A 144,179-nucleotide genomic window follows, 5' to 3' on the forward strand; every position below is an offset into this window, starting at 1 on the left:
CTTATGTTGACCCCAGGTATTAAAAAATAACAGACTCTTACATGCTATTGTACGTTCACAGAATTTATGGAACGTACCATAAACTTTGCAAATATGTAAACAAAGACACCAACATGCTATTGTAGGATCAGACTCTGTTAGCCTGACATTGCTACACCAAACTGCAAATGAGCGTTATCTGCCAGAGCAAATAAAACTCGAGCTGACAGATTTGTGTGTTTCCCTGGCTCAGACTCTGTGACGTTTACACACAAGAGAAAAGTGTGTGAGATCAGTATGATGTGTATGGATAATCACGTGCAATGTCTGCAAATTTACAAATGTTACTTAAGCGGGACATGCTCTACAAATGTCAAAAATAAAAACAATTTATTCATCTGAATCAGAAATCAAAATATTACAAATGCAAGCTGAGAGTTCCCTTTACGGCATTCTTTCTTTGGTCAATCATTAATCACACGATCACTTTGGTGAGGCAGTTAAACAGAAAGCTACGTTCAGGCTGAGAGAGGACAGAGGTTACTGTACAGCAATGAATGATCCAACACAATTCACTGACAAGAATTACGACTTAATTTATCCTTGAAAACACACAAAAGCCCTTAATATTGGATTGAGTTGTCTAAGTGGCCAGGTAAAAAAAAACCTTGAAACATCTTAATTCAAAAAGCCCTTAAATACAGGGAAAAAAAACTTTAAATTAAAGGGTACATGACTTATTATAGATTCTATCCCCTTTAAACATAGTTTAAATTTTAAAAACTGGGCAAAAAACATGAAAAACACGTCTTGATTTGTAGCTCAAATAAAAAATTAAGGCCTTTTTACATTATAAACTAGGGAATAGTTTTCAAGTTGTTATTTTTACCCCTTAAACTGTGCATATAATCCATTTAAATACAATATATTACAATCCTTTATTTAGCCTTTGATTATTAAAAAATTCCTTACTTTCATCAATATTAATGGGTACATTAATAACATTTTTAATGTAAAAAAAGGGACTCAGTTTCATAATGCTTAAGGTGTGGGAAAGTTAAAGAGTGTAATGTAATACTTCTGTATGACGCAAGCAAAATTACACATACGAATAAGTCACAGGAAGTTTGAGCTTTACTAATAAGTAACCAGCGGGGAGGGGACACACACTCATTCACACATTAGCCCAGATGAGGAGACTCATTTTCTTTCTTCTCATTTCTTCTGAAACAATCATTGTTTTAAGAAAAAGGGAGTAACTAAAATGTGTATACAGTCTGACAGAATTGATCTGGTTGAAGACAAATTACTTTCTGTGTTAAAGTAAAAACTCCCTCTTTAAAATGACATTTACAACTCAGAAGACATTTATCATTTGCCATATGTGGTATTTGATACATTTACAATGACTGTTTTACATCTGTCCACTTAAAGCAGCTATAATCAATATTTCCGTGCCGACAAACTATTTAATAAAAATCGAAAACAATGTGAAAGGGGGCATATGCAGTGTTGTTGCCCCCACAGAGATTTACTGCCTGAGTCTGCAGCTCTCTTTTGATTTTTGTAGAAAGTTTGAGCTCATTGTTCAGCTGTCTGTCCTGGTTCACTCTCACTGCTCACATAGCACTGTCAAAGACTTTGGATTTACTTATTATTATAGGGTGCTAAGAAACAACAATCTGAGGTACCACCCAGGATATAATCTCAGTCATGACTTTAATATCTCCTTATACTACTTCCAAATATTTCTACTTTATTAACCCCAGAGTGAACTTACTCACTACACAGTGTGTTCTGATATATTAACAAATGAAACACCGTGTCAGTGCAAACATAATGCATTTAACACCTGAGAATAATGGTACAGTCCTTAAGATGTAAAGCGTAAGTAACAAACGTCTTCATCAAAGTGTGTTCATTTAATTCAGAAGTCACACTGCAATTTATTACTGCAGCAAAGTAAATTTGCTTCCATTTAACTGCAGTGTTTCACTCTGAAGGACTACCCTGTTGGCCCGAGGCCTGAGATATGCTTGCTGAATGCGCACCATATAATTTTATCACATAGCAACTTTTGTTGATATTAACAATAAACGTGTCCTAAATTACTCTGATGATAACTGCCAGTAGAGGTTGTAAATGTTGACTTAACTGGTCAAAGTTTCCTTAATGGCTGTTGGACGGACTTTAAGACTTGAGGGCATTTATTGTACCTGTAGACATGTCGCAACCACTCGTGGATTCTTTATCTTTGGCTAAAATATTTCTGCAAAAAGTTGTTGTGGAAAGCCACAAATAAGTCTCATGTCTTTGCACTCAAGTCCCAAGTCAAGACTAACAAGTCCAACGTCAAGTCTCAAGTCCTCAATTTTGAGTTTCGAGTCCTATACGAGTTATAAATGCTTCTTCACAAAAATGCCACTTTAATAACAGAGAAATCATATTAAATTCATGAAAAACATGTGTGTCTTTTTATTAAGACAAGTGACTTAACATTATCATAAAAAGTAGCGCTGACATACGGTAAATGTTATATATGACATGTAGCACTTTACTTTGTACCTAAATTAGCTCATAGCACCAAAATTAGCTCACTAACTTTGTTAATATCACCCTTCACTTCTTTCCCTCATTCTGTGTGCAACTTCAAATGTTTAACAAAGTTGTAATATCAAAACTGCGTGTTTTGCACACTAGAATTCGTTTTTGGTGAATACAGCATAATTGCAGTACTAATTGTCTTAAGTATCCTATTTTTCCCCCAAATGGGGCTCAATAACGTAACATACGTTCACGATTTTCTCCTTCAACTTGCCTGGATGCTGCTTGATTGGCTTGAACAAATTATCTGAGAAAATAAGTATCAACTTGCTGGGGATGAGTAATAAATATCTATACATCCGTCATTAAGTACTCTGATATCAGACATCCGTTTTTTTAGGGTTTAATTATTATACTTATACTTGTCAGTTGTAAATGAACAGATTTGTGACAAACTTTTTAAATAACTTAATTCTCAATCTTTGGCTTTGGAGTAATGTATCAAATATTTTCAAGTCAAAAAGCTCAAGTCCAAGTGAAGTCAAGAGTCTTGCCAAGTCTTTTTTAAAAAATTTTTGAGTCGAGTCTTAAGTCAGTAAATTTGTGACTTGAGTCCTCGTCATGAGAGTCAAGTCCGGCTTCTGGTTTCCGCTTTGATTAAAATGGACTGAACAGAAACCTCATGTTACTGCTTATTTTTTCATGCAAGCATTTTGAATTATTGTTTAACTTTATCACTGTGGAAATAAAGCACAAAGATGTGTATCTGTACTGATCTTTCAACTGTTCCTTTGGACCAACAGATAACATAATCTTTCCATTACCGCAAGGGCATTATAGTTCACTGTACAAATGAAAAAGCTCAAGGTTTATCCCTGACAAACACCACTGTAATTTCAATGAACTAAAGTTAAATAACTGATATTTTTTTTCATTTTGTAAGATGTAAAATAAATAAAAAAGTGAACCCATGAGTGAAAAACTAGAATCTCAACTGGAATCATACAGTACACACGAGGAGTCAAACATAACACCACACCGGTGTCAAACATTAAGGACAAGCAAGCAACAAGCGAAAATTTCCATTCATATATTATGTGCGCTTTGCATTGACTGTGCACATACAAACAAAGCTTTGTGCCATCTGACCTCACAATCATGGCAACAACTGTCACAAACTGGTTGATTATTAACTGCTAAAGTGCTTTGACTAAGTAAACTCAGATCCAAAATAGTCCTCTATAAAAGGAAAGTGAGATTGGAGTGCAGACTTCTCTAACCGCATGTGAGCTGCTTCCGGCCTCTAAGTCTAAGTCAGTCTAAATAAATGATCTACCACATCCTGTGCACTCACTTCTTACTAACTTGAGAATAAACTTCTGCACTGGCAGCATCAGGCTGAGGAGCCAGACTCTTTTGTCGCTGCAGGTGGTCATCATAGGTAGGAGGTGAGGACGGTCCCTGACCACTGTTGTTCACACGGACCTCGGCGTATTCTGATGTTTCATTTTGTGATCCCAGCTGGACGATTCCACCGTCTTTGTTCTGGAAAAATTGGATATCTGCATAGTCCAGCTCCTAGAAATGAAAAAGTGAGGGGAAAAATATTAAATTGCATTTACAGTTATATCTCATAATTTCAACAGGTATCCTATTTATATTTTCAAAAACAAGCATGGCCCTAAACAAGAAAAGCTGCATTATCTGCTGAGGTTTAACCCTTTAAGACCTGAGCAAATTGGCCTGATTTTTTTTCAAAATGATGGGAAGATGGCAATAAGCAAATACAAAAGAAATGACCTAAAAATTTTCAAGAAATTATTTCAAAAGTACATGGAAATTACCTACCTACCCGGGGGTAAATTACCTGGGAAAAAGTGTTTAATTTTGAAACTTTTATTTATTTATTTTTTGTCATTTTTTCAAATGTCTCATTATGATAACTTTTCCAAAAATAATTTTCCAAACCTACTAATTCCTTGCAATTTCTTGAACATTTCTCACCAATTTGCTCATTTCCTTTTTCCAGTGTTTTTGAAAGAAATCACACTTTCACATTTGCTTTACTTTCGAAGGCTTTAATACTTGTGAAATGCATAGGAAAGGAGCACAAAAAAGCGATCTTGCTCCAGGTTTCAGAGGGTTAGGGGGAATTACTCCCTTTTTAGAAATCCAGATATGCTATTCCTATGGTCTAAGACAGTCCAAAAAATATTAGAAAACATAACCATGTCTCTTGCAAATCAAAAAATTTAGCGTATGAAGTCTGGAGCTGGAGGTAAAGACATTATAGATGACACTAACAGCAGCCAGGGGAATGTTTCAAGTATTTCGGTACATTTTCTGCTTTACAACTGAAAACACTAGGATGGAATAAAGCCCAATTGTGTATTAAAAAAAGGAAAAAAAACATTATGTAGATTTATACATAATCTATCTAAGTCAGTCTTATAATTATGTCTACTGAGGTGCTCCAGACTTTATACTGGATTAAATTCTGGCCATGAGAGAGAATAGCCCATGTTCACTAATACTGAACTTTCCAAGGCCCTGGAGATAACATATTGTACTTCTTAATTTAAGTGGTGTTCCCCTTTAAGAAACACTTCCACTTCCATATTGTGTCAACTAAATGTCTTCTTCCTGGTTCAAAGTCTGATGTTGAGCTCTGTGTGCAGGTCTTATATGAACCTGATGAATTAGGGAGGAAGCCTATTTGAAACAATCTACATAATCATAAATAACTGTACTTAGCTAATTAAAGGTCCAATGTGTAGGATTCAGGAGCGTCAATTGGCAAAAACAGAATGTAATACTCAACAATTTCATTGGTTTTTGTCATCTGAAATAAGCAAACCTACATGGTTCTCCTCCACAGAGTCTGCCATGTTATTTCTATAGAAACCCAGAACGGATCAGCCAAACACTTGCTCTATAAATAGGGCTATTTGCGTATTTGCATCGGCTACTGTAATTCTCCTTCACGCTTAGCAAACTTCAGAAGTTTCAATTCTGCAATCCCTTCACCAGATACCAGTAAATCCTACACCCTGTATCAGAGGTTGGAACAGCCAGCTCCGGAGCCTCATGCAGCTCTTTAGCCCCTCGCCGGTGGCTTTACAAAAATAATCATATGAAAATGAATAACAGGTTTTAATTTACATTTCACTTTTCATTTGTTATTGTTGCAGATCTTAAGATATTCTTACATTCTCTATTATTAAAAATGTGCGGCCATTTCACTGAGTACAAAATTTTGTTTTAACATTTTATCAATTATGTCTACAGCCTGGAACGCTTTGCTTAAACTTGAAGTAGTTAGTCTTAAGCTATAAGCTATAATAATAAGCTATAATAATAATAATAATAATAATAAATAATAATAATAATAATACCACTATAATACTACCACTACTACTACCACTACTACTACTACTACTACTACTACTACTACTACTACTACTACTACTACTACTACTATATAATAATAATAATAATAATAATAATAACAATGGGTAAGTTATATTGGAATTTGTTTAAGCAATACGGTGGAAATCATTCATGTATTAAACACGGTGTGTAAATGCACTAATGACCTTTACCGGACTTCCTGAGAAGGCTGTGTTCTCCTGGCCTTCACCACCTTTAAAACAAAAGAAATAAACAATGATTTTAGATAAGTGAGTGAAAAATACTGTATAAATGCACAAAAACCATATTCAATACACACACACACACACACACACACACACACACACACACACACACACACACACACACACACACACACACACACACTTGCAACACATACCTGTTCTATCAGCAGTTGTCGTGTTCATCCTGTTTGCAGAATTAATGAGTAATTAGTCATTTTTCTGCCTTTTTGCAGCACTTTGACAATAACAATATTACAGTAATATGTTCACTCTTTAACTATGCACTTCACACACTGTAATCTGCTTCTGATTACATTAAATCTTTGCTGAAGATCCTATTTTTCTTGTGTCTAACAACTGATACAAATAATGCAGCCTGATATTAAAACAACTCCTTTTACTTTTGTTGCGAAAAAAAACACATATATTTATTGGTAATTCTGAAACAACAGAAAATGTAGACCTTCTCAGAGAGTTGCAATCTTCATCTACCTGTATACCAAAAAGTTTTTTTACATTTCTAAAAAATGATTTACAAATTATTATAGTTTTACCAGTGTACATTTCAAAAACTCTCAAACAGGATTATGTAGAGGACTGTAAGGGTTTCATAACAGTGATGAAAGAGTTTTAGCTCAGGATGAGGCCCCAAAACCATCAGTTTAATATTTATACCTGACAAAAACAAAATGTTAAACTTGAAAGCTGTACAATGTCGAAGTGCAGCATGAAACAAACACTTAAGTCTTACATTCATAGCTAAAGTCTGACAGACTATATGGAAAATATATAACAAAAGCAGCAAATAGGCAAGTGAGACTTTGTTGAACATCAACCTCATGAAGGTTGAGTAAACAAAGTTTCACTAACGTCAAACGGATTCATATTCCAAACTTTCTATCTGCTCTCCTGCCACGACTGAACTCTCCTCACACGACTTCCTGCCTGGTCTCTGAGTTTTGCTTTTAGGTCCAAATCCTTTAACATGGAGCCATTATTTATCATAATTGCGAGCGATTTTATTCCACTTACCTCTTCCTCTTACGATAAAAGTAGTACCCTCCACCGCCAGCGGCAGCAAGGACGACTAGAACTGCGATGACTATTCCTGCGATGCAGCCACCTGAACAGCCTGATTTTTTATCTGATAGGGCTGAAATATAACGGGATAAGAACATAATTGTTACACCACTCTGTACACAGGAACTGTCTCGTCATTTTATCATGCTTATGGATACACAGAATACATAAAGTCTCCCTTAATGTGATTTTAAAGATGGGCAGTTATGAACACAGATTTATTTTTGTAAGGTGCAAAGCCTCAATATCTCCTTTGGCTGGAGAACTGTTTCTGAATCTCTGTTTGGCAGGATGGTCATTGCATTATGTTGCTTGAGGAAACATGTTATTACAGAATTATGCTTTGCTTATAGGAACTCTTTATGCATCAAAGTCAGGTCTTGGTATGGTCTGCTTAAGTGGAAAAAAAGTTGTTTGAAGCCTTTTTCAACTGTAAAGAGATATACAAAAACATCTGATAAATTGCCACAAGTGATGTGACTTTATACTGGCTGCCTGTTTGCTTTGGCGTTGATTTTGAAATTTCTTTATTAGTTTATACGAGATGACATGACCTTGAAGCTGACTACTGAACATATGAGCCAAATTGGAAAGAAAAATACAAAGGATTTCTTGAGATATTGTGTTGACATGAATGAGACTGATGAAGTTACAGGGGCCTTGACCTTTGACTTTATGGCCACCAAAATCTAATCAGCTTATCATTCAAACCAAGTGAATGTTTGGGCTAAATTTGAAGATACTGCCTTGAGGTGTTCTTGAGATATCACGTTAACAAAATGTGCCTCCAGAGGCAAAAAAACCTGCTCGATCCACAAATGTGACACAGTGTGTCCATGTCGCATGTATTTTGGCTGTTTAGTTTAATCGCGGAGGATGAATGCTTCAAGTAAAAGCATTGATTGATTCAAATGGATCTGTAAGAAACATCTTTGGGAAGCCTGCGACTCCTCGGATTATTAGAGGTATTACGTTGTGGGTTGGTCGTAATATTCAAGAGTATCAAAAAAATCAGCCATCAACATGATCTTTGTACCTTTTACAGACAATTCATAGTCGGCAGATGATGTCTTCTTGGTTATATCATTCATCGCTTCACAGGTGTAGATGCCTCCGTCTGACAGCTGAATGTTGGGTTTGCTGAACACAGTAGAGTTGTGTATCTTCACTGTCCCGTTCACCTTCCAGGTGTAAATCGCGGACGGCGTGGACTCAGCAGAGCAGGTTAAAGTTAAATTTTCATTTACAAATATTTCACTTGGATGTTTGATTTGAACATTTTCTGGTCCATCTGAAAAACAGATATTTGTAAAGTTCTTATAACAGCACAAATAATAAAGAATACAATAAAAATCCAAACTTAGCACTTATTTATGACACTCATCATTTTAAATAGTAAATGTACGTACAGATCACATCCATGAAGTATTTAGCTTTTTCGTTGCTGAAGGGGTTGCTGAGTGTACAGGAATATTCTCCACTGTCTAATTTATTCAGGCTGTTAAAAGACAGCACTCTGTTATTGTCGTAGAGTATTATTTCGTCAGTCGTGATCAGATCTTTGCCGTCCTTCATCCACTTTCTGGTTAAGACAGAGCCAGCAGCATCACAGGTTAAGTTGACTGAGTTGCTCTCAATCGGCAGTTTTGTTGACGACGTGATTGAAGCTCCTGATATTCTCTCTGTTGGGCAAAAGATCAGGCAAATAATGAAAACAGGAACAAAAGTAACTGTTACTAAAATTTCACCATACATAAAAGGAACCAAATAAAGGAAGAAGAAAACACATCTACTGTTCCTTGAATCAGGTATGTGCCAAATGTCTAACTGTCACCACTGAAGTTTTTCTAACATTTGCAGTTTTGTAACATTGAGTTCTTAGAAAGATTTTTACTCATCTGTCCGAAGGTACTGCTATTCACTACACAACCAGTAAAGCAAGCGCAGCTTTTAGATGCATATATTTCGGGTATATAAATCATTCCTAATAAAATTATTTCCGGTTTAACTGTATTTTGGGTAGTTGGGCTGATTGGGAAGCTGATGTGTAATATTTTTCATGTCTGTCTTTTTAAACTCATTATTATCATTATTATTTAATATTAAGTCGCATTGATTTGTCAATACAGATTACACAAGTGCCATATTTCTGAATACTATGTCCACTAAACCTCATGATTCTGACTTACCCAGTACAGAGACAACTGACGACTGTGATGTTTGATATCTCAGGGTTTTGCTGTTAAAGGCCTGACAGCTGTAGTTACCACTGTGATTCATCTGAATGTTCATCAGTCTGAGTTCTGGTCCAGTATCAGACAGCAGGTCTCCATTCAGAAACCACTGAAACTGGGCAGCAGGTCTGGAGACAGCCGAGCACGTCAGGCTGACGTCTGACCCTTCGCCACAGCATTCTTGTGACGGAGATATTGTCAAATTAATATTTTCAGGGCCGTCTGCAGTGTGCAGCATATGGGAACATAACCAAAACGTAATGTTAGCAGGTTGAAAATAAAACTACATGACATGCAGCTTAACTCAGCGTGAAGTCTGAAAATACCTTCAGCTGTGAAGCATGTATGCATATGTAGGATAAAGAGTATGCATAAGTTAGTAACTCACAGCTGACGGAGAGCTTTACTGGTTCACTGGTGCCATTACTGACAGGATTAAACACATGGCACCTGAATGGTCCCTGGTCGTAGCGGGTCACGTTAACTATAGTGAGATTGGCGCCTCCATCAGCGAGCTGAACTCTGTCACTGTCTGTAACCTCAGAGCTGCCGTTCAGCCAGAGGAAAGAGAGCGAGGATCCAGAGGCGGAGCAGGACAGACTAACACTGCTGTTGAACTCCACCAAATCTGATGGGTTTGAAGTTACCACAACATTGGAAACGCGTGCTGTGGGTGAAAAACACAGTGTTGTTTTTTTTTTTTACTTGCCAGCTTTCTTTCACTAGAAAAGAAACACTTTTTAGTATGGGAAAGCAATGTGGAGAGTGAGAATAAATGCCAATTTATTGCCACTACAATGAGTAATCATGGTTTAATGTTTAAGGTTTGTAAGTTAGATACAGTCACGAGAATGTTTACTAACTCATGATCATGTCATTATTGTTGTTTTTTTTTATTTAACATTATTATTGCTGGACTTTTATTTGGACATTTCACCAAGAATGGTGAGGCATAGAGAATCAATAATGTCTGTCAGCAGATTACTCTACAATAATTAATCTGAATCAGCACAGATCATAGACCAGGCATGATGAGCTCAGCCGTCCAACCTTTTCTGGATGTTTAATATCTTATCCTACCTGCTGCCTGTGGTGCAATATTTAACCAGTGCTGGCTGATCTTATAGATTTATCTTTCCCAATGAGCCACAACCACATTCTCCTCATAAACACAAGAGTTTCTGAAACAATCAGACTGAATGGCAAGTTAGTTATCAATCACTCCAAAACAAATCTGAGATGTTGTATAGTCTGTCTGTGCCCAGACGAGATTACTGTTAAGTTATTTCAGTTATCACAAAAATGTGCGTTGACACGGCGACTGTGTTGAACTATCATTATCCTTAGTTTGTGTATTAGTTATAAGTGCTTGTGTCATCTTTTTCTGTGCTATTGGCCCACTGCAGGAGGATTTTAGTATGAGTTCAGACATTTTTCATTCTCAGCCTCAGTTGTCTCTGTATAAAAATTGCAGATGTATCTTGAGAGCGAATGCAGGGTTCAATATTGTTTTTTTTTCTCTTGCCCAGTCAGGCAACTGGGCCAAATATCCTTACCCAGAGTGAATTTTGTTTCTTGACCTTTAAAATTGTATTTATTATTTATTAGAGGTTATTATATGACAAACAGAATGACGTTATATATTGTGTTTAATTTTTTATCCAAATCCTCCTAACCACCCAAAAAAACACCTGTTTCCAGGATAACTGTGATGCTTGCTTGTGATTCAGCTCACAAACTTTATGTTTTATCACCAGCGTTTTTTTTCTCAAGTTCCCGTTCAGTGCTGTTCATATGCAACTCTAAACAGAGACGAGAAGGAAGTGAGTTGGCTAAATCCTAAACTACTTTCATCAACGTTTTTTTGAAGGTTGCTCGAATGGGGAGGTGAGTTGCTGCAGTTAATAGCCCAATGTGACATTTTACTCATCCCAGGCAACCGGGCAATCGTTATTGTTAAGCCCTGAAATGTATGTAGAGTAAATATTAGCTGTGTTGGAAACTGTCCCCTATACCCGAAATAGTGCATTATATATTGTGTTTTCCGTTCAGTAGTAGTGTTTGATTTCCCTGCTGTTAATTTCATCAACTCCGTAGTGCACTATAAAATACTCACAATGCACAGCAAATTTGAGTATACATACGATGTACCCAACGTTTTACTCCAGTATACCAGAATGCAAAGTGTGTGTGTATTTTCCAAAGGAGGAAAATTCCTGTGTAGTGTCTGAAATCTCGTTTGGTTATTCCCTATATAGTTCACCATTTAATAAACACTACATAAAGAATAGTGAGCAAGCGAGTGAATGAACAATTTCAAACACATCTGTTGTTTCTTTTTGATTTACAAATGCTCAGCGCAACCATTTTATATTTAATTAAGTACCATCTGATACTCTCACAGGTACATCTCATCTTTCACATCCTTGTTTCTTTGCACAAAGCCTGTTCTTCAAACTTACTCAGTACAGAGATGACTGCAGGTGAAGATGATTCATATCTCAGAGTTTTGCTGTTGAAGGCCTGACAGCTGTAGTTTCCACTCTCACTCTCCTGAATGGTCGTCAGATTGAACTGCGGTCCAGTGTCAGACTGCAGGCTTCCGTTCAGAAGCAACGTAAATTGTGCAGGAGGTCTGGAGACAGCCAAGCACGTCAAGGTGATGTTTGACCCCTCCACATAGTAGTCTTGTGATGGAGATTTTTGCAAATTAACATTGTCTGGACCGTCTGAATTTAGGGGAATCACAAAAGCAGAAAGGTTAGTACGAGCGATTGCATTAACATACATTTAGTCAAAAGAAAAAGGCAATATCAGCATAATGTAATCCAAAAAAACAAGAATGCAATAAACACTTTCCAAATGTTAGTCCACACTGAATGTAGTTTGCTGTGATGTAGCACTGGAGTACAGTAGGTCAGAATATGTGTTTCTAATACTTTGTACAACTAATGGAGAATAAAAAAAGAAATATCCTCCAAAGTCTCAGTTTGCATGTCGATGTTGTCGGATAAAGATTGAACATGAAGATTAGTAACTCACAGCTGATGTTGAAGTTTATTGGTTCACTGGTGCCATTACTGACAGGATTGGACACTTGACACTTAAATGGTCCTTTGTCGTAGCGGGTCACGTGAACTATAGTGAGATTGGCGCCTCCATCAGCGAGCTGAACTCTGTCAATTCCTGTAACCTCAGAGCTGCCGTTCAGCCAGAGGAAAGAGAGCGAGGATCCAGAGGCGGAGCAGGACAGACGGACGGAGCTGTTGAACTCCACCAAGTCTGTGTTGCTGGCAGTTGCTATGACATCGGACACTGGAACTGTTGGTGAAAAACAAAATTAGATTTGCAACCACACAAAAGTACGGTAGAAAACTCAATTTAAAAGGTATAATAGCCCCTGCCACAAAAAAAGCATTTTTTCTTACCAATTATATGATGATGATGATGATGATGATAAAAACACCAAAAAATCTATATGGGGCTCCTACAAAATGCTTTGCTTATCAGAGGAACATCCAGGTTTTGTTCATATTGTATTAAACTGGTATTGCTTTAATTTTGTGGTATTTTCAGGCTGAGCCTTCAGTTCTGGTGGCTGTTACTAAAAATTCATTTTCAATGTAATGAACAAATTTAACACCATAATAAAAAGCTCAATCAAATTTTCTCTGATACACTCTCAACAAGAGCTAAATATAGAGAGATGATACAGGTGTAATTTAAACCGATAAGCTTAGTGTATCCATTGTAGGTATTTTATACATAATTACAAATAAACATATTGCTCAATGTCATCGGTGGCCGAGTGAAATTATTCAAATCTCAGTTATGATGCAGTTAATAGGTTGGAGACATTTAATGTTATTATCAGATTATTAGATATCAGATGTTGTTATCTTGCTTTTTGTCCCAAGTTTTCAACAATATCTCAGACATTTCAGTCGTTATTTTGTCTTAATACCAAAGGTGGGACCAAGTCATTCTTTTACAAGTGTCACATCTTTGCACTGACGTCCTAATTCATGTCCTAAATCAAGATGGGCAAGTTCCAAGTCAAGTCACAAGCTTGTTTTGAGTCCTAAACAACTCATAATTTGCTCATAATGGCATAATGTCCATTTTAGAAACACAGCAATAATATCATAAGTTCCCCAAAAGTATAAATGGCTGTAAAAATCAGTTTTTATAACAAGTAGAATTAAAACTGCAGCAGAGTGAATTTTCTGTGTTTCTGTATTTAACTCATCTCATGTTGGAAAAACCTCCATAACTCTATTTTCCCAAATTGGCTTGGGGAGAAAGATACCAAGCATTTTCAAGTCAAATTACTCAACTCCAAGTGAAGTCATGGGTCACTGTTTAAATCCAAGCTGAGTTTCAGGTCTGTTTTTGGATTTTTTCAGGTGGAGTCTAAAGTCATCAAATTTGTGACACTAGTCTGACTCAAGTCGAAGTAATGTGACTGGAGTCCACACCTCTGCTCAGTACTATGTCATTATCATTATATTGTGTTATGTAATACTGAAATAATATAATCTGCATTCTGGTGTCATCGAGGATCTTATTTAAAACCGCTAAACACCTGAACACAAATGTTTATGTCTTTTTCAATTACTCGACATAATCTTCTGTCAGCACTAAAAAAGATAGAACATGTAAAATATTGTCTCACCATCTACGAAGTCTAGTGCTCCCTGTCATACTGAAGTAGATACATGTGAAATATTGTCTCACCATATACATCCAAAATTGTGCTTCCTGTCTTCTGTGGTTCTCCAAATGGAAAAATGCTAACGCTGTATTCTCCGCTGTCATTTAGAGCCACGTTTCTGAGCTCCAGAGATCCAGTAGACATGAAGAGGGTGATCCTGCCTTCATACTCTGGGCCAGTTGCGTTTTTGCCACTAAAAGAGATTATATTTCTACCATCAAATTGCCAGCCCACTGTTAGAAATGGTTGTTCTGGTGGAGTCAGTGTTGTGGTGAACATCACTGTTTCTCCCACAGCTGCAAACTGACTGTCTTGCAACACACCAACTCCTTTGGTTAAACCTGGAGGAGACAGTTCGACAGCTCTAAGAAGCACAATATTAAGTTGAGCACATTGCAAAATGGGACAGTGGAACAACATCACACAATAAAAACTGTTCTTAATCACAATTAATTACATTTGAAAGGAAAACACCTGAATCACCTTTTCCATAATACATTGGTATAGCTATTTTTCTATTAAAATCAATGAAGCAATCCTGAACTTGCGGTGGTTGCTAAACATAAGTGTTTGAAGTAGATGACATTTTCGGTCAGCAGGCTTCTTTTAAGTTAAGTTAGGGAAATCAAGTCTAACACAGTGACACGGTTAGCGACAGACCCTTGAGTCAATTATCTATCAGACCGACACACAGCAAAGTAGCTAAACTGTGAATAACTTTGATTCAAACAATTTAACTAAAACTAAATTTAAAGTCACTTGAATTAAAAATGAACAGACATTTACGTATGGTCTAAACCACGCGCAGTACGGCTCACCATAGATAAATACAACATTTAAGTTGCTTTACTTGTTACGCTATGGTCTTCTATCCTTACTGCTACTGAATCACAAAAGCATAGATCATTAGCTAAACTTCTCTACAACATCTTCGTCACAATTGATCTATTCTTTAAATATAAAAAATGTATTTTAAGATTTTAAAATAAAGGTTCTTACCTGTAAAGGCTGCAGAGACAAGACACAGGAGAGGTAAAATATCCATTGATCTATCGTTATGAGATAAACAGCAGAGGAAAGGTGAACCATCAAACTCTGACTGTGCTGTCCTAACAAATGTGAGCCTGCGGCACTTCAGATTTTATGAGTCAGTGAATGGAGAGCAACATTAGTTACAAAGTGTCTGCATAATGAGATAAACCCACTGAAGCTGCTGCCATGCTCTAAAGCTGCAAGGCGTCGCCCTCCAGTGGTGTAATTGTGTTTGACATACTGCTGCAGTTTTCATAATCCCACAAGCAACAGATGATTTAGTAAACAGGGTATGTTTGGCTTATTTAGTTTGGGTAAAATTTACATATGCATGCAGTAAAATAATGTCCATATAATTTGACAGTCATCTGTGGATATATCAGTTTCAACTCAGATCAAACTAATCAGCTGATAAATTAAACTTCAATTTTATTAGCAAAAGCAACAGGGAGGCCAACAGGACGGTCAAGGCACACTAATGTTTGTCATAAATGTTGTAATAAAGATATAAAACGATACATGGGGCTTCTAAAATAAAGTTATTATTTAATTAATTATAAATGATCTTGATAACTTGGTGATCCAAAGCTGCTTGATGCATTATTGGTAATGACTGATGATGCAAAATGGGGCAGTTAATTGAACCGTTTATGATGAGGAAATCCACACCCTGCTGAACTTTATTGCACTGCCCTCATATATTGAAATCAGGAAACATTCTTCTGAAATCCGCCAAGATAAAGTTTAGTAGCCTGATCCCTCTCTCTGCCATAACACATCTGATGATACTGCAGAGGGAATGGAAAAAGCTGTGATACACTTCATCATCCTGGGAGTCATCTCAGGTGAGCTCTTGATCCACTTGAAACAGCAGATAAAAGTGATTTTTCACTTAAATTTAACTAGTGAAGCTTAGGGATGAAACATTTCCTTTTACCGTCATCATCACATTAATACAACCGGAGCCCGGTTCTTATTCTGTGTTGTGGCTTTCGCAGTAGACAATTTATAGGTCGCGTTAACGGAATATTTTCCGTCACTGACGGATTCATTTTTTTTAACAATGACAGATACATTTGGAGGCCATCCGTCATTTTGAGATAATGGCAATCACACTGAGGCAGAGAGGAAATTCACTCGGTTTTAATTCGCTTTTCAAGACGGCAAGTCCCGCGGAATCACGCTCACACAGCCAGACGCGTTTCTCCATTTTGCGCACAGAGTTCACCGAGGAGGTAAATAAATTAATCAAAAGGGGGAAAAAAAATCCCTTTTGAGCATGTAGACGCCAACGCTGACCTGAACACCGTACTAAACGCATTTCGCTATCCAGGCGCTCACAGCGCGCTGAAAAACTCCGGACTGGAGACCTTGGAGCGCGTCGGTGACCACTATGGATCACAGAGGGGTGCAGCTGTGCTGCTGGCACAGAAGGAGCGCATTCAACGGGATTTCCTCCCAATGAAAAGAGTGCTTGTCTCCTTAACAACATTAAAACGGCGATAAAAGTCGTCTATCCGAGGCAAAATAGACAAAACCTGACGACAATCGCCTCTGCAGCGATTACGCTTGATGCAGTTGATTACGCACAAGTGAACACGCGGTTAAAATCCATACGGAGGAAGATTTGACATCAGGCTGTCGGCTACAGCAGGTCACTTCAGTTAAACCCAGTTAATTTTGTCGGTGGTTTGTTCATTGTGTAATTGTAATCGTCTAATTTTGTAAAATGGCATTGTAAATTTGGTTGTTTATTAATGGCAGAGTTTTTGGTGGCCTCCGCTTTTACTGTGTGGGAAAAATCATTCATCTGCGTCGTGTAGTTCATACAACCGTAAAAAAATCTAAGAAAAATAGGGGTTAATCCATTAAGTGATGTATTAAACAGACCAGAGCGAGTGGTCGGTGTCAGCTGTTCATCTTTTTGCTTCAAGCCATGGAGTAAATGCATAATCTCAACGTTGTTGTGTTTATTTTTTTTTAATTAACAACGCACATATTAAAAATATTACATGTCTTATCATTTGAAAGATTAAAGAGTCACAATGCTTCTCTGTGCATACCCATATACGGACGGTCCTGTATTTTAGCTTTTTCAGAGAGAACAGTTACTTTTTTTTACTGTCTTCTAATCAAGTTCTGTTTTTCGATCAGTTTCAACATCAAGACTTGAACTGATTTCAGCAAATCATCACAGTAGCACATTCTGCAATGTCCTTATTACAAATGTTCTCAGACTTGTTTAACTGTCTCCTCCAGGTTTAACCAGTGGACTTGGTTTGCTGCCTGATGTTCTGCATGCAGCTATAGGAGAGTCAGTGACATTCACCACGTCACTGACTCCAACAGAAAAACCATTTCTAACAGTGGGCTGGACATTTGATGGTAGAAATATAATCTCGTTTAGTGGCACAAACGCAACTGGCCCAGAGTATAAAGACAGGATCACCCTCTTCATGTCTACTGGATCTCTGGAGCTCAGAAACGTGGCTCTAAATGACCACGGAGAATACAGCGTTAACATTTTTCCATTTGGAGAACCACAGAAGACAGGAAGCACAATTTTGGATGTACATGGTGAGATTTCGCATGTATCTACTTCAGTATGTAGCAATCGAACAAGAAATAAATATTGTGTTAGTTCAAATAGTTGTGTTTATGTGTTCGAGTGTAAACTGAATTTTTTTTGCCAAATTTAGTTTTCCAAGGTCAAGAAAAAAAACTTTCACACTCAGACTACTTCAGTATGTCAATTTTGTGATGGTTTCTCACTGATGAGGAAATTTAAAGTCTCTAAGTCTTACAATAACTGCATCATAACTGAGATTTGAATATTTTAACTGGGCCACTGATGACAATGAGCAATGGGATTTATTCTTAGCCGCTGCAGTGTTACCCTCTACTGTAACTCTGTCATGTGGTGGCAAATTTAAAATAATTTTGTTTCTCGCCCACAGTACGAGTGTCCGATGTCATAGCAACTGCCAGCAACACAGACTTGGTGGAGTTCAACAGCTCCGTCCGTCTGTCCTGCTCCGCCTCTGGATCCTCGCTCTCTTTCCTCTGGCTGAACGGCAGCTCTGAGGTTACAGGAAGTGACAAAGTTCAGCTCGCTGATGGAGGCGCCAATCTCACTATAGTTAACGTGACCCGCTACGACAAAGGACCATTCAGCTGTCATGTGTACAATCCTGTCAGTAATGGCACCAGTGAACCAATAAACTTCAACGTCAGCTGTGAGTTATTAATGTTCAGTCTTTATCTGACATCTGCATGCAAACTGAAACTGAGAGTGTAGATAATTGTCAAGTCTTAATAAAATAGCCTTACATATTTTCTTTCTTTCTATTTTCTTTCTGTTGCCTCATCCGTTGTACTACATATTAGAAACACACTTTCCAAACTAATGGGATCCAGTATGTCACTGAAAACGACAGCAGTCAGTTTCATTTAGAAATGTTTGTTGGCTTTTCAGTCAAATTACATTTTACAAAGGTTTCTATTTCCTGGTGACCTGATGTATAACAATGATGTTGTTGCCTCATAATGAGTCGAGCTGCAGGTTATGTGCCTTTTTTGCTTGTTTTTTTCTATTCAGATGGTCCAGAAAACCTACATTTGGAAATATCTCCGTTACTAGAACACTATAAGGAGGGGTCCAATGTCACCTTGACGTGCTTGGCTGTCTCCAGACCTCCTGCACAATTTACGTTGCTTCTGAACGGAGGCCTGCAGTCTGACACTGGACCGCAGTTCAATCTGACGACCATTCAGGAGAGTCAGAGTGGAAACTACAGCTGTCAGGCCTTCAACAGCAAAACTCTGAGATATGAATCATCTTCGCCTGCAGTCATCTCTGTACTGAGTAAGTTAGGATTTCATTTATTTATTTTTTTTAACAAAGAAATTTTGATTAGAAAAGGCTGGATCTAGCTGTGATGGTGTCAAATAAACGATTTCACTGAACAAAAAGTAACAATACCTGCTGTACATACATTTGCACACGAGAACAGCTGCATGATCGCGGATGAATAAAAAATGAATTTGTGTCTTTTTAAAAATTCTTTGGTGGTAGGTAAACTGGGGATGGCTGTCAGTGTGTACATTAGTTGTAACTAAATTTGGGAATTTGATGACACCATATATATGTGTTAAAAAAAGTGAGAAAGGGTTAGGCAAGTTTTACCTTGACTTACTCCTTTTCGCACACTGTACTTTTATTTCTTTTGTTTGTTTATAATATTTTTTATTTGTGTTTGAAATTAAGTCATTCATTCATACATGTATATGTCAAACTCACATTCAAACCTTTAACCTTTAACTTTTAAGCTATTCCCAATGTTACCAAAGGCAAGTTGGTTGGCCAGTATAAAACCACTGTGTTTCTCACCCACAGTACCAGTTTCCAATTTAACGGCAACTGCCAGCAACACAGACTTGGTGGAGTTCAACAGCTCCGTCCGTCTGTCCTGCTCCGCCTCTGGATCCTCGCTCTCTTTCCTCTGGCTGAACGGCAGCTCTGAGGTTACAGGAAGTGACAAAGTTCAGCTCGCTGATGGAGGCGCCAATCTCACTATAGTTCACGTGACCCGCTACGACAAAGGACCATTTAAGTGTCAAGTGTCCAATCCTGTCAGTAATGACATCAGTGAACCGATAAACTTCAACATCAGCTGTGAGTTAAGATTTTTAAGCCAATTATGGACCAAACTATCTTTTTAATATTTGTGCTGCAGTAAGAATTCTACAAACATCTGTTTTTCAGACGGACCACAAAATGTTCGAATCACAGGGCCGAGTACTAAATATTCAAAAGAGAAGTTAACTTTAACCTGCTCTGCTGACTCTAAACCACCTGCCACTTACATCTGGAGGCTGAATGGGACAAAGATACACAACTCTGCTGTGTTCACCAAAAACAACGTTGAACGCTCCGACAGTGGCAGCTACACCTGTGAAGCGATGAATATGATAACTGGGGAAAAAATCATCTGCAGTCCATAAACTGTCTGTAACAGGTACTACGATGCTACTGATTGCAGATTTTGTTGGTACTCCTGAACGTTGTGATCAGCCCACAGCGTTACACCTCTGATAACCTGAAGAGTAACAAGCTTCTGAAAGACGTTTCTCACACAGTCACTGCTCCAACTTTAAGTGTGAGATTTGTTTCAAGCTTATGAGACAACAATAACTTGAAATGCAAAATTCCACTTTAGTTCCCTTCAAGATTCAAGTAACTATATTGTCTAAACAATCTCCAAGTCACTCTTTTGAAATGTCAAAATGCCTTTATTTCTACGGCATGGTCATGATGAAGCTTTAAAGCACTCCTACACGTGTCGGCATACACGCCTTCTGGTTCTGGATGTATGCATGTCTGTGGAAATATTTTTCATTCACCATGACAAAAAAATCTTAACTTATCACTTTCTGTTTTATTTCAGACAAGGAATCAGGAGGTCTTTCAGATGGAGCCATTGCTGGAATAGTTATCGCATGTTTAGTTGTCGCTGCAGGAGCTGCTGGAGGATACTATATTTATAAAAAAAAGTAAATGAAAAATCTAATCATTCTTTAAAAATACTACTTCTGTCATGCTTGTTTACATTAAACTTACAACAGGGTAGATGAAAAAGTGATAATTTATTGACCTACATGAACCTTTCTAGAGTTATTGAAAGGGATGAAAATGAAATGAAATTATTTACATATAACTCATCGGACATCACTTAATAAACATTATCTTAATCTGTGAATTAATTAAAACTTGTTAAAAATAACTGATGAAAAAATTAAAAACATCTGTATTAGCTAACAGTTAACAATCCTCCATTAAAAGTTTAGAAATGTCTTTTTTAATCTTTTGGTTTATTTTATGAAACACTACCCAAATATACCCAAAGATACCAAATGTTTGAATTTTTGAGTTGAGCCTGTTTACATGGCCACATTTCAATAATGCTTTATTTCTAATATTTAGAAATAACAACAAAGCTGAGCCATTTTTTGAAATACAGGTTAGTATTTACCTGATCTAACTTCATCCTACACTTAGACTACCATATACTGTCTATTATGACAGACAGAATGGACAACAAACTACAGTTATATAAAAAAGACATATGAATAATAAGATGTAACAACACTTTTTTTTGCCTACACCAAGAAGCGCAGAACGAGGAGAATGCAGCAGAACATGAAAACACACAAACTCAGTGATGTTTTCTCCCATTTAAGGTGAGTTTTGAACTAAATATTCTGATCTGTTAAGAGGGGATTAAAGTATTTTGAGGGGGAAGAACTGAATGGTTTCTGTAGAAATAATAGTTTATCTGAAGAAACTACGATAGGACATTTACTGCCAACTCATTACAACATACAGTTTGATCAAAGCACTGACTTTTCCCTCTTTTTCACTTCTTGTGCAGCAGGTGATCTGAAAATGAGCTAAACTGTGACATCATACATATCCAACCTGAAGACAACGTTGATAAATGTAAATTGTAATGTTTTATTATTCTTTGAATGTCATGTTTGGCAATGCAGTGTCACTTAACAGTAGCTGAATTACCGTTTTACTTATGAAACAAGCTTACAACTGCAATAATTTTGCTTGGGGCAGAAGATGACAAACGGCAGCACGTACATATTAGTACCTTATCGCCTATTATTACAGTGAGAAATCAGCTTTAACTCGGCCCCATTGTCGCAGATACCTGAGGAAGCTATTTTACTATCACAGTTTAAGCCCGATATCCAATCAGAGTGCATATTGATATCAATGCATCCCTACTTTTTAATAATCGCTATTAATTAGAATTATTGTCAAAAATGACAGTGACAAACAGCTAGCATGTTGCATTTGTGTAAATGATAAATGTAATAAATGTCCATTTGCATAAAATGATAGTACGAATCTCCTGTGTGTCTTTTCATACCTGGATCTTATTTTTTTGTTTTTTGACTGTCTTGTCCTAATAAATGTGAGCCTCCAACAGCTCTGATCTTCTGAGTCGGTGAATGGGGAGCAACATTAGTTACAAAGTGTCTGCATAATGAGATAAACCCACTGAAGCTGCTGCCAGTCTCTAAATCTGCAAGGCGTCGCCCTCCAGTGGTGTAATTGTGTTTGACATACTGCTGCGGGTTTCATTATCCCACAAGCAACAGATGATTTAGTAAACAGGGTATGTTTGGGTTATTTAGTTAAGGCAAAATTTACATATGCATGCAGTAAAAAAATAATGTCCATATAATCTGACAGGTAGTTGTGGATATATCAGTTTCAACTCAGATGAAACTAATCAGCTGCTAAATTAAACTTCAAATTCTATAAACAAAAGCAACAGGAAGTCAGACAGGAAGGGCACAGCAAACTAATGTTGTGCAGCTATAAATGTTGTTCTAACAGAATAATGAAGATATAAAAGGATACCTGGGGCATCTGAAATGAATGCATAAATAAGCGTGGTTTAAAATATTTATTCTGTGTGTCATAATGAAGCTCCTATGAAGAGCTGGAACAAAATTACACATATGTCACACAGACTTTAATAAGATGTCTTTTAAGTAATTTAACAAGGATATTTTTTCAGTCCAAGTATGCAACAATAAAGGCATACATAAGTGAATGTTTGAATTAATGCATGACATCATAAATAAACAAAGCTTTTATGGATTTCTTTTGGGGGTTTTTTGTGTGGTTTCTTTTTATGTTTATTTACATTTGAGAATTTTGCACTTGAGGACTTTGAGTCCGTGAAATAAAGAGGAAAACATATTGTAACAAAACAGAGATTATAAAATAATTCTTCTACATGCAAGAGGATTCATTTGTCTGTGCAAATTTCACGGCATACAGTCACTGAGATGTTTGACTTTTAGCTCCGTTATGAGGCTGAATTTTTTTACTTTTAGTCAGAGGATCAGAAAAGTCAGAAGTTCTTAAATATCCAGAGAAAAATGTAAACTTTCAGTTTCATAGAAATTAATCAAACAGTTGTTGAGTGAATAAAAATAAAAACTGTCAGCCTCACGGTAACACTAACAATGCCAAGGTGCTATAAATGTTTGGACTTTCAGTTTCACAGCAATCTATCAAACAAACCAAACCAACAGACAACGGCACAGAGCGTCGACTGCAGGCGAGTCCAAAGTCCAACCGTCCAACTGTCCAGTGGTCCACAACTTGTCTTTCAAAATATAATTCAAGTTATGATCAACACAATACTGTTTAATCAAGCTCGATAACGTTTTTCCTCATCGATCTCTGGCAGGACTATTATACAGTTTGCCGACGAGAGCCAAGTAGGAATTACACAAAAGGAAAATGTGTTTTCATAATCAGATTATAAACAAGCAGACGAATGATTATCTAAGATACAAAGATGAATCAGTTGTGTTTGTGTCCTTTTTATGAAATCATTTTTTACTTTTTAACCATATGATGTGAGCAAGGGAGTAGATTTTGGTTCAGCTTTGGGGGAACACAAATAGGAGATTTGGGGTGCCCTCACCAAAAGATTTTGAGCACCAAAACACAAATCACGATTTGCCTCAGAGGGCTTTACAACATACGACATCCCTCTGTGATTGGGCCCTCTCAGCGGATACGGAAAAACTCCCCAAATAACCTTTCTACATCATTCATGGTATGAATGCCTTTAATTTTGTCAAAATAAAAGTTCTCTACTACTCTCAAAATTGAGTGAGACATGTCCCGTGTGTCCTCCTGAAACCTACACCTGTAGATGCGAGAAGCAGCTGGCCCCCAGGTACTTTCACACTTTCCTAATCTGGCCCCCCATTTAAAAAAGTTTGTACACACCTGCTTTAGTAGAACAATATAACTAATAGGGCTGCATCTAATGATTATTTTTTTATGGATTAATCTAACCATTATTTTTTTTTATTATTCAATAACAATAACAACATATTTACTGAAAATAACATTTTAAATCTTGTCATACACTGCAGGGTATTATTCCCCAACAACAAATAGCCCTGTCTTAACTGGTAATCTGTGTTTTACAGTCTGATATAAAGTCTCTCCAAAATAAAATTAATGTAAGAGCTTGTTCCACTCAAGTAAAAGGAATGTAGTGCAATCTACATTTAACGATCCAACATTAGAATAAATAAAACAATGTAAAATTCAAGTCACTTAATAAAACAGTTACTTTTTGTTACAGTAAAAAAAACCCTCAAATCTAGCAGTCCAACAAAACATCTTACAGTAAAATTTGTGCAATTTGAATAGCACAATAACTTTTCTCTAACAGAAATAATTATAACTAGTACATTCTTTCTGCATCCAAACAGTCCAGCCTTAACCGGGCCTTAAGGCATATCGCTTCCTGCTGATACGAGTGCTGTATTTTCATATCTATAAGCATATATTCCACTCATTTATTAAGCTATACACGCTCCTGCACAGCTGACAACCCCATCCTGTAAATGTTTCAAAATAAAATGCATTGTATCGGCAACTGATGGCATTCTGTCTACAGAGACACAGACAGTTAGCTTTTGTTTTGAAAGTGAAACAAGGAAGTTGAGGTAAAACAAACATCTTTGTATTTCCTCATCTGTGGGACACAGTCTGTGATACAGAGAGACTTTAAACTGTAGTATAAAGTGGTGTAGAGTCAACAAACACGAGAGTCACGTGTAAAAAAAACGGCAAGGACATGTTGATGAATAAATAAATTCCTGAATGCTTAATCATGTTAAACTGTGATAAATGTTATTTTTGACAAAATAAATACTTGCTTCCTTCACATAAAGTCACTTTTTAAATTAATTCTAAATGATCTTCACAGCTTGGTGATCCGAAGTTGCTTGGTGTATTCATGGTTAATGACTGACAATGCATAACCGTTCACAGCGAGCCTTTGAGGAAGTACACTGCACTGAACTTCCCGGTTCTGCCTTCATATTGAAAGTTTGATGCCTTCCTCTGAAATCCGCAAAGACAAAGTAAAGCAGTGTGATCTCCTTTTTTCGTAACACATCTGCTGATACTGCTGAAGGAATGGAGATAGCTGTAATACACTTCATCATCCTGGGAGTCATCTTAGGTGAGCTCCTGATCCACTTGATACAGCAGATAAAAGTGATTTTTCACTTAAGCTTAACCAGTGAAGCTTAACAGTGGATCCATGTTAGCTGCTAACTTGTTAGACAGTGAAAATTACTGCCGCACAGTAATGAAACATTTCCTTTTACGAATGCCCTTCTTTCTTCCTATTGTCTGTGCTGTGGCTAGGGCTCGACAATGTATGGATATTATATGGATACTGCGATATGAGACTAGATATCACCTTAGATATCTAGTAATATTGTAAGTGTAATATTGTAAGTGTTGTCTTCTCCTTGTTTTAAAGTCTGCATTACAGTAAAGTTTTTGAAAGCACCAATGGTCAACCCGATAGTATAGTCACAATATTGGGTATTTGGTCAAAAATATTTGAAGTATTTGATTTTTTCCTCATTGCCAGCCTTTGTTGTGGCCACTCGTTTCCTAGGTTTAAAGCGGGGAAAAAAAAGCACTCATAGATGCCCAGCCTCTAAAATGTAAACATACAGTGCATATGTATATATTGCATATATTACAGGAAATGATAACAGCCTTCCAAAAAAAAACTGTTGAAAAGATTTCTACTAGCAAAAAACATATTCATAAACCAAAGTTAATCATTTAGTGTAACAGAAAGGCAAGTAGTTTCAAGTTGTTCCTTTCTCCGCTAAAAAGGAGTTCCCCAGTTTGTGACTGAAATCTTTTCTCAGTGAGAAGAAACAAATGTTGCTCACATAAGGGGGGTTAAAAAGGACACTGAGGGGAAAAGTCAAAAATAATCGAGAGTATTACGATCTGCACATCATTTGCAAGCGCTTTCTGCCCCATCTCAAGGTCCCATTAGTAAAATAAAGTGCGCTTATATTGTTATGGTGCAACAAGTGCATGAAGTTTTGCAGTGGAGTGCAATTTGCCCATTTCTTCCTCTAATTGTAACTACCCATGATGCAAAGTATAAATGTTGGAGGAAGAAACAGAGTGCGTGTTTGCAGCTGTCAGTTGTTTGGCTGTTTACACCAGGTCTGGAGCTCTGCTCAGCTTGTGCTTCCTATTTAGTCAAGTGGCCACATGCGGTATTGCAGCAACCCAAAAAGCATTTTCCCCCTTGGCCACCATTGTAGAAGACACATCCGTAAAACTGATGACAGAACACCTCAAACTGCAAACAGGGTTAGATATGACTCTGTCTATTGTGAATTTCTGATCCATGGAGGTTTTATATTTGTAAAGGTTTTCTCAAACCAGGCAAAGTGATTTAAACATCTGTGAAATCATCGCAATGAAATATATGAGCTTAGATGGAAGTCACAGGCAGAGCCAGCATGAGAAACACTACTATGCGAAATAAATAGTTACATAAAAATATAGACAGACAGACAGATGGATAGACAGATAGATAAAGAGAGAGAGAGAGAAAGAGGGGGCCATAATGCTTCTCAGTGCGTACCCATATAAGGACGGTAATGTATTGAAGCTTGTAGCCCATTCTGCAATGTCCTTATTACAAATGTTCTCAGACTTGTTTAACTGTCTCCTCCAGGTTTAACCAGTGGACTTGGTTTGCTGCCTGATGCTCTGCATGCAGCTATAGGAGAGTCAGTGACATTCACCACGTCACTGACTCCAACAGAAAAACCATTTCTAACAGTGGGCTGGACATTTGGTGGTAGAAATATAATCTCTTTTAGTGGCACAAACACAACTGGCCCAGAGTATGAAGGCAGGATCACCCTCTTCATGTCTACTGGATCTCTGGAGCTCAGAAACGTGGCTCTAAATGACCGTGGAAAATACAGCGTTAACATTTTTCCATTTGGAGAACCACAGAAGACAGGAAGCACAGTTTTGGATGTACATGGTGAGACAATATTTCACATGTATCTACTTCAGTATGTAGCAATTGAACAAAAAAATAAATATTGTGTTAGTTCAAATAGTTGTGTTTATGTGTTCGAGTGTAAACTGAATTTTTTTTTGAATACAGCGTTAGCATTTTTCCAGAGGGAGAATCACAGAAGACAGGGACCAAAAGGCTGTACGTAGATGTTGAGCAAACGTTTTACATGTATTTCTGTCACAGCTGACTGGAGATTATGCAAAGCAATAGATCAAGAAATAGATATTTTTCTTGGTTCTAATAATTGTGTTTAGCTGTTCAGTGCTTTAATTAAGGGCTATGAGGACACCCGAATTCAGATTTTATTATTATTATTATTATTATTATTTTCTATCTAACATAATAATAATAATGTTAATAATAATAATAATAATAATAATAATAATAACATCAAAACTAAGAAAACATAACACTAAATCATCTTTTGTATCATTATTATCAAATAATAGGTGAGAAAATTTTCAACATTCCATGATGAACATGAGAATATTTTCAGCCAATTATTTTTATTTTTAGTTTTATTTTTATTTTACTGTTGTACCTGTTTTATGTGGTTGCAAATATAATTTATTTTGTTTCTCGCCCACAGCACCAGTGTCCGATGTCATAGCAACTGCCAGCAACACAGACTTGGTGGAGTTCAACAGCTCCATCCGTCTGTCCTGCTCCACCTCTGGATCCTCGCTCTCTTTCCTCTGGCTGAACGGCAGCTCTGAGGTTACAGGAATTGACAAAGTTCAGCTCGCTGATGGAGGCGCCAATCTCACTATAGTTAACGTGACCCGCTACGACAAAGGACCATTTAAGTGTCAAGTGTCCAATCCTGTCAGTAATGGCACCAGTGAACCAATAAACTTCAACATCAGCTGTGAGTTATTAATGTTCATGTTCAATCTTTATCCGACAACATCGACATGCAAACTGAGACTTTGGAGGATATTTCTTTTTTTATTCTCCATTAGTTGTACAAAGTATTAGAAACACATATTCTGACCTACTGTACTCCAGTGCTACATCACAGCAAACTACATTCAGTGTGGACTAACATTTGGGAAGTGTTTATTGCATTCTTGTTTTTTTGGATTACATTATGCTGATATCGCCTTTTTCTTTTGACTAAATGTATGTTAATGCAATCGCTCATACTAACCTTTCTGCTTTTGTGATTCCCCTAAATTCAGACGGTCCAGACAATGTTAATTTGCAAAAATCTCCATCACAAGACTACTATGTGGAGGGGTCAGACATCACCTTGACCTGCTCAGCAGAGTCCAGACCTAACGCCCAATTTACATGGCATCTGAACGGAGGCCTGCAGTCTGATACTGGACCGCAGTTCAATCTGACGACCATTCAGGAGAGTCAGAGTGGAAACTACAGCTGTCAGGCTTTTAACACTAAAACTCTGAGATATCAATCATCTCAGCCTGCAGCTGTAACTGTACTGGGTAAGTCAGAATTCAGAGGTTTAGTGGATATATAATCTGCATTGGCAAAGTGTGAACTCAAAGCAATGCGTCTTAATAAAAAATAATAATGAACTAGAATTACCACCAATTGCCTCCGTGCACCAGTCAAATTCCACTCTCAGTTCGCATCCATGTGTGGATACCTCACATACATCTTTCCCACGGCAGCACAGAAGATCTACACAATTAGCACAGTTTCAGGGTGGACACCCAAGAATAAAATCATCAATTTAGTATGTTACTAAATGTCTCCCCTTCTGTTTCTGACTTATGATGTAGAGTAATGACAAGTGCTTTTGCAGAATATTGTGATTTGATGCAGAAAGAATGTACTAGCTATAATTATTTCTTTTAGAGAAAAGTTATAGTGTTGCACTAATCTTACTGTAAGATGTTTTTTGTTGGACTGCTAGATTTGAGGTTTTTCACTGTAACACAGAGTAACTGGTTTGTTACTCCTCTTAAAAGTGACTTGAATTTTACATTGTTTTATTTATTTTGCCTTTGGATCGCTAAAATGTAGATTGCACTACATTCCTTTTACTTGAGTGGAACAAGCTCTTGCATTAATTTTATTTTGGAGAGACTTTATATCAGACTATGAAACAAAAAAGCTATTTTTGTTGGAGAATAATGCCCTGCAGTGTATGACAAGTTTTAAAATGTTATTTTTGGTAAATTTTGTTGTTATATTAATCAAGTTATTAAAAAATAATAGTTCAATAGTAAATCAATAGTAGGTAGATTAATCAATTAATCCAAAAAAATAATCGATAGATTAAATTGCTAAAAAAATAATCGTTAGGTGAAGCCCTTCTTGTGTAACATTTAGGACTGCAGTAAAATAACAAATCAAAACAAAAAACATTTTTTAATTTAACATTTCTTAACCTTGTAGGCAAAACCCCGATTTCCTCTTTCCAATAATTTACTCATTCCAAACTATCCTTTAAAGTGCCTGAATCAATATTTTTAAATTTAAAATTGTCACATGACTGCTATTTATATGTGAAAGGTCTCTCAGGCTGGTGAACCCACGGAGATATATTGCCCAACTCTGCATCTTTCCTTAGCTCTATAGATGGACCTGTTTAGTATCTTTCAGCTCATTGTTTTGGTTTTCTGGCCACAGCTTGACTATCATTATCAGTGTAGTTGTGGGTTTTTGTTAAAAACGAAAGAGTAAACCAAACTCTTTCGTTTTTAACAAAAAACCACAACTATACTGATAATTTTCTCAGGTATAGATTGCTGCAAACTATAATTGTTAAAATAACTAGGTGTGGACAGTCAAAAACTTTTAATGTTATACAGTATCTATGATAAGATATTATTAATTCAACCCTCAGTAACTCATTCTCAGATTTTTCACATACTCTTCTGCCCAATAGAAACAATATCAGGTGCTTCAATCATATCTTCATCTCTCCTGGAGTTTGAGGGCACCTCAGTCAACTTAACCTGTGATGCTGCCGGCTCTGTCTTTACCAGGGAGGAGTGGATGAAGGATGGCTCAGATCTGAACATTTCTAACGACATAATACTTTACGACAACAAGAGAGTGCTGACTTTTAACAGCCTGAATAAAAAAGACAGCGGACATTATTCCTGTACACTCAGCAACCCCTTCAGCAATGATGAAGCTGAATACTTCATAGATGTGATCTGTAGGTATCACTTACTGTTCAAAATGATGTATAACCATTAATAACAATGTACTATGAACTTAACAAATACCTGTTTTTCAGATGGACCACAAAATGTTCGAATCACAGGTCCAAGTGTGATACATTTGAAAGAGAACTTAACTTTAACCTGCTCTGCTGAGTCCACACCGTCTGCTACTTCTTACATGTGGATGCTAAATGGGACAAAGATACACAACTCGGCTGTGCTCACTAAACACAACATTGAACTCTCTGACGGTGGCAACTACGTCTGTCTAGCACTAAATTTTGCAAATTGGGGAATATCGTCTGCAGAACATGAATTGTCTGTCACAGGTACTACGGTGGTATTAATTCAGATTTCATTGATGATCATGAATATTGTGATCAACCCACAGCATTATACCTCTAATAATCTGAAGAGTGGCACCAACTACATGTGGCAGATTTCTTTCAAGCTCATGAGACAACAATGGCTTAAGATGCAAAACTCAACTGAAGTGCCCTTAATAAAGACTACTTAAAAGTTAAGCATTGCACTTTAACACTTAACTTAACACTTAAACACTGTCAAACACGACGGACAGTTAAAAAAAAGTATAAAAAAATTAATACAGCAGAACCAGAGAGGTGTCCTTGTTATACCAGGGTTCCCTACACCTTCTTTTATTTGTGGTGGGCCACCACAATTAAAACATCTGCTGCCATAAATAGATTTTTTAGGCAGTAGAACACCCGGCGTGGTGAAAGTTAAACTTAACCGTTCATTTTGGTGGGTCTAAAAGTTTGTATTCACTCAGTCTGCACTCCGCTTCTCCTCTCATCCATAGATCTGAACAGCTCTGACTGGATCAGCTGACCAATTATGCACGCTGCAATTCAAACTGATGATGAGTTTTGCCTGCATTCACAGACCCCTTCAAAAACATCCAAATTTATAGATGGGGCACAGAATGATTAAAAAAAAAGGGACAAACACGCACAAGATAAAAAAAAATAAACTAACAAAATGTGAAGTTTTGCTGACACCCCCACAAGTGTCACTAGCCACTGCCACAAATAGATTCTGATTCTGTGGGAAACATTTGAAATATTAACACCTATATTACATTTGCAAATCACTGTTGTATTACCTTCAGTGCTGTATGTTCTGTTCAACTCTTACTGTAATTGTGGTGGTGTAGCATGTACAAATATTTTTCATTCATTCAAAAACTTCAAACTTCAATTCAAAACTTAACTTATAACTTATCATGTGTGCAAATAACCAATTTTGTAAGGTGAATTTTATGTTTTGTTTTTGTTCTGTTTACTTTCAGAAAGGACGTCTGGAGGTCTTTCAGCTGGTGCCATTGCTGGAATAGTTATTGCATGCTTTGTAGTTGCTTCTGCAGGAGCTGTTGTAGGGTATTATATCCATAAAAAAACAAAGTAAGTGAAAAATCCAATTGTCTTTTATAAAATACTCCTTTTACTACCACTTTTTAATATTACTTTGCATGGCCATAAACAGTGGTTTATTTCTAATATTTAGAATAAAGAACAAGGCTCCAGCACCTTCTCGTACTACAGGTCAGTAACTCCACCTAGACTATTACATACTGTATAATAATAATAATAATAATAATAATAATAATCATACAGAGATAGAATGAAGAATACATTCGAATTACACACCCATACATACGGTATATATACAGTATTTATTTATATATAGTGCTATGAAACTTTTTTTGCCTTGAAAAAGAACAACAGGTGCATGAGATGAATGTGTCACCCGAATATGAGAACACTTCAATGGTATATGAGAACATATAAGCTCATCAATCATCAATATTCTATTCCTTTAAAGGTGAGTTTTTAACTAAATATTCTGATTTGTTGTAAAAGGATCAATGTATTTTGAAGGGCAATCACTACATGGTTTTCTGCATGGTTTATCTGAAGAAAATACTATATGACATTTACTGCCCACTCATTACAACATAAAGTTGATCAGGGCACTGACTTTTTCCTCTTTTTCACTTCGAGCAGGTGATCAGAAAATGAGCGAAGCGGAGACATCAAAACCAGTCTCAAGACAATGTTTATAGATGTTAATGGTATTGTTTTATTATTCTTTAAATGTCAGTGTCATCAATGCAGTGTCACTTAACAGTAACTGAATTACCGCTTTACTTAAGAAATGTGCTTATAACTGCATTAATTTATTTTTTGTGGCCACTTGGGGCAGAAGATGTTCAACAGCAGAACGTCCATATAAGTGCCTTATCGCCTATTATGACGGTGAGATATCAGTTTTAAATTAAACCAGTCTTATTTTCTTCCTAAATAAAACAAAAACGTAGATGTGTTGGCAGCACTTTGATGGGGATCCATTGATCCAAATTTTTTTAGTTGATACCTGTAGCAATACCAGGGTTTTTGGCATTGGCCGACACCAAATGCTAATCCAATACCAATATTTGATTAACATGTCATATGCCTTACTGTGTCAGTGACTGAGATCATTCTTTTTTGTATAAAGCAACACCAGGCTTGAATTAAACATTGTTTCCCTAACTCTGTAAAAACAAAGAGATACAAACTAATATATATGTTATATATTATTAACTGATTAACTGATATTAACTGATTTTTTTTATTGTTTAGATAGTAAATTGTGCACAAGCAATTTAGTAAAAAAATACAATAATCACAGTAAACAGGAATTAAATTAACAGTGTAAAAATTAGCATTGGTCAAAACATGAACAGGAATTGAAATTCTATCATAAGACAATACAACTTCATAAAATAAAAACAAAATGTGCTGCTGATGCATGCCGTACCACACACTACTTCTGTCTAAGCAGAATTGAATTAAATAGATGAGCCCCACTGTCACAGATACTCAAGCCAGCCAGAATCACAGCATATGCTGGATATCCAATCAGAGTACATATCCAACATCTGTGCATCTGTACTTTATAATAATCACTATTAATTATCATAATTATTGTCAGAAAAGACAGTGACAAACAGCAATGCATGTAGCTTGTGTGTAAATAATACGTCTATTTGCTCGAAACGCGCTGGTATGAATCTCCTGTGTTTGTAAGTCTTTTCATATCAGATCTGTAAGTTCAGAAGTACTACAGTACAGGAATGGGAACTTGCTATCTGGACTTATATTAAAACATTTACAACACATATTCAATACATGACTTTTTTTTTCTTAGGTGGATGTTCTAAATATAAAAATTAAAATTATCAAAATAGTTTCAGTAATTCTCAGGTGAGTTTTTGTGAGCAAGTTAATCGGGATTAGCATAAAACAATACAAATGCATAAAATAAGAACAAAATGTGCTGCGGGCGCGCGCGTTTGTTTGTTTATGTGCGTGCGTGCGTGCCTCTGCGTGCATGTGTGTTTTGGTGGGGGTGGTAGATTTTGGTTTATTGTATAAAGCACTTTGTGTTACAGTTCATCTGTATGAAAAGTGCTACACAAATAAAGTCTGATTGATTGAGTCAAACAAAAAACTAAAGAAAAACTAGGCCTAACTGCGACCTTGGAAGCAGAGCACTTATCATTTTGAAATTATATTGGCAGGTTAGGGATACCACTGATTGTTGACTGACATCAGTGTGATTGCTGTAAACTGCAGTGACACTCTGCTGTTAACATGATTTACCAGTAAAGATCCACTGATCAGCTGGTTCATTTACAGTCACGAGATTCTTTGCATTGTATGGATGAATGTGGGGATGTGGAGGGCAGAATATGAGGCTGATCCAGGTGCAGCATTTCAAATCAACTTGGCATTTATAAAAGGAAAATCGTGCGCTGGCAGCAGTGCATACAGTTTTAGGTCAGAATACTTGTTTTCAGATTTAACTACACTTTAGTGTGGATTCTGTGCACTGTTATATTTATCAGACCATTGGTCCTTTTGTTTTGGAGGGGAACTCTGCGTATAAGTTGGCTGCTAGTAAAAACCTCCTGAACAATGAACACTAAAGGAATCCTAACCAGAATTTTCAGTTGATTGAAATCTGCAATCCTCAACTCGGGATGCCTGTAAATCCCCTGAATCTTACACACTGTCCCTTTATAAGAAAACAGATTAAGAAAACTATGTAGTGTATGAAAACCAATACAACAAAGGTGCACTTTTAGTGGTCCATACTTGGAACACTGTTGTTTGAAAAAGGCGAACCCACATTAATCTAATCTGTTGTCACATAATTGCAGAGCTGCAATCAGATTTTCTCAGCACCGTGCTTGTCTTTGCTTAAGCCATTATGAACTCTCACATATTTTTCTTGACCTCACAAGGTTTTCTATTGAAATCAAGGAAAAGCAAACAGGAATGGAATTTTGGGGGATAATTCGAGCACCCTATATCACTTAGTACAGCGTCCTGGGTTAAATAATCAAATCAGCTGTAAAGGGTGTAGGGGGGAGCAGTAATATGTAAAAGTAAAAGTTTGAATGCAATAATATCAAACCTGCCACCAGTTTTCATGCTGTAACTTCACTGCAATATGGGACCAATCTGAATCAACTACCGAATATGTTTTGTCATAATTACAACAGAAGTCTTATACAACAAATACGGCCACCTAAAATATTGCTTTGCAATTGCTCATAGTCCATATTGTAAATGATTAACAGGGAAACATGATGCAGGCAGATGAACCTTTAACATTGCAGTACTTCCTCATATTGCCGTCATATTCTGAAATCCGTATCTTCATACTGAAACCTCATGGAAAATTCAGAAGATCGACACAGATCACTCTTTTTTTGTCATACTCGGTGATACTCCAGATGAAATGGAAATAGCTGCGATACGCATCATCATCCTGGGAATCATCTCAGGTGAGCTCTCACCACATCAACTTTTTCCAGCTGTTCTTTAAAACGCTGAACATTTGAACACACATAGTGTGTATTGTTAAAGGATTGATCAGGTTATCTCTAATAAAATGTTCATGGTGTCAAAGTTCATATCAGTGTTTTACAGTTACAGTTCACATCCCCTGTCTGGGTGCACTTTCTCTGTTTTTAGAGCTGTGCTTATTTAAGGAGACTAGATGTTACAAAAGGAGGTTCCCTGTTTAGTTCATATTTTATCACATACGGTGGCATGAGCTGCCGTTTCAAAAGATGGCATGGAATTTAAACTGGTGGCTAAATCAATGAATGGACACGTTTACCTTTTTACAATGATTCACAGATTCTGTGGCTGAAAAAAATCCAAGCTACTCGACAAATTAGTTTAGCAAGTTTACTATAATAACCTTAGTACACACGGCACACGTCACACACACACGCACAAAGTGCATAATGCACCCACCTCTTAATTCCACCTCTGCTAATTAGTAAAGCATTAATTTCACTAAATGCTTACAAAGTAAAAAAGTTCATTCAGACAGGAAGGACGAGGAAAAAAGAAAGAGAAAACAAAATGACAAAATAATCTAAGTGAGTTAAGTGGTCTACACTTGCACAGTGTAACATTTAATTTATGATAACATAATGTATCAGGGATGATAATTAATCGACTATCTATTAATCGTTGGTTTAGAATTTAATCAAACACATCAAATGTCACTGATAAATCGCTAGGAGATGCAATGCTGTCTAAGTGTTTGCAATATGTTGCTAGAAGCTTTGACTGAGGAAAAAACACATTTGTTTAAAATTAGCAAAGTTTTTGCTATTTTTAAATAACTAATAATAATAATAATTCATTATGGAGAAAGCTTGCAATTTTCAGCCCTAGTATCTACACAAGATCCTGCGATCCATGCTGTAAAAATTACTTTTAGTGCTCACACACTACACACTTATGCTGTTATTTGAAAATATTACGACAAACTTGGCAAAGACAGCAGTGCTGTTGGACTTAGAAAGCAGTGTGTATAGACCTCCTGAGTTTTTTTTTCTTATATTAATTATTTTTATTATTGCTATCATTATTATTTTTTATTTTATTTATTTATTTATTTACTTGTTCTTTTATACTTATTTATGTGTACATGCATGTACATTTTTTAACATCACTCATTTATTCACTTTTTCTTCTTCTTTTCATTTCTTTGGTTAAATTTTACTTACCTATTTATTTATTTCTGACTATGATTACTACTATCATCATTATTACTACTTATCTAATTATTATTACTATTATCTATTCATTTCATTTTTGGTTTACCTGCGTTTGTCTTTTTGTCTGTTTTTATTTTTTCTTTTCCCTTACATTTTATTACATCTTCTTGTTACAATTTCAGAAATGCACAATGCTTGTAACTAGTTGATTTGATTTGTCATTGCCCTAAAAGGAAACAACAATAAAAAGTACGATTAAAAAAAAAAAAAAGAAAGCAGTGTGTGTGGTCTGACCGGGGCATATTTTGAGTTCTGGTATTGGGCTGGTTTGGCAGTTGGACTAGTTTTGTCACACGGACGTGGCAGTTCTGTTTTAAGTAGATTTTGGACCACATTTTTTTCATGGATTGTGATGACACGTGTGTCTCCTCCTCCAGGTTTAACCAAAGGAGCTGGTGTGTTGCCAGACACATTGAATGCAGCTGTAGGACAGACGGTGGTGTTCACCACATCCTTGACTCCACCAGAAAAACCATTTCTATCAGTGGGCTGGAAATTTGGTGATAAAGATATAATCCTTTTCAATGTTAACAACTTCACTACCCCAGACTATGAAGGCAGGATCACCCTCTTTGTGTCTACTGGATCTCTGGAGCTCAGAAATCTGTTTCTAAATGACAGCGGCGGAGAATACAGCGTTTACATTTTACCATATGGAGAGCGACCGGAGGAGGGAACCACAAGACTCAATGTATATGGTGAGCAAATGCTTTACACAGTGCATCTCATTTAAAGCTTAAAGGATCAAGCTGCAAAAGGATCTCAATCTTTTGTTTTTCGCCCACAGTGCCAGTTTTCAGTGTGGTGGTAACTGCCAACAACACAGACTTGGTGGAGTTCAACAGCTCCGTCCGTCTGTCCTGCTCCGCCTCTGGATCCTCGCTCTCTTTCCTCTGGCTGAACGGCAGCTCTGAGGTTACAGGAAGTGACAGAGTTCAGCTCGCTGATGGAGGCGCCAATCTCACTATACTCAGTGTGACCCGGTACGACCAGGGACCATTCAGGTGTCATGTGTTCAATCCTATCAGTAATGGCCAGTGACCCCATAAACCTCTCTGTCAGCTGTAAGTTACCAACTATATATGTGCCTGCTCTTTATCCTGCACTGTATGCATGCATGCTTTACAGTTGAAGGTACAACGAGACTTCACACTGAACAATAACACGTCATCTCATTATCTTCAAGCTGCTCACAGTACTTTTTTTTGTTGTTACTGTTTTTTTTTGCAGACGGTCCTGAAAAAATAGATTTGAGAGTATCTCCATCACAAGAACACTATGATGAAGGGTCAGACATTAGTCTGATGTGCTCGGCTGTCTCCAGACCTGCTGCTCTGTTTCACTGGTTTCTGAATGGAGACCTGCTGTCTGATACTGGACCAGAGCTCAGACTGATAAACATTCAGGAGAGTCAGAGTGGAAACCACAGCTGTCAGGCTTTTAACAGCATAACTCTGAGATATCAAACATCTCAGCCGACAGTTGTCTCTGTACTGGGTAAGTCAGAATTCAGAGGATTAATTAATAACGTTAAGTGATTTGGGTCAGAAAAATGTCAAATAAATGTCCAGCTGCATTATCTGTACTGACAAAGTGTGTACTCGAATCAAAGCATCTTAATATTAAAGTATAATTTTAAAAAGACAGACAAGATATAGATTAGTTGTTTAACATAAAGCAAAATAGTCCTGTGCTACCTGCCCAGCAGAGGGGGAACGAGAGCTCGCTGGTGAACAAAGTGGATCATTTAGACAAATATTTTGCTGAGGAGTTGCTGGAGACCCTGTACCCTATCACCCTGTATGTACTGGATGTGTAACCTAAATGTTTGTTGTACAGATGTCATGCTGTCATGTTGAAACTGAAAGCTCATTTTATACAACAAAGGTCAGAAGTCCTGCAACAGCAGACTGAGTTTATAGTTAAAGAATCAGGTGGTTTTGATAAAACCGTTTTCTTCTCTGTTATTGAGTGTGTGAATCAAACACTATCTGGGAACTCGTTGACTGTGTGTTATATGTTGTTTAAAACCATAAGTCTTAAATTAACTCATATATATATATATTTATTATATGCAGATTATAGGCCTACAGGACTCAGGGAACAGCTGTTTTAATGTTTACCCTATACAAGTTCTTTTCTATTTATTTATTTATTTGGTCAAATCTCAGTGATAGCGACTTTTGCTCCTGATGTTTTTGCCCAACAGAGAGAATATCAGGCGCTTCAATCACGCCGTCAACAAAACTGCTGATTGAGAGGAACTCAATCAACTTAACCTGTGATGCTGCTGGCTCTGTCTTAACCAGAAAGTGGATGAAGGACGGCAAAGATCTGATCACGACTGACGAAATAATACTCTACGACAATAACAGAGTGCTGTCTTTTAACAGCCTGAATAAATTAGACAGTGGAGATATTCCTGTACACTCAGCAACCCCTTCAGCAACGAAAAAGCTAAATACTTCATGGATGTGATCTGTAGGTACCAAACTGTACATTTAATATTTAAAATGATGAGTGTCATAAATAACTTTTTAGTACTGATGTGTTTTGCTTGTAGATTTATTTTAGATTTTTTTCTATATTCTTTATTATTTGTGCTGCTGTAAGAATTTTACCAACATCTGTTTTTCAGATGGACCAGAAAATGTTCAAATCAAACATCCAAGTGAAATATATGTGAACGAGAAATTTAACTTTAATATGCTCTGCTGAGTCCACGCCGTCTGCTGCTTACACCTGGAAGGTGAACGGGACAGTGAAGATACAAACTCTGCTGTGTTCAGCAAACCCAACATTCAACCTTCAGACAGAGGCATCTACACCTGTGAAGCCATTAATAACATAACTAAGAAGACATCAACAGCAGACCATGAATTGTCTGTAACAGGTACAATAATGGTGTTCACTGCAGATTAAAAAAAATGTTTCCTACAGATCCACTGAACCGACTAAATGTGGCAGATTTCTTTTAAGCTTATGAGACAACAACAGCTTGAAATGAAAAGCTTAGCTGCACTTAAAAAAGTACTCCAAAGTTTAGCCATGCATTTAGAAAGCTAAAAATTGAAGCAATCACAATAAAACAAAAAAAAAACAGAGGCCAAACCAGAAATATTATCCTTATTATTAAATGCCTACATGACCCACACAATTCAACTACCAACAGAAAAACCTGTTGCGCTCTTTTTGCAAGACACTGAAGCAATTCCACCGGAGACCGTGACACCTAAACCACGTGGTTTTTAGCAAGAAAATCAGAGCATTTCCAGCTGCAATTGTGGCACCAAAATCTGGTGTTTTTTTAGCAAGGCACTGCAAAATTTCCAGCTAGTATTAGCAGATGTAGCCGAGAGACGCTAGCCTCAAGAACACATAAGGAGTTGGCTATAGAGTTCTTATAATCTCACATTTGTCTCCATACCTCCAGGTTTTATTTATTTTAAACTTGCACTATTTATCCTGATAAATAAACACTTTTAATCATGTGAAGAGTGCCAGGCACCCCAAATATGTCTGTTCTCTGTTTCTGCACCAGAAGGATGCAAAACTTGTGACTGTGTTGATTGTGTCTAATGGCAAATACTGCAAGATTAATTATGTTTTATTCTTTTTACTTTAAGATAAGACACCTCGAGGTATTTCAGCTGGTGCCATTGCTGGAATAGTTATCGCATGTTTAGTTGCTGCTTCTGCAGGAGCTTTTGGAGGATACTTTATTTATAAAAAACAAAAGTAAGTGAAAAATCTCATCTTTAAAAAAAAAAAAAAAATACTACCCAAATATTACCCAGACATAACATAGGTTCCAGTTTGAATTGTGTTTGCATCTTGGCCACTTTTTAACAATCCTTCGTTTCTAATATTCAGATTAAAAAACGAAGCTCCGCCACCTTCTGATAACAAAGGTTAGTATTTATCTGATCTGACTTTATCCTACAATAGACTATAATATAGTATGTCACAGCATGGAGAGAATGCCGAATTAATAACAGTATATTGCAAATATACAAAAGTAAATATGAATAATCAGATGTAACAAAACTTTTTTTTTGCCCAGGAAAAGACGACAACGTGTATATGAACTCCTCAGCAGAATATGAGAACACTTCAGTGATATATGAGAACAGTTCAATGGTATTAGATGTGGACACATAAAACTATAAACAATATTCTGTCCTACTAAAGGTGAGTTTTGAACTATTAAATCTGATAATGTGATAAAGAATAAATGTGTTTTGAAGGGGAGGGAGAGCCAAGTGATTTCTGAGAAATAATTTCACGTAGTTTATCTAACGAAACTACGACATGATTTACATTTACTGACCAAAAATATTAAAATTGATCAAAGCACTGACTTTTCCCTCTTTTCCACTTCATGTCTAGTAACTGAAACAGGAAATGAGCAAACTTCAAACATCATAACCAGCCTGAAGAATAAAAAAAGGCCAATAAATGTCTTTCTTATTGTTTTTTATCTTAATTGCAAAAATTTCTCTGCTATCAGCAAACATTTGCCATCAGCACAGAGAAACAGTGGCATTTCTGCTGCATTTCTGTCAATATTTAGTCTCGTTTGAACAGGTAGGTAGTGTACTGGAGGTTTGTCAGAGCTTAATTTTTGCTGAAAACTTATACCGGAAACAGGGTTTATGAGAGTGGAAGGGCTAAAATACAATAATAATGAACAAAATAACTTATATATATATTTTTAATAATAACTACAGTTAATATTTTGTCAATATGAAATATATTTATTTGAAGTTAGCTACGCTGGCTTTTTTTGCAAAGACAGTTACGAAGAAAAAATGTTATCAAATAACACTGGTGAATATATATGATAATTAAAGCAAGGCATTACTTATTAAGTTTGTATGCTTTTTTTTTTTTTTTTTTTTTACAGTGTATATCTGATGTTTGCTTTAATTCTCCTGTTATCCTACTGTGTCCAACTTCAACACTGTAAACACTGGAAACATATTGGGGTTGGAATAAGACATGCAGGTGATACTCAAAACAAGATACATCTAGTGTGATTAAAATAATTTGGAATATTGCATCACAAATTATTAATGATTCTCTGTTTCTAAAAGCAACTGAATATGTAACACTGATGTAATATGATGGTGCTATAATGATAAAACACCAGCAACTATGAAAATAAGATTGACATTTTAATTAAGCTGTATGTACATGTCTGCTCACTGTTTACTTGAATTAAGACTTTTGCCTTTTCATCATTTCCTGTCAGCAAACAATAAATAAATGTTGATGGTAAAATGAAGTTGTGCCTCTGGAGTTTATTCTTGACTGCTGAGTCCGTTTCATGGACAAGTGAAAGCTACAACAGCTGTAATAATGTGACTCTTGTCCAAGTTACTGAAAATCTACAGAAGTTCTGAGTTGTAAAATGCCTGAAAAATTATATATATATATATATATATACACACACACACACACACACACACACACACACACACACACACACACACACATATATATTATTTTTAATTGCCTGATTCTTTTCCTCATCCTAATTCTGAAATTTTTCTATACTGGTGCAACCACGAAAACCACTTTGTTTTTAAAACTACTAAATAAATTATGTTTATTATTATTATTACACTTATTATTATGAGTTCTATCACAGTAACATTGCTCACAGTAGCTGTTATGCCTAAAAACAGCAGCATATGTGTATGTAAAACCTCTGACATGATGAAGTAATAAACTCTGATAATAATCAGAATTTATGGTGTTCAGATCTTGCAGTTGGGTTTTATTATCTTGTTATGTAAGTTTGAATAGGCCTAAAAACAAAAGGGTTAATTAAGGTAATTAAGAGGGCCAAGACTGCGGAAACCTTGATGACATGCTTCATTTATTGCAGGTAATCTCAGGGGCATTTATTCCGCTGCTTCACAAAGTCAGACTCAGATAACGTTAGACGAGGACCAAACTAAGTAATCCACCATGAACTACACGTTTCTCACGTCAGCCATACTTTTCCTCTCCTCAGGTAAGAAATGCATCAATGTTTTTTTTAAATAATTCATCATGAATACGACTACAAGTGGTGAAATGTTCACTCGCTGTGTTCACATTTCAGCAAGTCTTTGCTATGGAGCCGGTGTGCTCCCTGTCGACCTACTCCAAGGAGTAACGGGGGACAGTGTGACCTTCACAACATCTGTAAAACCAACAGCTCAACCATTTATGGCAATGACTTGGAGCTTCAATGGTACCACCAACATAATAACATCAACCAGTATGGATGTGGTGGGACCAGGCTACATGAACAGGATCACAGTGGATAAATCCACAGGATCTCTGGTGCTTAAAAACCTGACTGAAAAAGACAGCGGTGAATACGAGTTAATCATCATCCCATACGGAGCGGAGCAGATTCAAGGAACTGCTAAGCTGGAGGTGCTGAGTGAGTAAGGCTTTGAATAATCTGACGCTTTGTTTAATGTTAGGAAGGAGTTAAAAATAATGCTTTTTTTAACATTAACAAATCTGGGATGAAAAATCTGAAAGAAGACGTCTGTTTTAATGTGTGTTGTTGTCTTTCCTTTCATGTTTTATACACAGCCAAAGTGTCGAAACCCACCATGGCCTGCCCCACACAAAACTTAATAGAGGGTCAAACCTCCGTGAATCTAACCTGCAATTCTAACGGCTTCACGTCAAGAGTGTGGATGAAGGACGGCCAGCCTCTGGTTTCTGGAGGCAGATACAGCTTTCATGATGGCAACAGAGTGTTGTCCGTCAGCCCCGTGAACAGGACAGACACCGGAGAGTTTCTTTGTAATGTCAGCAACAACATCAGCTTTGATACGGCCACATGCAGACTTCAAGTCTACTGTAAGTACTTTCAATCACACTGTAATTTACACTGTAACAACAAACTACTTGTTTCAACTTAAAAAAAAAAGCCAGTGTCTATGCTGCTTTAAAACTTTAAGTAGAGTAAATCTGAAAAGACAAGTTGAGATACAAAATTATTCAAAATAAATTCCAGTCAAAAAAAATGTTTTAAGTACAACTGAATTGAGATCTATTTACATAAACTAAAAGATTTAACTACAAGTGAAATGAGATCAAGTTTTCCAAGAAAAAATCATTTTGACTTCTCAAATTCAGTCAACAAAAAATTTCAAAGCACAATGGACCCTAGCGTTTTAAATTAAAAAAAAAAAAGATTTTTTAATTAAACTCAAACGTTATTTGAGGTTGGTTTAAAGGTGTCATACAGGTTATGAACCAAACCAATTCCAGTTCTTCAAAGCTTTAATAATGAGGATTGGCAAGGTGATGAATAACCTTTGAGTATACATTAAAATCTGATCCCATCAACCGAGAGGGTCTTAACCTCTAAGTCCAGTCCGTGTCCTTACTGAGTTAATGGGGATGCATGTAAAAAAATTCGAAAAAATAAAAATACGGGTATTAATTAAATAAAAATATGAAATTATGTATACCTTTTATACAATGTGAGTATTAAGCTTATAAACCCTGAAGCTCATAATCTTCCTCTGCGTTTGTTCAGATGGACCTGACAGACCAGTGATCGTTCAGACGCCAATAGGAGCAGAACTTGAAGAGAGCGTCTTTCTCAGCTGCTCAGCCGACTCCCTACCAAAGGCAACTTTCTTCTGGAAGTTCAAGCACATTATAATGCACGGGTCTGTACACTACATCCATGAGATGATGCCGACACACCTGGGGCGGTACACCTGCATCGCCCGTAACCCTGTCACTGGCGTGGAAGCCTCTATGTTCCACAACCTGCGTGGTATTTAAGCTCTCTTTTCCCAACTCTCTAACTTTTTAATTCTGATGTGTGATTGCAAGCAAAAAAGACAGAGTAATGTTTTTTTCTTCTGATCCAGACTCCTCTACTGCGATCAGTGGTTCTATGTCCATGATGGTGTGCACTGTCCTGACCGCGGTGGCACTCGTGTCGGTATAAAGACTGCTTTTTGTCTGTCTGTGGAAATAAATGTTGTACAGCAAGCTTGCTCGTTTTGCTCTACAATCCTGTTTATTTTAGATCATTTCTTTGTGTTAAGTATTATTGCTTTGTCTCTTTAAATGTTTTGTTCGCATAATATAAAGCTGTGAATGATAAATGATAAACTAGAGGTCCTTCACATTTCTTTTGTCCATATAGTTTATTTATATTTGCTCTCCAGTAATACGCATCTGTGACATTCATTATTGTGTTTAATGACTAACAGCTGTCTCAGTTTTTCTTTAATTGTATGTTAAGACAACTTAAGTGTCGCTAATTACTGTAATGGCACCTCTCACTTAAAAGAGCAAAGAACGATTTGTGCCCGCAGCAGCTGTGGTCTCATCACGGCCAACAGATTCAGCTATGATAAATCAATTTTGACAGTACTGACATTTCAGGTGTTGTATAACAGACCTAACCTACTTAATATACTTTGTTCTTGTGTCATTCAGCCTTCACACTGTGATAAAGTGTTTAATGCTCTAACAATGACTGATAAAGTTCTATCAAATTGCCACAATAATAAACTTTTATTAAAACTTGATATCAGATTTTATTGTGTGTTAATAGATGACATCGTGTACTCTCCATTCGTTCCTTTTTTTTTCCACAAGGGTGCGCCTGTACCCTGCTGCCATGAACCCTTACAGGTCCAGTTTATAGGATTTTAGGGGGATGTGTTGGCAGAAATTGGAAAAACAATATGCATTTTTTACAAGCAAAGCAAATTGTTGCATGGATAGACAGTTGTGTCTGTTAATTGAATTCCTGGATTATTAAACGTTGATTTGCAATTTTCTGTGGTGGTCCCACGGATTCATCCAATAAATTTACTAAAGATCACGTAAACTAGCTAAGCTACGTTTGAGACTGAAAACACGACCAGATATACTGACAGTGAATTCTGTAAAACAATTTAATTTTTCTGGCAAAATATTTACACAAATGTAAATCTCCTTTTGTTTGTTTAGCATTTAAAAAAACGTATTTAAGTAATCCTCTCTAACACATTTTTACAAGAAACTTATTTTTAAATGGGTATTTTTGGACTATTTTACCTCCTGTTTTACCTCCCTGCTTTAAATTATTTGGTTTTATACGTGTGGCACTCATGGTCTCATGTATAGTAATGAACAACATAATTTCATCATATTGTACAGATGTCTGTTTGAATTGTTGGACTAATAAAGTGGGAAAAAAGTTGATCAAAAACTACTTTATCTATTGGCTACATAAAAAAGTGCAATAGATCACCAAGATCTGGATTCAAAGGTCCATCCTATAGTTGGTGAGATATTTCAGGCTGGACCAAAGTGCCTTTAATGACTGTGTAGCTTGAACTTGACATAACGTAATGGAATGTAACTATTGCCTTCTTATCAAATTATAACCATTATAAAGTTTTATTAAACCTTATATCAAAGTTAACATGTGAGTTAATGAGGAGCAGGACGTACCTCCAATACCACCCAAACCACTTTATGTCCCCGATCAGCCGAGCCACGTGGTCAAACAAACTGCTCTGTGATTTTACAAGAAGTGGACAAGCCGATTTAAGTAAAAGCAGAATTGGACAAACTGTGTCTCTATGAAGGGGCCAAATTTGTAACCACACAATCGATTCCCAGTAGGGGTGTCAACATTTACAATTTTTTCTACACGTGTAAACGGTACTTCTAACCGACGTGTACCCGGTTACACGATTTATGATCTTTTTCTATCGTAGTTGCGCTATATAACCACTAGATGGTTCTGTCTCCATTCAAATACCTCCTAATCTCATTAAATCAAAGCCATTTCCAGTAGTTAGTTATCGCACACAAAAACGTTTATTCAGCGAACAGAACTTAAAAAGTAGGCAATCCATCTCACCATTTAAGGCTTAGACCTACTTATGACAGAAAGTAAAATGAGTTGAGAATAAAATCATCAATTTTGACAGACAAGAAAACGTACAAGTGAAAGCTGGAAAAGGTTTAACCTCCTTTTTTAATCATTGTTTTAACTATTGCTCACTTTTGTACAATATATTTTTTTAAGCTCCGCTTGTTCATCGCTTGTTGCTTGTTGTCCATGCGGCCCCGAGTCAACTTGAAGTGACGCGACACTGGCTGTGGCTGCGTTTTTTTTTTTTAATATCAACGTAACATTGCCACCTGTGCATCTATTATGTATGCGGATAACTGCATTAGTGGGAACATTTAAGTGTATAGTTAGTTAATGCTATCATCTTAAGCTTTCAGGCAACATTATCACCCCTAAAAATACTATCGGTGAGAAATGAACGAGGAGGAGGAGAGGAAAAAATGACGTGTAAACGGTTATTGATTTTTCTGAACGGTTATGATTTGTTATCCGTGTACCCGTTTACACGTGTAGATGTTGACATCCCTAATTCCCAGTGTGTAATATACTCTCAAATGAAAACTTTACTATTACGCTTATACAGTCCAGTCAACACACCTGTTTGCATGCAACCATGCCTGTAACTCTGTATATCATATTTGCGTGCTGCACATTCTCATGGAGTAATTTTGCAGGTGTGTTTAAATAAATAAATAAATAAATGGCAACACGTAAATAATGGCAACAATTTGCTGTAAATCTCCCAACATTACGGGCATGTGTTATTTGTACGGGTAACAGCATTAAAGTTGTCACAGTCACCAACAACCCACTTAAAACATCTAATGATTCCCATGGCAGCAGCACATCGTGTTCAAGTGGTTTTATTACTTTATCATCACTAAGTGCACTGTGCTATAAATAAATATAGTGAGGGAATGAAAAGTTTGACTGCATGAGAAAATGTCAAAGAGCCACCACCATGCTGTGGTAATAAAATATTCAGTCATGCTACATTTTTATAGATTTTAATGATGGACATAACTAAATCAATACATGGCAAAAAAAAAAGAAGCCGATAAAGGATCCATTTTTCTTTGCTGTAAGATACTCCAAAACTTGTTTTTATTATTCAGGAATTTATTAATGCAAAATAATCCTACACTGTTTACATTGTAAGTTTATAATAGAATAATATACGGTCAATGTTTTTGCAGTTAAACAACGTGAACTCATGTTGCCTCTCTTCTGCATGTGTTATCAGAAGTAACTGCCTATCTATTAAAAAGATTTATTACGAACACTGCAGCTTATGTACACTAGCAAAAAATCCATATAAGATAATAAAATGCTGATAGTGTGTAGAGTTAAATGGTGCACATTAAAGCTTGTGCTGAAACCAATGAGAGAAACAGTATGACTATGCAAACACACTGTCCCAACATTTTAATGCCGAAAGAAAACTTAAAAAAAAAACCAAATCTTTTAATTTTTCTCCCCTCATGTTAAGCACTTTATTCCACTTCCATGCTATTCAAGCTACTTTTATTGTGCTTTATTTGTTAATCGACAATAAGCACTCCTGTCCTGAACAGGATTTTGTTGTTGGTCGATATGAGTGACCCTGAAAGTTGTTTATGGTCCATATTTATCATGAATCAGATAAGCATATGAATAACCTCCATTAAACAACTTCTCACATTAATTGCATTGCTCTTACTCATTGGTTGTCACAGCTGTTATGGACAGAGCGTTATCACAAACGAAGTAAAGGTTGTAACAGGTGAAGAAGTCCATTGCCCCTCCTCTCAAACACACATACTGTACTCACAGCACCTCATCTGTGAAAACACTTTCTTTGCACCAGGAGACTGCAGGAGATATGGAAACATCTGTGAAACTGATGGTCATCCTGGGAACCATCTCAGGTGAGAAATAGGCTATTAGATGAATGGTGCATTTTAAAAACAAGTTTCAAAGTCTAGCATGAGCACAAAAGGAATATAGCTATTTTATTACAAGACAGACAACTTGGGGTCTGGAACAGGAGCGTGGTGGCGACGCTATAAAATTATGCGAGCAAAGCAAAGCAAAGCATTATTCAGTTATATTCAGTGTGTTTCATATGTAAATGCTCCTACATCTTCATAGCCTATACAGTAATTTAAGAGAATATTCAGTCTGTTGCTTTGAGCTTTGATTGAGGGGAAAAAAGAGTATAAGCATATAAGCTTTTATCACTTTTTAAAATTATGATAAATCAATGATTTATCATAACTTACAACATTTACAACATTTGTTGTAAATGTTACCAATGATCAATTGAGCAAAGTGCTAACAATTTGTAACCCGGGACATGATTATTTAAGTTATCGATATTAAATACAACCCTCAAATTTAATGCATCCCTTAAATTTTAGGTAGAAAACTGGTCAAATTTAACCAAAACCCAACAGGAATGTTAAAAAGCCAACAAAGCATATTACTTTAACAAAGTTGATTATTACATATTTAACAGTGTCATTCTGTCACAGCTGGATCCTACAAGCGGTAAAGACCAAAATTGTTGCACCTCTATTAGAGTATTATTCTCTAAAAAAAAAAAAAAAAAAAAAAAAGCCCAGGGACACAAAAAAAAAAGGAGCACTTGTTTTTTTGGTTTTTTCTTGTTTTTTTTCTTCAGAATATCAATGTTTTAGCCATGATTTGTTGATTTCAGTGCTTTTGCAGTCTAGGTTACATAACATTTTCTTGTTAATATGACACCTTAGATACTTAATATCACACTAATGACCTTTTAAAGGCCTAACATCTTATCTTGCTTTCACAAAATAACAGTCTTGTATTGTGCTTTGGTGTAAAACTGTTTTTGTCACATTTAGCAGCCGAAATGAAGTAGCAACTCTGGGTCTGATATTCTTGTAAAGACAGTTTTGAAGACTGACTATGATTTAATGTTTAACCTTTAAATTGACTCTCTCAGTGATCAACAACGCACTGTCATCTAACTCTCAGTAACATTTATTCCAAACATGTAACTGTCTCCTTCAGGTTTAAGCCACGGAGCTGGTGTGCTGCCAGATAATCTTATTGCAGTTGTTGGCGAGACGGTGACATTCACCACAACGGTGACTCCACCAGCAACACCATTCCTAGTAGTGGTGTGGGGTTTTTCTGACATCAATGGTGCTCATTCTAATATAATAACCTCGAGTAATGAAGACCTAATTGGACCAGGGTACACAGACAGGGTCACCCTGTTCAGAGCTACTGGATCTCTGGAGCTCAGGAATCTGACTCTTAGTGACAACGGAGAATACGGCGTCACCATTATACCGAATGGTGGAACAACGCAAAGAGGAAACTGCAGACTGCTCATACATGGTAAGTTGACACAAAACAAACTTTAAAATTGTGTGCCTTTAAGAGGATTCAACCATCAACCACCACCACAGAATCATGAATATTGCTATTATCTTAACATGACAAAACACACCTGAGATCAAAATAATTTAACTACTCCAATGTTACGATGGCCTAGGCTGACAATTAAAAATGTCTCCACTGATGGTCAAAATACATTTTTGAAGAGACTACATCTTTTCACAGCTATTGCTAAAATTAGGACTTTGACCTGCAGACTATTTCTTATGCAATATTGTTATCAGCTCAATAAAACCTCACTTTGATTGATATGGAGAGCAAGAACAGCACCAAGTAGAGATGCACGATACTCTGTATTTTTACTGATATCGGATATGCCAATATGTAATAACTCATTTGACCAATAACTGATATTGATATATATGCTTTTTCCCCCCACCTAATTTTAGTGATCATCGAGTCTCTTCTGTAGTGGAATTAATATCATATTATCCAGACTTTTATAGTGATGGCCCACCAGCTGATGGACACATAAAATATAATGCTTTTTATTGTATGTTATATTCATTCATTGCGCAATATAAGAAACATACTTCAACTTTGGGCTGATGTTTTGTTCATGCACACTTTGTCAATAAAAAACAAAACAAAAACACTTGTCACATTGGCTGAAATATGCATAATGGCCGATTCTGAATTTATTTTAAAGCCAGTATTGGCCGCTATTGATGACATGCCAATATAATGGTGCATCCCTATTGCCAGGTCACATTTGACCATCATGGATGTTTTAGTTTCAGGGTTTTTTTACATCATTAGAGGTTGTCCCACCACAGAAACAAGGTAGAAAATCTAGAGGAATTCAACTGTGCAACACCCCCAAAATAACTTTTTTTTTCAACCTACAGCACCAGTTTCTAATGTGGTGGCAACTGCCAGCAGCACAGATTTGGTGGAGTTCAACAGCTCCGCCCATCTGTCTTGCTCCGCCTCTGGATCCTCGCTCTCTTTCCTCTGGCTGAACGGCAGCTCTGAGGTTACAGGAAGTGACAGAGTTCAGCTCGCTGATGGAGGCGCCAATCTCACAATACTCAGTGTGACCCGGTACGACCAGGGACCATTCAGGTGTCATGTGTTCAATCCTATCAATAATGGCACCAGTGACCCAGTAAACCTCTCCATCAGCTGTGAGTTACTGACATCAATTCTCAGTCGTAACATGGTCTTTCAAATCCAGGAGCTTAAAATTTTCACACGAATACAAAGTATTTTTAAAAATACTTTCACTATGTTATTTGTTTTCTGTTTACTTTCTTTGTGCCACGCAATGCAGACGGCCCAGAAAATACAGACTTGAAGCTGTTTCCATCACAAGAATACTATGGAGAGGGATCAGACATCATCCTGTCCTGCTCAGCTGTCTCTAAACCTCCTGCCTTGTTTCACTGGTTTCTGAATGGAGACCGGCTGTCTGATACTGGACCAAAACTCAGACTGATGAACATTCAGATGAGTCAAAGCGGGAGCTACAGCTGTCAGGCCGTAAACAACAAAACACTGAGATATCAAACATCTCAGCCTGCTGCCATTACTGTACTGGGTAAGTGGAAATTATTTGATCTTTTGAAGTGCAACACGAGATATCTAGAAATATAAACGCAGGACTGGATGAATGGGACCTGGATTATACTGCGCAAGCCATGTGAGAGTTCATAAATGGATGTTTTGATAAAGTTTTTCTAAGTTAAACATGGACACTGGTTACTTAAAATTATGAAGAATATACGCCTTTTTTAGATTCTCCTTTTACCAGAGGCATGCGAGAAGTTTTCTTTATAATGCATCTTTAAGGTTTCATTACTTGTTAGTGTTTTCATTACTTAAAATATACCAAATGATAATATATATATTTCTCTCCCACAGCACCAGTATCCAATGTAACAGTAAATACCAGCAATACAGAAATTTTGGAGTCTAGCAGCAGCTCCGTCCGTCTGTCCTGCTCCGCCTCTGGATCCTCGCTCTCTTTCCTCTGGCTGAACGGCAGCTCTGAGGTTACAGACAGTGACAGAGTTCAGCTCACTGATGGAGGCGCCACTCTCACTTTATTTAATGTGACCCGCTACGACCAGGGACCATTCAGGTGTCAAGTGTTCAATAATTTCAGTAGCAGCACCAGTGATCCAGTAAACCTCCTCATCATCTGTGAGTCACTAACAGACATCTTACATTATGTTTGCTGCTATTTCCTCGCCACATTTTATTAGTAACCAAACAATTTTTTATGTTTCTTGCCGCAGACGGCCCAGAAAATATCAATCTGACAATATTTCCGCCAAAAGAATACTACGATGAAGGATCAGACGTCACTTTGACGTGCTCGGCTGACTCCAGGCCTCCTGCCTTGATTCACTGGTTTCTGAATGGAGACCTGCTGTCTGATACTGGACCAGAGCTCAGACTGATGAACATTCAGATGAGTCACAGCGGGAACTACAGCTGTCAGGCCTTTAACAACAGAACCAGGCCTATGAGGAATCAAACATCTCAGCCTGCAGCTGTCTCTGTACAAAAATGTAAGTCGGAGTAATTTACTTGTTCTTGCTGAGGGCTTAAATAACGAGCACTCAAGCTTTCAGCATTTACACTTTCCCTTTGAATTCAGAAATGGTAGACACATTTGATACGACTTTTTCAAGCAGTCTGAGGGTTTGAAAAGAAAGAAAACATGTACTTTAAACTACTAAACTAGTTTTATAGGTCAAGATAATTCCATCCCAGTCGTCAGTAGAAAGAAATGTTGGCATTGTACTATAAATTTCTACACCACAAATACATTTTACATCAAGGTATTATGTCAATGTTTACAGTATATGAGCTTGTTTTTCCATTGGCCAACAACAAAAGAAACCAGTTGTGATTTAGTGTTTTTCAAGAGGCGTCTTAGGCACCATACATTAGTGTTTTGTAGCAACTCGTCTGTGTGTTTTCAGCAGAGATAGTGCTACGAAAAGGGGCATCACAGCTTTTTCAGCAGGGAGTTGTGCCTCTAAGAATAGAGTATTTTAAGGCAAAAACATGATCCTTTCCTTAAAGGTGGGTTGACTTGATATCAAAATAACAATAACGCAGAAACTAACACTAATTTTGAAGATTGATTCCAACATCAATGGGACCTATACCAAAAAAGGGGGAAAAAACCGTCTGTGCAAACAGTATTCCCTTGTCGTGAACATATCTTGTGTATGCACTGTTTGCTGCTCTGCTGCTGTCGTCGTATTTTGTGCAATCACACAACACACAGACAGCACACCCTCACTCGTTAAATTCAACACAAAATTGCTGTGATGACTGAATGAAAGAGGAAAGAAAACACAAAAAGGAGAACTTGGCCTTCAACAGAAAACAAGGAAGAAGGAGGTAGATGCATTGGCATCCAGACCCCTGATACAGAGAAGCTCACATAACAAATGAAATGCATCTGTGGTTTGTAGAAATGTACACTGCCAATAATTTTTTCTGATGACTGGGTTGATAATTTCTAGAGACCTTTGTGTTGTTTCACACAGAATTGGTACAGTGGTTTTAGAAACAAGAGAAATTCATTTGTGCAATTTTTCTTCTCCTAAATTATGGTGCTGAATTTTTTTTTTCTGAATTTTTTTTTTCTTTTTCTACCCGTAGCACAAGTCTCCAATGTCGTAGTAACTCCAAATGCCACAGAACTGTCGGAGCACAGCAGCTCTGTCAGTATGTCTTGCTCGGCCTCTGGATCTTTCCCCACTTTCCTCTGGCTGAACGGCAGCTCTGAGGTTACAGAAAGTGACAGAGTTCAGCTCACTAATAGAGGCGCCACTCTCACTATAGTCAACGTGACCCGCTATGACCAGGGACCATTCTTCTGTCATGTGTTCAATAATTTCAGTAACTACACCAGTGATCCGGTGCAACTCTACATCAGCTGTGAGTCCTCTCTGATGTTACAGCCTCTGCATTCAAACGCTGCACAGACCTCCGAACTCTGCAGCTTGATTCATGAATAATACAACCATCACTAATGACCCTTTCACACTGGATGCAAAATACAGTTTTCTCAAGATCCGTTCTTTCATTGGTGACTGTGCTGTTTTGTCTTTTTCTACAGTCGGCCCCGAAAATATTTTTTTAAAGCTTTCTCCACCAAAACAGTACTTTGAGGAAGGGTCAAACATCAACCTGTCCTGCTCGGCTGACTCCAGACCTGCTGCCGTATTTCAGTGGCTTGTGAATGGAGACCTGCTGTCTGATACTGGACCAGAGCTCAGACTGATGAATATTCAGAAGAATCAAAGTGGGAGTTACAGCTGTCAGGCCTTTAACAGCAAAACCCTGAGATATGAAACATCTCAGCCTGCAGCCATCTCTGTACTGAGTAAGTCAGTTTAATAAGTTCAATGATCACAGAAATGGGTGAAAGTTTTGGATAAGACTCCTGCAAACCTTTTCTTATCCACAGCACCAGTCTCAGATGTGATGGTGACTTCAAACAACTCACACTTGGGCCTATTTGAGCTCAGCAGCTCCGTCCGTCTGTCCTGCTCCGCCTCTGGATCCTCTCGCTCTTTCCTCTGGCTGAACGGCAGCTCTGAGGTTACAGCCACTTACAGAGTGCAGCTCACTGACAGAGGCGCCACTCTGACTATAATTAACCTGACCCGGTACGACCAGGGACCATTCAGGTGCAACGTGTCGAATGGTGCCAGCAGTGAAATCAGCCAGCCGGTGAATCTTTTCATCCAATGTGAGTAAATGGCAAAGGGAAATTGTGCTACAAACCTTGGAAGTAACTTTCAGGCTACACAACAATATACATATATATCCCAGCTGTTTCAGTGGAACTGACAGGAATAAAAGACAAGTAAGGGTCTAATGCTCATTATCCAACCCTCAGTCCTAAAACCGTTAGAGGAACAGTGTTTAGCAGTGAGAATTTTAAATTGCAAAACATTGAAACTTCTTCAATGAGCCAAGCATGAACTCCCAGTTAGGATTCCTTCAAGGAGCTTTTAACAGGGAGCCAAATGGACAATAAGGGTCCCTTCCTCTCCAAAACAAACACACCACATAATTTATGCTAGTAAAACCACAGAATAAAGCAGTTTCACTGGGCTTTTTTTATTTTTAAAAAACTGTGTTTTTCCAGCACTACTCATCGTGGAGGGGCTGCTAACTAGGGTGGGTGACCCAAAAAACGCAATATGACCCCATCTAAGGCCAGGGTTTGATTTGTTTGCTCAGAGAAACAGTACAGCAGTGCAATGTGGCGGATTAAAATATCACAATATTTTGAACCAAATACCTTGATACACATATTGCAACGATATTGTAGGATTGACTATTGATGCTTTCACAAAATATTTACACAACAAGCTTTCTGATATGTTAGCATCAGCAATGTGAATAAAATGACAAAGTGGGTAAAGAAAAAATATTAAGACGTCACATCAAAAATCTAAAAGAAGATCAAGTCTCAAATCATGATATTGGTACAATCTCGATATAAGATAGGGTAGGATAAGATAAGATAGTCCTTCATTAGTCACACAACCGGGAAATTTGCACCGCAGATTTGATGATTTGATTTGATTTGTTACCGCAGCAAAGGGATATCAAAGCAAGGTATGCACAAGATAAGTACAGCAAAAACAATGCAAATATCACAAACCACAATGCAATACGAAAAATAGAAATTGAAGAATTATATTATGTATATATATATATATATATATATATATATATATATAGAGAGAGAGAGAGAGAGAGAGAGAGAGAGAGAGAGAGAGAGAGAGAGAGATACATCCCAGCCCAACTGCTGCTTATAGTTTATATGTAAAATAACATGATTGTTCCTTATTTCTAGATGCAACAGTAGCAGTCCTTTCTGTATCAATAACAATGCCATTAATTATCAACCATACAGTATCTTCATGGACCAAATAACCAGATTCAGCTCTTATTGCAATTGACCTGCAACCTAATATGACAACAACAAATCAAAATAAGTGTGTTTTCACCATAATGTTATTTTCACTGCCATAATATGAGGCCTGGTGTTCTTCCATTTGATCAAACCACCAATGAACTGAGGACTTCATGCCTCACTGTGACTGTACAGAAACCACACAGTATGGATTTACAGCATCATCATGTAAAAATATTTGACGTTGTAGCCAGCATAAAAACAACCGCTGTCATCAGCCAACCATCATTATCAACACCACAGACAAGAATGCACAAAACATTATCGCTGCAAAACACAGAAATTTGTGACCCGTGAGCCCAAACTCAACAACCCACGTGGCTTACGCATCGTCCCAACAAGAGTACACAGTTTAGTCCGTTTTTTAAATAAATATGTACTTACCGCTCAGAAGTCCTGTTCAGTCTCTGGTGCAGTCCACTTAAAAATCGACACTTAAGTCCCATTTTCTTTCAATATTGCGCTTCGTCGGTTGAAGTTCATCACACAGACTATCGTCATTAAATCCAAATTGTAGCGACGTTTTTTTGCATCACAGTCCATTTTCACTGTCGCTTGTTTAACAGAGAAACAAACCGGTCCGTTTCGCACCACCGGGCAGGTTTTATTCGCACTCTCGACAAGTAGCTTTAACCAAACGTCTCTCTGCGACACGTGATCTTTCAGCATCCAATCAAAAGACGCGGTCAACTGGGGTCAATTGTATGGCACGAATTACTACAATTATTTATATTTTAATTTCATCTGATCACATTTCATGCACACGATGAATTTAAAAAATATATTTTTTTAAATTAAATTAAATGATTTTAATTTTCAGGGAGTGCTCGAGCGCCCCCTGCCGCCGTGCATGCTTTATTTCATTTGAAGCATAATTTTTTCCCACTTTGAATTTCTTTTTTAAAAATTACAAACAGCACAAAACATTCAAGTGATACCAATCTATCACAATAAACAAGCAAATACCTGGGAACAGTAAGAAAAAATAATAATAATTATAGAAATAATAATTTATAGAAAAACATTTGATAAGGTGCACAAATTAACTTTCTGAACTGCCTTCTTGTTTTTGAGTAGAAGTTTGTGTTTATGTATTTAGTTTCACTTTCAAATTTAATAAATGAGTGTTTAAAGTTATTAAATTTGGATTTGTCAATGTAATATTTTGCACTCTCATATTTATGCCAAAAACTGTAGAGGCTGATGTAGGGTCTGGCCAAAAAAAGTGTTGGAAATTCACTGAGTATATTTTAGCAAGTAATATATTTGAGTTCAATTCTAAGGTACTTTTATTTTCATTCATACTTTTTTCTGCTTCTCCATAGCCTGCTTCTACTGTATGAGGCCTACACTTCAGAGGCATGTTTACTACATTTATCTGATACATTGATTTAAAGTTAGTACTTTGCAGATTCAAAATAATTATACAAAATTCAATAAACAAAAAAATACTTCTATCAATAGCTTGTGTTTAGTCTTTATTGTAAACTGGGGGTACATTTACAAAATACCCTATATTGTGTGAAATTAGCTCCACCACGACCAGCAGCAAAACAAATTAACAATCAAACAATCTAACTCTTTGGTTGTGTTGCAGATGGACCTGACAAAAATAGCCATCAAAGGACCTGATTCAGTACTTAATGGAGATTTCACAATGCTTTACTGCTCCGCTATGTCTGTACCATCACCAACGTTTACGTGGCTTTACAACGGGAGGCCAACCAAAGTGCGTGAGGCTGCATACGTCATCGAATCCATCAGGAGCTTTGACGGTGGGATGTACACCTGCACTGCTGTGAATGCTGCTACTGGACTCAGCCAAACAGTGAGCCACGAGTTAACTGTTGAAGGTATGTGACGAAAAGAAAAAGAAAAACTGCAACATAATGAGACAAGTACCTGTATATTTCTGTGTGTTTTGGAAAAATGCATTAAGGGTCCTCTTGGCTTGTTTTTGTTTTCAGGTGTCTCAGACTGTGACTGCTCCCTTGCTGCTGGGAGAGCTACTATTGTAACAGCTGGATGTTTTTTACTTGTTGCAATAGTGGGTGGCACAATTCTGTATGGTATGATAAGGAGAAATAGGTAAGCATAAAACGCATTATAATTTCTGTCAAAAATAGCAGCCACTGGTGGAATGTAACTTGTACAAGTACAAGTACAAGAATGTAACTTGTACTTGTACAAGTACAAGTTACATACAAGTACAGTACCTAAGAAAAAAAGGTGACTTAAGTCTGACTTGTACATCATTTAAGTATAGTTCTGCTATTTTTTTTTCAGGGGTGACAAAATCTACGCAGCACATCGTCAAGGTCAGTATTCATCTGATTCAAGTTCTATAGTTATCTTATATACAATGAACAGACTGATTTCTTAATCATTAAAGTGACCTAATAGATTACAATATTTAATAAAATTCTTGTTTTGACTCCACAGAAAAACTAAGTGTGAGGGACAAACGTCCAGACGTGTATAAGATCTCAGTCACAGCACAGAACGGTTTGACTGCCTTTGAAGGTGAGTTATAATAATAAAGAGAGAGAATTCACAACTCATTAGAGTACATATTTTAGTATTTTTCTCATGATTTATGAACTCTTTCTCCTGCAGCATAAACAAAATGAAGAAACAAAAACACATAAGAAGCCTTCCACAATTTCCAACACAGACAGTCTCAAAAAAGAACAGCAGTGTTATTGTTGTTATCGTTTTATATTTATTTATTCAACTCAACCATTTTCTGCCTCCTTCAGATTACAGTCCATTGCATTAAGTTTGATGTTCGATGAATCGCAGCATTAAACCAATTTTAATGATACAGTCTTATGGATTCACAAAAATAGCTCAAAATGAATGCTTATACTAAATATGTCATATTTTACTAGAGCTAAATGTTAGTTAAAAGTAATTATTTATCCAAATTAATTATTGCAATTAAGTCCTGTGTCTTTTATCATAAAAGACATGTTGTGTAAATATGTGTATAATCAATAAACATTTTGTCTGGATCCCGAGCGCCTCCTGTGTCACTGCCTCAGAATACAACAGAACACAAAGTCTTTATCATAAATCTACAAATTATAACATCAATTTTTACTGTTATCTTATGTTTTCTCTGTTGCTTTATGTGTTTACATTCTTAACTTCTCCTCCACCAACAGCATCTTGATGTAGGTTTCTCTTCATTTCAACATCGTGGCATATCTCTGCAAAAAACAGCCTCAAAGCTCTGCTGTCAGTTGGTACCGGTCGGCATATTTTTGAAGTCAGTAAGCTTGCCCTTTCCCTCTCCGTCCATCCTTGATGCAAAGCTAATTTCCTGCTGGTTCTAGCACCATACATGGCCTACAGCTGTAAGTGGTTTTTAAATGTAACCATTTTAATAGTTACAAAATACCAAAAATGTTATATATATATATATATACACATATATGTATAAAATTGGACCATGTGTAAATAATGTATGTACGTTACATAAATGTAACGTACATTTTGTACATGTACATTTGAGCTCTGTCCAACTACATAAGGAATGATTAAAATCATAATCTCTCTTACCTTGTCAGCTGTTAGTAGCACTGAGTGGCTGCTGCTGATTTTCATCATCAAAAGTCAAAAAGGCATTTCATTTCCAGAACTAAAACTTGCTGAGAAATTAACCTCATTGAACCTGTTTCTATCAAAAACCCAGAATTTAAGATAAGATGAATTCATCATGACAATCTCAATTATTTTGCATCTGATGAAAAGGTCCACGATTGGCACAATGTAATTGGAGATAAAAATGCAGCATAACAGGCTGATAGTTTTATTTTTTAATGCTTTATTGACTTTTTAATGCTGTGTGAATGCATATATGTCTTGAAGAGATCTCCAGGTGGATTATGACTCTTCCTCCTGCTTCTCCTTTCTCTTCCTCCTCAAACCAATGCGGTGCCTAAACTTTTTCCAGGCTGAGGGTTTCTTTTTCTCCTTCTCAGGCTTTTCCTCAGAGGTACCAGGGATCTCAACCTCTGGTAGTTCATAGAGGGAGCCCATCTTCTCCTCCTGCTCCCTGGTCTCATCCCTCTGCTCTTCTTTCAGCCTGGCGAGTTCAGCTTGGAGGCTCTGAGAGACCTCCTCCTCAGTCTGGAGCTTAGTGACCAGCTCCTGATTGGTGGAGGCCTGTTGTTCCTTCAAATCCTTTAACTCGCTGACAAACTGCTCTTTCTCAGAGAGGTTTCTCTTGAGCGTTAGGATCTCGTGCTCCATCTGTTGGACCTGAGTGTCCCTCACAGACATCAGGTCCTCCTGCTCCTTGAAAGATGCCTCGTTCTCAGAGACATCTCTCTGCAGGATCTGGATCTTCTGCTCCAGTTCTTGGACCAGAGTGTCCTTAGCAGACATCAGATCCTCCTGCTCTTTGATAAATGTCTCTTTTTCAGAGACATCTCTCTGCAGGGTCTGTGTCTGCTGATCCAGCTTTTGGACCACAATGTCCTTCACGGACATCAGGTCCTCCTGCTCCTTGAAAGATGCCTCGTTCTCAGAGACATCTCTCTGCAGGGTCTGGATCTTCTGCTCCAGTTCTTGGACCAGAGTGTCCTTAGCAGACATCAGGTCCTCCTGCTCTTTGATAAATGTCTCTTTTTCAGAGACATCCTCTGCAAGGGTCTGTGTCTGCTGATCCAGCTTTTGGACCACAATGTCCTTCACGGACATCAGGTCCTCCTGCTCCTTGAAAGATGCCTCTTTCTCAGAGACATCTCTCTGCAGGGTCTGGATCTTCTGCTCCAGTTCTTGGACCAGAGTGTCCTTAGCAGACATCAGGTCCTCCTGCTCTTTGAAAAATGTCTCTTTTTCAGAGACATCTCTCTGCAGGGTCTGTGTCTGCTGATCCAGCTTTTGGACCACAATGTCCTTCACGGACATCAGGTCCTCCTGCTCCTTGAAAGATGTCTCGTTCTCAGAGACATCTCTCTGCAGGGTCTGGATCTTCTGCTCCAGTTCTTGGACCAGAGTGTCCTTAGCAGACATCAGGTCCTCCTGCTCTTTGATAAATGTCTCTTTTTCAGAGACATCTCTCTGCAGGGTCTGTGTCTGCTGATCCAGCTTTTGGACCACAATGTCCTTCACGGACATCAGGTCCTCCTGCTCCTTGAAAGATGCCTCTTTCTCAGAGACATCTCTCTGCAGGGTCTGGATCTTCTGCTCCAGTTCTTGGACCAGAGTGTCCTTAGCAGACATCAGGTCCTCCTGCTCTTTGATAAATGTCTCTTTTTCAGAGACATCTCTCTGCAAGGGTCTGTGTCTGCTGATCCAGCTTTTGGACCACAATGTCCTTCACGGACATCAGGTCCTCCTGCTCCTTGAAAGATGCCTCTTTCTCAGAGACATCTCTCTGCAGGGTCTGGATCTTCTGCTCCAGTTCTTGGACCAGAGTGTCCTTAGCAGACATCAGGTCCTCCTGCTCTTTGATAAATGTCTCTTTTTCAGAGACATCTCTCTGCAGGGTCTGTGTCTGCTGATCCAGCTTTTGGACCACAATGTCCTTCACGGACATCAGGTCCTCCTGCTCTCCTTGAAAGATGTCTCTTTCTCAGAGACATCTCTCTGCAGGGTCTGGATCTTCTGCTCCAGTTCTTGGACCAGAGTGTCCTTAGCAGACATCAGGTCCTCCTGCTCTTTGATAAATGTCTCTTTTTCAGAGACATCTCTCTGCAGGGTCTGTGTCTGCTGATCCAGCTTTTGGACCACAATGTCCTTCACGGACATCAGGTCCTCCTGCTCCTTGAAAGATGCCTCTTTCTCAGAGACATCTCTCTGCAGGGTCTGGATCTTCTGCTCCAGTTCTTGGACCAGAGAGTGTCCTTAGCAGACATCAGGTCCTCCTGCTCTTTGATAAATGTCTCTTTTCAGAGACATCTCTCTGCAAGGGTCTGTGTCTGCTGATCCAGCTTTTGGACCACAATGTCCTTCACGGACATCAGGTCCTCCTGCTCCTTGAAAGATGCCTCTTTCTCAGAGACATCTCTCTGCAGCAGGGTCTGGATCTTCTGCTCCAGTTCTTGGACCAGAGTGTCCTTAGCAGACATCAGGTCCTCCTGCTCTTTGATAAATGTCTCTTTTTCAGAGACATCTCTCTGCAGGGTCTGTGTCTGCTGATCCAGCTTTTGGACCACAATGTCCTTCACGGACATCAGGTCCTCCTGCTCCTTGAAAGATGCCTCGTTCTCAGAGACATCTCTCTGCAAGGTCTGGATCTTCTGCTCCAGTTCTTGGACCAGAGTGTCCTTAGCAGACATCAGGTCCTCCTGCTCTTTGATAAATGTCTCTTTTTCAGAGACATCTCTCTGCAGGGTCTGTGTCTGCTGATCCAGCTTTTGGACCACAATGTCCTTCACGGACATCAGGTCCTCCTGCTCCTTGAAAGATGCCTCTTTCTCAGAGACATCTCTCTGCAGGGTCTGGATCTTCTGCTCCAGTTCTTGGACCAGAGTGTCCTTAGCAGACATCAGGTCCTCCTGCTCTTTGATAAATGTCTCTTTTTCAGAGACATCTCTCTGCAGGGTCTGTGTCTGCTGATCCAGCTTTTGGACCACAATGTCCTTCACGGACATCAGGTCCTCCTGCTCCTTGAAAGATGCCTCTTTCTCAGAGACATCTCTCTGCAGGGTCTGGATCTTCTGCTCCAGTTCTTGGACCAGAGTGTCCTTAGCAGACATCAGGTCCTCCTGCTCTTTGATAAATGTCTCTTTTTCGGAGACATCTCTCTGCAGGGTCTGTGTCTGCTGATCCAGCTTTTGGACCACAATGTCCTTCACGGACATCAGGTCCTCCTGCTCCTTGAAAGATGCCTCGTTCTCAGAGACATCTCTCTGCAGGGTCTGGATCTTCTGCTCCAGTTCTTGGACCAGAGTGTCCTTAGCAGACATCAGGTCCTCCTGCTCTTTGATAAATGTCTCTTTTTCAGAGACATCTCTCTGCAGGGTCTGTGTCTGCTGATCCAGCTTTTGGACCACAATGTCCTTCACGGACATCAGGTCCTCCTGCTCCTTGAAAGATGCCTCTTTCTCAGAGACATCTCTCTGCAGGGTCTGGATCTTCTGCTCCAGTTCTTGGACCAGAGTGTCCTTAGCAGACATCAGGTCCTCCTGCTCTTTGATAAATGTCTCTTTTTCAGAGACATCTCTCTGCAGGGTCTGTGTCTGCTGATCCAACTTTTGGACCACAATGTCCTTCACGGACATCAGGTCCTCCTGCTCCTTGAAAGATGCCTCTTTCTCAGAGACATCTCTCTGCAGGGTCTGGATCTTCTGCTCCAGTTCTTGGACCAGAGTGTCCTTAGCAGACATCAGGTCCTCCTGCTCTTTGAAAAATGTCTCTTTTTCAGAGACATCTCTTTGCAGGGTCTGTGTCTGCTGCTCCAGCTTTTGGACCACAATGTCCTTCACGGACATCAGGTCCTCCTGCTCCTTGAAAGATGCCTCTTTCTCAGAGACATCTCTCTGCAGGGTCTGGATCTTCTGCTCCAGTTCTTGGACCAGAGTGTCCTTAGCAGACATCAGGTCCTCCTGCTCTTTGATAAATGTCTCTTTTTCAGAGACATCTCTCTGCAGGGTCTGTGTCTGCTGATCCAGCTTTTGGACCAGAATGTCCTTCAAGGACATCAGGTCCTCCTGCTCCTTGAAAGATGCCTCTTTCTCAGAGACATCTCTCTGCAGGGTCTGGATCTTCTGCTCCAGTTCTTGGACCAGAGTGTCCTTAGCAGACATCAGGTCCTCCTGCTCTTTGAAAAATGTCTCTTTTTCAGAGACATCTCTCTGCAGGGTCTGTGTCTGCTGATCCAGCTTTTGGACCAGAATGTCCTTCACGGACATCAGGTCCTCCTGCTCCTTGAAAGATGCCTCTTTCTCAGAGACATCTCTCTGCAGGGTCTGGATCTTCTGCTCCAGTTCTTGGACCAGAGTGTCCTTAGCAGACATCAGGTCCTCCTGCTCTTTGAAAAATGTCTCTTTTTCAGAGACATCTCTCTGCAGGGTCTGTGTCTGCTGATCCAGCTTTTGGACCACAATGTCCTTCACGGACATCAGGTCCTCCTGCTCCTTGAAAGATGCCTCTTTCTCAGAGACATCTCTCTGCAGGGTCTGGATCTTCTGCTCCAGTTCTTGGACCAGAGTGTCCTTAGCAGACATCAGGTCCTCCTGCTCTTTGATAAATGTCTCTTTTTCAGAGACATCTCTCTGCAGGGTCTGTGTCTGCTGATCCAACTTTTGGACCACAATGTCCTTCACGGACATCAGGTCCTCCTGCTCCTTGAAAGATGCCTCTTTCTCAGAGACATCTCTCTGCAGGGTCTGGATCTTCTGCTCCAGTTCTTGGACCAGAGTGTCCTTAGCAGACATCAGGTCCTCCTGCTCTTTGAAAAATGTCTCTTTTTCAGAGACATCTCTCTGCAGGGTCTGTGTCTGCTGCTCCAGCTTTTGGACCACAATGTCCTTCACGGACATCAGGTCCTCCTGCTCCTTGAAAGATGCCTCTTTCTCAGAGACATCTCTCTGCAGGGTCTGGATCTTCTGCTCCAGTTCTTGGACCAGAGTGTCCTTAGCAGACATCAGGTCCTCCTGCTCTTTGATAAATGTCTCTTTTTAAGAGAGACATCTCTCTGCAGGGTCTGTGTCTGCTGATCCAGCTTTTGGACCAGAATGTCCTTCAAGGACATCAGGTCCTCCTGCTCCTTGAAAGATGCCTCTTTCTCAGAGACATCTCTCTGCAGGGTCTGGATCTTCTGCTCCAGTTCTTGGACCAGAGTGTCCTTAGCAGACATCAGGTCCTCCTGCTCTTTGATAAATGTCTCTTTTTCAGAGACATCTCTCTGCAGGGTCTGTGTCTGCTGATCCAGCTTTTGGACCACAATGTCCTTCACGGACATCAGGTCCTCCTGCTCCTTGAAAGATGCCTCGTTCTCAGAGACATCTCTCTGCAGGGTCTGGATCTTCTGCTCCAGTTCTTGGACCAGAGTGTCCTTAGCAGACATCAGGTCCTCCTGCTCTTTGAAAAATGTCTCTTTTTCAGAGACATCTCTCTGCAGGGTCTGTGTCTGCTGATCCAGCTTTTGGACCACAATGTCCTTCACGGACATCAGGTCCTCCTGCTCCTTGAAAGATGCCTCTTTCTCAGAGACATCTCTCTGCAGGGTCTGGATCTTCTGCTCCAGTTCTTGGACCAGAGTGTCCTTAGCAGACATCAGGTCCTCCTGCTCTTTGATAAATGTCTCTTTTTCAGAGACATCTCTCTGCAGGGTCTGTGTCTGCTGATCCAGCTTTTGGACCACAATGTCCTTCACGGACATCAGGTCCTCCTGCTCCTTGAAAGATGCCTCTTTCTCAGAGACATCTCTCTGCAGGGTCTGGATCTTCTGCTCCAGTTCTTGGACCAGAGTGTCCTTAGCAGACATCAGGTCCTCCTGCTCTTTGATAAATGTCTCTTTTTCAGAGACATCTCTCTGCAGGGTCTGTGTCTGCTGATCCAGCTTTTGGACCACAATGTCCTTCACGGACATCAGGTCCCTCCTGCTCCTTGAAAGATGCCTCTTTCTCAGAGACATCTCTCTGCAGGGTCTGGATCTTCTGCTCCAGTTCTTGGACCAGAGTGTCCTTAGCAGACATCAGGTCCTCCTGCTCTTTGATAAATGTCTCTTTTTCAGAGACATCTCTCTGCAGGGTCTGTGTCTGCTGCTCCAGCTTTTGGACCAGAATGTCCCTCACGGATATCAGGTTCTCCTGGTCTTTGCAAAACTTTTTTCAGTTTTTCAGCAGGGTCTGGATCGTCTGCTCCAACTGTCACGGACATTGTTAATGAAGACTTCTTTGAGGCTCTTCTGACGGACCAGCTGTTGTTTCATGTCGTCCAGTTCTTTGCTGAGATGCAGCCGCAGATGCTGCATGGCTCTGGAGAAGCTGTCTGGTATGGACTCAAGATTCAAACTCTTTTATACTGATTCCACAATGATGTCATAAAGGCACTCGGAACATACTTTGAAGTCATGATTTCATCACATTCCGAACGCTATGGAAACAGTTCCATTCAAATCAAAAAAGCTTTATTGACATTATTCTAAATTACTTTATTGCCAAATTACACTTGAATAATGATGTTTTACTCAAAATAAACCATAATCACAAAATAAATACATTCTTTTATAGATATAATCACTCTGAAACACTTTTTTTGGTATGGCAACATTAATTTATCGTTCAACCTTTATTTAAATCTCAAGGAATCATTTAGGGCAAGCCCTCATTTTCAATTATGTCAAGAGAACAGAAAACACATAGAAAAAAATAAACAATAACAACAGACTGAACACCATTAAAAACAGTGACCAGTGTGGTCAGTGTAATAAAGCGATGAGGTATGGTGGCTTGTTGCCTTTCAAGACTTTTTAAATGAAAAAAAAACCAATGCATAGCCCTTCTCACAGATAAAGGTGTTCATCCCTACTCATCTTTTAAAATGCAATGATGGGTGGAGTAACTGTTACCAGTAGCATTATATATTTTGCAGCTAATATTGCACAGTGATATTTTTCCCCACAGAGTAGTTTCTGAGGAGCGAGAAGACACATAATCTCATCATGAGGTTCAAAATACTGTGTAAATTTAGCAGACATTTCACACCAAGCTGCTCTGCGAAACGATACTGACTACACATGACTGTGACTCATACAGCAGAATTTACAATGATGCCAAATTTCCTCAGGGTATCATAAACCTTTTATTTCACTGAATGTGATCAACTTATCTTATTTTTGAAGCTCATAAAGTAATCACAGGTGAGAACAAATAGATATGCTGTTTGATATCAATTTTTTTTTATCATGTTAAATGTAGATTTTATATCATGAGTATTGGTCCTCTGCCATGTGGTTGGTGGTGTTTATTTATTTATTGTAGCTTTTTTTCTATGAGCATTGTAACAAAGTATTGACTGAGTCTCAACTGCATTTTATTGGTGATTTCTTGCCTCTTTTTTTCTTATTCAATAATGATTGTAGTTTTGTTTAGATATTCAAATATGAAGCACTTTGTAACAGATTGTGCAAAGTTACTGCTTACTTGTTGTACTTACATAATGCCACACAATACATGCCATTCACAATGCATTAAAATTTAACCTTGGAATTTTTGATTTGCATATTTTTGTCTTCTTGATGCTGTCTTACTATCAATACAATACATTGAGCTGATTTCTCAATTTTCAATGTTTTTGACATTAATATAAGTATCCGTATGCAATTATTGAACTGAACTGGTGACATGTTCCTTTCCCTTGGCGCCTGCCCAGTGTAAATGGGACAAGGCTCTCGGTAAATAGAATAAACTGACTGGTTTCCTCTTGAATTGCGGCCCTGAGGAACAACCAGTTTTGTAACTGAAGTGCCACATTAAACATGATTACATTTAGGAAGTGTAATTGAAAGTCAGTCTTTTCTTTCTACTCCAATTTGATCTCTATTAAATCAGGAATCTCATTTTAGCAACTACAATAGTTTTTAATTTTTTAAAATTGTTTTTTTCAATATTAAGAGAGCATATCTTGTTGGTCTAATTATCTACTGAACAACTATCCCTTGATTTTCATGAAATTCACGTTTTGGTCTACAAATGATGTAGACTGAGATGACGTAGATTTTGTGTGTCCAAAGGAAGTAATTCACTATGTGGAATATCTCACTCAAGGGTCCAAGCTCTCTGAGTGACGCAATCAACCATTTCAGTGAAAGTTGGAAAAAGTACGCAGAGTCCCGCCAGTATCCTGGACTTGCGTGGGGGTGCGAGGGCCCGTTCATTGCTGCTTGCAGCTTTAAATTATATTGTTTTCTCAATATTTAGAGAGCATATCTTGGTGGTCTAATTATCTACTGTACAACATGTGAAATGTTCATCTTCAATGTATCATCTAGATTCAGATGGGAAATCATCACACCATCAGTCTTGCTGATTATTATTACTGGACTCTTTCGAGCAATATTTCTTTGTTCATAATTTATGTCTATAATAAAAATTTTATGGCATCTGTTGTGTAAAAAATAAATGGACTTTGTCTGTTATTTATTACTGACAGCATGAAGTTATGCATTTGACCCTTAAACAGATGTGTCCATGTGCATCGAGCCAGTGTGGTCCGACACAAAGGAAGTCATGGAGGTGTGCTTGGTAGCTGCTCTGACCTATTCTCAGGTCAGATCTTATCATTTTTAGTTTTATCGGGCTATTACTCTTGAACTCGCAAATGATTAATCCACTAGGTTTGGGCAGAGCAGGACAAGGACAGAGGAATTTAACTGGTTTGTCAGGCCATATGATCTCAGCAAGTTTATTACAAAAAAGACTTACAAAAAAGTCAAAAAGTAGGAACACTGGAACATTTAAGTAAGAAATACAACCTCCTGTCTTTCACACTTCTTCTGTACACTCTAAGGTTGCAGTCATACATCAGATAAACCAGGTTAATATCTCTACAGTAGCCCAAATTAACCCTAATTCCTGGTGATGCTGTATGACGTTGGACTAGTTAACTGACTCAGTCAATAACAGAACCAGTTCTCAAAAACAGTTTTCATCTTACAGGAACATGCAAGCAAGCAGGAACAGTTGAGTTACCATCCAGTGTTTTTGAGTTAATTTAACACAAAGTATCAAGAAGAGAAAATTACCTTCAGAGGAATTTTCATTATTACAAATTATAAAGAGGGACAAATTTCTATTTTTATATACTTTGGAGGACTTGATCCTCTGACTTACGTGGCAATTGCTCCCTTATACAGGAGGCACATCATTGACCATACAAAAATCTACTTGTGGTTTTATAGCAGTATTTGTTTTGCATTTCAGCACCACTGAGTCTGCATTCACACATTTTCAATCTGTTTTAATCTTTATATCATATTATAACATCCACAAACAGGAGATATGAAACAATGAGATAATTTATCTGAGGTTAAAAAGAACACTAAAAAAAACATTGCCAGCCAATAATCTCACAACTCATTTCCATCTCTCATTTGGCTGCAGGAGAAAAAAAGTGGACTGACAAGCATTCAGAGCATTTTCAAATGAAATGACATGACATGATATGTAAGGTTAGCTTTCTAACTTACTCTTGGTATTTCAAATGACTCAGGACACCAGAGTCTATACGGTACAACATTGTGACTTTGACTTGAGGTTTTGGCATATTAACAATCAACCCAATCACCAGAATAAATGCTGGCATTGTATGTTACTGCAAACCACAGATATGTTACATCTGTAGTTTTGATATGTAGCTGTTGAAAATGTATGTTGTTCTACGTTTCAATTTTAAGTTCTGACAACCCTGGTTAATGTCTAGTTAGGCACAGCACAACTTGGCTTGGGTTAGCAAAATGTGTTTTGGCTTATAATACCTCATTTGGTTGCTACAAGCTTAAAGAATACCTGCTTTTGTTGGGTTGGAGTTTGGGCAGTCTTTCCCAAACCTGTCCTGCATGTTTTAGATTTCTCCTGCTGCAACACCTCTGAATGAAATGATCAAGTCGTTATCAGCAGCTTCGGGAGTTCATAATGAACTGATTATTTGAATCACCTGTGCTGCAGCAGGGAGAGATCTAAAACATGCAGGACTGGTGGTGCTCGAGGAGAGGTTTGGGAAATGTTGGGTTAGAGGTTAGGATTTGGGTTAGTTCCCTAGTCTGCTGCTTCCTCGCCTCAGTATCACCTCATCCACCATCCTCTCTTCCTCCTTATTATAATCTCAGCTCACATACATCTAATCAGATCTTCATGTATGTAACATACAAATGCTACATGTTTATGTTTTGCACAAATGTACAATGCCAACATTTTATTCTGGTGACTGGGATGTAACAAAATGTTACTTTGTATTTTCTGATTTGGTTCATGTCAGTCAGGCAACATCATTACATAAATATTTTCTGACAGCTGATAGCTTTTCTCTGTTGTAAAAATATTAACTAACAATTAATCAAATAAGGCAGTAGCTACACTCTCTAAAAGGTCAGCCAGATCTAAAAAGCTGAGACTTTTTCCAAAAGCTTTTAACTTTTTGTGAAACTCAGACACATAATTCAACTCACATTCTCTTCTGAAAACATTCATTTTAATGTTACCCAGAGTTAAGCTTCTCCACAACATTGTGGACTAAAATCTAAATTTCCTTTAAGTTTGGATGTTGTCTTGAAATTTGAGCATCATTTATCGCTGCATACATGTAAAGTGTTACAGGAACATATTTTGGGTCAGCATATGCGAAAGAATGTGTGTGTTGTCCATAAATTGATCAGCTTATCAACACTAGAATATCTTGACAATCAATTAATTATTTTCAAGCAAAGATTTAATGATGATTCATATACAGTAACTTTGTCATATATTACACTTTAGTAAACTGAGTATCTTTGGGTTTTAGACCTTTGGTCAAGCATAAAAAGACATCCGAGAATGTCACCTTGGGTTCTGAGGAGTTTTGTTAGGCTTTTTTAAAAGCACATTAAAACATGGAGTTTATGCAATAATGATAATAACAATAATAATAATGATAATAATACAGTCAGTTGTAGCCCTATCACCTTTATTGTACGAGAAAAGACAAATTGGAGGAAAATGGAGGTAAAAGGTAATCTTTTGTAAGACGTACGAGTTTACATTGTCTTCTAAACCAAAAATGATAGGAGGGATATCTTTTATTTTGCTTATTCTTTCCAATAATGCAGGACTATAGTTACTTCATTAAAATCTTGGGTTAGAAGGAGTGCCCCCCCACACACACAGAACAGCATTGTTTTTCAAAAGCAAAACACTGACTCGACTGACGCAATTATTATGTTGACAAAAGGGGTTTGGTTTTTAATGTAAACTGCGTCTGTCTGTGGTCTTCTGCTTACATTACTGTAAACTTTACAGACTTGGAAAATAGCCCAAGAATCCAAGCTCATAAAAAGAGATGTAGAGTGACTCCATATGTTAAGAATGCCTTCTGTATCACACAAAACTTAAGTTTCTGTATTAAAGTAATTAAAGTATATGGAATTAAGCTTTGTTAGATTAGTTGATAGTATGCTTCATTCTGGTTTGACTTTAAGAACATTATGATAAAACCTCAGTAAATCATTTCTCTGTACAAAGAAATTCCTTTTTTTTTTTGTTTTTGACAGTTTGGTTAGTTACACTGGATAAAATTTTCTATATCCTAAGTGTCACAAGATAAATCTGAGATGTTGTAAGATGATTTAACAGAAAAAAGTTATCTGCTACGTTTGCATTTTCTGTAAATTAACCCCTTAAAAAATGTCTTTTATCAAACAACAAACCAAAATTGGAAAGTTATAAAGATAACATAAAAAGGTAGAATTGGAGATAAACATCGAGAACCGCTTCTCTTGTCTTATCAATCACTCTGCACCTAATGAGTCACACCAATCCATCACTCCCAGTAAACCGCGTGACAACATGACAGCAGAGGTTGAGTAACATCATATTTACACTGTGAATACCACTTACAAAAGCACATTGTTACTGAGAGGCCAGATTGTATGTGGGTCAATCCAATTATGCAGCAACATTTCAGTCTCAAACCCCCTAAAAATGAATTTCTATTCATTTTTTATTGTTTTGCATGAAAAAGAACAGTGTCATGTTTAACTGTCAGAAAAACATATTGGTCAGTCAGGCACTCCAGTAATAGTGCTGATGGGTGGACTGGTTCATATTGGTATTCAGATCTAACAGGGTGGGAAATTTTGAGGTAAGTAACCCATAGCTCTGTGAATTATCCAGATTTAGCTTGCTAACCTTCTGCAAATACCCATACCTTTATCAACTATATCAAATATGTTAATTTTTTTGATTTGATTGGACCTACTTTCTTCATAGTTTAACCCAACAGGGAGGAAGTTGAGGTGTGGGACAAACAGATTATTATAGGAAAGATGAGAGGAAAAAGAAATGAATGAAAGTTCTCGCTCAACCTACTTTACTCCTTTAAGCCACTCCCATAAATAAATATATAAATAAAAAAAATCACTTCTTGGAAATGTCCATCATAAAATTTCTGTTTTAAGCTCAAAGGAAGAAATTACAGTAGCAGAGGGTGGAAAATTACTGTATCTGCAACATTTCTAGCTATTAATACTGTCCCTTTAAGTAATTTGTTGTAAATATTTGACACATTTTAGAGAAAATATGAGGAAGTAATTCATGAAGACAGAAATCGTGCTACATAACGGGAATGACCCATCTGTGATTGACACATTGACTGACGTCTCACGTGTTACATTGTGAATACCCCATTGTCTCAGCTGATTTGTGCTTGGGTCACAGTACAAGAACCAGTATGCCACTTATACATATTCACTAATACACATTTAGCCATACTATATATAAAAAAAAAAAATCTTGTACTTTTTTCCTATTAAAGATTTAGTCTATCTGTAGACATTGAAGGCAGAGACGTGTTTGTAAAGCTATCTGAAGGAAGCTAAATGTCTGGACGTCTTTGATCCTCCTCCCTGAGGAATGCTATGCCTCACTGCTGCTTCCCAAACACCGTCCTGTAAGAGACCCAAAAGCACTCACCGAGCAGCTTGTAAAACTGATGCACAACACGCCTCCAGCACCATGACTCAGGACTTTGCTACACATATTCAAATGCTTACAACATACCCCAAAGCATTCATAAATCTAGTCGATACGTAAAATGAGGAACTAAACCGGAGGCTGAATTATTATTATTTTACCCCCAAACAAAACATCAAGCGCACAAAGTGTAAAGATGGTCAAAGTATTGTGCTCTCATGCCTGTTTTATGAATTCTGGTTTGGCCAACTTGAAAATGTCAATTCATGAGTCTAAAAGCAGAGTTTGTATCATTTACAAATACATGGCAGACAAACAGTCTGATGCAACGCCCTGCAATGCTGCACTGCTCTGAGATGTTTTTTAATCTTCATAACTAGTTTAAGTTTGAGGAGATGTTCATCAGAATCAACTTCATTTGAGTCTGTGTGTGTTTGACTGACTTTTCAGGTGATAATACACTTAAGGAAAACATACTCCTATATATAATATTCCTTTTCTGCCAATATATTCCCTTGAATCTGGACCTTTGAGAAACATTTTAAAGGTGGAAACTACCTTAAAATTGACTGAGACCTCCTATGGGTCAAGATTTCTCTTAACAATATTACTTTAGTAGCTTTCTATCTTATTGTTGAACTAGAATTTAATTTAATTTTTAAAATTAAATTACATTCTAAAAATTGCATTAAATTTTAAAATTAAAATTGTACAGTAACATTTTTTGCTTTTTTGCTGTTTTTTTTTTGTTTTGTTTTTTTTTTACAAGAATCGTGTCAAGGTTTAGTTTAATGATGTAAGATCTGTTGCGTTGTTTAGTGGCTGTAATTCTTCTTTTGTCACAGATTTTGAGCGAAATCTGTGACAAATAATTATTGTCCCTTTAAACACTGCTGAGCACCATTTGCCCGATCAAAGGACACCCCCTACCACCCACCCACCCACCGAAAAAAACACCAACTCAGTCCATTAACTTGAGCCTGGGTGAACTCCTGAGTGAACACATACCCACAGGCATTCTGGCGTATTTACACAGTGGCATCTTAAACAGTGTTTGTGCTTTTCATTACTGAGAGGGGGGCTGGAGTTTGTTCTGTGGGTGTCGGAAGATAAAAGAGCAGGAGCACTTTGTGATTCTCCATATTTTTGATTTTGGACAGGACAGCAAGACAAACATCATTATTCAGCATGGAAAAAAAGGTGCTCAGGACTGTGGCTTGTTTGGTGCTTGTTTTATCAGGTAGATCAAATCCAGATGACGTTTTGATAGGGAAAATTATGAGTTAATAACAAGGATTTATCATGTAACTAAACATTAATGCCAGAACTCTGACGGAGTTGCTCTTATTTTTTATATTTTGTGTGATTAGCTATGTGTGCAGGTGAAGGTATCTTACCCCCGGGACCCCTGAGCGGAGCTGTAGCAGGCACAGTGAAGTTCACTACCACCCTCAGACCTCCAGAGAGTCCATTCCTCTCCGTCAGCTGGAGCTTCAAAAGGGTGAACATCATCACCTCTACCAGCAGCGACGTCATCGAGCCCGGACATGCCAACAGGATCTCATTGGACCGATCCACGGGGTCCCTGGAGCTCAGGAACCTGCTGCTGGAGGACAGCGGAGAGTACACCGTCACCATCATACCAGACGGAGGGCTGCAGACACAGGGGAGGACAACCCTGAGTGTGTATGGTAGGTTTAATGCTACAGTCATGTTTAAAATATCTGTGAAGAATTCAGCTGTGTTTCTTTTGAAGAACAGCAATCCTTCTGAAAATGAGTGTTATCTTTTAATTGAATTGTATATATATAAAAATAATGGATAGCCAGTGTTTAAGTATAGAAATCTTAAATTTAATTTATACCTCTTTTAATACAGCAGAACAGTTGAGTAATCTTTGAGTGCACAGTTTAATGCTGTTTTGTGAATAGACTCTGGATTTGTTAGATTTTAGGGAATTAATTGGACGTAGCCCAGTAAATCCATTATTCTGTTACTCTTTGTGCTGTTTATGTGTGAAAGTTCCTGCAAGGATTTAAGAATTTTTAAGTTATATTTGCCACATTCACAAACAATATGTGTAGTTAAATGCAGTGTAGCTACTATTAAAGGAGCAGTTTGTAGGATTTGGTGGCATCTAACTGTGAGGATTGTAGATTACAAGTTGAAACTTTTTTTTATATGGCAAATGTGAACTCCCAGTCAGAATAATTTCAGTGTTCATTGTTCAGGAGGTTTTTACTGTGAGCTGAATTAACCAAAACTCCGTGGACAAACACTCACTCACTATGTAGATATAAACGGCTCATGTTAAGGTAAAGAAAACATACAATTTTTTATTCTCAGGTTATTATACACTGAAATATTTATTTCATTTATAACAAGTCATCCCCCTAAATCCTACAAACTGGGCCCATAAGACTAGTCTGAATAATACAAGTTCAAAAGAATTGATTAGTAAAATAGAAAATAAAATTCTTTGACATTTTAGAGCGCAGAAAATGCTACAGGATTAATATTAGATCACAACTTTTTCAAAATAACCAACACATTCAGCCTGAATCAATGTGGCACTTGTTAACCTTTAACAGACACCAAACAAACAAACAAATAAATAGGTAAATTAAAAAAATACATCTGCATGAAGTGAAACTGGAATGATTGAAGCAAACTCAAATCATCTTACCATTTTCACTGTAGTGACGATCTTTATGTTGTGCCAGCGCTGATAACTGGAGCCACCATCCACAGCCCCGCAGCCATCCTGATAGAGGACAAAAGCTCCACCAACCTCAGCTGCGAGGCCTCCGGCTCCATCAGCACCAGAGAGTGGATGAAGGACGGCCGGCCCCTCCATCCGAGTGACAGAGTCAGCTTCTCCATGGACAAAAGGATGGTGTTCATGAAACCTGTTCACAGCTCCCACCACGGCACCTACCAGTGTCGACTCAGCAACCCCGTCAGCACCATGACTGCGACCCTTGATCTCACTGTCAACTGTGAGTACTGCTCTCCGTACAGTCAGCTCCCCGTTACTATTTCTTAAAAAAAACAAAAAAGACAATGGAGAGTCATGTCAAAATGAAAATGGTGTGTTTTTTTAAACTTCAGGTAGCAGATCTTAGTCCTTTGGTACAGGTCTGAACTTTACAGCCTTAATATAGCATTCAGTGGCAGAATGTAACAAAGTACATTGAAGTAAGCACAAAACAAGACTTAAATTAGTTAGAAGGAATGCTCATTTATGTTAATTATGGCAGCTTTCTTTTATTTCTATAATAGTGTTTCTAAGTGCCACTGCACAGGTCAAGTGTGTTACTGTAGTATCTTTACAGGTTCAACTATATTATAGTTATATATATGCTATCAAGTAAGAGGATTACAATTAATGTCAGTGTGCAGCAGTCAAAGAAAAACTTCAAATCTGTTACAGCTTTGTCATCGGAGCAAACTCTTTAATTCTGATTCGTCCAACCGACTAGCGGTTTCGTCTCTGAATGATGAAGATTTATTGCATGAGTAATTGATCTAATGATATAAAATATATAGTACTGTAATGGTCACAGGGACATTTTTCTGCATTTGGCTCTTTTGCTTTTAATACTTTGGGCACATTTTCCTAATTATACTTTTTACCAAGAATATTCAGAATAAAAGTTGTCATTAAATGTTTCTGCAAACCACTGATGTGTTACATTTGTGATTGTTCTGTTTCTACAATGCTGTGGTTAACATTAGATTTAGGTATTAAAACCACTGGGTTATGGTTAGGAAAAGATCATATTTGGACAGAACAACTGCTTTTTGTGGCACTATCCCATATGGAAGCACAGCAACTGGTCCCTAAAAAACACCTTTGTTTGGTGGCTGAATAGCATCTGGAAAGTATTAATGACTCACTAAAAAAACAGCTAGTTTTGATGTTTGTTGGTCTTGAATAGTTGAATAGTGGTCTGGAGCTTGGGAGACATCTCGCATACAAGTTACGTCATCTATCACTCCCTCCACCTCCCGATTACAAAGTTAACTCGTATACTACGTCACTTTAGAAATGTCAGTACAAATGTAACGCATCTATAGTTTGTAGAAACGTACAATGCCAACCTTCTCTTCTTGCAACTAGGTTGCTTTTACTCAAATAATATTCTTTCTCTTGTATTGGGATGTTCTTCTTACAAAGAAGTATTTCTTGCATGTTTTCCCTTTACAGTTGGACCACATAATATCTCAATTATTGGACCATCTGCAGCAGCACCTGGACGCAGAGTCACACTGCAGTGCACAGCAGACTCCGTCCCTCCTGCAAACTTCAGCTGGATGTTCAACAACAATGAGACACATGTTAATGAATCAATGTTCATCATAGAGAGGCTGGAGGCAGAGAGCATTGGGAATTACACCTGCACTGCCAGAAACATGGTGACCATGCTGGAAAACTCTACAGTTCTGTATCTGAGAGGTGAGATTTCACTTTTTTCAGAGCTACGTACATTTTAAAGCTGAGTGGCATTTTTGAGGGATGATAATTGTCTTTTTTTCTACTGCATAAAGCGTCCTGCACCACTCCCTGCTGGTCGTTTTTACTGCTGCTGCTCAGTGTGCTGACTCTGAGAGAGTCACTGTAACAGGAGGAGGCAGGTGAGATTAATTTCATGATATATTTGTCATATTTAAACATCTTTAATCTATTTATTCTCTTATCGTCACATTAACCTACATGGCATGTATTTTATCCTTTTTTTTCAGATTCTTTCTTCTCAGATGAGTTTGCTTATGACAGAGCAACCTGATTAAAATCAATAAAAATGTGCTATACATAAAAAGTTATTTTGACTCAGGAGACTTCGATGCAACAGCTCAAAGCATAAACTCTCACATAGGAAAAGCAATTACCTTATACCTGAATTTAACAGACTTTTGGAGATGTAAGAGTGCAAATAAATGCCTGCGTGCACATTTGGTTTCACAGATAATAGCTTCATGAACGTTATTTCTATAGTGCCAAAAAAAAAAAAGAAAAATAATATCCATTTTAAACACAAACATACAGAGATCAATAGTTTATAAAGGAAAAGAAAAAGAAATGTGTTCTTTCACTTAAGATGTGAAAGTCTTCTGGGATTTTTTTGAGAAGCTGAGCACTTTTAAAAACAAACAAGATTACCATTAACATTTGGATTCATATTTTTCAATCCTGAAGTTAACCCAGAAAAAGCAGCAAACATATATTTTGTCTTCTGCTTTTTTTTTTAAGTAAGTTGTGCAAATTCCCCTCATGGGTGAAATAAAGTTCAACAGTGTTGCTTCACTGTTGCAAACTTTGTGATACTAACCCTGACCCAGTTTATCATTATTACAGCCCCAATCACTGAGTATCAGCACGCTGTAGAGTTTCCACAAACAAAACTCCTCCTGTTTCTCTGTTAAACACTCAAACTGACCAAGAAATTCTTCACATAGTTTGACTTATAAGTTTGTGTATTTGATAACATGCAGGCATGACTGTGCTGTGTCTGGCATATCACACTGTATGGAGCACATCTTGTGTTATTCAAAATGATCTTTCAAATAAACATCTAACGTATTAAGTAATGTCAGATCATGTTGCTGTACATTTACAAGATGCAACAAATATCAGGTCGAGTTTTTGCCCAAATATCACTTCTATTTAAAGCATGAAATACATTTAAATGTTTGAAATAAACATTTTAATGCCGGTCAATTAAGAAATTCTGCAATTTTTTTCTGTGTGTTTTATTTTTTTTAATCTTTGTACCTCTTGTCTGCACTTTTGCTATTTTTAAATGGTGTTTTTTTGTAAATTGTGAATCATTTAACAATTAATTTTACTTTCTAATGTTTGATTGCCCTGTAAATCACGTTGAATTAACATGAAAGTAGCAGAGGACGTTTATTTTACTAAATTAAAAAATATTTACACCATGAACTGATTCAGAAAAGGCACTGGAGACAACTTCACCAGAATGCAGGAAATTGAGAAATTGAGTATTTCATGCTCAAAATTTTCTAGTGGAGGACAACCAAACACCCTGTTTCTTATGTGTCCCCCAAATGTTGGGATTATTAGTGTCCTTTAAGAGTAACAAAGAAGTGTATCTGCAACGTTTTAGCTATTACTACTTTAGCATCACATTCACAGTGTTCAAAGCACCACGATTAGAAAACATCTTGTGTGTTTTTTCTTTAAGGAATGTAACTGAGGATGCAGAGCTCTGCAGGTTGCAGTTGTTATTCCCGTCTTCCCCCGTTAGACCAGAAATTTACATGCAGGCAACAAGCTGAGTTTCGACCAACTGAAACAGACAAAGCTTTGCAGACCTGACCTGATTACCCTGTTGCACACCTGGGGTTAATTAGCCAGGGTCTCTGATTGGTGGAGATAATTATACATCACTTTTCCTGGATGCAGCTTCTATCAGGAGGCTCGACTCGAGGTCACTGGTGCGAGGCTAAAAAATTAATGCAGTGGTCTGCTTGATGCTCTTTTGTTTCCTCTCACTGTTATCACAGCATCTGAACTGAAACTGTGGAGCGAGGCCAGCTGGACCTTTGACTGACAGACTGAGTACATGTGGTGGTAAAATCTGTACAAAGTACACAGAATTAAAGAGGACATTAGATATTATATAAGACAGTCATTGGTCACTGGCATTAAATCCATCTTTACAGACCTGATTCTACGTCATGTTGTCTTTTTATTGCTTTTATTCTTTTTATTTGCATGTATTTATATTGGCATTTTGAATCTTGGCTTTTTATTTTTTTCTTTGTCTGCTTGCTTTATCAGTGCGCCTTCATTTTGTCTCACTTATGTTTGGGAGAACTGTTAAGCTTTCAGTTGTTATATTGCCCTCTGAGTTACCTGTCTCTGCTTATGTTTTGTGAGCTCTGCTTTTTAAGGCACTATATTAATGAAGTTATTATTAAGTAAGTCAGATCTTGCAGTAATAAGGCTCCTCTTGAAAGCATTTTATAGATCTGCTGTCATGCTTTAAAATATGCCCAGACCAGATTTTACTGCATATGATATGATGTGATATGACACAGTGACTTCTCCTCTTTTTAACCACTTTTGGGGCCTGGTCCTTTTACACAGTCTGCCATCGTGTTTCGACAGGAGTCCAGAAGAGACAAATCAAACACTGACTCAAGATAGGAACATTCACGTTTTCGGGTTGGTCACCGTAGTTCTCCTACACGCTTAGTTCCCGGCTCTGCAACCTCGCCACCAGATGCCATCAAATCCTACACACTGGACCTATAATGTGATGCTTAATTGGATATCCTCAAACTTGTCACTGTTATGTTCCTCTTCCTCTTTCTTCAAATACTTTTACAAGCAAACGCACAGATTCTCAGATTAATAATTTTCCTCCTTCATATAACAATGTCCTCCTTCATATATAAAAGGGAACAAAAGCATGGTCACTGCATAACCATTAATAGAACAGTGCGACTTTAAGTACTGTGCAAGTGTTATATTTATAGAATATAAAATAACATATCACAAGCATGACATGTAAAGACTGAATATCAAACACTATTAAACTTTGTGGGGCTAGTTTACGTGACAATTTTAGAACATTTTTAATAGTTTAGCTCCTCCTCCACTATATGACTTTGTGTATATACTCTGTCAGTAAATGCTATTAGATCCTTAGGATTATCACTGTTCAAGACTGCAATAGACCATTTTGTCGCTCTGAATTTGGGCAATGATCTTTTTCTGTAAAAGCTACAATTCAGTGGAACACTGATCATTTATATGACTTTATATTGTGTGTGAATTGTTTTTCTTGTGTTTTTCTCTCTCTCTTTGTACATCTTTATATTATTATTTTATTGTGCTGTGTCTTTCATCTGTAGAGAGACTGCAGATGTGAATAAGCTCTAAACTATAATCTGGTATGGTGCATCAAATGGTAACATTTCTTTTTAAACCTGTCCATGGTCCCCTTTTAAATAAATAAATACATACAAATCACCAGGAAATCTACACACCACAGCAATGCAGTAAGTCATTTTGTGTTTTGAATTTGTTATCACATGGAGCTAAAATAAAACTAAATGAAAAAAAGTTGTTGTTTTTTTTTAATCCACCATAATCAGGACATTTTGGATACTTTTTATCAGCCAGTGATGATGGAAAGCCTCTAATGTTGATACAGCTCTAAACTGTAAAACCACAACTCTCAGTATTTCTCTAGTCATGATCATCATCATCACCTGACCACACGAGGTCGCTGTTGTACTGGTGGATGTTGCAGTAAAGAGGAATAAACAGTCGGAAATCAGGCTGTCAGCACTTGTAACTTGAGCACTCAAAAGAGAAACAATTGGCTTGTCACAGTTTGGTTTTTATTGCCGGTGAAAGTGCTGAGAGATGGGAAAATGCTTCCTCGTGTCCGTGTGCTCTTCTCTTTGTTGGGTAAGTTATTTTAATAACTTTTAGTAAGACAGGTGTGCACGCACTTCAGTAAAACGTTGAATGTTAGGAGATCTGATTTGAAGCTCAAGGAGACTACAGTAAGTGGACAAAACACTGAAAACACAGGATAGTACTTTTTATCAGTAGCACCATCTGAGTCTCTGTGGTTCAGACTCTACGTTCCTCTTTACAAATGTCAAGTTTTCTCTTTGCCACATGTCGTCATTTATTTCAGACTTTTCTCCTGTTGCCACACTTCATGTTTTCTCAGTGTTTTCGACTAAAGCAGCTGGACATCCACGCTTCTGCCTCTTTGTAACTCTGTAAGTTTACTTTATTTTCATCTAAAACCTCAAAATAAAGAAGTGATTTTTTTTCCCCCATGACTCACTCATGTTTAATCTTAGAGGCGACCAAAGTGAGCAGTTTTAGTATGTTATTTCCATGGCCTAGGAAAGGTCTCTCCTCTCTCTAAGAAACCAGATAAGTTAAGTCTCAAAGCTGAGATGTCATAGGGTGCAAAGTCTGAACCTGCTCCATGAACGATAAATAGCCTGATTTTATGGACCTGCAGACTGTTAGTCTTCTATTTTATACCTAAATGAGCTTTATTTTATTGTCGTGTTTCAGTTCTTGCACAGAAAATGTGGCTTCAAATAAGCTCACTCAGTTTTTTGCCTCTCTTTGCAATGTATACTTTTATTTTTGCCATTTTGTGTATTTTAACTTTATTTTAAAATAAAAACTTATTAAACTTAATGCATTAATTCGTATATGCATTATTGTGTTATGCTGTAATGTGTTTCTGTTATTTTGTCGACCACCTGTAGCTGTGAACAATGAAAACTTGCACCAAATCACCCGTCGTGTTGGAGTTGATTTTCATCGCATTACTCCAAGGTAAGAATTAATTTTTTTTTTAAAAGCTAATGTTATAATATATTAACAATACTGGTAATAAAGTATTTTAATGTTTCCCTTTCAGAGACTCAGCTGTGAATTAAACACATTTTAGAGCCCACTAGTTCTATTAATGGTACACAGCTTCCTAAATACTCAGTGACGCTTAAAGATAAGTTTGTAAGTGCTGCTGACTTGGCCTTACAAAGATGAATTAATTGTGAAAAAAGTGCAATCAGAGCTCAACAAAACTGCACATCTCCTGTCACCATATTACCTATTTTTTGACAGTTCTTGAAGCACAAGAAGTCAAAGTTTGGCCTGCAGTGACGGGATACCTGGAGCACGATGTCACCCTGCCATGTGAATTCATCCAAGGACCACAGCGCGCTGATATTACTCAGGTTCAGTGGGAGCTCAAGTCACCAGAGGACGTGCAAATCCTCATTGTTTCTAATGTTCAATTTGGAGTTAGTGTTCACAACACGTCTCTGAAGGGCAGAGTGGAGCTTGAAAAACAATCTTTGATCATTAAAAATGTGGAAATGACAGATGCAGGATCGTACACCTGCAGCATTGCAACTTTTCCCAGTGGGGCATTTGAAGGAACCACAAACCTTGTTGTTAAACGTGAGTATGAAGAGCATGTTCACATAAACTTTCCATGTTAAGATGATGTATGGCGAATCTTTAAAATCAACATGATCCCACACCAAAAGCTCTATTTGAATACAAAAACTAGTTTCTGTTTTTTGACAGATGTTTTACTTGTCAGTGGGGAATAACATTAATTCTCTTAGTCAATAAGTGGGATCATTTAATACAATTGCTTCGTTACTTTGTGTGTCTAAATATACAGCAGTGATAAAGGAACTGGACTTAAATGAACAAAACTAATGTAACATACACAAAGGGTTAATCACAGTCATGTTTCTTCTCCCAGAACACATGCCGTTATCATCAGGGGAGGTTTCTGCTATAGTGATTGCTGTTTTGTTGCTGCTGGCGATCGTGACCGCCATAGTTTACCTACGCTTCATCAGAAGGTGTGTGTGATACATGATGTGTATTTTATGTAGTTACTTTGGCAAAAAATTTGAAACATTAAATTCTTATTTTCCAGTATTCTGATCAATGATTGGGCACCAATTTGTGCATTTTCTGCATCAATTAGTGGTGTAAATGTCTTCAGTTTTGTTAGAATAAAACTCCTCTACTATTTCATGTTTGTATGGGGGACAGATGCACATGTTCTTAATAATTAGGGGGTGTTTCCCCTGTATACACCAAAATCCTATGCTGAACTACATTTATGTTTTAATTTCAGCTAACCCGCAATTTATTTAACATACCCTCAAAATAACTCTTCCCACATATTTTGAATATTTATGTAATAAATTAAGTTTAAATTAAGATTAATTTAAATTTATATTCAGTTAATTCGAAATGTAAAATGTGCCTTTTGTTGGTTTGTTTTAGCTTTTTTTTTTGTTTTTACATTTAAACAAAAAGGTTTCTGGGACTAGAGAGTTTACTTGAGATGAAAGGTTGAATCAGATCGATCACATGCAGAAAATCTAATCACAACTCTTTTGATTCCTTCACTCAGACGTGATCCTACGGTCAGACATCGCGTCTACATCGGTGAGAAGATCTTCACTCTATATCTAGACAACAACCAGTTTAGTTTGTTTCAGTTCCCATGTCGGATACGTGTCTGTCTTTCAGATGCAGGTGGCCCGGTGATGGATGTGGCCAGGCCATCTTTTATTGTGAGAGACGAGGTGAGCTGCTCTGTGGTCACATCTGTGGATTTAAGTCGCATACGTTTCTGTCTAATGATGCTGTCGTTTTGATAAGTAAATTCAGAAAAAAATCAAAGCAAAAATAGCAATTCAACCAAACAACAGTCTCCATCTCTCAATCTCTCATAGGATGTGGTCTACACTGACGTCAAGCTCAAACCATCCCGAGACGCTAACTCTCCATCCAATGACAAACACACAGTGGATGATGTCACTTACTCCGAGGTCATAGTTTTGCGTCAGCAGCCAAAGTGAGATGAAATTCATGCAAAAGCGATCAAGTCTTCCTTCTTGTACTATTGCACTTTTTATACTGCTGCATGCAGTTTCATTTTTGTATCATTTAGTAAATCTGCACATCAGCTATTTCTAGCTGCTATTAAATACGACCTTTGTGGCTCCTTCTATTTATGGCCTCAGACAGGGTTTTTCACCAGAAGCTAGTGTTTCCACTACAGCCTCACAGCAGCTGATCCAGTACAGCGTAAAGGGAGTATAACATGTTAATCAATGAGTTAGCAGCACTTTCATTAGCAGTGATATTCTAAAATGTCAAGTGTTAGAGTCTACAGCCGTTTTTAGCAGTTCTTTGAGGTGGTACTTGAGGTAAATACTCACATCAGCATGCTGAGGTGCACACAGTGACAATGCACGCTGATGTTTAGCCATAGAAGTATATTAATAACTATATACAGGGCTGCAAGATGGTGCTTATTCACACTAGTGCAACTGATCACTGCATATACCAATAAAAGTTTTGAGCTTTCGGGTTTATTTCCGTGGTATGCAGCCCACTAAATATGCGCGTTAGTGTTTTTCCCACTGGTCCCATCAGACCGTGCTCAGCTCATAAACTTTACATTGTAACAACCTCACCGATTTTTATATTTCTTTTCTTAACTCAAGGAAAGCCTTCAGAGATGTGTCTGCAGTGGAAAAACACTCTAACCATGTCAAAGTGACTGAGTGGTTACAGCAGATCTCATAACACAAAGTTCCTATTTCTCCTTTGTTGACCAACAAAGGAGGAAGACAAAAAAAGGAAGACAAAAAATGGAAAATGGCACAATCAACAGGGAACCAACTCAGCAATGTAACACGTCACTCTTGTGACAGCAAGAGCTAAGAGATTAAAAATGACACCAAACTTGCACAACTGTGCAGTAAAATTAACCTTCTTGACACACATTTTGTTGCAAACCAGTTAAACTGGACATCATGACGATAAGCAACTGTGAAGTTTACTTGTAGCTTTAACTCAGTGTTGCATGTGAGCCTTTTTTGGGGGGTTGGTTTGTCAGAGAGGGAGGCTGAAGTTGTGGTTTTTCAAATTCTTTGTCCTTTCCTAATCCTGTCTGTTTCTTCAAACCTTATTGCAGCAGCTTTAAACGAAAAACGACAATAATTGATATTATAATAGAGTACTTTGTGTGCTCCATTGGCAAAGATTCTGTCTACTTTGAATGTCATAATAGTGTTCACAGATGTTGCAGTCTAAACGTACCTTGTGTAAAAAGGTGTTAAATGTGGTTTGCAGAGTCACTGTAACAATGTAAACCATCACTGCACAATACCAACAGTCACCTTCTGTTAGTTTTAGTTTCTGATTTTCAGCAGCATTTCCTGACAATCATTTTGTGGGTGTGAGAATATGTCGGCTCACTTCGTGTTGTCAGATCATAGCTTTTTTTCTTTTTTTTGGGTGTGTGTGTGTGTAAATATTAACTTTAGGGCTCATTCAGTTTAAACTGTATTTGTAATTTAGTTTATATTTGAAAACAGAGCTTGGAACTTGTATCAGTGTAATGCATTTAAGATATTTCAGTCTGGTCATTTATCAAATCATGCAGATGAGCAGGTAGGCAGAGTCGGGTCTGTTAATTATCTCTACATTTTCTTTTAGACGGAACTTTTGGTTTGTGGCAACTTTTATTTAATAAAGTTTTACATTTTCAGTCACTTTATCAAACATGTGGTATCTCATTTTTGTTTCCTTTTACTCCATTTACAGGAGAGTTCTGTCACGACAGGAAGTAGATCAGGGTGATAAGACTGGTGCTGTTTGAAAGGCATGAATTATGAAAGTCTTTCTACAGCAGTCATCGTGTTACTCAGACATGGACAGAAAAAATGCAGACCTGTCACTGTACGAGACATTCATGAGCCACATTATTAAGAATTTAATTCAAGTTTCTTGAATTAAAAAGGTTTCTAGTTGCTCAAAAATGTTGAAGTTTGTAGTAATTTAGTGTTTATTTGTAGTAAATTTAGCTTTTCTTTGAAGTTGTTTTGTGTCCCTGTTTTGCGACACTCTGGTAATTTAGTGTCTTTGTGGTCATCTTGTATCATGTTTGTTTTATGTCTTTGTAAACACGTGTCTCTCTGTGGTTGTTTTGCGTAGTTTTGTGTCTCTTTGGTCGTTTTGCATCTTTAAGTTATTTTGTGTCTCTTCATCTCTTCATGCTCATTTTACATCTTCGTGGTTGTTTGCATAATTTTGTAGTTTTGTGTCTCTGGTCTTTTTGTGTCTCCTGTTGCTTTGCCTTTCTTTGTAATTTTGTGCCTTGTGGTCGTTTTGCATATCTTTGTGATTGTTTTGCGTATTTCGGATGGTTTTGCATCTCTTTTTGGTTGTTTGCATTTCTGTGGTTCTTTTCCTTATGATTCTTTTGTATTGTTGTATATGTTTTGTATGTCTTTTACAATTTTGCCAACTTTGAAGCGCTTTAGATCTCTTTGTGGTCATTTTGTGCATACTGTGATCATGTTTCTTTGCACTCTTTTTTGCATCTCTTTGGTTATTTGTGTCTTGCATCTTTGCATTATGCCTTTTTTTGTAATTGTTTTGCGTGTCTTTGATCGTTTTGCATTTTGATGATCATTTTGCAGTCATTGTAAGTCTCTCTTTGGTCCTTTTACATCCCTTGTGGTTGTTTTGCTCGTTGTGTAGTCTTGCTTCACAGCTGCGGTTATTTTGCATCCCTTTGTACTTGTTTTGCTACTCTTTGTGATTGTTTTGTGTATGTTTGCACCAGGTATGTCGAAGGTTTTTATTTAATACTAACAAACTAACATGAATCACCTTCTCCTAGACAGTTTTTAGAGATTTCCTAAAGTCTCTTTGATGATGAAAGCTTCATAAAAATGGTATGTAAAAACTGTGATCCTAGAATAAAAAAATTGTTGCATACATATTTAAAATGATCTTATATACAATTATATTAGAGTGAACATGTGTGTACAGTGCAGCTGATTTGAATATTTAGTGAAAACAGATTATTTGGTGCCTATTAAATTGGTTTCATTAAAATAGTAGTTGCAGTAAAATATTACTATCATATTGTTATCAGCTGAACAGGAGCCGAGGTTTGGTTTAAATTTATTACTAAAGACCTGAAGTCTCTTTGGTGGCGATAACTTTATATGGATGATTTGTAAATATTGGGATCCTAGAAAAACCAAACCATAGCCAAAGCATATTGTTGATGTTGATTAACATTTTAAGTTTCATCCAAGATGTGAAAAACTTTTACCCACTCTTCCTTTTGCATGAACCCTGGGCTTGTTGTGCACAGATCTCAATCTTTTTTGTGTCCTGCTCTCTAGTTTCACCTGCATTTTCACAGAAGACATTCTACCAAAGCTTCAGGAAATGAACTTCCTCCTATAATTTAGAGTTAAGGAAACGCCACCCCGATGAAGACATGATAGCTGAAAATGTTTGTAAAAGAGTTTTTCTTTGACATGCCACTGACTGTCTGTGTGCATTCTCAAAATAAGCAATAAGAGAACTATCATGTGTGTAAATTTACCTTGAATTCACTGTATTCTTCAACTTTTTATAGCTCTTAATGTTTTGGGACCGGCCTACATTTCAGACTCTCTGTCCCTCTATCGTCCTTCACGAGCTCTCACATCTTCTGCTGCTGGGTTTTTTAGTACAAACAATCATACACACAAGAAAATCGGCTGCCCAGATTTTGTTAAGTGATGGAATATCTGTAAGAGAGGCGGCCTCTGTGAACATTTTTAAACAACTGAAAGCCTGTTTATTTAGTCTGGCTTTTAATGAATGAAATTCTTGTTATTATTATTATATTTATTATTTATAATTGTTTTCTTAGATTTACTGTTCTGTACTTTTTACTTTGACTTCTATATCTTGTTCATTACCGCCTGTCTTTTGATTGTCTAATCTTGTTTTTTGTTTATTTTTCCTTGTATGAAAAGCACTCTATAAATAAAGTATATTATTAGTTTTATTATTATTACTATTGTTCTATTTTACACATGTATGTCTAGTATTATCCATTATGTTTTATACAACAACACAGGAGTGTTTCTTTGTAAATCATTATGGTTTGACCACATGAGGTCACTGTGGCACTGAAGCTTACGGAGGCCGACAGGGAGGAACAAACCAGCAGAAGTGAATTGTGAAAAGTCGGGAAAACTGAGAAAACTCACTTAAGTTTAATTTTCCTGTTGACCTGAATGTGTGCACAAAGACAACTAGCAGCAGAATATCCTACTACTCTTGTGGTTCATTCACATCATGATCCCAACAAAAAAGGGTTTTAATACTGCAGTGAAAGTACAGTAAAATATTGGCAGCAAAATATCGTTAAAGCAGCACTGGAAAAGCACTTAAGGAAAGGCTTTGCCTCTTTCACAGTGTTGTATCAATGCATTATATATATAAATTAAGGTGAATATGAATGTTCTTCTAATTTTTTAGCTGGTTGAAGTAGAGAACATAGTCGGGAGGTAAAATAAGACATACAATTTTTCCTTTTAAAATGTAATTAAATATAAAGTAAGTTTAAATAAAGGCACTCAGGTAAAGAATAAGTATGGCAAGCTTGGACTCCAGTACAGTACTTGAATAAATGTACGTAAAACTACCTTATGAGTACATTCAGGAATGTGATGCCTGGAGGGACAATTGCTTATTAAAAACAATAATTGAATTCAAAAATTATTTTTTAATTAGAAAATATCTAGAGTTTTTTTCAACTTGTGATAATTATAATTATAAATATTTTCATTTTTTTAAATTTTTGCACTATTTTTCAGGCCATTTCCTTATTTTGTTTGTTTTATTCCAATTTTCAGGCTAATTTCCTGTTACTTGTAAGTAATTTCTTGCTACCTTTGGGCTATTTGTTGTTAAGCTGAAGAATAAATGAATCCAATTTGCTCAGATTTCAAAGGGTTAACAAAGAAGCAGAGCTGGCCTACCTGATCTCCGCCAGTAGGTTGTTCCAGTCATGTTTTAGTCATGGGGTCGAGTGCAGCAGACAGAGACAGCTCAATGATGCATTGACAAAAGTGAAGAATCGTAAAGGTTACGGCCATGGGCAGAAAGTCCGAACAGAAGAATATGATAATCCACAGTAACTGTTATGGAGCAGGAAAAAAGGTGTCAATGAAGCTTTCAGGGAAAGACTCCTGCAGAGGACAAAGACAGGAGGGCAACGACATAAAGCCCACAGAAACACTGGTGAACTGGCACCTGACTGGGAAAAGGGGATGGTGTGTGCACTGCAGGGCTGATTAGGGAAAGTGGAAACAGGTGAGCAGGTGAGTGAAAGGCAGGGGACTGGGACCAGTGGGAAGGTGTGAGGACATCTGGTGGACAGGTAGAGAATGACAGGGGGGCAAAGCAAACAGGAAGACAGTCCTCATAACAGTTAGACTCTCTGCGCTGTCAGAATAATTGAGAATAACATTTTACTGTGTTAAAATATTCTCATGGGCTCATACTTTGTTTTTTGTTTTCTTTTAATTTGCTGCGCTGTTTCAATTATAATATATGAAATTCAGAGCTTAAGAAGTTGGATTACAGTTCCCATCTGTGCTGTCGGGACGCGTGAGAACAAAGTTTGTTTTCAGTGTGTAAAAATACTAACATGAGGGCTTATTATTTTCTTAATCTGTTGTGTAGTTACATCTGTTTTCTGTTGAAAGCCGTGCTTAAGATTTGTTTACAATCAGCATAATGCTTTTGAGATATTCCGCCCTGTTGCTTGTTTATCAAACCAAGCTGGCAAGTGGAAAGACAGAAACTGCTAATTGTCTCTACATTTGCTTTAAACCAGAACTTGTTTGTGGTTGTTGCTGAATGAAGTTCTACTATCTCACCGACCTTAACTAAATTCATAGTTTCTTATTTTTTGTACTGAAAAGTTCTGTCATGATAAGAAATAGATTAAAAAAACCATAATGCTAACGCTCTATAAAGGGAGTGGGAGTCATTTGTAGGCGGCACGGTGGTGCAGTGGTCAGTACAGGTGCTTCATAGCAGAAGTGTCCATATTAAAATCCGCTGGCCGGCTGCAGGTTAGGTTTACCGGAGACTCTGTAATTGCCTGTAGATATGAATGTGAGCACGAATGGTTGTCTGTACATCAGCCCTGTGATAGTGTGGATTTTTGTTTAGTGTGCACCTCGGCTCTCACTCAATGACAGCTAGGACAGGCTCCGGCCCTCCCGGCGATAAACAGATTTACAGAAAATGAATGACTGAATAGGTGCCATTTTCCTGCAGAATGAGTGCTTTTACTTTTGGTACTTTAAAGGAATAATTCACCACCCAAGTGACCGTTTGTATATGAGTAACTCACCCTGTGTTGCGTTGAATTGGTGAAGAAAAAAGTTTTTCTCACATGCCTCCATGGGAAATAAATCCAAAGAATCCAAAATCTGAGAAAATTCTTGAATTGATGTCTTAGCAAAACAATATAAAAATGTGTCTTTTAAACTCCTTCAGTAAAATCCATGTCTTATTTATCCAGTCGTATGCCGAGTACATCCCAAACAGAATCCTTTTAGACGGGAAACTGGTCGTAAAGTGTGAGTGTTTAAACAGATGTTTTGATATAGTTTTAATGCTGTTAAATGTAGAGCCCTATGACTTTAACTTATTTAACTTTACTTCGTTCAACAGAGCTTGAAAGAAAAACTTTTAAAAAGTTTTCCTCATGAATACGACTTAACCCAGGGTGAGTAATTAATATACAAATTGTCATTTACAGAGTGAAGTATTCCTTTAAGCGCACTCTGCTGATGGTACTTTTACTTATTTAGAAGTTTGAATGTAGGAATTGTTATGGAGTAAAATATCTGAGTACTTCTTCCAGCCCTGGCTTTATGCCAGTGTCCTAAAATCAGACATGAGAAGGAAAAATCCAGCAAACAAAGAAAAAGATAGGTGTCACTGTGAGACTGTTTGAATATTTTTATTCCAAAAGAAGTTTGTGTGTCTATAGGTTTGAACAACAGGGCGATCTCTCTGTAGACCATCATTGCACCTTCGTCCCAACACCGCCCATCCCCCGCCCTTCACCCAATATCACACTATAGAACCTTTTGCTCTTCAATAGGAATAATAACAACAATTTAATCATAATATTCATCATCGGTTTTAATAATCCATTTAGCACTAGTATAGAAATATGAAAAAATACCAAAGAAAAGAACATAAAAGTAAACAAAAAGGTTTGTTTTGTGGAGCGACTGTTCAGACACCCCACTGGATCTGTTTTGTGACCCTCCCTTCCCTTTAAAATTCATACGAGCAGTATTTTGCACCCTCCGCCTAACTCTCCACAATAATGCTTTGCAGCTCATAAATGCTTTCAGCTGATGGTTTGAAGCTGTTGATAGTCGCTGACTGGCTATGCGGTGCTGTCGCATATCAAGTTTTGTAAAGTCATACACAGAAAAAAAAACAAAAAAAACAAAGAAGACACAGAGGAGAGACATATTTGAAAACGGCAAAAACAACCAGTGGGTTTACAACCTTTGGACAACGAGAGAATTGGAAATGAAGATGTTGTGGGTGCGTGCGTGCTGTGACTTCTTGTGAAAAGAGGTTGGCTCCCGTTGCTTTGTCAGCACTCTGAACACAAAGGCAGAAGTAAACAGAGAGAAAGAGACACATCAAATCCATTCCAGCTTCTGCTGACAGCAATCATTCAGAGAAACAGCGTAATGTGTGCACACAATGTTATCAGTCATTATCTGGAGCACAACACCGTCGACAAAAATCTGTTTCACTGCAAAATGCACACTTTTATACAGCGGTGCAATGTTTGCCAAGACAACAATGCCAGTATTTTATATTTCGGGGGATTTGTGAGGGGCTGAACTGGTGGGTTTGCATGTTGTGTCACACACTTTGCATCACTGCTGAATATGGATGGGTGGGAAGCCGGTGAGGGATTATCTTATCATTCCGAACAAGGGGGCAAAAAAGTGTGTGTGTGTGTGTGTGTGTGTGTGTGTGTGGTGGGGGGGATCTCATAGATTCGTTCAGGAGGCAGTGAACGCTGACTTTAAGAATTGAAAATCAGCGACTGAAAAGCACTACATTCATAAAATCTGCTGTCAGGTAATCTAACACCAAAAGACAAACTATAAGCAAAAAACTGAACAGGATTATGGGAAATCATGCATTGAAAACGTTGCATCAGCAAACCCTCAAATTTAAGATGTCAGAATTTCACTGATCACCCAGAAAGACTTTTTTAGAACAAAGTATGTCAACTGTAACTAAGGGTGTGTATCAAACCGCCTCCTAGTTCAGTAAGTAGTGAATCACTCCACAGTGAATATTTTGGGAAGCGATTAGATAACTGATTCAATGAACACTGGGACACTGATGAGTCAATGACCTGCAGTGCAGAAAATGCTAATACAGCACTTGATAATGATTTCATATGAATAAAAATACATTATCCATGGGATGATAGGCTATTGTGCAAAAATCAGGACATTTGCTTCAGAGGGAACTCGTTCACAGAGGTGTTGCACCGCAGAGAACGCTGGGGCGGCACATTAAAAGTGATTACAGGTACGTCAAGAGTGAACTAAAAAAAATCATTATGGAGTAACCAATCACATCTCCACACGCTTAAATTTAATTCTTTTTAAAACCTTTTCAGGAGAATTTTTAAACCAAATTTCTAACAGATTATTGAATTAATTGTCTTATTAAAGCATTGCATACTGTATATATATATATATCTATACATACATACAGTATGTGGTCCTGTGCAGAGGTAGGGGCTATGGTTATAAGAGTGAGTCAGGTTAATCTACATTTTGTCGACAGGTGTGTGCACATATTAAGTAAAAAGACAGTATTAGCTTCAGCGGTAGCTTTAAAGATTTGTAACACCAGAAATGTCGACTTTCACAAATCTGTTTTACTTGTGATCTTAAACATCAATGGAAGCAGGCACTTATTTCCTTTTGAATAAACAAGATAATCTGCAGCCTGCTGGTCTCACCATTTTGTGTATTTTTTTTTTTACTTTAAATAAAGCAGACTTAAAGGGTAAGGCTGCCAATGTTGTAGATATTGTATCTCTTGTCAATAACTCGCATGAAAAGACCAAATTCAATCAAAGTGCTGGTTTGTTTCTCAGTGGCCTCTTTGTGGCTCTCAGCCCCTTTTGTCCCACTGAAGACCTAAAAAATGGGCACAAATATATAATTTATTTTTCTCTTTTTTATTGTTTTTAGCAAACATTACTCACACCAGTGCAACAGTGTGACTCAATAATGTGTTTTCAAACAATGGAGGTCGATAGCACAGAGGAATAAGCTACATGAGGCTTTGGCTGCTTAGATTGTTAGTTTCGGTTTTTTCACTGGATTTGTTCGTGATAAGAAAAATACAACCATCCTTATTCTCTAATGTTCCTTATCATTCCACCACGATAACTTGCTGTGAAAGCTTGGGAGATTGGAAATCGGTTTAAAAACTTCTGTTTTGCTTGGATTAATCGTGAGGAATAATATAAAGTGTGCACAATTAGAAGTTAAAGGACTAAAACATGCAAATCCACCAGCGTATTCCCTCTAAGCACCGTGGCTAATAAACTGCAGTGTTTAGTTTTAGTTGGAGTTAAACAACACAGCAGGGCTGTAACATTAACTGCATAATTAAAAGAGACCAGGTTCCCTTCCCAGCCGGAGTGGAAAAACATGTATTTCTTCTAAATCTATTTATCAGCATGTTTCCCTGTGTTCAACCCCCTCCCGAATGAGTCCCCCGCCACCGAGGGGAGTAATTAGGCGATCAAAAGCTTGAGACAGTATTGACAAGGCTGTGTTGAGTCTATCACTCTGGCAGGAGCCTCCATTGCGGACGGCCAAGTCTGTCAGTTAAACAGAGAGAAGGGAAGAAGCTGTAGCTACAGCCTGCTGGCGCATTAACAAGCCCCTTAAAAGATGCCCAGAATTAACAGATCAGGACAGATCTAATAATGGAAGTAGTTCAGTTAGGGATTTCTAATTCAAATTCAGTAGTGTCCTTTTCACTCTCAGCCTCTTTCTATCTCCTCTCTCTCTCTCTCTCTCTTCTTCTCTATCTCGCCTCTCTGGCTCTGCCTCGCCCCGGTCTCGCTATCTTTTTTCTACGCTGTGTGAACAGAGGTGAAAAAGAAGTAAAGACTTGGCAAGTGTTACCCAGGATAACGAGGGACATTAATTTCACATTTCAAAGCCTCTTGCTCTTTCTCCTCTTTTCTGAGGCTGTCTGATTATCTTACATTTGTAGACGGGTGCTGTTGCTGGGTACATGGTTCCCCTCACTTTGAGTCGTTACAGAAAGACTTACAGGGAGCACATATTTTTACACACAACACACACACACACACACACTCACTCACACACAGAGTGTAAAGAAAGGCAGTCCTCTGCTACCATTTGCATTATCTTGAAGCCGTTTCATCCATCTTCCCTGATACCATCCGAAAAGCAGCTATGGGGCACAGGGAGGGACACAAAACTCTTGAACACAATTAGCCGCAGTCGAGTTTCTTAGTATGTTATAATCCACCATATTGTCACACATAGTCTGTATTTAACTTCCCACTTAGAACAATGGTAACAAAACAAGAAAGACAACAAAAGAAAAAAAACAACAGGAAATAATTCTCTGGAAGTCTTTTAGTTGCTGTTTTAAATCACATACGGATACAGTATGTCCTCCAACAAGGCTTCGTTTTACTAGAGGGGTAGTTAGCTTCCAGGGAAGTGTCTGCGGAAGAAAACCAGCACCCTCAAATCTAAAGGTGAAGTAAGAGGGGGAGTACGGAGAGAAACAGGGGGCCAATGAAACCATCATCTGGTCATGTGCATTTCCGCTCAGATTTGTCCAAAACTGAACTCTTCGGAGTCATCTCACAGCGTGCTTGTAGCCAGTTCTGTATCTGTAAGCTCAACTGATGAAAGAGTCACGGCTTTCCCTCTTTATCCTCCTTTTTAAAGGTTGTCTCATTTCCTGTTGGCTGATGTTGCAGAGTTCCTTTTCTCCATTGCTCCCTCTTTTCGATGAATTTCACCTCTGGAAACGAGCAGTGTTTCTCTCAGCAGCACAAATGTTCCTCAGTCTACAACACCGGCGCCCTCTCGCCCCGCCCACTGCTTCTGCTCTCAGTCCTGGTCACCCAGCAGGTCTGTCGTGTTGCTGCTCTGTGGAGGTGGAATGGGTCGGGAGGTGTGAGGAGGGGAGCTGTGGTGTAGCCGCCTTGGGCTGGGCCCCCCTCCGCCCTCACTGTCTGTGTTGGATGAGGACGGGGGCGGGGGCGGGGGTAGCCTGGGCAGGGGTGCTGATGAAGGTGGTATTCTCGTTGTGGTTGATCCTATACTGCTGCCTGACCTCAGGCTCTGGATCCTCCGGCACTCCTGGCAGATCCGCACATGGGTGCAGCTGCGGGCGGGCAGCATCACAGGGGTAGGGGCTGGTGGAGGAGGGGTGGTGTTGGCCCCCAGCGGATCATCTAGGATCCGCTGAGGCCCGGGGCCCAGATCGGGCGGCCCCACCCCTCCTGCTCCTCCACCTCCTCCAGCTCCACCTGTCAGTGGGCCGGCTCCACTGTAGAGCTTGCCGTTACTGAGGCGCATCTCCCGGACCAGGCGCAGGGGCCGAGGGGCCCCCAGGGCTATGCGTGTGGGATGACGCAGGGCTGCAGAGCTGCTGAGGGGCCGACGGCGGCGCATACGGGAGCTCTTCTTACAGGAGACGGCGTTTCGGAACTCTGTGATCATCTCCTGACAGACAGACACCTAGAGGAAAGAAGGAAGGAGGGAGGAAAGAGGGACAGACGGAAGGGAAGGAGGCAAAGGTAGGAGGGGCGCCACAGACAGGAAGTAGGCGGGCAGCAGAACAAGACAGTGGTAAGGTAGTACATAAATAGGAGAGCGGAGGAAAATCAAGAGAGGTGAAAGCAAGAAGAAAAACAAAACAAGACGAGAACAAGGCAGAAAGAACAGACACAGTAAGGCAAGGTAAAAGAAAAAGTCGCAGGAGAAGCGAGGGCACAGAGATCAACAAATGGAAGGATGGTTTGAAAAAGGAAACAAGGAGGTGATGGGGAAGGATGTGGAGACGGATAGAGATGGGAGAATATCCAAGGAGCAGAGAGAGTTATTACAATCCAAACACACAAAACACCAAAATGTTGTTTAGTTTATGGGCACTTCATTATGGCACTATGCACTATGAACGGACAGGCAGGCCTGCAAACTCAGGTGCACGTACACGGAGGCACACTCACACACACCCTCACACACACAGTAAAACACCCACAAATCTTTGTCGTCATTCCAACAGCATGACCACTGTAATTTGCACACATGACGAACAAAATGCATCAACATGTCCACTACAGACAAACATTCTCGTTGAAATCATAACTTAAAAAAAAGTCATGTGCTCACATAAACAGAAATACTCGTTATCGGAGAACAGACACTGATGACAGGAGGTGTGTGTGTTTGAGAGAGACATAGAGGGAGACACACAGTGAAATGGGTGAGAAGTAATCCAAGAATGGAAACGAAGAATACCAGCGTACATGTGAGGCATGTAAAAGAAGATACATCATGACATTTAATGCCAGGGAAAAAGATCACACTACTTCTTTATGCAAGCAAATATTGGCATTTCTCAATATTGCTTATCCGTACCATCAAGTTTAGCTCACAAACACTTGCTGCCATACTGTTAAACACCAAACACTAAAAGGGCACAATGACTTCAAAAACAAACAAAAAAAAGGCAGGGCATGCAAAGTGAAACTATCTATTTGTTATTTACATTTTGGACACTACAGCAGTTCAGTGCCGCATACTTGAACATTCCTCTTATCTCGCATGCACATAACACATTGAACCCCAAACGTTAGAGCGCACACAAACAAACACATTCAAATGGAGGCAAACGCTGAAAGAAATCTACCCACTCTCACACACACACACACACACACACACAGAACAACATAATCAAAAGGGTTGGCGGGATGCCATGGGAACCTACTGGGGTGTGTCTGTGGGGTCGGCGAGGGCAGGTATGGGGGCATACCTCATCGGTCTCTGCAGAGCGGCGTGTTGACCACACAAACTCCATAATGGCCACAAACACGGCAATGATGAGGCCACAGATCAACACCACGAAAATGCCCCCAATGTTCTCCATGCCCAGACCTGCGAGCGGGACGGAGAGGACGCTCATTAATACACAAATGCGGACACCAACCAACACTAACACAGTTTTAAATGTAAGTTTTTAATACTAGTGCTTTACTTTTAAATGTACTATTCATTGAGAATACTACACAGCCTGTTAAAACAGTGTTATCTCTTAAGTGAATCTAGAGGAGATCAACATTTTGGGAAACAGTGTTTTTTGAGTTAGATGAGAAGTTTGATACCATCAACACTTCAGGGCAAATCCTTCTTTTTACATCACTCACGTGAACTATTTATTATATTTGCATTATTCATTCCATTTGCACAATAATCACTAACTGCATAATAGAAATAATTGCTCAACTCCTATTTTCACTTGAACTTGATGCTCTGTACTTGAAGTTGGTGTTTTCATGTGTGCCATCCTTTAACTGTAATTTTTTACTTTTATCTAGTACTTTCCTACTTTTTATACTTTTTCTATTCTTCTGTTTGGGTATTTGCATGTTTGCAGTGGGGGCCCAAGCTCCTCCAGTCAACATGTCAAAGTATCCTTGGGCAAGATACTGAACCCCAAATTGCTCTCAATGATCGATGATACAAGTGCAGGTCCATTAACCATTACAAAATTACCCTGGTGGCTGACACACAAGGAAATTGACGAGCAACAATTATTTTCTGTCAAAATTCATCATTTTCGTTGAGCAGCACTCATCAAAAATGGCCCTAAATTTGGCATTACACTTACATTTTTGTCTAGATTAAACAAGCAAGATATGACATGATAAGTTTCTGTGTCCACTTAAGAGGACCAGAGGAGTTTCTTTCCTGTTTCCAGTCTAAACCAAGCAGCTGCTGATTAGTATCAATGTTCTCATTTATCTCTCTGCAAAAAAAGCAAAAATTCCTATTTCTCAAAATGTAAAACTACTGATTTTAGTCTGTAGTGACCTCACTTTCAAATCTCAGATTGGGCTAGGAGACCACAATTTTCATCGAAAGCCTGTGTAACACACTGTAGGGAGTTTAATAGAGATGGGTCTTACCACTCAGAGAGGGTCTGAGTGTAGTATTCTTTAAAAAAAATGGATTTCTCAGCCTGTGTGACGATCCAGTTTCTTTGTAAAAATCTGTCTCTCGCAAGTATCCTAACTTTATGTAAGTGCTTTAATAAATTGCAGAAGTGCTCTTTCAATTGAATTAAAAGTTCAAATGGCCCATGATGAAGTGGCTGAGTGAATACCAGAATTACGAGGAACACTTGAGATACACAGTACAGATGAAGCTCAATGAAGCTGAAAAGTACAGCGTGAAGTCTGTTTTCTCCAGAGCGTACCGAAAACATTTTCAGAAGAGATTTTCAACTGACAGCAGCGGCATAAACGCTGAGGCATTATCATTGTCTTTGTCATTTACACACACACACACACACATGCACATTTAACACACTTTCGTGGGCAGACACACTCACTCTAATAAAATTCCCATTACACACCACCTGAGACAAACAGAAGACATTTGGGAAAGTAGATTGTGCTAAGCACCCTTCACAAGGACATTAGGTTAGGCATTAGCCATTAGCTGGACTGTAGCAGAGAGTGCGGAGACGATTACTGGGGACATTAGAGAGAAAGCGGGAGAGGAGACAGACAGCTGCGGTCGACTGACCCTTGGCACGGTGGTCCTCCTCTTTGGGGCATTGGCCTCCCTCCCACCACCTCCTCTTCAGTATCTCCAGCCTGTTATTCTCCTGCAGCTGGAGGATGGCCAGCGTGATCTCATCTCTGAACGGAGACCCTGGGAAATGACAGGAAAGCAGAATAAGAGCAAGTGTTGGAGGATGGAAAAGGTGCAGCAAAAGAGCCAGAACAAGAGAGGGGCTATTTCAGAAGAGGAGAGAAACATGAAATGAGGAGAGAAGAAAGTGTAAGAGAAAAAGAGAAGGAATCACAGGGACAGAATTGCTGTTGCAGCCTCGAGATGGCTACGAGTGATCTTACTTTGAGAATAAAGAGAGGATTAACGAGAGATAAAGAGCGAGATTACGACCAGACAGAGCCCGTGGTACAGCTGTTAGTCAGACAGCATACAAAGCATGTTATGAACTAGATACAGCAGAAAAGAAAAGAAAGGTTTTTAAGGGTCAGTCCACCAGAAATTGCAAATATATTTTCTCAGTTCTTCCAGCGTTATCTATTCATGAAGATAATCAGTAGACCTCAGTGTCAGCAGTTTTCATGGAACTGCTTCCAGCAAGAAAATACTGCCTATAAAAAATTGTTGACAAAGTGTTCTGCAAATTGTGACAGGGTTACTGTTTCTACATCACCTGTTGTTGCAGTTATCCTCTGAGAGGACAAATCAATTCCCACCGTGACAAACCATCTCAAAAATACAACAGTTTTATATCCCACTGCTGTACAGAACCTGAACTGCTGCACGTCCACAAGCAAATGCTGCCCTCTGAGTGAGTTGTGTTGTTAAATATTTGTATTTCAATAGTCACCGCGTCTTTGCTGTCCATGCAGTGATGTTGATGGGTTAGGGTTAGGGAACAATTGCATATTCTTGTGGTCATCAAACAAAATTATGTTTAATGAAAGGAGATAGTTCAGCGTAGGCTTAATAATTCCTTTGTTGCCGAGAGTTAGATGAGAAGATGACACCACTCGTATATTTGTCCGTTATATATGAAGCAGCCAGGAGATGATGAGTGACTGGCTCTTTCCAAATGGTAAATAAAATCCATCAACCAGCACCTATAAACCCCACTAATTATCATTTTATATCTTGTGTGATTATCTGTAGAAAAAACGAAATGGGATGGACAGAGTCAGACCAGCTGCTTCCCCTTTCCAGCTATTTGTGTTACGCTAACCGTCACCTATATATCATATTAAACTTAAGTCAGAGTAGTATCCATCATCTAACTCAGCAACAGAGGAGCAATCCAGAATATTCCTATTACTTTAAATTGTACCCTGCCTGGACTTTCATTGGTGACAAAATGCAACCCAATAGGGAGAAAAAATGTTGGTATTGTACGTTTCTGCAAACCACAGATATGTTACATTTATACATTATTATGTCGCAGATATGTTAAAACTTTACATTTCAACAGTGCTGTGGTTGACAAGGGGCTAGATTTAGGCAAAAAACACTTGCGATGGTTGGGAGGAGATCATGTTTTAGCTTAAAATATATAATAATAATAATTTTGGAGGCACTATCCTGCAGAAAATGCAGCAATGTCTCGAAAAAACAACTGCTTTTTGAAGCACTGTTTCTACTAAAAAAACAGCCACCGGTTGCTAAATAAACACCCTCAATGCAGGGCTGACACGCAACTGCAACAAACAGCAATGGGTCACTAAAAACAACCTGTTCTGTTGTTTGTTGGTCTTTGTTTGTCACCCTCGGTGACACGCCATCCAACATATCCTCATAGAATTGTTCGGATGTCCCTAACCCTAATAAAATGCACAAGCTACAGTTTGTATGATATCCTATGAAACAGTTTATGAGATCAGCCTGCGTCATACACCATCAGCTTCAGCTCAAAATGATAAAGTTTGCTCATATACTGCGACATTTGAAAGGCTGATATGATAAATACAATCGTGCCAATGTAATAGACTTCTGATTTGCAGAAAGAAACAATTTCTTCTGGTGACTGGGCTATTTTTTTTATTTGGGTAAACCAATCCTTCAAAAGTATTTCTAAATATCTAATGTCTTTCCCTTTTGGTCTGCCTTCAAGATCTCCTTCTCCCCTTTCTTCTCTGTCTCTTCATATCTGTGTCTGCTCTCCATGCTGATCTACAAGTAACTGCTTTATATTTCTCCACACCTTTGGTCCACCATATCTCACTTCTGTCCTTTTCCTCTCTCTTTCTCTCCGCTCTCCCCCCCTCTCTCTTTCTGTAGTCATGCCTTCCTCCTCTTCGTTAGATCTGATCAGTGTGATGCAGTGACACCACCTCTGTGTGCTAAAAAGAGGAGCTTCAGGAGAGCTGGACGTGTGTGGAAAAGCAATTAACTGCATGTTCATTACTTCCAGTTGAAATACTTACTAATCCCTCAGATAAAAAATAAATCAAGCACGTACAAGACATTTTTCAGATCTAATCTCTCACCAATCAGTACTACTACATGTGTCTATTTAACATAATTGATCTCATGCAGGTGTTTCTGCCTCTCCAACAGTCAATTAAAGTGGAAATTGAGAGGTGTTTTTTTTGCTTTAACTCATCATTATGAAGTAAGTGTTGATTGCACAATGTAATGGCTATAGAATAATGACACCATCAGCATTTAAACTGGTTTCCTGTAAGCCACACTTCTTTTACTATGCAATTCTGTATGCCACCGGATATGATTTCTAGGGAAAATGAAGGCTCCATTTACACCACAGAAGAAACAGTGCATCAACACTGCTGAACCAAAGCAGGAAGAGGATAGAGCTTTTGTTTTTCCCGGTAGCTATTGGTCACTATCTCCAGTTACCAAAGACTATCAATTAAAGTTCTTTGCAGTTACTTAGCGGCAGAAATAGTGGATAATGGTAACATTAAAGTAACAATTAAACCAATGGAAAAGACAGAACTGTCTCCCATTTGAGCCAGCAGCAGAGATACTAATAGTGCCGAACTGAGGTCTTTCTAAACAGGACAGCCGACAGGATGGGTCTATGTGTGGGATGGATGTAATGTTTTGAAAACGTGTTATGTGTGCAACCCACAGTAGGAGAGTTAAAAAGCAGCTAGCAGCAGTTAGAAGCTAACTGGAGAAGAACAACAAAAAATGTCCCCAAACTGGGAAAACAAAGATTTGGAACCTCGAGAGATCAACGAGATCAACTGCCACACAACAGGGACAGTAAATGATTGTTAATGCCACGATAAGGCCTTCCTATTGTTAACAAAGCACTGAAGAAGCACTTTGCAGCATCAGTTTGAAACGTGATCGTCAACTACACTAATATGAAGACAGGAAATGGGAGGGGTGGCATATGGGTCAAACAAACGCCAGACTTTCACCTGAGAGAACGCTGTTTGATTCCTGTGTACATTTTATGCTAAACCTTGATGTACACCTAACAACTTACTTGTTGCCTAAACCTAAAGAAATCAACCTCAAAACTAAGTGTTTTACCAATGTTGTACGTTTTGTAAGGTGGAATGCATGTAATGAGCAGAAACTGTCCATTTCCTGTAAAAACTAGAGTGTATTTTGAAAAGACACAATGCATATTACAAGTGGAAATTGTCACACTGTCCCTGAACGGCCAAAACACACAAGGGTACCTATAGTGCATCATATTCAGACATTTACGTTCACTGACAAAGGGGGCGATATTTGACAAGCTGGGATGCGAACGTGTTGCAACCACTGATTTAAGGGATTGTGAGATCATTACCAGGAAAGTTAACAGGAAGATTTGCCTTCTGCAAAAACATGCACCCTGTGACAGGGGTCTGCAAATAGATCTTGTTTGAACTGAGGACTCACTTGCATAAAAGTTTGGAAACCAGTGCTTTAACACCATAAGCAAGATGAAATCTCCGATCTCAGTTTAACAGCTTGAGTTATATCCCAAAACTGCTGTTTTGCTAATGTTTTTCCAACTGAACTGAACACGATTTTAATTGTTTTATTGCTTGTATTTAAGCAGAACTCAGAGGACCATACATTATTTAATAAGTTGCTGTCTTGACACCACTATACCCTATTCTTCTGAATTAATCCATAAGCTGTGGTAAACCTCCTTTGAAATACTGCAGCAGTGTTTTGTAACAGGTCCAAAGAAAGGCTTGTTTTTGCATCCCTTGTGCCATCCCTGCACCTTTTGCCTGTTTTTGATGTAAGAATTGATTTAAGGCCTTATTGAAGAATTATAGGTTGAATCAGAGACATACCAGCTATTTTGTGATCGTCTGTGAACTTAAATCTCCAAAAAAGATCTTCAGGCATTGCACTGATCTTCAGGCATTGCACTGATTCTTCAGTGTTTGCTGCAGGAGTTTTGTAGGCTTTGAAATACTGAAAATTATGCTGCCTTAATTGATATTGATGTTTTTAAAACCTATTCATAGGTTTCAAAGACTTGAGATAAATCCATTAACATGTATTGCAGTGTATCTTATGTCTCCTTTCCTTTTTATTTGTGTTTTTTACCCAGTGGCATGCCGATGCCGTAGCCCTTGGTGTCCAGCAGGCCTCCGATCTGCGTGAGATTACAGTTGAGGCCGCGGTGGTACTCGTTCATGGTGCTCTCCATCAGGAAGGCGTACTTGGAGTTGACCACGCGGGCGATACCCTCCTCTGTGCTTTTCACAAATACACTGGGCTGCTTGGAATTCATGTAGTTCCACATCCGCTGGTAGGTCTGGTATCGTGAGTTCTGCAAGAGGAATGGGAACACAACAATGAGGATTAAAAGAATACTTCATGTACAAACTGATCATTTGCAAATCAATAACTCACACCACGTAGCACTGAATTCATAAAGGAAACTTTGTTTTTCTCAGACGCCCTGTATAATTAACAGAGTGTCTAAAAAAGGTAGATATTCCTCTTGTATGGGAATTATTGTGGACCGTATTTGACAACAGCAAAACTATATCAAAACATCCATTTATATATTCTTTCGCATTTTTGCTACAACAATTCAACAAAAAACACTTACGTCTGTGCTAAATTGTAAAATCAAAATTGTGAAAGAATGTGAGGAAACTGGGGCAAGGACTGCAGCTGAAAATCAGGTCATTACTTTATTTAGGTTTTCACAGAAACCAAAAAGTTGGACTAAATAAATACTACCAAATTTATAGTGGAGAACCAATACTCATTAAATAAACATTACATTTAGAATAATAATGAGCAACTGTTTCAGTATCAAAACAGCATATACTACTGGTTACTGATTTCAACTGTGATTGCTTTATGAGCTTCAAAGATAAGATTAGTTGAGTACATTCAGTGAAATAACCCCCTAATTGGCATAAATAAAATTATGATTACCAATTACTCTGCTTTTGAATGTAACTGTTTTTAATGGTGTTCAGCCTGTTGTTGTTGTTTGTTTTTCCTTGACATCATTGAAAATGAGGGCTTGTAGCACCCAATAATGTAATAATTTACTGAAAATGTAATAATGCCTGAAAATGTAATAAAAAAACCCAATAATGCAATAACTTGACCAATAATGTAATAAAATATTCTGACTGATATTGTAATAACATTTTTACCGATAATGTAATACCTTATTACATTATTGGAGACTTATTACATTTTCAGGTGGGTCTTTTTTTAAAAAAAATGATAATGTAAAACTTGACAGATAATGTAATATAGAGGTCTATATTTTGTGTTTTGAGAATCTAAGACTGTTATATAACCATTAACATGCACTAAATTCATGCACTAAATTAACATGCACTTCTAGAGTGCATGTTAATGGTCATTTGTCAGAATGGTTTCCTCTAAAAAGAGGAACACGTCAAGGATGCTGCCTCTCACCGATATTATTCTCTATTAGCATAGAGCCGCTAGCAGAATTAATTAGAAACGATCCGTTAATTTTGGGTATATCAGACAAAATTAGGACCCACAAGTTGTCATTATACGCGGATGATGTCATACTGTATATTAGTGATCCACTGACTTCTATACCAGAACTTTTGAAATGTTTGAAGGACTTCAGTATTGTCTCAGGGTATAAGGTAAATGAGTCAAAATCAGAAGCTATGATGATAAAGGGGACCTGGCTGTCAGAATTGTCTAAGAGTGTTAAATTTAATTGGTCACCTAATGGTTTTCGATATTTAGGAATTATCATTACCCCAGAGGCTTCTCAGTTGTATAATGTGAATTATGGAAAATTAATTAATCATATTCGAAAAGATTTAGAAAGATGGGAAATATTACCGCGTTCTTTTTTCGGTAGGATTGAAACCGTCAGGATGAATATTCTCCCCAGATGTTATATCTGTTTTTGTCCTTACCCATTTGGATTCCAGCTACCACTTTTAAAAAGATGCAAAAAATGATTTCTTCTTTTATATGGCAACAAAAGAAGCCCAGAGTCAAGTTTGCACAGTTAACCAGTAGTTAAGCATGTGGAGGCCTTAACCTGCCAAATTTGAAATTATACTACTGGGCAGCACAACCACGTGGTGCGGTAGAGTGGCTAAAACAGAGCAAAGAAACAACATGGTTGACTTTGGAACAAAGTTCATGCCCTACATTCTCACTGCAGGCTTTAGCATTCTGCTCAAACGAGATATGGAAAAAATGCAAAATCACAAATTCTTGGATGAAATGTACCCAAAAGGTTTTAAGTACCGTTAGAAAAAAGATCCTCCTCAATGCTCCTCATGCCATATCTAGAGCTATGAAAATTTCTGAGATTATAGATTTTCTGCCAGGACAACTTGATCCAGGGTTTCTAGACTGGGAAAGGAAGGATTTAATTTTCATAAATGATTTGTTTGACGGGAAGATTCTAAAATCATTCAGTCGGATTCAGGAGCAATTTGGCTTGATTTCAACAGACTTTTTTAGGTTTTTGCAGCTGAGAAGCTATCTGGTGTCCCATAAAGAATGGCCACTACTTAAAACTCAACCTTCAGATTTGGAAAGGCTCTTTTTAAAGTTTGCTAAAGAAAGAAAAGGGGACAAAATAGTGTCACTTTTGTACAAGTGTCTACAATCTATCTGTTCGCGGGGTGCTCTTGGGGTAAAGGAAAGGTGGGAATTAGAAATGAATATTGTGATTGAAGACCAAGACTGGGAGCGAAAGTGTGAAAATGATCACAAATTGACAAGCAGCCCATCATGGAAAGAATTTAATTGGAAAGTAAACATTAGATATTTCAAAACACCCTTTATTATCTCTAAATTTGACAGGTCTAAAAACGAATTTGTGTTGGAGACAATGCGGGCAAATCGGAGATCACACGCATATTTTCTGGGACTGCCCAAAACTCAAAACATTCTGGGAAGGAATCAGGGGGGGAACTTTCTGATATATTACGTATTTACATTGAGTGGAACCCACTTGCCTTTGTCTTTGGAATGCTCCCATGCGATTTGTTAAGCAAAGAAAAAATGTATCTTTTTAAAGTACTTGTACTGGTGGCCATAAAAAAATAATAACCGTATTATGGTATAAAACCGCTACCTCCCACAGTATGTCAGTGGAAGGAAAGAATAGTGAAGGTGTATACAATGGAAAAAATAACGGCAAAGCTAAATCTTACTATTGATTTGTTTGAAAAGAAGTGGAGCCCGCTAATATCTTATTTGAACCTGATATTGTAGTGTGCTTTGAACTTTTGTGTATTAGTGTATTATCAAGGTGCCTGTTTGCCGAGATGTTCATTGTTTTCTTTTTAAAAAAAATGTATTTATTTATTTATTTATTTTTTAATGCCTCTGTAACACAAACAGTATGTACAGAAGGTGAAGCTTTATACGTGAATAAAAACCTTTGTTCAAAAAAAAAAAAATGTTATAGTGTAGTATGTCTTTAAAAAATATTGGGTGGGGGATCACAGAAGTACAAAGGGGTGCATGTTTTGTGTGAAAGGCCTTTTCACGACCAAAAGTTATCATGTAGATTAATGGGAGGGAAGGTAATACAATAGGGCTGCACTTAACAAATTATTTTTTAATTGATTAATTCATTGATTATTTTTTGATTAATCTAGCGATTATTTTTTTTTATTGATCTAACTATTATTATTTTTATTACTCAATTAATATAACAACAAATTTACCAAAAATAACATTTTAAAACTTTCATACACTGCAGGACATTTTTTTCCAACAAAAAACAGCCCAATCTTACCTGGTAATCTGTTTTACAGTCCGATGTAAAGTCTCTCCAAAATAAAATTAATGCAAGAGCTTGTTCCACTCAAGTAAAAGGAATGAAGTGCAATCTACATTTACCAATCCAACAGCAAAATAGATTAAAAAAATGTAAAATTCAAGTCATGCACCTCAGATCGTAAGTAATACTGAAATTGTGTCAAAATAACCCTATGTTTTGGGTATAACCATGACCCTGTGGTTTTATACCCATGTCCAGCCAACAATGGCCCCATGTCCTCCCACATGGGAGGTGACTGGTGTTTACCCAGGTGATAAGATCTCTAGTTGGGGCCCAAATCTACTTGGTACCCAGGTAGCCATAATAACATAACTATGTGCATAACCCATGTGGGGTCCACTTGTGTTAACACACCCATGTGCACAATTAGCATGGTGACAATATTGAAACCATGGACAATAACTTTTAGGGCCCATTTTTTTGACCCAGTTACTACACATGGGCTCCACATACCAATGCTGGGCGGGTGAACTTTACCTAGTACTAGGTCGGTACTAGTTTGACTCAATACTGAGTTCCACATTTGACAAAAATTGTGTTAAAGTTTTGTCAGTATTTTTTTAAAGTGTATATATACCCTTTGAAACCTGAGCAAATTGGCTTGATGCAGGACATTTTGTGCCTTTCACAAGCACTAAAACCTTTGAAATAAGCAAATTTGTTTCTTTCTTGTCAAATAACTCATAAGTGATAAAGAAAACAATTTTTATGATTATTTATTATTATTTATAATAATTATATTTAAAATGTACACACAAACACATATATACACACATCTGTATGTTTTATAATATATATATATATATTTTTATTTTTTTTTTTTTTTTTTTTAAATTCAAATGAAAACACAAATCTTACATCACTGCATGACATCACATTCTGTTCCACTTTGTGATGTCATACAGAATGCAGTGATGTAAGAAACATTAAAGGCTGCTTACATCACAGTATTCTAATTTTCCAGTCCACTTATAGACACTTCACTGGTGCTTAAAACAGCCATTGTTTCACGAAAACCCAGAGGTATTTGAAGACAACTGCAGCCTGCTGGCAACACAGCAATTAAAGAAAAAGACCCGCGCAATGGTAAGTAACTCTTATTTAACTTAGTTTTCTTAAAAACAAAATGATGTGCTTGACGTCTGTCTCTATAAACAACATTCTCATCTTTTTTAGGCACAAGACAATTACCCGCATGGTTTTGGAGAGCCCTTACAGGCAGCCACAGGATCACATGTCAGTAAAATGGACTGTAGTGCAGCTCCTTATCGTAAAACTGACAGGTAAGTGTTCACTTCAAATTATTTCATGTGGGATCTGGACGTTACCAGGAATACGTCTGCACGTTTCATGCTTATCACATCATCAACGCTAAGTGATGTATGAGCTGATTTTGTAATCAGGAGGTAGAGGGAATGGTGATTGGCATGCCAAGCTGAAAACCCTTGCTTGAATCCAATTAGCAACAAAACCAATTGTGATTTAGCAAGTCATCTGTGTGTTTCCAGTGTCTTTTTAGGCAGCAAACATGGGTGTTTACTAGCAACCTGTTGTTTTTTTCCTAGCATTATGCCTCGAAAACTGGCTATTTTAAGCAATCTCTTCCTCACCATAACCAATGTTTTTGCGCCTAAACCTGAACCCACATTAACCAGTGTTTTTGGAATATAGACTTTTAATGTATCTGCTGCATAATAACATACATACGTAACCTATTTCCGGTTTGCAGAAACGTTTGTGCAATTGGGTTGTAAATAGTTTTTACAAGCGTTATCAAGTGTAAAAAGGGAGTGGTGGTGTAGAGCTTTAAAATGCCTTCCCCCAGCTGTTAGTGGTTTCTAATTACATATTGACAGGGTATGGACATGGATGGTTTACTGAGTGAGATTACTAGGCACATTACCTCATAACATAGGTAACAATTAAAATACATTAACTAGTTGGTATAATAACAGGTCCCTTGCTACCTGCTTGCATAAATACAGAAGTAAAAGTTGTGATTTACAATGTTATTACAGAAAGAGTGAATTTCAAAATCTCCTGGAAACCACATATAAAATATGTATAAGCAAAGTTGACTAGAAAGATTAGTTTTTTACCATATTTGAATTACTGTGTGGAGCTCTGGGGCAACACCTACAAAAGCACTCTGTAAGCAATATGCATACTACAGAAAAGAGCAATAGGGATTGTAAAGAACACACAAACAATTTGTTTTTAAGGTAAATTGATAAGTTTGTATAGAACAGGGGCAGGACTAAACAAGCATTTACGTCTTCCTACTCCCTTTTGTACGTGAAATGTAAAATGTATGAAAATATATAATTATTGAAAATCTTATATTTATATTCACTTTTTTTTTTAATTATTATTTTCTTCATTTATTATTTCTTCAGATGTTTGAAATAATGTTCAGTTCAATTCATTGTACGATTTTTATTTTCGCAGAGTGTTTCCTTCTGTGGATGAAGAACTGGCGTATCTCATGTCTCATCTCAACATTAAGACTTGTGAGAATCCACTCCCTCCAAGTCCTAGAGATGCTGGAGATCATGTGAGACGTCCTTCTCAGGATGATGAGACTCTGAATTTCATGCCCCTCAGTCATCTGGTGGATATTCCACTTCCTTTAAGTCCTCCACCTGCTGATGATGTGTTGGACATGGAAAATGAGAAAATGTACCCAGCTTTGAAAAACAATGGGTCTCTTTCGCTGGACAACGAAGTGGCCTGTCCAATGTCTCGGCCTCTCTCAGCTTGGGAGGTTCCCCTGTCTCCAAGTCCACCACCTGCTTCTCTGGATGAAGAACTGGCTGATCTAATATCACGCCTCAGGATAAATACTTGTGAGTTTCCCCTGTCTCCAAGTCCACCACCTGCTTCTCTGGATGAAGAACTGGCTGATCTAATATCACGCCTCAGTATAAAGACTTGTGAGCTTCGCCTCCCTCCAAGTTCTTTGGATGAAGAAGCTGATAATGAAGTGGCATGTCTGACGGGCCTCTTCAGGCCTCTGACCCTGCTGTGTCAGGAGGTTCCATTCCCTCCAACACCTTGTCCCCCTGGGGATGTGCTTGGAATAGGAGACCATCATGAGATGAAGAACCCAGAAGGCATTTCTTCTCTGGACGATGAGGTGGCCTCTCTGACATCTCAGCCTCTCGACAAAAATGCTTCTGTGGATGAAGAACTGGCCGATCTGATGTCTCATCTCAGCATAACAGCTTCTGAGGTTCCACTGCCTCCAAATTCTCCACCTACGTCTCTGGATGATGAAGCTGATGTTGATGATGATGAACAGGCCTGTCTCATGATAAGGCCTCTTAACCTGCTGCCTCAGTAGGTTCCACTGCCTCCAACCCTGTCTCCTCCAAAGGATCTGCTTGTCATCAAAGACCATCATGAGAAGAATCAGGATTTTGGAGGCACTGGGTTTCCCTCTCTGGACAATGACACTGACCCAACAACATAAGGTCTCAAGAGGTTCCACTGCCTCTACAACCTTAACCTGCTCACGACAATTAGAATACTACCCAGGTTGGAAGCACATCAGGTTTCCTTCTCTGTATGATGAACTGGCCAATCTGACGTCATGCTATCTCCGCATTAAGGAATGTGAGGTTCCACTGTCCCGGGGGAGGTTGGGAACATGAAATCCAAGTGCTTGTCCTTGGTCTTTGTTCAAAACCTCCACTGTGGAAGCGGCTGTTGTCAGAAGTTCATCGGTGCCTGTCATGGCGGCAACTAAAGCACCTGCTGGTGATCAGCGGTGGTGAAGGAGGCCGTCAGGCTGAAGAGAAGATGTACCTAAGCATTGTGTTTCCTTCTCTGGATGATAACACTGATTCAAGTCATCCCAATGTGGTACCGCAAGAGGTTCTTCCAGGACCTCCACTTGCTGCTACATTACTTCTGATAGACACTCATTAGGACAAATAGCTCTGATTGGACAAACATCAGGTTTCCATCTCTTGATGAAGTGCCTGAACTGATGTCCAATCTGGGTGAATCTCCTTTGCCTGTTGACATTCCACAATTGGCAGAGAAGAGATTCCCCAGTTTATGTACTGTCTCATTTCATGCATTTTATTGTCTGGATGACAAATAAGCCTAGTAAATTTATTGAGGCTTGTTTATTGTCATCCTAAATGTACTTCTGAATAAAAATTGTCAAGCATACATTTTCTATGATATAGTAAATCACTCAGATTAGTGGGACTGCAGAGACTTACATTTAAAAAAAATGAAAAAACAAAACAACCCACCACCAAAATCACCAAAAAAGAGAAAAAAAAAAACAAACAAACACACAATTGCCTTAAAGGGATGCAAAATGACCAAAAAACACAGAAATACCCCAAAGGAACACAAAATGAAGAGAAACATACACACGCGCACACACGCACAAAATGATCAGAAAAGTCAAAAAATTATCTTAAAGGGGAATAAAATGACCATAAGATACAAAAGTGACAGAAAATTAACAGAAAAGACACAAAATTAACTCAAAGGGACACAAAATGTGTCAAAACTGAAAAAAAGATGCATAAAATGTACAAAAAATGAGGACAAACCACCAAAGTCTGTGTGTCTTGCTCCTCTGTAGAGGAGGTGGTGGGGCAAGTTACACTATGCAAGGTAAACTTCCTTTAATTTCTTCCAGAATTTGACACTGGTGGAGTATGCACATTCACTAACACTTAAGGTAACAGTATTTCTATGCATATACTCTTGCCATGAGACTCAAATGCACACTTAGTGGGATTTATCCTTAACAACTTTGAATAATGGAGTATAAAGTGAGAAGTATTAAAAGAACTGGAGTGCCTCCATGATCTCCCACCCAAGACAGATTAGTAGGAGGTGGAGGAGGCACCTTCCTGCATGAGTGGCTCCACAGCCGGGCTGACTTCCACACAGGCTTGCCAGGGATGCTGCCACGTAGCAACGAGTGTCAACTTTAAAAGAGCATCTCTTTCCTTTGGGCTGCAGGGTGGCGGATAACGCTTTTGCGCATTACCGGAAGAAGAAGGCCATCCATCATGGATACGTATGTGGGCTCAGCGTGTGCATGTACTGATTGCATGCAGGTGGCATTGCTCTCCTCAAGGCAGAAGAGTGTGGTTATGAAGGGGGAGGAGGAAGAGGCCTTCTGGGTGGATGCAAGGCAGGCAGAGCTTCTGGAGACAAGGACTCTCAATGGTGTCAAATGGGGGGGGGTTATTTATTTGGTTGGGGGTCATGGGAATACTGGAAGCACCTTGTTGCTGATGAAAAACTGATGCTCTCAGATACATTGCGGTGCCAGCGGTGGTGTGTGTGTTTTGTGTCAAAGCTACCTTTTTAACACTGAAGAATCTCAGCGACCCAGAGACAATGAACACCATGAGGCTCGCCACTGAGGTTCGAAACATCAAAACGAACAGAAGAAGGTGCTTCAGAAAGAATTCGAAGACCTCAAAGTGGCTTATGTGATCAGCCAAGACAAGTTCTCAGCAGAGCTCCAGGCTGAAAAAGACAAAAATGAAGCTCTTCAGCAAGAACTCAACAGCTGAAAGCTTCTCAGCGTGCCACCCTGAGCTATGACGCTGAGCTCAAAGCCGAGAGAGAAAAGAGCGACAGCCGTCAAAAACAGCTGGACAAAGAGATTCAGTCCAAAGTTGAAAAGGAGTCCGAGGATCTCAAGGCCATGAAGCAGTTGCTGGCTGAGAGGGACATGTTAGTCCAACAGATGGAGCAGAAGATCCAGAGTCTGCAGAGAGATGTCTCTGAGAAAGAGACATTTGTCAAAGAACAGAAGGACCAAATGTCTGTGACGGACACTCTGGTCCAACAGTTGGAGCAGACAATCCAGACCCTGCTGAAAAACGTTTCTGAGAAAGAGAAGTTTTCCAAAGACCAGGAGGACCTGATATCTGTGAAGGACATTCTGGTCCAAAAGCTGGAGCAGCAGACACAGACCCTGCAAAGAGATGTCTCTGAAAAAGAGGCATCTTTCAAAGAGCAGGAGGACCTGACCTGATGTCTGTGAGGGACACTCAGGTCCAACAGACTCAGGTCCAACAGATGGAGCACGAGATCCTGACGCTCAAGAGAAACCTCTCTGAGAAAGAGCAGTTTGTCAGCGAGTTAAAGGATTTGAAGGAACAACAGGCCTCCACCAATCAGGAGCTCGTCACTAAGCTCCAGACTGAGGAGGAGGTCTCTCAAGAGCCTCCGAGCTGAACTCGCCAGGCTGAAAGAAGAGCAGAGGGATGAGACCAGGGAGCAGGAGGAGAAGATGGGCTCCCTCTATGAACTATCAGAGGTTGAGATCCCTGGTACCTCTGAGGAAAAGCGTGAGAAGGAGAAAAAGAAACCCACAGCCTGGAAAAAGTTTAGGCACCGCATTGGTTTGAGGAGGAAGAGAAAGGAGAAGCAGGAGGAAGAGTCATAATCCACCTGGAGACTCTTCAAGACATATATGCATTCAAACAGCATTAAAAAGTCAATACAGCATTAAAAAAACAAAACTGCCAGCCTGTTTTGCAGGATTTTAATTTAATCTTTTGTACTATCTATACTGGATTTGCTTTAAAAAATCTGCTGTTAGAAATAACACCTTTGAATCAGATACAAATACTAAAGATTGGCACTATGCATTATGACCTGCTCGTTTTAATTTATTAAAAAAAAAACAAATACAAGAACAAACACTAATGGCAATCACGATTAGCAATCTAGTGCTGCCAACAGCTGATAAGGTAAGGGAGTGTATGATTTCAATCATTCCTAATAGAGTTGGATAGAGAGTGAAAGTGTCTCATGATCTAAATATTGTCTCTAGACATACTGTATAAATACAAAGTAATACAATTCTGCAGGAGACACTAAATCTCTTTTTTGTTATTTTGTAACTATTTAAATGGTTACATTTAAAAACAAGTTCCTTTTCTTTAGGCAAAGAAGAGCTATTCGATGGTGAAAAAATCTAGTTATTGTTAATATTAGTAAATTAATTGTAAATTGATCAAGTTATTATGAACCAACCAACGCTCTATTTATTAATGTTTATACTTCTAAATGTTGTGATTTGTTGTGGGTTCGATTCCAGCTTTGGGCCTTTGCTGCATGTCATCCCCACCCTCTCCCTTTATATCTGTCCTGTCTCAAACAAAAGCCAAAAAAACATCTTTAAAAAAAAAAAACCCAAAAACAAAAGTTTAGTTCCCTCTGCAAAGGAAAAAAAAAAAGAAAGAAAGACAAAAATATGGTGATAAAAAAATATAATAATTTTTGTTTTTTGTTTTGTTATTCCTTTTGACTTAATGCCTTCATGTTATGTACATCCTTCTTAGAAAATTGTTAACAACGACCAAAATAAACTACCATTACCATATGACAGAAAGTTTTCTTCACAAATTGAAGGTGACAGGCGTGAGTAATTGATATCTAAATTATAATTTGGGTCATGAAGTATTCCTTTAAACACTGATTACAGATGTGTGTTTGTATACTTCTAACATGTCCTATCATCTGTCTTTGAAGCAGAAATGAAATGGAGGTCGATAAAATTGAAAGAGGGAAGACGGTAAAAAGAAAAAAGAGATGCATCCTCGATAAACAGGGGAGGGAAGGATACGTAGCACAGAGTGTGAATAATGACAAGCAGAGTAAAACATCAATGGCAAATAGACGTGAAAAGGAAGAGGCGAGTAGAGGGGAATAAAGCAACGTGAATCAAGGCAACAGATTATTTGCTTGTGGCGTAGCTGATGCATCATCTTTCATACAGATGGAGGTGCATCAGCACACAGGAGGTGGTTCAGCACTTAGCAAAATATGGAAAGCTCTAAAACAGGATTAAGTGTTTAAAGTGTACAATTACATGTTGCATCTCTGTGTGTGAAGAGAAAGGAAAAGAGTAGAGAGGGCGGCATCTGTGTGTAATAATGCCAGTGTGTTTTGTATATATGTGTGTGTGTGTGTGTGTGTGTGTGTGAGTGTGTTTGTTTGGATTAGGCATTGAGTGGGGTAATGTACTGTAGCACTGAAACTGGCTTATGTAGGCAAACATAGAGCACTCTTTCTTATATCCTCAATATGGACAAACACCACAAGGATGCAAAACACACTCACAATTTGGCATGCAGCCATTTCCCATGCATGCACACAAATAAACAAATACATATTTTTATACTCTCACCTACACACACTCCCCCATGCAAACACACCTACACACGTAGACAAAACACACACACACACACACACACACACACACACACACACAACGTTGGATGACAAACACAGATGTCGACACAGATGCTGCGAGCGCTCTCATAAGCAAACGCAGGCAGTCAGCCACTTAACACAAACAGCCATAAAGAAAACAACAGAGCAACTCAGAGATATAGTATCAAATATGAGGACAACAACTCACTCTAGGCGCGGCAATAAAGACAAAAACAGCGCACTAAATCACTCACGCACGCAAAAACTTTCAGAAAAATTGACGCCATTAAGGCAATTCAGGCATTTCTAGAGTAAATCTGACTGCCGACAAAATCAAAACAATTTAACATGAACACACAAACACACACATGTGCCCATTCAAACATACAGCCAACAGCAGCTCTGGCTGCTGCGGTGGGTCATACCATGAAGAAGGTCATGGTGCTCCCTCCGTGGATGGTGCCATACTCGATGTTGGTCTGATCGGCCAAGTCGTCTGGAGACTCGATGGGAACCTCCATCCTCTGGACGGTCAGGAAGGCTGCCAGGTTGGCCGTGTAGGAGGAGATGATGATCAGGGTGAACGCCCACCTGTAAGAAAAAGAGGAAAAAACATTTGGAAAAGGTGAGAAAGGATATGGATACAGCCTTTCATCACAGGATATGTTATTTCTGTAACACAAAATTGATCACATAATATTAATAATAATGACTTTATCAAAACCACAAAAATGTCCACAGCACACTAGATAAAGACAGACAATTCAGCCAGGAACACTCTCATCACAGATTTTAACTATTTATTGCATGAAATGGAAATACAGTTATGGTCGGCACTGATGGCTCTGCTCTTTAGATGCTCTCAGGATTGAACAAGCATCATGCTAAGCCAAAGCAAGACATTTAATGCTTATCATTTAATGCCATTTTGACCTTTGAGCCACATCAGGACTCTGAAATAGAAAGGCGCAGGCTGGGGTGCTGGAGGCAAAGCTTTGCCAGCAGCAGCAGAAGCAGCAGTGAGCGTGGTAGCACTGGTGTGACAGGGATCAGTGAGTAGGAAGTCATATTTAAAAGGGCCGCCTTATTGTGAGAATGAGCTGTGACTTGTGTGTGACTGATTAGAAACAATGATGAAAAGCTGCCATTTCACATATATATATATATATATATATATATATATATATATATATATGTATGTATGTATGTATTATACACACACATAAAAACATCATCATTTTTAAATTACCATAGCACGTCTGTGTCACAATATCCATCTAAATCATATCTTGACCAACTTTGTGATATTAGCAAATATCATATTGTAATCCAAAGAATCAATGTAACATAGTATTGTGATGAAGCTTGTAATTTACACCCCTAGGAAATACAAATGCAAATTTACATCAAAAAGACATAAATCAGCAAAATCAGCACCCGCATAAAAACTGGAGCACCAGATCTAGTTCAGATGACCACTGACCAAGCTCAACTCCGGGTTGACCAAAGCCAGAATAGTCAACAGGTATCAGTATACAGATTTTGTATTAAGGCCGATCAGAAAGACACAACACCATTTATGAGCATTTGGTTGGCACTACACCATCGTAGAGGTTTCAGAAGCAGTCAAATGCCATTATTAAAGGCCATGTTAAGTCTCTGCATGTTGCTTTTTCTATAAGAACACCACAAGCTGACAGCATGTTACATGGTGCAAAACTCAAGCTGTCTTAACATAAGCTGAGTACACGCTGATTTTATAAGCAAGCATATTAGCTTGTGCATATTAGCTTGTGCATATTAGCTTGTGCATACAGCTTGCGACACCAGTCTCTAGATATCTTAATCATTGTTAAACATTGACAATATGATGGCTGATATTTTTAATCTCATTGCACATTTTTAGGGTACTACCAGATAAGAATAACTATGGAAATATTAATTTTCTGTCTTTCTTCACCTCTACTAATCATAATATAGCTCTTATTAGCATCATTGTTTTAAAGACTTTTTTTTCTGTTTTTTTCTTACGGATAGGTAATGCGCACATTGCAATGACAGTACTGTGTATCCGACATAGACACACAATTAAGTAGTGTCAACACAAAGAAGAAAAAAGTAAGAAACTATACAAAAATTCGCAAGAAATAATGAGAAAGTTTTACACATTTTAAAACAACAGTAGTAATTATTAGTATTCAGAGAGGAAAGAAAAAAGGGCATTTGTCAAGAAACAGTTTCCAGATCTCCAAGAAGATATTTTCCTTGTTGTTTAAGTTTTCCTTATGAATCACATTTCTAAGCTCCCTCTGCCACTGATTAAATGTGGGGCTCAACTCTCACTTCAATGTTGTAAAATGAGGCACTATTAGCATCATATTTCATATCAAAATCAATGTAATATTGTGCACATTATGGACCAAACATTACCAAATCATCTGCATCCATTAGGTGACTGATTAAAATATTGCCAACCATATGCTGTACTGCATGCATCATTATATCATGATATAGCAGTAATCAAGATAATTTATAACACTAAAAATCACATATAACTCCAATTTTACTATGAATCAGTCCTCCTCACTGATTTGCAACACAGCCCACAAGAGTCTGTTGTACAGAAGGATGTTAAAGGGAGAGATAAACAGTACAGAAAACATTCCCAAATATATATTGTTACAGGTATTTATCATTATCACATCAAGCCCTATGGGTTTAGTAAGAAAAGGCGCTCAGGTTTCAGATAATATCCAACACCCACAACCTCAAAAAAAGACTTTGTTATGACCTTTCTTGCATGTTTAAAAACTTTCATCAAGGAGAACATCGTGTACTCACTTTACTTAATAATATCCCCCTATTCCATATCTTGCTCACCTCAGTGTAATTTGCTCTTCCTGTCTTCCTCTTACCCTTTATCTCCTTAGCTCTTAGCGCTTATTATTTCTTTACTGTGCGTGAGTCTTTTTCACACTCACTCTGTTGCCACAGAAATATCATCAGGCTTCTACAGTATTTCTGTGAACTTAGCATTTTTGGATTTTTTTGCTTGGTGCTCAGCGACTGTCAGCTATGTGCTTTAAAATGTAAATGCCAATATCTCACACATCATATGTGCTTACAAAAAAAAGCAACCTCACAGGAAAAATGTAAGTACTTGATGAGGAAAATGAGTTTAACACATGTATAAAGGGACTCATGAGGTTTTGCAAATATGGCATTTAAAATTTGGAAAATTATCCATATATTGTCAAAATGGCTTATACTGTTAATATACAGTATGTTGATTTTCTAAACTAATTTGCATAGCTCGGACCCTTTTGCCGTGATCTGTATTTAATGCCTCCTCCTGTTTAATGGTTTTATCATATAATCTGTCTTCTAGCGCTTTTATCATTTTAATGTGCTTTTATTGTATTTTATTACAGTTTTATTACTACTGTATTAATGTTTGATCTTAACAATTTCTACCATTCAGCATTCCTTTGTTTCTTTTTGTTCAGTACTTAAACCTGATTTTGTGCCTTACAAATACATTTGATGTTATGAATGTGCTGGTATGTATTTAATAACATAATATAGCAACAGTAAACACATTTAACACAACAATAATTAAAATGTAAAAATCCAGAATCTGCAAATATACATATATTTTTGATTTCTTATTTTATTACTGCTGAATGCATGATGTCTCCTACCATAGGTGTAGATTTCGGGGATGGGATGCAGGCGATATTCAGAACATGTTCATTTGCCCCCCCCCCCAAAAAATAAAAACATGAAAGTAGCAGAGGACTTTTGTTCAGACAAAATTAAAGGCATTTACATCATAAATTGACACAGAAAAGGCAAAAATTGGTGCATAAACATTCACAAGAATGCAGGAAAAGTGTTTGATGCTCAAAATTTTCAGGCGAGGGACCCCAGAACCTCCTGTTTAGTACGTGGCCCCTCCAGTTTTGAAATAAAACCACAACATGCTTGTTTAAGTTACACTGGACCACGATCAGCCTCCAAACTAACTGTGATGTAACATAATTATGCTCTTAAGTACACACCTTAAACTCAGATTTAACATGAAGACACCCCCCCTTCAGCAGATGCATGTGAAAACAGCTTTCTTGTGTCAAAGTTTGCACACACACCAGTAAAGATCAAAATACAAGTGAGGCAACGATACCCAAAATATATTTTTGCAGGTAGGGGGACTTTAAACTGGCTGGCACACAAACAAACTGTCACTTACCACACGCCACTAACACATCTGGTGGACAGGGCTCTGGGCATTATCTCTGATCCCTGCTGCATGAAGCCTCCAACAGGGAACCACAGGCTGTTTCCCAGTGTGTACTGGTTCTCCAACATGTCCCTGCGCTCTCGCAGACACGGGTGAGGGTTGTACCACTCATAGGGGCTCAGCCTGGTGAGGAAACACAGACACAGTGGCGTGACCTTGGGGTCAAACTGCAGTACAGTAATGCAACTCCGTTATATCATTCAAGCCACCGCCAATCAGTCATTTGAACCCCTGTCAATCTGTCTGCGGGAGGTTGCATAAGGTAAGAAATTACAATATGTGACAGGCGACTCGTGTTCAACAAGATAAATGGCGATAGAGCTGCAGACGGTGGGTACAGTGTGTGATGTAATGTATTGACCTTGCAGCCAAGAAGAGCACACAGCTGACAGCCAGGTAGGCGAGCAGCATGAAGAGCCAGACAGCTGGAGAGAAGGGATCGAGGAAGGAGAAGTATCCCGGCTTTCGACCCTGGTGCAGAGAGAAAGAGGAAAAAGAGAAGTAAAGAAACGGATGGAGCAGCAGAGACAGAGAGTGGCAGATGGACAGGAAGGTACAATGTGTCAGAAAACAAGGTGTCATGTCTCAGCAGACAAGGAGTGTCCCCTTTGCACCACAGGAGGGCAGTGTCCTTCACTGCACGCTGATAGCAAGTCTGCAGTGCTTTGATACGCTAATGCTACAATCCATAAACGCTCCGTTTCACAATGCCTACTGCTGAAGCATACTTGGCTCAGACCCAAAACCTCATTAGCAATGTAAAGCTGCCACTGTTACCTAGTTACAGAGCTCTGACTTATTGGACTATTTAAATTATACCTATACATTTCACCGTAGACACTGTGAATGCAGCATGCAGAATGCTACACAAACACAATCCTCGGCTTCAAAGATGAGATCAACTCTTATGTAATATTCAGACTGACTCCTTAAGAATCTTCAAACAAGTGTAGCCCGTCGTCTTCTGTATGACCCTGTCAGCTTAAAGGCAGTGCCAACAAAAGAAATGAAATCCAATACAAGATCTGTAGTGAGTATCACCCAGCGGGCGCCCTGCGGCCCCAGATAACACCCTCACCAGTTGAACTCTGTACAAGATGCTGATCCCCAGGGTCATGAACGGCTTAGAGAAGTCGATAACTTTCTCTCTCTCTGACGTGATGGTGAAGCCTGCTACGGCCAGGTCTGCTTTCTGTAGGATTGACAAAGACAGATAGGTGGATAGATAGGAGTCGGGGTAAGGGAGAGAAAAGGCAGAGCAGGAGAGTGAGGGAGAAAAACGACAAGCGGTCAGCTACACTGTAAAATCTGACGAGTTGATTTTACTTTTTTTTAAAAAATACAATAAACCAGTTGCCTTGGAAAATGTAAGCATATCTAACTATTATCCTTACTTCATGTTTACTTTATATCTAATTAAGTTGTTACATCTTGAAAATAACGTGTTCAATTAAAAGCTCCCCTCCTATCTCTCAGCCATGCTATCGTGGAGCGTTGGTAACCATCGTACTCGTTCCCAGTCGTTGCACATCCTGCGGGTGCCAAAAATGCGTACTGAGCTATAGGATGATGAGTCTTTCCTACTATGAACTGCATACTTATACGCTTCAGCAAAATTTTAAGCTGTCCTCACTGATATCACTGAGAGAATTCCAAGGTTTTATTTGTGATCTCATTGATAGTGACTGTCCTTGTTTTTAGATTTCTTTGTTTATTTTTATCATTTTATATATTGTAAAAGCCTTGTATTTTTCTGCTTTAATAATTGTTTGTTGTATGTACCTCGGCACTACTGAAAAAATGAGGGCTCACCCTCAAAGTGTTTTCTGGGGCTTTAAATAAAATAAGTGATGATGAAATCAATATTTCTTCAGCAATTTCAGTAAGTCAAATATACTGTGCTATATATATGCTATATATATATATATATATATATATATATATATATGTGTGTGTGTGTGTTTTGTGCTGGTTGCAAAATAGTCAGTCATATTTGTATTTTCTAAAACATGTTAACAAAAGAGAAATCACAGCCCTCCTGACTTCGTCATTGGCTAAATTTTTTTTTGTCATTAATCACTTAAGTCAGATTAACCTGGTTTAAAAAAGTTGTTTACACTAATAAAGAACAAGGTAATTTCACCTGTCCTTTTTAAGTTGCAACAACTTGACAAAATTAAATAAATCCGGCTACATTTTGAGTAAACATGACATTTAGGTATAAAGTCATCACAAACTTTCCTTTGTCACCCAAATCGGTTTAATAAACTTATCAGATTTTAAAGTGTAACTGCACAAAAATAGAAAGACACTTGAGGCAGCACTGAGTAGATGAGAGCTCTGTGTGTACGAAATGTTGATTTCCTGAATGAAAAAGTTTGGCTTCGGCACTTGACGGCGCATTTGGAAAAACATACAGACGTGCACTCTGTCTCTCACCCTCTGGCACGCACACTCACACTTTATCCACCGTCCAAATGAGGCTAATTGCAAGTAAGCACTCGGTGGCTGGTCTTTCCACCTGTATAAAACCTTTCAGGTCTCCGGTCGCTCTGCCTTCCCTTCCATCTCTTCCATTAAAAGCTAATTGATGAACATGGGCCGCTAATTAGAGCTGAGTGATCAGGCAGTGGGGAGGGCATGGAGGGAGAGGAAGCGTGGAGAGCTGGGGGAGCACCAGCGTGGCAGGCCCCACACAGGGACCACAGTCTGGTAATTGAAGTATACCGTATGGTAATTAAGCAGAGAGGGGCTCTCATTAGCCTGCTTCAACCAGAGTGTCTGTCAGAGGCGCGCTAGGCCTGGACATGGAGAGACAAGCTTGGATAGAGGAGGGTTACTGCGAGGAAAGATGGTGCAGACAATTTTAGGCAATGCTACCACTCTCTTTTGGGGAATTATCAAGTCAGCTTTTGTCCTAGATAAGAGTCTTACTCCCCTCTGAGGGCAATTTGAGACATGGGAAGTTACAGCAGAGTTGTGGTTTGGGGCTACAGCGTGAGCGAGTGTGTGGTTGTGTGTGTGCTTGCCTGTGTGTTCAGTGTAAGTTTCTGTTTGGAAAGACACTGGTTAGAACATTAGAGCATGTTTCGTGTGTGTGTGTGTGTGTGTGTGTGTGTGTGTGTGTGTGTGTGTGTGTGTGTGTGTGTGTGTGTGTGTGTGTGTGAGAGAGAGAGACAGAGGGAAAGGGAGAGTATACTCACTCTGTTGATTAGCTCTCCAACCATGCCAGTCCAAGAGCCGTTGGGCTCTGGAGCCCCATACAACCCGTCATCCACCAGCTTGATCTTGAAGGAGAATTTCAAGATGTCTGCCAGCTCCTTCAGCATGTCGACACAGAAGCCCTCGTACTGGTCGTTGCCCTGGAAATCCTGGTAGTTGTCTCTGCGCATCACATATGGGTTCTCCTGAGCATGGGGGGGACATGAGGAGTTTTGTAATCCAAAGCTGAGAGGACGGATTACTGAATGAAATGTATTGGGCTCAACGTTTCAAAATTAGGGATGTGTATTGTAAAAAAAAAAAAAGTTGTTAAATCAATTATACATAGTCCAACATTTTGGGAAATTTGTTTTCTGGCAGAGAGTGATGAGAAGATCAATACCACTCTCATACTCAAAGTGGAAACAGAGTAAAGCAGCTACCCTGGCTCTATCGGGTGTTCGTAAAATTCACCAACACCACATCTAAATCTCACTAATCACTAATTAAAGGTTCATTCAGTCCATTAACAAAGCTGCAAACCACTATTTACTTTGTAAATAACATGTATAGTGGAACAATGGTGTCCTGAGCAGATAGTGAAGTCATGCCATCTCACTGTGTGTTGTAATCTAAGTTCCTCTGTGTTTTTTTGTGGTAGGCTGATCGAGCCCTGCGTGCATGTTAGTGCATGTGTGTATCCCACCGGCTAACTCATCACTGCCAATATCAGCATTGCAGAAGCATGGCGCCCACCCTCTGGTTCCCCCCTAGTTAAAACCTTTCGCTCTGTCAGTAGTATTGCTGTGGTTTAAGCACCGTTTTCGGAGCAGGGTTGCAGCGGTATATGAGTTTTAAAGTATACTGTGGTATGAAAATGAACGGCTATCATTCCTTCTCCATTTAAAAACACAGTTGGACAGAGAATCTCCCCTTTGTCTTAGCTATTTTAAAAAGGTTAGACTATTTACACACAACAAAAACATGATGTCAAGTTTAAATGTTAGTCCTAAAACATTTGTTCAACCTAAAAAGAAACCTTCAATTTTTCATTCATTTAGGATCCATATAACTGATAATAATAATAGTTCTGCAAAACCCTGATCTTGTAAAAAAAAACAAAAGCAATATTTTCTGTGACAGTTATCACACCATGAAGATCCCAAACTGTTGCAACCCTATTTTGGCTTTTTCCCTGTTATCTGCTGTCAGTTCGGCCACCTCCATGTTGAAAACTGATAACTCATCTGCTCTGAACTCTCCATAGAGCCCTTTTAATTATTATAACTTGTCTTTTTGATCAATCCAGTTAAGTCTTTGTGCTAAGCTAACTAGTTGTAGCTTCATATTTACAGTACAGACACACATTCTCATCATACTCTCGGCAAGAAATTGAATGAGCTTATTTCCAAAAAAGTTAAACCAGTCCTTTAAGAAAGCTAGTAAACCAGCAGAAGATGCTATTAGCATGTCATTGGTCATTTTGTAAAGGCAGAGGCATCTTTAATCTCAAATTAAATGTACTAAATGTACTAAATGTATTAAATGTACTTTAAAGAAACTCTTCACCATCAACATTTGTGAATCAATTAGTCATGTCGTGCTACCTTAAATTCATGAAGGAATCTTTGTTTTTCTAGCATGCCTCCATGGGAAATGGCAAACATATGGATTGACTGATTGTTTGGGGGGCCGCATTTAACTACAGCAAAAATACATCAAAACATCCATATACAAACTCTCACATGCTCAGTTCTTCCCAATTACATCGATTTTTTTCCCAAAAAATGTTAGTTATGGAGTCTGGCTTTGTAGAGCAAATTAATAAGTTTCACTTTCAGTTCTGTTTCGTGGAAATGCATGTGTTTGAGAAGTACTGAGTTAACGACTGGATAAATGGCACTTGTATGTGTGAGTTTTTAAACTGATGTTTTGATACAGTTTTGCTGCTGTTTAACATGCTCCCCAGTTAATAAACCAATATGTTACCTGTTTTCCGTTGATGCACGCAAGAAAAACAAAGTTTTCTTTGTGAGTTCAAGGCAACAGGCGATGAAGAATTGACTTACAAACTGTCATTTTGTGGTGAAGTATTTGGGATTTCCAGCAGTTTTGCACATTGAAGAGTGATACTCAGTCTGTCAGAGCAGTTGTGCCGGAAAGCCTGTAAACTGGGAGCACTGAGTTTTAAAGACATGGGACTTAACCAGGCTGGGTGAGTCTAAAAAAAAAGATTATATACAGCTGCATCATGGGAATAGTGGGATTCAGCTTTTTAGGAGCTTGAGCAACACTTTGGTCTGAAAGTCAGGATATCTTCCCTGCTTCTGCAGAATCAATTTAGACCATTCTTCTTTTAATCTGTCTCTTGTGAGAGAGAAACGTTGTGGAAGTCCAATACTAAGTTGCTGGAGAACTCCTTTAAAATAGATAAAATGGCTGCAGAAGTAGGTGAGAGAGCCATAAAGGCGGACAGAGTCAGTGACCACAGTCTGGCCCCTGAAATGGGTAGATGCAGACAAACCAAGAGAAGCTCTATTTTCATTATGAGAACAGAGTCTTAATAAGTGTACTTAATATTTTCACCTAAAGGAGAAATTATTTCATAAAGCTGGCATATACTGCTAGAGATCCCACAGCACACAAACAAGAGTGAAGTTATGTACAGCCTGGGAGAAAACAGCAAAATCTTGCTGCAAATTATGTATGCTTGTCATAACCAAGAAGAAGACACTCTTTGTTCTACCAGTTTTTGTTTTTTTGGGGTTTTTTTTGTTGCTATTTTATGCTTTAGAGGATTGTGAATATTTATGTTTTCTATTTTGTTTTCTTAAAAATGCAATATTCGCCGCAGGCTCCCTCGATTGAGGATTGGATAGGCACAGTTCATCAAAGATAAACAGTACAGTGGATAAATTGACATATTCCCCCAGTTAAATTCACCAATATGTGGTCATGGTAGATTGACTTTATTGGAACCCAAATACAAGACTTTACGAGAAACACTTGTGAATAATATGATTACTGCCATTACATCCACTCATTTTGTAATGTATATAGTTGGGGAGTTTTTGGTAGCAGAAATTAATGCCTGTGAAATATGGCCTTGGGGAAGGAACTTTTGTGTTTTCCTACTTTTATAAACAACAGAAGAAGTTAGAGGTAAAATCACTTATTTTTAACTTTCCCATTCTTACTTATTGTTATTGATTAATTCATTTATTTTCTCTCTATTTGGGACCTAATTGGTCAAAGTGTGGCTTTAATAAAGCAAAATAAAAGTGGCGTAAATTTTGATTACTTGGATCTTAATGGTTGGGTTTTTTTATCTTTATGGTTTTGTTTGTTTAGTTATATCTTTCCTTTAAGCATTTGATTTTGTTGTGATATAATTGCCAAAACAGTTGTGAAGTGAAGTATTCGTAACTGTTTTTGTAAAACCCCTGGTTGCCAATAAAAAATTAAAAACTAAAATGCCAGTAAAGCCTATTAGATGTGATATTACAGCATAACGTGGTGCAAGGGATTTACTGTATCTGGTGTTTTTACATATCTAGCCTGACCTGAAGATGATGGAGCGGCATCATGTGAGGGATTTATTGATTTTCTGATATAACATTACTCATATGGAAACCAGACGGAGACAACTTGTAGTGTTCTGACATTATCAGACCAAAACCAGGATGTTGGCAATTTGAATTTAGAAACACATCTCTCTCAGCACTCTGTCAGTTTCTGTGACAGCTAACAGTGACAGCAAAATTAGCAGTAACAGACCACCACGCAGCACGAGCTGCGGCACAGCCTGCGCTGTAACACAAAAACAACCCCGACCTCACCAGCGTGGTGGTCCAGAAGGTAACAGCGACCTTACCAGTATGGTGGTGACAATGAGCGTCTTGTTTGCCAGCGTCTCTGAGACATTGATATCCAGACTGGTGGAGTTCATTGCCAGGGTGTTGTTGGAGTACCAGACTCCAATCTAACAAAGAGAAAGAAAATGAAAGGTTATTATGGGATTAATAATGTACTACTAAACTTCACTGCAACTCTTTTACTGTTGTTGCAGGTTCCATATATAGCAAATAAGTATTTCAGCGAGTGCATTAACACTATTGGTCTATTTTATGGAGTACGTTTGCATGTTGAATATTTTATACTTTGCTTGTATCATACTGTTTCATGCTATATATGCACACTGATTTAATTGCCCCCGGTGGAGCGATACACATACTGGCATTGTAAAAAAAAAAAGAAAAAAAAAAAGGTACCAATGTGTACAGGCAAAGCAATGAGCTGCAACAAGAGGGCAAAAAAATGAAAAGCATTCATAATCAGGAGTTTCATAGCTACATCTATTTTCATTTACGAACACCTTTCTTCAACTGCATAAAAAACAGCACGCATATTTCCATTTTATGGAGACAGTAAAGTCACTTAGGTACATAAGCGTGTGATTATGACCTAACCAGTGTGCAGGGGTGGAACCGCAGCGCACAGGCATTTCTCTGGGAGATATTACTGTACATCTTTCAATAGGTCAGAGGAGAGGTAATGGCTCCTCAGACAGAATCACAGTTTTTCTATAACACTCTTTATCCCACCCTGACATTTAAGAATGGTCTTCTCCACAGTGTGGCTGCTGCTGTGCAGAGAGGTGGGCAGAGTTAAAATGTTAATTATCGCAACCCAACTCTCCCGCAGAGTTAAAGTCTAGAAGAACGTGTGGTTATCAGGTGGTATTTAGTGTTAGCACGGAAAGCAGTTGGCCTATAGCAGCACCCAGCAAGACGTATTAAAGGAAGGTGAAGAGAAAGTGTTTCCTCCAGTCAATGAACCGCAACGTAATTCCCTCAGTCTGGATCTGCAGTGATGTGTGTACTTACGCTTCATTTAATCTCGATTTTGAAATGCAGGTGAAATGCATTTTGCTTTCTATCTTCCCACACCTTTCCTTTGAATGCTCACTGGAGGAGTCTGACGAAATAACGCCACCAAAAATGGTCCCAAACACCTCGTTGGCTGGGTCTGCCAGCACTTTATTTTGGTTCCCCGAATTGCCCAACTACCCTTCACAAATGTGTTGTGGCACTTAACTACATCAAAAGGATAAAATGCCTAAACTGACAAGGGAGGTCTGCTCCGGGAAAATGAATGACAGAGGATTTATGTGAAGAACAAAAACTGTGAAGTGAAACTATATGTGACTTCTGAAATAAGAAATGACAGGATTCCTCTAACAAATAAAAAGGTTTAGGACTTTAGTAGGGCTGCCCCCTGAAAGTCAGAGGCCTCTTACTTGGCTGAGATTTCTTTAAGGTGAGAAGTGTTTTTTGTTGTCAGTCACTGTGCGGTAAACTTCTGGTGACATTTTGGTCCCAAGATTTAGTGCAAGTCACTATCTTATGTTAGCTTATCTCATCTTATCTTGTCTTAAAATCAGCAAACTTGTTGATTTCTGTTGTCATTTTCAGCCTGTAATATTTAAGTATATAGTAAACCCTTTGAAACCTAGATTGACATCACTTTTCTCGTGCTAAATTCAGGTACCCTCCGCAGGTATTTAAGTTTTTGTGAGCAAATTGATTCGATTTCTCTCAAAACAAAAAAGACAACGAGCAAGCTGACAAAAAATGCCCCACGAATTGCAAGAAGTTAATAGATTAAAATCATTTTTTTAAAAGATAGGGAAAATGTCTAGAGAACTATATTTAGAATGAACATAATTATATATTAAAATTTATTTTACAGAATTTTTTTTAAAAAAAATTAGGCTCAGGTAATTTCTTGTTCTGTTTTTTGTTTTGTGCTAATTTTCAGGTAATTGTTTTTTTTTGTTTTTTTTTTTTTTTTACAAATTTCTTGCTAATTTCTGGGTCATTTCTTCTTAAGTTGCTCATTGCCTTCTTCCAATGTGTTTGGAAGCAATAAAGCCAAATTGCCCAGGTTTCAAACGATCACACACAGTGGTCCGTTTCCACTGTGCCATTTCTGCTGTGCTCATTTTATTTACTATGTTGATTTGCTCGAGTGAACCAAATCTACTGGCACATAAGCTAAGCGATGGACCGCTGTCGATGGGGCAGCCACAAAACATATTTTAGCCATTAAGAAAAATATAATATTAGTCTAAGTGTACGCCAGAATAGACGTAGAATAGAAGTAAAATCACTGTTTTTGTCAATGGAGCTTGGTTGCTTTAATATAACTTCATATACATTACAGCTTCAATTCCCCATCGGAAAAGGCTGTCTGAGGACAAGTTTAAGCGTTAAAAATATTCAAAATATAGTGTACACTTAAACTGATACTGTTTTTATTGGTATGCCTTTTTTAGGTGGCTTAAGATGAACTAACTGAGGCGCTGTTTGCTCAGCATTGGTTGATTTTATGTACGTGACATGAGGATTTTCTACCCAGAAGAAATTGTAAATAAACATTGTGTTTTGGTCAACACAAACTAAGCCTGAGCAAATCCAGTTCAATACAAAACAAAGAGAAAAATAAACTCATTAAGCCTCCATGCAGATAGTATATACAGTATTATATATACAGTAGGATGAGCAGAGATTAATCTGGACATCCACGCTATGCTGAGCTTGAGGCCAGTTGCACTGATTCCCACAAATGAATGTCACTGTTGTTATGCATGGGACAAGAATAAACCAACCACTAATAAAATGCCATTTATGTATGTTTTTAGATTCGAGAACATCAAGCTAGCATCCAACAAACAAACAACAACAAACAGAATGCCTGGGACCAAACATCAAAACGCATTCAACAAACTACAAAAAACACAACACTGCAGACCTGCTTAAAATCTAGCAACCGAAATACAAGCAGATAATGTATTACCACAGTCTTCAGATAAAGTGAATGTTAACACGTATTTGTAGCTACAACATGACCCTCATCTGATGGCAGGTTACACTACGGTACAGTCAGGTGAAACGCATCAAACTACCTTCACAAAGTAAAGATATTTGGCTGCTATCGCAGGAGCCGGCGATGAGGCTGACCTCAGTGTTAAACACCTCCTCAGGCACAGTGAAATCAGACGGGCAACCTGTAACTAACCCAAAGCCTATGGGTGGTGTGACCTGGCTGCGGCATGATAACAGGTGACTCCTGACCTCTTTGTGGCCTCCTCGGTGTTTCTCCAGGATCCGCAGGGTGTAGTTGGTCCTCTGACCTTTGCTGTTGAACTCCACACGCCCTGTCAGACCATCGTACTCCACCTGGCAGGCAGACGGAGAGAGAGTGAGGTGAGAAAGCATGAGAGAGGAAGGGGAGAGAGGAGAAGAAAATGAGAGGAAAGCTGCAGAAATGAATGCGGACAATCTTCTATATAAAAGCAAACATTTTTCTTCTCACTATCCATCATGATTAGGCAGACAGGTACTATCTACGGTGATTAAGAGGAAGAAGAGAGTGAGAGACAAAAGGATAGAAAGAGCCAGAGAGACAGAGGAAGTGTCTGAGGCTGGACCAGACAGGGGTGATCAGTTATGGATCAACTAGGAGAAAGTGAGTGACTGAGCAAGAGGCTCAGGAGAAGCAGCAGAGAGAGTCGACAGCTCCCTAATAAGAAGTGCACCTCTCAGCTCAGCTCTGCCTCTCCAAAAAACCCAGGTGTTGGCACAGTAAGCGAGATCTATGATGAATGGCACAGCGCCGAAGATGGAGCACACCATGATGTTGACTAACAAAGGCAGATGTCGGGCCGGTGGGAAGGAGGCAATGAGAGATGGGGCTCGGGCTGCCTTGACAACAGTTAGTCGATGAAAGGAACACACAGACGACCAGAGATGAGGGGATGACAGAGAGAGAGAGAGGATACATACAACATGAGATGAGAATGATACAGACTGTAGCTGTTTTCAATCATCAGTGCCCACAATTGTGATCAGTGATAATCATCTGAGTTGTTTTCAAGCAAAAATGTAAATACGCCAAATATTTGGGCTGTTAGTCTCACAAAACGGGGCTGCACGTTTACACTAATATTCAAGTATTATTCCGTATATGACGATATTCTGAGGTTGTTACGGGTCATAAAGACAGCATTTTCTGTTTGGATATTCCCAATAAAGCCTTTTTCTGAATGAATCTGACATGTAGAATACGGCAATATTATTTAGGTTTTAGGGGCATTCTTTGGACATGTATGCAGTGCATTTGGACAATGCATCTCAGCTGGAGTTTTAATCACAGTTAGTGACACCCTGCCTCTTTTCTGTCTACAGTCAGCACTGTGAGCTGACATGGATGTGCTGTAAACAAACCAACAGTTAATAAGGCTGGTGGGGAGATGCATGCCTAAAAGAAATGCCCCGATTCCTGGTCGGAAGAGGAAGCACACCTACTTTTACCAGATTATGAAAGACTTGGATATGAACAGGTGTTTGCATATGGACAAATATCAAAACACCGACCTTATCAAGCAGGTGGTTGAAGAAAGAATGAGGGAGGTTGTGTTCACATGGTCAAACAATACTGGTAAACCAACCAGTAACCAACCAACAATACTGGTAAACTGGTAAACCAACTTTGAAAAAACCCTACTGTTGATGCAAAGTGGCAAAGTTACACTTTTCCATATTCGATATGATAAACCACATGTTTAGTCTTTCTTTTAACAGCGTATGCAGGGCTGCATGTCAATGGGAATATTAGTGAAATATTCTTTTTTATCAGTCATGTAAACAGCTTGGCAGAAATATTGTCTTTTTTGGAATAACAAAATTGAATATTTTGTGCCTGCAAACACAGTTTATGATTAACTTCATCGTCTTTTATTACTCATTTCATCATTTATGAAATGTCAGAAAATTCTGTAAAATACTTACGCCTAAGGTTTTTCAAGTGTTTTGTTTTATCCAACCAACCGTCCAAAAAACAAGTTCACAATCATGTACAATGAAGAAAAGCAGCCTGAGAATTAGAGTCTGGAATGAGCATTAATTTGGCATTTTTGCTTGAATGGCCATGTAACAGTGTGCACATTTAAACAAGAACTCCAAAGGTGAACAAAAGTAAACATAAACATTTGACTATTTACAGAAAAAGTATCTTTATATTACAAAACAACACAATAAAATACTTAACAGTAATCTAATACTGCACTGGTGCAGAGTGCAAACAATGATTGATGCAGATATGGAACGACTGATGTAACATGCTTCTTAATATATATGAGGTAGATGGATATGACAGTATAAACTATACAGCGATGCTCGTGCATTGATACTGATTATTTTAACACGTTGAAGACATACTGTGCAGGATTTTCCTTTAAAAAAAGTATAAAAATATAGATTCATACAAAAGTAGAACCTCGCCTCTGCCTGTATTTTCTCATTTTTGGATGTTTCTGGGTGTCAGCCTTTGGGTAGTATTGTGTAGCCCTGAGCCAATAGCAGCACAAGGTGGGACTCTATAAAAATGTAGTGTCCCCCCGCCTCTTTCCTCTGCTCTGTGGCTGCGCGTTGTGGGTCCATGAGTCTGTTTGATGGAGGGTGACGTTGAGCCCCTCACAGGCACACACAGAGCAGAGAAGCCAAATGAACAGGATGAAGCACGTGCCCCAGATGAATTCACACAAAATCCATATAATGCAGTACCTTCCTGTACGGTTGCGCAGAGGTGTGGGTTTGTTTATTTGTGCTTTAGAACATAACCGCCACGAAACAATCGGAAAATAACAGATTATTGCTCTGATTCAATGCTGCTCCATCAGTCTTGTTGAGCCGAGGAGGAAGGGCTAGGTCTGAATGTTGGATTTACAAACAGTAAGCAACAAATCCCGCAGAGTATGCTTTTAAACAACAGTGAGTTTTTAGACTATGACATAAATAATTTACAGGTAAAGTGAATGCTTCAATTACCTGCTCGATTACCCAATTGATCATTGAAATAGTTGCCAATTAATTTTTGATTGATCATTTCAGCTCTAATTTGAAGATTTCCCCAACATCTCATGTCAATATCAAAAGTTTGAAAAATATAATTAAACTGAGACCATACCTGAAGCTCATAGCCTACCTGAATGATGTATTAGTTTCTACATGGTGCATGATCATGTGTATCAGCAGGTGATTTCACAATAAGCATTTACCATGCGCAGGTAGTTCATCAGACTGGTCCCGTGTTGCCAGATCTGAGGAGAGGTGCAGCTGAGCGGCTTCACTCCGATTTCCTGACTGCGGTTCAATTCCCTCACCGCCCCCACCACCACATGCACCGCATCAAACATCAGTGCTGACGAGAGCTGTGGATAGGGGGAGAGGTGACAGGAGAGCAATGGAGAGGGGGAGGGAGTCCAAACAGGGGGGGAGAGAAGGAAATAGTGAGGAGAGAGACAAGGAGTCAAGGGAGAAGATGCGATGAGGAAAGATGTGCGAGCACAGATGATTGAACGGTTAACAGGGACGAAGAGAGGGAAAATAAGAGAGAGAAGAGATGTGAGGTATGAGTAAACCAGTGGGGAGGAAACACAGACGGATACATCAATACCCATTAAATACAAGCAAAAGACTAGCTGAATCTCTTTAACGGCTCCATGAATCACTGGAGGAATAAAGTGGCTTAATGTTACGTGGCAAACAGAGCTTTACTCCTGAATGTGAGCACGCATGAGTGTGCTTGCAAGAGACTGACCGCGGGGCCGGGGTACGTCAGGTCACAGCCCTCCCACCAAGAGAGGTTAAGGCTCCTGATGAACTCCAAATAGAACGGATGGGTGGTGTTAAACATGGAGAACCCCACAATGTTGGACTGCTCATCCACTATGTCATCCAATCTCAGGAGTGGGAAGTCCTAGAAAGGAGGAGGAAGAGGAGGAGCGGGGAGGGTGTTTGCACAGAGAGCAAGAGAAAATTGAGGTGAGTGACAATGTTGACTGTGTATCAAATCTTAGCACGCAGGAAAAATACCGTGCAAAAAAGAGTGAGATAAAGAAAAAGAGAAGCTACGGGGGGGTGACAACATCTAATCTCTGATGGAAAGAGAAAAAAAAGGATATAGACAGGTAAAAAATGGGAAAACAGTGATACAGGGGGGAAAGAGAGGTTGATGGAAATGACTCCAGTTGCTTTTCACAGAGATATACACACAAGACGTGGCATCTAAAGCACAAGAGCACATCATGTAGGGAAATAAATAAAAAATATTCAGGCGCACGGTATAAAGTGACACATTAATTCAAATGGTGGGAGGGGAGGGGAGCGTATCAAAGAGGCAGATGAAAAACACCGGAAGCACAGAGAAGGTGACGGGTGGCAGAAAAAAAGGGCGCATCACGTCTGTCATCACCTTCACCTCAGACCCCCTTTTTCTTCAGTTGCTTTGCCATCCTCCTCTGCACTTCCACATCTTTGTACAGTGTGTTCGTTTCTCAGATCTCTCTCTCTCTTCCCCTCTCCTTATCCTTCACCTCTTCTCTCCTTTTCTCTCTCTCTCTTCCCTTTATCTCTACACCTAAGCACCTTGGCTCGCTCATAAAGGCACAGAAGAGGAGGAGCAGGAGAGAGAAACAGGTGGAGGTGGAGACCGAGCAACATTTCTTGCTACAGTGTAGCACATACGAAGATATCAGAACAAAGTTCTTTACAAAAATCACATGTAAACGCCAAGATTTTGATAAGCTCTTTGACCAGATTTGAATTCAACATCTTACTGGAGAAAATAGTGTTGGCGCCATAGAAGCGGCAAGATATGTCGGTGCATGCCACAGCCTAAAGAGACAACCGACACAACAGCATATAACAGCTGGAGCTCATCTCCTCACAGCTCACACTCTGCCTTTTCATTTACTCCATTTACTCTACTCCATCGGTTATAGTTGTTTGTGTGTCATCTGTTTTCAATTTCATTTACTGTATTTTCATTGTAATTGTGCTTTGGCAATGCACGTCAAATGTCCTGCCAATAAAGCCTATTAAACTGAATTGAAACAAATGAAAGGGGAGGAGAGAAGACAGAAGGGAGGAAGGAGCAGAATTGGTAAGGTCTTACCATGGTGGTGAGTATGTACTTGTAAAATGCTGATGTCATCCCCAGCTCTGATGCCTGTAGGACAAAGAGAAAGACAGCGTAAGATGAAAAAATAAAGATGGAGGCAGGTGGGGTACAGAATGTGGAAAGAGATAATAAAGGAAGATGTGGAAAGATTGATGGAGGGGGCAAAGAGGCAGAGTTTTTGAGAAGCAGGGAGCAAAGGAGACAGTTGGGGGACAAAGTGGAAGAGAATATGGGGGAGGAGAGGAAGCATACGTTAATCACAGTTTTACATCATCAGGCTAACACTAGGACATTTCGCTGAGGGCGGACAGCCGCTCCAATGTGCCCAGTGAAAACATCCCATACACATTCAAACTGTGACTCACTGCGCTGGCTATCGGCATCACAGGCCGTACTATGAATCAGAACGAGCCTGGGTAACATCTGCACCGCAAAAGATGTTCTTTTGTCAGATATTTTCTTAAGAGTGCAAGTGATTGTTGCTGGCAGACGTGCATATTGTTCCGTATGCAGCCCTGGAGGGCAGAAGGTAAAAATGCATGTTAATTCTGTTATGGAACAAACTTGCTGCCTTTGAGAGAGTTGTTTTATTACTTTACAGATGGTATGCTCAGCATGCCCCTCATGACTCTAACCTGGATTTCCCAGATGGGTGCATTAAAGAGAACAATCCCTGAGTGTACTGTATACAACTTCATATCCTGCACGTACGTGCTGCTCTGAAGAATGCTCTGATGTTTGAAAACTGACCTTCTTCAGGATGAGATAGGAGACAGAAGCGTTGGCGTCAATGATGATGGTGGCCACTTTGTCGTCACGGATCTCCTTCAGCAGCGGCGTAGGGTCCAGGTTGTCATCCAGCATCCTGATTGACAGCGTTTCCCGAGAGATGAGAAAGCGGCGGACCAGTTCCTCCAATCTCAGCAGGCCTGAGGCAGAGCCACAGCACAGACGAGCTGCATATCAATGTCTGTATCACCAGACACAACTCATATTTCCAAAATGTAAGCTTTGCAGGACCTGTGAAAATCTTGATTTATCCGCAGGTGGTCATATATTTGTGTCATTTTGCAAAGCGTGATCGATGGTTTGCCTAAATCCACAGGAAATGAAACATCATTTAATATGGAGTCTACAGTATGTCTGCATTCGCCGTTTCTCTCAGAAGGACTTATTTCCATCTATTATGACCTCCTCCACAGAGACTTTGTATTCAGTGCCATATGTTTGTTTGTTTATCAGTTAATTAGCAGTATACTGGTTGGCCAAAATGAACTTGACAGATTTTGTTAGTTGAAGGAGACTTGGGCTGTGGGCCAGAGAATAACTGATTAGTTTGTGCTGTGGACAGCCCCACTATAAGGCCATTTATAAAGCATTTTACATCTTAGTCTTCTAAACAGTGCGGTAAATGTTTTCCTCTGGATCCTTTGACTCTACATGAATCTTTCAGACTACATCCATTTACACCCAGAGAGATTTTCCACCAACCTCATTTTTTCATCACTCCTCCTACAGATACACTGACAAAAGCAAAGCTACAGAAACACGATGGTGGGATGTTAATGAGTTCAGACCACATGCATTATTTTTTTTTTTTTTAGCTATAAGCTTGAGTGTATGCCATGTTTTATTTATGTATCTACATATTTATTAGTGATGAGCAAAAATGAATGAACTCTTAAGAGTCGGGTATGTACCAGGTCAGCCCGTCGGATGTTTGAGTGCTCTGCATGTTGTAACATAAAAGGAAAGCCATTGAATGAATAAGCAAAGACCATTTAAATCAGACGGGAGTCGGGACGTCTGGCAACCAAGGAAAATGGTGCATTCGCATGACAATCTTTCTTTAGACTTCTTTAGTGTGTTTGTGAGCTCTAAGTTTTGATGTGAAAACAACATGGATGCTTCGCAGTACATGTGCTGTATCTTTTGGCACAAAACATTTTATCAACATGTGGATTAAGATGTGCAAATAGAACCGACCGGGTGAGCCATAAAGCATGTTTGGGAGCTCTTTTTTTTTTTTTAATTTTTTATTTTCACACCACATAAATGCAGCACAAAGTTGCAGAGGTAACTGGGATTTCTGCAACAGTGAAAGTACCACAGATCGTTGGTCTACGTGCATGTAGGATGCTGAATCAATGTATTAAAATGAATATTTTATCTTTATTAATGCAAATTTATACATGATGATTGGTAATACATTGAAGATAAGTTTTTCGGGGGCGGACAGCACCAGCTGTCCAGCAAGTATATACTATAGTGTCACGAAGAAACTGGCATGATATTTTGCAAAAGGTATCAAAACTCAAAAAGATCATTACATTTTTATGCATCAACTCGAAGGAAGCAATAGTGGGAAAAGAATCAGCCATGACTGTCTTCACATATTAGTCCTTTTCAAAGTGGGGACAGAAAACGTTTCCCTTCCTAACGTTTCTCAGTAATATTACTGTTGGCGCAGCTGTTGCAAAGACAACAGGATAACTTTCCCTTTTCTATCAACGGGGCCCTTTTTCTTCTGCCAGGTAGAGTTTTCACGATTTCTTCTGGTGCATGGGCGTGTCCAGGGAGTGGCCTGTGGTGGCACCCCATTATGACTGGCTATCTGTCCAGTCAGCTCAAACTGTTTAAAGAGTAAACTGAATTATTGTTTATAGGTGCAATTCAGCCTTAAACCTGACAGGCACTACTGTGTCAGAGTAGTGTCTAGCTTGACTTATTTTGCACTCAAATTAATGGATCAAACTGTTAAAAAGTTTGTTCACACAGGCTTACTCATTTTATTTTTTGGTACTTACTTGCTATTTTACTATTTACTTTAGGAGGGACAATTTCTTTAATAAAGTGTGAAGTTATTTCACTTCTGAGTGGTGTCATTCTGATTGGTAGTTTTATCATTTAAAATCGACCATAAACAGGAATGCAAGACACTACAATGTTAGTAACTAAAGTAGGTACGGGTAGAGGAGAAATAAATTGTAAATTAAAGCTATGCTGACACATGTGCCCACAGCAGCACCCATATTTCATGCCACTCCTGCTTAAGTCAGTGCCCTGCTTGGGCCACCCTGAAAAAAAAAGTCTGGACATGCCACTGTTTGGCTGTTCCACAACCCACCATTTACGCTGCTGAGGACAGCAGCTGCAAAGAGCTTATATTGACACTTGTTGGTATATGAGGATAGCTTTTGATAGCTAACAGGAAAAGTGGTTGTCTACTAAGTTGTCTGTTGGTTCATAAAATATTTTGATTAGCCAAACAAAAGTTCCTTCTCCTTAAGACACATAAAAAACACTTTGCTTTGAATAATAATATAAAAAGGTCAATTAAATGTAATTACAATTTTAACTTGTCAAAAGCTGTCTCCTCTTTACTGCACTTTCAGTGTATGTGCGCTGGAGGTTTCAAGTTTTCACATCACATTTGTGTAATTTCCATACTGGAGTGCTTATCCGTGCAGACTGAGTGCAGACGAAGTGCTTATGAGTTGGACTCAATTGAAATTAATCTTTGTACAAAGTCCTAATATTCCCAGAGAGGTTTTAGGTATCCTAAAAATGCATGGCTGCCATCAGCCAATCAGTATGACAAATTTCTAAACATTTTCTATTAATAGAATCATAAATCTAGAGAGTTGTGCAGCCTTGGCAGGCTTATGTGCTCTTTGAGTGCTTTGTAATTTACTTTGTGTCCGTTGTATCATCCATCAGTGATAGCTTTTCAGGTCTTTGAGTGATGTATGTACTGCGACCAGAATAGTATTTGTTCAAAAAACCTCACAAAAAATAACAAAAACTGGAGATTGAAAGATTGTGCAAACCCTTGGCGAAATAATAGAAAGAAATGGGAGCAGAAGTGCAGGAGCAGAAAGACAGAAATACAGTACTTCAGACAATTCTGCCACTTCAAGCGAATTCCTCTCGAAAAACGAGTACAACCAATGGCAGTCAAGACTCACTTGACATTGTGCGTGGAATGAGCCTTTACTAGAAAGTCTACCCTGATGCTTCCTAATTGTAATTCCATAGTAAAGCACCCCTAGCTATGTAAATAAGTGGTGGGGCAGGCATCTGGGGGATGAGGGGAAGGGGAGAGGGAGGAGAGGAGGAGGGGAGAGGTAGCGCACAGAGCCTTTCAGCAGGAGAAAGCCTCTGTAAGCAGTGGGGTAATCACTGAACCAGGCCAAAACTTTAATTAGTTTGAGGAAGGAGGGGAAAAAATCAATGCACTTTACAGCTTCCTCTCCTCCCCTCTCTCCCGCTCTCCCTCTTTCACATATTCTCTCTCTCACACATAAGCTCTAACCTCTCTATCTCTCTCGTCTTAGCCCTCTGCTCTAGTTACCTCTCCCTGTCTTTATCCATCTCACTCTTACGCCGCCACCATCTCCTCCTCCTTGTGCTCAGTCTCTCCCTCTCGCTGTCCTTAACCTCATCCATCTCATGAAAACTGCATAATGGAATTAGGCTCAGATAGCGCGTTGTGACCCAGGCATAGCGAGACAGCGATACGTCGGAAATGACCCAAAATCTCTGGCACGTTCTCATCTGGCTGAATATCTGTGCCGCTTCCACGGGCTAAAGAGGGAAAAATGTGATTAATGTAATTAACATGCTGTTGCAAAAATTACCAGTTTCTAAATACGTTACTTAATTAGGATGCACGCGTGGTGGGTGTCAATGAAATGTGTGACTTCACACATTACTCGCCTCACTGACAAAAAAGAGAGAAAGCCTACTTCACATGAACACACCACTCTACACTGGGGTAAACAAGATGAATAAAACAAGTGGGCTGGTGGTAAACATTGTCTGATGTTGAACCTCTGCAGCGCCGCAGCAGAGCCGCACACACAATCCTACAAGTACCCCTAAAACCCACTCAGACATACAGTACGCTCACTCACTCACACACACGCACGCACACACACATAAATCAGCACTCAAAAACATGTACGTACAAAGTGAGCCAAGCACACGGAAAAAAAGAGAATACACACATACCGTGCCACACACACCCACTCGGTCGTTCAGAGTGTGGAACAAGCCTGTTGAGTGGCAGTTAGCACCTATTCTGCAGCCATGGCAACCAGCTCCATGGCGATAGATAGCACAGCCAAGTGGGTCAGAGTCTGTGAGTGTGATAACCTTGTAAAGATCACCTTCAAGCCAAATACATTACACACACATACACACACACACCCCTCCACCGGTAAAAGCAGCATCTTTGGGCCCGAACAGTTAACTACGATGCTATCTGTTGCCTCTCGTTCTCGTGACAGAAAAAGCCTGGTGGAAGACAAGGCTCTTATCTACACATTCAACTGATGATCAAAACTGAAAAAGATGTCTGATGCCATTTCAAAGCCCTTTTAGTTCAATGAAATGACAAGTCCACAAGGAATTCAGCTTACTTTCAGGAAACCGCGGGACGGCTGGCTAACTGCTGGGCAGATAATGAAAGCATCTCAATGATTGAATCAATTTTTCATAATGTCACAGCTTTTTGTTTGTCAAAATCTACCCTTTTCACACTGCCACGAGAAGTGTTCACAGACTTCAATGGTGCCACTTAGTCTTTATGTAATTGCCCTTCAGTTCTTTTACGGTCCTATTTGGCGGGTGTGAGCATTTAACAGCTGCACAACAACTCATCCCCGCTCTTTTTTGGTCAGAACCAAGGCTGGGTATCGTTCAAAAAAAGTACAATACCAGTACTGAAACTAGTACCTTTAACATGATACAAATACCAATAGAGTACTTCATTCGATACCCATAATGTGAATGAAGAGGTGCGTAAATTGTTAAAACTCAGTTAATAGCCTGAGCTTTCATGTGATTCAATCATAGAGAAAGAGAGAGATTTCATTTTCTTACCAAATGCACCAAATACAAAGAAATTAGAGATGACTATTTTGAAACTCTGCCAAAAAATCCCAGACTTTTTCACCCTTCCAGATGAAAGACTCATTTGAATACTTTTAGCAGAAAACAGCTCTACAACACAGCTGGCAGGAGAGTATGTTTCTGCATATCACAGAGTTAGCCACAATTTAATGTAATACACTTCTTTATTCATCTTAACGTTTATTTTCTGGTTATCTCAATAATTACTATTACTGTTTAAGAGCATTACAACACTTGTTTTATAGCACCAGAGGATGGATTTAAACACAGGCCCCCAAGAAGTGGGCCGGGCTTTGAAGCCAATTTTTGCAGTGGCCAAACAGTGGTACTGCAATTTCCGGAGTCTGTAACATGACGTCCTGCGGCCCAAAAAGACTTTTACCCATTGACTTACATGGCCAAAGAGAAAGAGGCATCTGTAAATCAATCAGATTTTTTTGAGCAATACAACCCCTGCAAAATGACTCGTTTTACTATCAGGATTTGATCCATTTGGTCCAATAACTTTTAGAACGTGTAGAAGAGACGCATTATTAAATCATTTTATCCCCATTCAAGTTAGCAGAGCGCTAAACTGGAAGTTAGTCGTTCGGCCGGTTAGGGCTCATTTATATTCTCTTTATGTAGGAAAATAGATACGTCAGTTTCAAAACGTTTACGAAAGATTACATATAGCCAGTAGATGAAACTACAGAGCAAAGTCAAAAGTTTCACGCAACAAATGAGGCGAAGATGGGGGGTGTCGTTATATCTTTTTACTAAATTACCGTGTTATTCTGCTACTTTGTAAATGTCCCCTACGGTCGTATCTTGCTTGAACTATGCTACACTGCCCACAAGATCTCTGGTGATACTGCTCCATTTCATCTGTGTCCCAAAGCTCTCAGAAAACGTGCCCAAATATGTGTCTGTATCTAACATTGAGCAGTAACAAGCTCTTAGCCACTCGGCTGCACTCAGCTGGCAACCAGTGTTGTTAGACACTGATATTTTGTTGAATTTAGGTTGTGACGTTTGGTGACCAAAGAAATTTAAGTGGCTGCTGTTGAGCGTGAGCTTCGCAGAAGGGAAAGTTGTGACTCTCTGCCAGCTGCACACACACAGTGACAAGGCTAACTATTAGCATCACGTGGCTTTTCATCATTGGGTTTAAGGTCAGACTTGAGTTGTTTTGGTGTCAATGTGAGTTTGTTGGGTAGTTTAACATTGTGGTAATGGACGCTAGCTGCTGCTGCAGCTGTGTAGCTCGTACCAAAATTCAGCCCTATGCATGACTGAAGAAAAAATCAGGCAATTATTCAGAGGAAAATTTTGGATTTTTTTTTTTTTTATAGTGTATAATATCATGTATTCATAAAGATTTCTTTGAATACTACAGACCCCATCCGACCAAGCCTTTTAATTCCTGCGACTCTCGATAGAGCAGTGCATAATAAATCAATAACGCACTCTTTCAAAATGAAAATAAAGAGGGCTAGTGACTAAGCCCTGAGTCCCCTGTGATGTTAAAGCTCTCTGAGTGCTTGGCAAGTTAAATCAAATGTCCCTTAAGTTCTTCCAATACTGGAAAGCATTTCAAACACGAATATTTATTAAATTGGTTTGGCCTAAAAACACTCTGAGGTGGATAAGAGACTGTGTGCAAGAGTGTGAGTAAAAATAAAATAAATAGGAAGGCTGCGGCAGGAGCCATGTTGTGAACTCTGACAACAGACAGAACTTTATGACCAGACTGTCAAAATGAGTGTCCAAAAGTGCAAAACAGTCATATCCACCCAAACAGTGTGAATGTGCCAACACTCCCACAGAAGCATTTGCACACACAAACACACAAACAGAAGGTGAATAAGCTCGCAAGAACACAAGCGATGCACTAACACCCACCTTTAACAACAAACACAGCGCTGCAGTCGCACATAATGTACTGTGTAACGATAAAACCGAATGTGTGTGTCTACTCACACTCAGCTTTGGCGCACACCAGGCTGGCTGAGGGGTAACTGAACGAGCGCAAGATGGCTCCGATGGCCAGGCTCAGGTCCTCGTTGCTAGGGTACAGAGTGACAGAGGCGAAGCGCAGGTATGGCAAGCGAGGAGTTTCCTCCGGACCAATTTTTACGTGAGGGATCTAGCAGAAGGAGAGAAATGAAAGGAAAGGATAGAAGAGAGAGGAGAGGAGAAGAGAGGAGAGAGAAAAACATTAAGGAAGGCAAATGTGTCGTGATTAACTCCCCACCAAACACACACAGCAGGAAAAAACTGTGAATAAGGAAGATCCATTAGAGAGGCTACAGGGTGAAAAAAAGATAAGAAAGATAGCAGAGGCAGAGAACAGAGAGACCTTAAGGATAAAAGGCTACAGGAAGAAAGGAGAAAACAGTTGGTGGAAGTGGATGATGGTTAATTATGTGAGAAGAAGTTCAATAGGCGAAGAAAAACAGAATCTTTGGATACATTCATCATGACGCCTCTGTGGGTAGGAGGGGGCGAGAGGGAGAGGTACTGGATGTCTGCATGCACACACGGGACACACAGATTTGTACATATTTGTATGTGTGTGTGTGTTTATCTCACCTCCTTCTCTCCACATATATGACTGACAGTAGAGCCAGAGGCGGGGCTGGAGGCGGGACCTATCACAGAGACGACGCCTTTGGGTAGAATCTGACACACTGAAAGGGGGAAAAAAGGAGAAAATAAACATCGGATATGCAGACACATACCTTTCCCTCTGCCTCGTTTTGACGGCAGCACAGAGTTGGCATACAGTAGGGGCCGCGTTCAGTAGTGTGGAAATCTAAAATGCAGCAAAAACTCAGAGGATGCATTGAGATTTTCACTTTAACTGGTGTTTCTATTGTAGCGGTGCAATCTGTCTCATTATAATCAGACTTATTTTGAGATAAATACTCCGAGGACAACAGCAGGGCGGGCCAGGGGTTGCCTGCTGCTATTAGTCACTTGTTCAAAGAGCCACTTTTAATGATTTTAATGATTTTTAAGATATTTTGCTGTAATTATATCTTTAGCATCAGGACAATAGTAACAGATTGGTGGTCTTCTTCAACCAACAAACTCAAGTTTGCATGATTATCCTCTTTGCAGAAAGACACTGATGTGGGAGAAACAGTTTGTCTGTTGCAGAAAGTACTTTGCTTAGGAATAGATCAAGTAAACACTATCGCTATGATTCAGTCTGTACAAACATAGATTTCACTATTAAAACTCCCACATGGCAACAAATGTCTCGACTGTATCCATATATCCAGTATGTGATGACACTGATTTCATCTTTCTACTGAGCAATATGCATTCATTCTTTTTTCTAAAAAAAAACCCTTTACTTTAATTGTTTTTACAAAAGTGTTATAAAAGGACAGAGCAAAAAATACAGCATAAAAAGGACAAACAAACAAAGAGGAAACAAAAAGATGCCATTTCTTACAAAAGTTATTCACCCCTATGACATATTCAGTGGTTCAGTCTCTCATCTTGTCATTTTCCATGTATCCCGGTATTTACATATTTCTATTCTTTACAGTAAGAACTACACACAATGTGTGTATTGAATTACCCTGCGCAACCG

At 38.6% G+C, this 144,179-nt stretch overlaps 8 protein-coding genes and 1 pseudogene across 13 annotated transcripts in view; 6 read left to right on the forward strand and 3 right to left on the reverse strand.

Annotated features, from left to right (window-relative positions):
* Positions 1–350: 350 nt before the first annotated feature.
* On the reverse strand, positions 351–15,318 carry LOC121945722 (carcinoembryonic antigen-related cell adhesion molecule 5-like). Of its 3 annotated transcripts, none has more exons than XM_042490028.1 (12): positions 15,207–15,318; positions 14,231–14,548; positions 12,536–12,814; positions 11,956–12,222; positions 9,882–10,160; positions 9,449–9,715; positions 8,669–8,941; positions 8,296–8,550; positions 7,218–7,332; positions 6,335–6,363; positions 6,120–6,166; positions 351–4,101 (listed from the first exon to the last, which is right to left on the reverse strand). In XM_042490028.1, exons 1-12 carry the CDS (start codon positions 15,250–15,252, stop codon positions 3,874–3,876), a joined length of 2,403 nt encoding a protein of 800 aa, XP_042345962.1. In that variant the 5' UTR covers positions 15,253–15,318; the 3' UTR covers positions 351–3,873. The 3 variants fall into 3 exon arrangements, with proteins under 3 accessions (XP_042345962.1, XP_042345961.1, XP_042345960.1); XM_042490027.1 differs by having other exon boundaries at positions 6,126–6,166; positions 7,212–7,332; XM_042490026.1 differs by having other exon boundaries at positions 7,212–7,332.
* Positions 15,319–15,995: 677 nt separating this feature from the next.
* LOC121946059 (carcinoembryonic antigen-related cell adhesion molecule 5-like) lies at positions 15,996–22,239 on the forward strand. 3 transcript variants are annotated; one of them, XM_042490473.1, is made up of 9 exons: positions 15,996–16,084; positions 17,499–17,816; positions 18,197–18,475; positions 18,838–19,104; positions 19,636–19,914; positions 20,005–20,257; positions 20,687–20,792; positions 21,409–21,479; positions 21,671–22,239. In XM_042490473.1, exons 1-6 carry the CDS (start codon positions 16,039–16,041, stop codon positions 20,241–20,243), a joined length of 1,428 nt encoding a protein of 475 aa, XP_042346407.1. In that variant the 5' UTR covers positions 15,996–16,038; the 3' UTR covers positions 20,244–20,257; positions 20,687–20,792; positions 21,409–21,479; positions 21,671–22,239. The 3 variants fall into 3 exon arrangements, with proteins under 3 accessions (XP_042346407.1, XP_042346409.1, XP_042346408.1); XM_042490475.1 differs by having other exon boundaries at positions 21,674–22,239; XM_042490474.1 differs by lacking the exons at positions 21,409–21,479; positions 21,671–22,239 and adding an exon at positions 21,223–21,254.
* A 2,945-nt stretch (positions 22,240–25,184) lies between these two features.
* LOC121945419 lies at positions 25,185–42,677 on the forward strand (annotated as a pseudogene).
* Positions 42,678–42,784: 107 nt separating this feature from the next.
* LOC121945421 (carcinoembryonic antigen-related cell adhesion molecule 1-like) lies at positions 42,785–44,489 on the forward strand. The gene is made up of 4 exons (XM_042489578.1): positions 42,785–42,950; positions 43,109–43,381; positions 44,067–44,312; positions 44,410–44,489. The coding sequence occupies exons 1-4, from the start codon at positions 42,785–42,787 to the stop codon at positions 44,487–44,489; spliced, it is 765 nt and encodes a 254-aa protein (XP_042345512.1).
* A 3,772-nt stretch (positions 44,490–48,261) lies between these two features.
* On the forward strand, positions 48,262–58,403 carry LOC121945422 (carcinoembryonic antigen-related cell adhesion molecule 5-like). The gene is made up of 12 exons (XM_042489579.1): positions 48,262–48,307; positions 49,431–49,763; positions 50,672–50,950; positions 51,097–51,363; positions 51,687–51,968; positions 52,064–52,339; positions 53,448–53,726; positions 53,908–54,174; positions 54,259–54,524; positions 57,380–57,635; positions 58,225–58,305; positions 58,399–58,403. Exons 1-12 carry the CDS (start codon positions 48,262–48,264, stop codon positions 58,401–58,403), a joined length of 2,637 nt encoding a protein of 878 aa, XP_042345513.1.
* Positions 58,404–61,329: 2,926 nt separating this feature from the next.
* LOC121945423 (trichohyalin-like) lies at positions 61,330–64,382 on the reverse strand. Its single transcript, XM_042489580.1, has 3 exons — positions 64,272–64,382; positions 61,749–64,181; positions 61,330–61,608 (listed from the first exon to the last, which is right to left on the reverse strand). Exons 1-3 carry the CDS (start codon positions 64,380–64,382, stop codon positions 61,330–61,332), a joined length of 2,823 nt encoding a protein of 940 aa, XP_042345514.1.
* A 9,210-nt stretch (positions 64,383–73,592) lies between these two features.
* LOC121945747 (pregnancy-specific beta-1-glycoprotein 3-like) lies at positions 73,593–77,029 on the forward strand. Its single transcript, XM_042490073.1, has 5 exons — positions 73,593–73,644; positions 73,775–74,095; positions 75,128–75,403; positions 76,615–76,863; positions 76,956–77,029. Exons 1-5 carry the CDS (start codon positions 73,593–73,595, stop codon positions 77,027–77,029), a joined length of 972 nt encoding a protein of 323 aa, XP_042346007.1.
* Positions 77,030–80,756: 3,727 nt separating this feature from the next.
* On the forward strand, positions 80,757–85,522 carry LOC121945748 (nectin-3-like protein). Of its 2 annotated transcripts, none has more exons than XM_042490075.1 (8): positions 80,757–80,853; positions 81,089–81,176; positions 81,684–81,753; positions 82,045–82,383; positions 82,697–82,799; positions 83,363–83,397; positions 83,482–83,537; positions 83,688–85,522. In XM_042490075.1, the coding sequence occupies exons 3-8, from the start codon at positions 81,693–81,695 to the stop codon at positions 83,811–83,813; spliced, it is 720 nt and encodes a 239-aa protein (XP_042346009.1). In that variant the 5' UTR covers positions 80,757–80,853; positions 81,089–81,176; positions 81,684–81,692; the 3' UTR covers positions 83,814–85,522. The 2 variants fall into 2 exon arrangements, with proteins under 2 accessions (XP_042346009.1, XP_042346008.1); XM_042490074.1 differs by having other exon boundaries at positions 81,125–81,176.
* Positions 85,523–94,301: 8,779 nt separating this feature from the next.
* The window catches only part of grik5 (glutamate receptor, ionotropic, kainate 5), a 54,715-nt gene continuing 4,837 nt past the window's right edge, over positions 94,302–144,179 (reverse strand). The window contains exons 3-19 of the mRNA XM_042489506.1: positions 143,168–143,265; positions 142,556–142,721; positions 135,428–135,606; positions 134,672–134,725; positions 133,316–133,474; positions 132,774–132,926; positions 129,790–129,894; positions 126,528–126,635; positions 122,656–122,859; positions 120,531–120,644; positions 119,814–119,923; positions 119,402–119,575; positions 115,578–115,743; positions 103,221–103,446; positions 98,712–98,840; positions 96,937–97,058; positions 94,302–95,639 (exon numbers count right to left, since the gene is read on the reverse strand). Of these exons, the coding sequence (XP_042345440.1) occupies positions 95,007–95,639; positions 96,937–97,058; positions 98,712–98,840; positions 103,221–103,446; positions 115,578–115,743; positions 119,402–119,575; positions 119,814–119,923; positions 120,531–120,644; positions 122,656–122,859; positions 126,528–126,635; positions 129,790–129,894; positions 132,774–132,926; positions 133,316–133,474; positions 134,672–134,725; positions 135,428–135,606; positions 142,556–142,721; positions 143,168–143,265 (2,900 nt within the window). The 3' untranslated portion in view covers positions 94,302–95,006. The remainder of the gene's footprint in view (positions 95,640–96,936; positions 97,059–98,711; positions 98,841–103,220; positions 103,447–115,577; positions 115,744–119,401; positions 119,576–119,813; positions 119,924–120,530; positions 120,645–122,655; positions 122,860–126,527; positions 126,636–129,789; positions 129,895–132,773; positions 132,927–133,315; positions 133,475–134,671; positions 134,726–135,427; positions 135,607–142,555; positions 142,722–143,167; positions 143,266–144,179) is intronic.

This window comes from Plectropomus leopardus, chromosome 7, assembly GCF_008729295.1.
Source record: "Plectropomus leopardus isolate mb chromosome 7, YSFRI_Pleo_2.0, whole genome shotgun sequence".
NCBI classification, from domain to species: Eukaryota; Metazoa; Chordata; class Actinopteri; order Perciformes; family Serranidae; genus Plectropomus; species Plectropomus leopardus.

Bases quoted from the DNA above. Each gene is read 5' to 3' on its own strand.
- LOC121946059 (XM_042490473.1), top strand. From the start codon at position 16,039: ATGGAAAAAGCTGTGATACACTTCATCATCCTGGGAGTCATCTCAG. The intron at 18,476-18,837 runs GTGAGTTATTAA...TTTTCTATTCAG, and splicing joins AATAAACTTCAACGTCAGCT to ATGGTCCAGAAAACCTACAT. The intron at 19,105-19,635 runs GTAAGTTAGGAT...TCTCACCCACAG, and splicing joins TGCAGTCATCTCTGTACTGA to TACCAGTTTCCAATTTAACG.
- LOC121945722 (XM_042490026.1), bottom strand. From the start codon at position 15,252: ATGGATATTTTACCTCTCCTGTGTCTTGTCTCTGCAGCCTTTACAG. The intron at 6,364-7,211 runs GTAAGTGGAATA...TTCTGCAAACAG, and splicing joins TTTTATCGTAAGAGGAAGAG to GATGAACACGACAACTGCTG. The intron at 4,102-6,119 runs GTCATTAGTGCA...TTTCATTTCTAG, and splicing joins TCTCAGGAAGTCCGGTAAAG to GAGCTGGACTATGCAGATAT.
- LOC121945747 (XM_042490073.1), top strand. From the start codon at position 73,593: ATGGAAAAAAAGGTGCTCAGGACTGTGGCTTGTTTGGTGCTTGTTTTA. The intron at 73,645-73,774 runs GTAGATCAAATC...TTGTGTGATTAG, and splicing joins TTTGGTGCTTGTTTTATCAG to CTATGTGTGCAGGTGAAGGT. The intron at 74,096-75,127 runs GTAGGTTTAATG...ATGTTGTGCCAG, and splicing joins GACAACCCTGAGTGTGTATG to CGCTGATAACTGGAGCCACC.
- LOC121945748 (XM_042490075.1), top strand. From the start codon at position 81,693: ATGAAAACTTGCACCAAATCACCCGTCGTGTTGGAGTTGATTTTCATC. The intron at 82,384-82,696 runs GTGAGTATGAAG...TTCTTCTCCCAG, and splicing joins CACAAACCTTGTTGTTAAAC to AACACATGCCGTTATCATCA. The intron at 83,398-83,481 runs GTGAGAAGATCT...TCTGTCTTTCAG, and splicing joins CAGACATCGCGTCTACATCG to ATGCAGGTGGCCCGGTGATG.
- LOC121945423 (XM_042489580.1), bottom strand. From the start codon at position 64,382: ATGTCTGCTAAGGACACTCTGGTCCAAGAACTGGAGCAGAAGATCCAG. The intron at 64,182-64,271 runs GTGAAGGACATT...TTCAAAGAGCAG, and splicing joins AGCAGGAGGACCTGATGTCC to GAGGACCTGATGTCTGCTAA. The intron at 61,609-61,748 runs GTGAAGGACATT...GAACTGGAGCAG, and splicing joins AGCAGGAGGACCTGATGTCC to AAGATCCAGACCCTGCAGAG.
- LOC121945422 (XM_042489579.1), top strand. From the start codon at position 48,262: ATGGAAACATCTGTGAAACTGATGGTCATCCTGGGAACCATCTCAG. The intron at 54,175-54,258 runs GTAAGTCAGTTT...TCTTATCCACAG, and splicing joins TGCAGCCATCTCTGTACTGA to CACCAGTCTCAGATGTGATG. The intron at 57,636-58,224 runs GTATGTGACGAA...TTGACTCCACAG, and splicing joins CCACGAGTTAACTGTTGAAG to AAAAACTAAGTGTGAGGGAC.
- LOC121945421 (XM_042489578.1), top strand. From the start codon at position 42,785: ATGGATGTGGTGGGACCAGGCTACATGAACAGGATCACAGTGGATAAA. The intron at 43,382-44,066 runs GTAAGTACTTTC...GCGTTTGTTCAG, and splicing joins ATGCAGACTTCAAGTCTACT to ATGGACCTGACAGACCAGTG. The intron at 44,313-44,409 runs GTATTTAAGCTC...CTTCTGATCCAG, and splicing joins TATGTTCCACAACCTGCGTG to ACTCCTCTACTGCGATCAGT.